The sequence below is a fragment of the Syngnathoides biaculeatus genome, chromosome 13 (assembly GCF_019802595.1).
Source record: "Syngnathoides biaculeatus isolate LvHL_M chromosome 13, ASM1980259v1, whole genome shotgun sequence".
Taxonomy (NCBI): Eukaryota; Metazoa; Chordata; class Actinopteri; order Syngnathiformes; family Syngnathidae; genus Syngnathoides; species Syngnathoides biaculeatus.
Genome location: NC_084652.1, coordinates 25,798,831 through 25,943,009, shown reverse-complemented (window position 1 = coordinate 25,943,009; position 144,179 = coordinate 25,798,831). Strand labels below are relative to the sequence as shown.

At 46.4% G+C, this 144,179-nt stretch overlaps 1 protein-coding gene and 2 long non-coding RNA genes across 6 annotated transcripts; 1 reads left to right on the top strand and 2 right to left on the bottom strand.

Annotated features, from left to right (window-relative positions):
* Positions 1 to 59,217: 59,217 nt before the first annotated feature.
* Positions 59,218 to 134,206, top strand: fam110b (family with sequence similarity 110 member B). Of its 4 annotated transcripts, XM_061838391.1 has the most exons (6): positions 59,218 to 59,328; positions 74,625 to 74,737; positions 75,417 to 75,439; positions 113,580 to 114,215; positions 116,859 to 117,247; positions 128,934 to 134,206. In XM_061838391.1, the coding sequence occupies exons 4-6, from the start codon at positions 114,093 to 114,095 to the stop codon at positions 129,832 to 129,834; spliced, it is 1,413 nt and encodes a 470-aa protein (XP_061694375.1). In that variant the 5' UTR covers positions 59,218 to 59,328; positions 74,625 to 74,737; positions 75,417 to 75,439; positions 113,580 to 114,092; the 3' UTR covers positions 129,835 to 134,206. The 4 variants fall into 4 exon arrangements, with proteins under 4 accessions (XP_061694375.1, XP_061694373.1, XP_061694374.1 ...); XM_061838389.1 differs by lacking the exon at positions 75,417 to 75,439; XM_061838390.1 differs by lacking the exon at positions 75,417 to 75,439 and having other exon boundaries at positions 59,218 to 59,338.
* On the bottom strand, positions 60,928 to 64,176 carry LOC133510476 (uncharacterized). Its single transcript, XR_009797619.1, has 5 exons — positions 63,410 to 64,176; positions 61,683 to 61,816; positions 61,401 to 61,585; positions 61,260 to 61,324; positions 60,928 to 61,106 (listed from the first exon to the last, which is right to left on the bottom strand). It is a non-coding gene; the product is annotated as an uncharacterized LOC133510476 (long non-coding RNA).
* Positions 112,721 to 140,557, bottom strand: LOC133510475 (uncharacterized). The gene is made up of 3 exons (XR_009797618.1): positions 138,566 to 140,557; positions 138,115 to 138,268; positions 112,721 to 112,859 (listed from the first exon to the last, which is right to left on the bottom strand). It is a non-coding gene; the product is annotated as an uncharacterized LOC133510475 (long non-coding RNA).
* Positions 140,558 to 144,179: the final 3,622 nt, after the last annotated feature.

Here is a 144,179-nt window from a genome sequence, read left to right as displayed (position 1 = left end):
GCATTGTTCATGCCCCTGCGCCCTAAGTGTGGAAGTCACGGTTGTCATTCATCCAGCCAGCACAACCGTTGCACTGCAAGCTCGCCTGCGGGTGTCCCTTACCCGCAAAAAATGCGTTGTTCATGCCCGTGCACCCTAAAGTGTGGAAGTCATGGTTGCCTTTTATCCAGCGAGAATAACCGTTGTACTACAAGCCCGCTTGCGGGTGTCCTTCACCAGGATAACACGCGTTGTTCATGCCCGCGCCCCCTAAGTGTGGAAGTCATGGTTGTCATCCATTCAGCCAGCACAACCTTTTTGGAATTCATGGTTGCTTTTCATCCAGCCAGCACAACCATTGCGCTGCAAGCCCACCAGCGGGTGTCCTTCACCCGCATAACATACATTGTTCATGCCCGTGCGCCCTAAGTGTGGAAGTCATGTTTGCCTTTCATCCAGCCAGCACAACCATTGTGCTGCAAGCCCGCCTGCGGGTGTCCTTCACCCGCATAATATGCGTTGTTCATGCCCCTGCGCCCAAAGTGTGGAAGTCACGGTTGTCATTCATCCAGCCAACACAACCGTTGCACTGCAAGCTCGCCTGCGGGTGACCTTCACCCGCATAATATGCGTTGTTCATGCCCGTAAGCCCTCAGTGTGGAAGTCATGGTTGTCATTCATCCAGCCAGCACAACCGTTGCACTGCAAGCTCGCCTGCGGGTGTCCTTCACCCGCATAAAATGCGTATTTTATGCCCGTGCACCCTAATTGTGGAAGTTATGGTTGTAATTCATCCATCCAGCACAACCATTGCACTGTAAGCCCACCTGCGGGTGTCCTTCACCCGTATAATATGCATTGTTCATGCCCCTGCGCCCTAAGTGTGGAAGTCACGGTTGTCATTCATCCAGCCAGCACAACCGTTGAATTGAGAGCTCGCCTGCAGGTGTCCTTCACCCGCATAATATGCATTGTTCATGCCCCTGCGTGTTAAGTGTGGAAGTCACGGTTTTCATTCATTCAGCCAGCACAACTGTTGCACTGCAAGCCCGCCTGCGGGTGTCCTTCACCCGTATAAAATGTGTTGTTCATGCCCGTGCGCCCGAAGTGTGGAAGTCATGGTTGTCATTCATCCAGCCAGCACAACCTTTGTGGAAGTCAGGGTTGCTTTTCATCCATCCAGCACAACCGTTGCGCTGCAAGCCCACCTGCGGGTTTCCTTTACCCGCATAATATGCGTTGTTCATGCCCGTGCGCCCTAAGTGTGGAAGTCATGGTTATCATTCATCCAGCGAGCACAACCGTTGCAGTGCAAGCTCGCCTGCGGGTGTCCTTCACCCACATAATATGCATTGTTCATGCTCCTGCCCCCTAAGTGTGGAAGTCACGGTTGTCATTCATCCAGCCAGAACAACTGTTGCACTGCAAACTCGCCTGCGGGTGTCCTTCACCCGCATAATATGCGTTGTTCATGCCCGTGCGTCCTAAGTGTGGAAGTCATGGTTGCCTTTATTCCAGCCAGCACAATAAGTGTGGAAGTCATGCTTGCCTTTCATCCATCCAGCGCAACCATTGCACTGGAAGCCCGCTTGCGGGTGTCCTTCACCCGCGTAACATGCGCTGTTCATGTCCGTGTGCCCTAAGTGTGAAAGTTATGGTTGTCATTCATCCAGCCAGCAAAACCTTTGCGCTGCAAGCCCGCTTGCGGGTCTTCTTCCCCCGCAATAATGCGTTGTTCATGCCCGTGCGCCCTAAGTGTGGAAGTCATGGTTGCCTTTTATCCAGCGAGCATAACCGTTGCGCTGCAAGCCCGCTTGCGGGTGTCCTTAACCCGCATAACATGTGTGATGATTCATGCCCGTGCGACCTAAGTGTGGAAATCATGTTTGCCATTCATCCAGCAAGCACAACCATTGCGTTGCAAGCCTGTGTGCGGGTGTCCTTCACCCGCATAATATGCATTGTTCATGCCCCTGCGCCCTAAGTGTGGAAGTCAAGGATGTCATTCACCCAGCCAGCACAACCGTTGCACTGCAAGCTCGCCTGCGGATTTCCTTGACCCGCATAAAATGCGTTGTTCATGCCCGTGCGCCCTCAGTGTGGAAGTCATGGTTGCCTTTCATCCAGCCAGCACAACCGTTGTATTGCAAGCATGCTTGTGGGTGTCCTTCACCCGAAAACACGCATTATTCATGCCCGTCGCGCCCTAAGTGTGGAAGTCATGGTTGTCATTCATTCAGCCAGCACAACCTTTGCGCTGCAAGCCCGCCTGTGGGTGTCCTTCACCCGCATAATATGCGTTGTTCATGCCCGTGCGCCTTAAGTGTGGAAGTCACGTTTTCATTCATCCAGCAGCACAACCGTTGCACACTGCAAGCTCGCCTGCGGATGTCCTTCACCCGCATAAAATGCGTTGTTTATGCCCCTGCGCCCTAAGTGTGAAGTCAAGGTTGTCATTTATCCAGCCAGCACAACCATTGCACTGCAGCCCCGCCTGCAGGTGTCGTTAACCCGCATAATATGCATTGTTCATGCCCCTGCGCCCTAAGTGTGGAAGTCACGGTTGTCATTCATCCAGCCAGCACAACCGTTGCACTGCAAGCTCGCCTGCGGGTGTCCCTTACCCGCAAAAAATGCGTTGTTCATGCCCGTGCACCCTAAAGTGTGGAAGTCATGGTTGCCTTTTATCCAGCGAGAATAACCGTTGTACTACAAGCCCGCTTGCGGGTGTCCTTCACCAGGATAACACGCGTTGTTCATGCCCGCGCCCCCTAAGTGTGGAAGTCATGGTTGTCATCCATTCAGCCAGCACAACCTTTTTGGAATTCATGGTTGCTTTTCATCCAGCCAGCACAACCATTGCGCTGCAAGCCCACCAGCGGGTGTCCTTCACCCGCATAACATACATTGTTCATGCCCGTGCGCCCTAAGTGTGGAAGTCATGTTTGCCTTTCATCCAGCCAGCACAACCATTGTGCTGCAAGCCCGCCTGCGGGTGTCCTTCACCCGCATAATATGCGTTGTTCATGCCCCTGCGCCCAAAGTGTGGAAGTCACGGTTGTCATTCATCCAGCCAACACAACCGTTGCACTGCAAGCTCGCCTGCGGGTGACCTTCACCCGCATAATATGCGTTGTTCATGCCCGTAAGCCCTCAGTGTGGAAGTCATGGTTGTCATTCATCCAGCCAGCACAACCGTTGCACTGCAAGCTCGCCTGCGGGTGTCCTTCACCCGCATAAAATGCATATTTTATGCCCGTGCACCCTAATTGTGGAAGTTATGGTTGTAATTCATCCATCCAGCACAACCATTGCACTGTAAGCCCACCTGCGGGTGTCCTTCACCCGTATAATATGCATTGTTTATGCCCCTGCGCCCTAAGTGTGGAAGTCACGGTTGTCATTCATCCAGCCAGCACAACCGTTGAATTGAGAGCTCGCCTGCAGGTGTCCTTCACCCGCATAATATGCATTGTTCATGCCCCTGCGTGTTAAGTGTGGAAGTCACGGTTTTCATTCATTCAGCCAGCACAACTGTTGCACTGCAAGCCCGCCTGCGGGTGTCCTTCACCCGCATAATATGCATTGTTCATGCCCCTGCGCCCTAAGTGTGGAAGTCACGGTTGTCATTCATCCAGCCAGCACAAACGTTGCACTGCAAGCTCGCCTGCGGTTGTCCTTCAGCAGGATAACACACGTTGTTCATGCCCGCGCCCCCTAAGTGTGGATGTCATGGTTGCCTTTCATCCAGCCAGCACAACCGTTGCACTGCAAGCCCGCTTGCAGGTGTCCTTCCCCCGCAATAATGCGTTGTTCATGCCAGTGCGCCCTAAAGTGTGGAAGTCATGGTTGCCTATTATCCAGCGAGAATAACCGTTGTACTGCAAGCCCGCTTGCGGGTATCTTTCACCAGGATAACACGCGTTGTTCATGCCCGCGCCCCCTAAGTGTGGAAGTCATGGTTGTCATTCATTCAGCCAGCACAACCTTTTTGAAAGTCATGGTGTTCATTTATGCAGCCAGCAAAACCATTGGACTGCAAGCCCACCTGCCGGTGTACTTCATCCGCATAATATGCATTGTTTATGCCCCTGCGCCCTAAGTGTGGAAGTCACAGTTTTCATTCATCCAGCCAGCACAACCGTTGCACTGCAAGCCCGCCTGCGGGTGTACTTCACCCGCATAATATGCATTGTTCATGCACCTGCGCCCTAAGTGTGGAAGTCACGGTTGTCATTCATCCAGCCAGCACAACCGTTGCACTGCAAGCCCACATGCGGGTGTCCTTCCCCCGCAATAATGCGTTGTTCATTCCCGTGCGCCCAAAGAGTGGAAGTCATGGTTGCCTTTCATCCAGCGAGCATAACCGTTGTACTGCAAGCCCGCTTGCGGGTGTCCTTCACCAGGATAACACGCGTTGTGAATGCCGTCGCGCGCTAAGTGTGGAAGTCATGGTTGTCATTCATTCAGCCAGCACAACCTTTGTGGAAGTCATGGTTGCTTTTCATCCAGCCAGCACAACATTGTGCTGCAAGCCCGCCTGCGGGTGTCCTTCACCCGCATAACATGAGTTGTTCATGCCCGTGCGCCCTAAGTGTGGAAGTCATGTTTGCCTGTCATCCAGCCAGCACGACCATTGCGCTGCAAGCCCGCCTGCGGGTGTACTTCACCCGCATAATATGCGTTGTTCATGCCCCTGCGCCCTAAGTGTGGATGTCATGGTTGCCTTTCATCCAGCGAGCATAAACGTTGTACTGCAAGCCCGCTTGCGGGTGTCCTTCACCAGGATAACACGCGTTGTGAATGCCGTCGCGCGCTAAGTGTGGAAGTCATGGTTGTCATTCATTCAGCCAGCACAACCTTTGTGGAAGCCATGGTTGCCTTTCATCCAGCCAGCACAACCATTGCGCTGCAAGCCCGCCAGCGGGTGTCCTTCACCCACATAAAATGCGTTGTTCATGCCCGTGCGCCCTAAAGTGTGGAAGTCATGGTTGCCTTTTATCCAGGGAGAATAACCGTTGTACTGCAAGCCTGATTGTGGGTGTCCTTCACGAGGATAACACGCGTTATTCATGTCCGCGCGCCCTAAGTGTGGAAGTCATGGTTGTCATTCATTCAGCCAGCACAACCTTTTTGGAAGTCATGGTTGCTTTTCATCCAGCCAGCACAACCATTGCGCTGCAAGCCCACCTGCGGGTGTCCTTCACCCACGTAAAATACGTTGTTCATGCCCGTGCGCCCTCAGTGTGGAAGACATGTTTGCCTTTCATCCAGCCAGCACAACCATTGCGCTGCAAGCCCGCATGCGGGTGTCCTTCACCCGCATAATATGCGTTGTTCATGCCCCTGCGCCCTAAGTGTGGATGTCATGGTTGCCTTCATCCAGCCAGCACAACCATTGCGCTGCAAGCCCGCCAGCGGGTGTCCTTCACCCACATAAAATGCGTTGTTCATGCCCGTGCGCCCTAAGTGTGGAAGTCATGGTTGCCTTTTATCCAGGGAGAATAACCGTTGTACTGCAAGCCTGATTGTGGGTGTCCTTCACGAGGATAACACGCGTTATTCATGTCCGCTCGCCCTAAGTGTGGAAGTCATGGTTGTCATTCATTCATGCCCGCACAACTTTGAAGTCATGGTTGCTTTTCATCCAGCCAGCACAACCATGCGCTGCAAGCCCACCTGCGGGTGTCCTTCACCACGTAAAATACGTTGTTCATGCCTGCGCCCTCAGTGTGGAAGACATGTTTGCCTTTCATCCAGCCAGCACAACCATTGCGCTGCAAGCCCGCATGCGGGTGTCCTTCACCCGCATAATATGCGTTGTTCATGCCCCTGCACCCTAAGTGTGGATGTCATGGTTGCCTTTCATCCAGCCAGCACAACCTTTGCGCTGCAAGCCCGCCTGCGGGTGTCCTTCACCCGAATAAAATGCATTGTTCATGGCCCTCCGCCCTAAGTGTGAAAGTCATGGTGGTCATTTATCCTGCCAGCACAACCATTGCACTGAAAGCCCGCCTGCGGGTGACCTTCACCCGCATAATATGCATTGTTTATGCCCGTGCACCCTAAGTGTGGAAGTTATGGTTATCATTCATCCAGCCAGCACATTCTTTGCGCTGCAAGCCCGCCTGCGGGTGTGCTTCACCCGAATAAAATGCATTGTTCATGCCCCTGCGCCCTAAGTGTTAAAGTCATGGTGGTCATTTATCCTGCCAGCACAACCATTGCACTGCAAGCCCGCCTGCGGGTGTCCTTCACCCACATAATATGCATTGTTCATGCCCCTGCGCCCTAAAGTGGAAGTCACGGTTGTCATTCATCCAGCCAGCACAACCGTTGCACTGCAAGCTTGCCTGCGGGTGTCCTTCACCCGCATAAAATGCGTTATTCATTCCCGTGCGCCCTAAAGTGTGGAAGTCATGGTTGGCTTTTATCCAGTGAGAATACCCGTTGTACTGCAAGCCCGCTTGCGGGTGTCTATCACCAGGATAACACGCGTTGTTCATGCCCGCGCCCCCTAAGTGTGGAAGTCATGGTTGTCATTCATTCAGCCAGCACAACATTTTTGGAAGTCATGGTTGCTTTTCATCCAGCCAGCACAACCATTGCGCTGCAAGCCCGCCTGCGGGTGTCCTTCACTCGCATAACATACGTTGTTCATGCCCGTGCGCCCTAAGTGTGGATGTCATGTTTGCCTTTCATCCAGCCAGCACAACCATTGCGCTGCAAGCCCGCCTGCGGGTGTCCTTCCCTGCATAATATGCGTTGTTCATGCCCCTGGCCTAAATTGGAGAGTCCATGGTGCCTGTCATCCAGTCAGCAAACCAGTGCGAAGGCACGGATTGTCATTCATTACAGCGAGCACAACCAGGGCGGAAGTCACGGTTGTCATTCATCCAGGCAACAAAAACTGACCTGCGCTCGAAGCCTACTTGGGGGTGTCCTCAACCGCATACCATGCCTGGTTCATGCTCGCGTTCCCTCATTGTGGAAGTCACAGTTGTCTTTCATCCAGCCACCTCAACCACTGATCTGCACGACGGGTGTCCATTACCCGCATACCATACCTGGTCATGCCCGTGCACCTTAAGTGTAAAATTCATGGTTGTCATTCATCTAGCCAGCACAGCCAGTGTGGAAGTCTTAGTGGCCTTTCATCCATCCATTACAACCATTGCGCTGCAAGCGCGCATTCGGGTGTCCTTCACCCGCATACCATATCTGGTTCATGCCCGCGCACCCCAAGTGTGGAAGTCATGATGTCATTCAACCAGCCAGCACAACCAGTCTGGAAGTCATGGTTGCCTTTCATCCATGCAGCACACTCGTTGTGCTGCAAGCCCGCTTGCGGGTGTCCTTCACCCGCATACCATGCTTGGTCCATGTCCGTGCACCCTTGGTGTTGAAGTCATGGCTGCCTTTTATCTAGCCAGCACAACCAGTAAGCTGGAAGCCCTCATGGGTGCGTCTTCCCATCGGATACCATGCCTGGTTCATGCCCGCGCACTCTAAGTTTGGAGGTCATGGTTGTCATTCATCCAGCCAGCACAACCACTGCTTTGGAAGCCCGTTTGGGTGCGTTTCCCCCCCAGCATACCATGCCTCGTTCATGCCCGCGCACGCTAATTTTGGAAGTCATGGTTGCCTTTCATCCAGCCAGCACAACCAGTGCGGAAGTCACGGTTGTCATTCATTCAGCGAGCACAACCAGTGTGGAAGTCACGGTTGTCATTCATCCAGGCAATACAACTATTATGCTGGAAGTCCGCTTGCAGGTGTCCTTTACCCGCAAACCAAGACCGGTACATGCCCGCGCACCCTAAGTGTGGGAGTTATGGTTGTCATTCATCCAGCCAGCACAACCATTGTGGAAGTCATGGTTACCTTTCATCCAGCCAGCACAACCATTACGCTGCCAGCCTGCTTGTGGATGTCCTTCACCCGCATACCATGCCTGGTTCATGTCCGTGCACCCTAAGTTTATAAATCATGGCTACCTTTTATCCATCCAGCACAACCATTGCGCTGGAAACCCTCTTGTGTGCGTCTTCCCATCGCATACCATTCCTAGTTCATGCCCGCGCACGCTAATTTTGGAAGTCATGATTGTCATTCATCCAGCCAGCACAACTATTGCGCTGCAAGCCTACTTGCGGGTGTCCTCCACCCGCATACCATGCCTGGTTCATGCCAGCGAACCCTAAGGGTGGAAGTCATGGTTGTCTTCATCCATCCAGCACAACTCTTGCGCTGAAAGCCCGCTTGCAGGTGTCCTTTACCCGCATACCAAGACTGGTTATTGCCCACGCCCCCAAAGTGTGGGAGTTATGGTTGTCATTCATCCAGCCAGCACAACCAGTGTGGAAGTCATGGTTGTCATTCAACCAGCCAGCACAACCAGTCTGGAAGTCATGGTTGCCTTTCATCGATGCAGCACAACCGTTGTGCTGCAATCCTGCTTGCGTGTGTCCTTCACCCGCATACCATGCGTGGTTCATGACCGCGCACCCGACGTATGGAAGTCTGGTTTTCTTTCATCCATCCAGCACAACTCTTGCGCTGAAAGCCCGCTTGCAGGTGTCCTTTACCCGCATACCAAGACTGGTTCATGCCCACGCCCCCAAAGTGTAGGAGTTATGGTTGTCATTCATCCAGCCATCACAACCGGTGTGGAAGTCATGGTTGTCATTCAACCAGCCAGCACAACCAGTCTGGAAGTCATGGTTGCCTTTCATCGATGCAGCACAACCGTTGCGCTGCAATCCTGCTTGCAGGTGTCCTTCACCCGCATACCATGCCTGGTTCATGCCCGCGCATGCTAAGTTTGGAAGTCATGGTTGTCATTCATCCAGCCAGCACAACCAGTGCGGAAGTCACGGTTGACATTCATCCAGGCAACACAACTATTGCGCTGCAAGCCTGCTTGTGGATGTCCTTCACCCGCATACCATGCCTGGTTCATGTCCGTGCACCCTAAGTTTATAAATCATGGCTACCTTTTATCCATGCAGCACAACCAGTGCGCTGGAAACCCTCTTGTGTGCGTCTTCCCATCGCATACCATTCCTAGTTCATGCCCGCGCACGCTAATTTTGGAAGTCATGATTGTCATTCATCCAGCTAGCACAACTATTGCGCTGCAAGCCTACTTGCGGGTGTCCTCCACCCGCATACCATGCCTGGTTCATACCAGCGAACCCTAAGTGTGGAAGTCATGGTTGTCTTCATCCATCCAGCACAACTCTTGCGCTGAAAGCCCGCTTGCAGGTGTCCTTTACCCGCATACCAAGACTGGTTAATGCCCACGCCCCCAAAGTGTGGGAGTTATGGTTGTCATTCATCCAGCCAGCACAACCAGTGTGGAAGTCATGGTTGTCATTCAACCAGCCAGCACAACCAGTCTGGAAGTCATGGTTGCCTTTCATCGATGCAGCACAACCGTTGCGCTGCAATCCTGCTTGCGGGTGTCCTTCACCCGCATACCATGCCTGGTTCATGACCGCGCACCCGACGTATGGAAGTCTGGTTTTCTTTCATCCATCCAGCACAACTCTTGCGCTGAAAGCCCGCTTAAAGGTGTCCTTTAGCCGCATACCAAGACTGGTTCATGCCCACGCCCCCAAAGTGTAGGAGTTATGGTTGTCATTCATCCATCCAGCACAACCAGTTTGGAAGTCATGGTTGTCATTCATCTATCCAGCACAACCAGTGCGGAAGTCACGGTTGTCATTCATCCAGCCAGCACAACTATTGCGCTGCAAGCCTGCTTGCGGGTGTCCTCCATCCGCATACCATACCTCGTTCATGCCCGCGAACCCTAAGTGTGGAAGTCATGGTTGTCATTCATCCAGCCAGCACAACCAGTGTGGAACTCATGGTTACCTTTCATCCATCCAGCACAACCATTACGCTGCAAGCCTGCTTGTGAATGTCCTTCACCGGGATACCATGCCTGGTTCATGCCCGCGCACCCTAAATATGGAAGTCATGGTTGCCTTTCATCCATCCAGCACAACCAGTAAACTGGAAGCGCTCTTGGGTGCGTATTCCAATCGCATACCATGCCTGGTTCATGCCCGCGCACGCTAAGTTTAGAAGTCATGGTTGTCATTCATCCAGCCAGCACAACCAGTGCTTTGGAAGCCCGCTTGTGTGCGTTCCCCCCGCCCCCAGCATACCATGCCTGGTCCATGCGCGCGCACCCTAAATTTGGAAGTCATGGTTGCCTTTCATCCAGTCAGCAAACCAGTGCGAAAGTCACGGATGTCATTCATTCAGTGAGCACAACCAGTGCGGAAGTCACGGTTGTCATTCATCCAGGCAACAAAACTACTGCGCTCGAAGCCTATTTGGGGTTGTCCTCAACCGCATACCATGCCTGGTTCATGCTCGCGTTCCCTCATTGTGGAAGTCACAGTTGTCTTTCATCCAGCCACCACAACCATTGATCTGCACGACCGCTTGCGGGTGTCCATTACCCGCATACCATACCTGGTCATGCCCGTGCACCTTAAGTGTAAAATTCATGGTTGTCATTCATCTAGCCAGCACAGCCAGTGTGGAAGTCTTAGTGGCCTTTCATCCATCCATTACAACCATTGCGCTGCAAGCGCACATTCGGGTGTCCTTCACCCGCATACCATGCCTGTTTCATGCCCGCGCACCCCAAGTGATGGAAGTCATGATGTCATTCAACCAGCCAGCACAACCAGTCTGGAAGTCATGGTTGCCTTTCATCCATGCACCACACTCGTTGTGCTACAAGCCCGCTTGCGGGTGTCCTTCACCCGCATACCATGCTTGGTCCATGTCCGTGCACCCTTGGTGTTGAAGTCATGGCTGCCTTTTATCTAGCCAGCACAACCATTAAGCTGGAAGCCCTCTTGGGTGCATCTTCCCATCGGATATTATGCCTGGTTCATGCCCGCGCATGCTAAGTTTGGAAGTCATGGTTGTCATTCATCCAGCCAGCACAACCAGTGCGGAAGTCACGGTTGACATTCATCCAGGCAACACAACTATTGCGCTGGAAGCCCGCTTGGGGGTGTCCTTCACCCGCATACAATGCCTGGTTCATGTCCGTGCACCCTAAGCGTGGAAGTCATGGTTGCCTTTCATCCATCCAGCACAACCAGTAAGCTGGAAGCCCTCTTTGGTGCGTCTTCCCATCGCAAACCATGACAGATTCCTGCCCGCGCACGCAAAGTTTGGAAGTCATGGTTGCTTTTCATCCAGCCACCACAACCAGTGCGAAAGTCACGGTTGTCATTCATTCAGCGAGCACAACCAGTGCGGAAGTCTCGGTTGTCATTCATCTAGTCAACACAACTATTGCGCTCGAAGCCCACTTGGGGGTGTCCTTCAACCGCATACCATGCCTGGTTCATGCCAGCGAATCCTGAGTATGGAAGTCACGGTTGTCTTCATCCATCCAGCACAACTCTTGCGCTGAAAGCCCGCTTGCCGGTGTCCTTTACCCGCATACCAAGACTGGTTCATGCCGGCGCCCCCAAAGTGTGGGAGTTATGGTTGCCTTTCATCCAGCCAGCACAACCAGTGCGGAAGTCACGGTTGTCATTCATTCAGCAAGCACAACCAGTGTGGAAGTCACGGTTGCCTACCATCCAGCCAGCACAACCAGTGCACTGGAAACCCTCTTGTGTGCGTCTTCCCATCGCATACCATACCATGTTCATGCCTTTGCACGCTAAGTTTGGAAGTCATGGTTGTCATTCATCTATCCAGCACAACCAGTGCGGAAGTCACGGTTGTCATTCATCTAGCCAGCACAACTATTGAGCTGCAAGCCTTCTTGCGGGTGTCCTCTACCCGCATACCATGCCTCGTTCATGCCCGCGAACCCTAAGTGTGGAAGACATGGTTGTCATTCATCAAGAGAGCACAACCAGTGTGGAACTCATGGTTACCTTTCATCCAGCCAGAACAACCATTACGCTGCAAGCCTGCTTGTGAATATCCTTCACCCGCATACCATGCCTGTTTCATGCCCCCGCACCCCATGTGTGGAAGTCATTGCTGTCATTAATCCAGCCATCACAACCAGCGCGGATGTCATGGTGGCATTTCATCCATCCAGCAAATCAATTGGGCTGCAATCCCGCTTGCGGGTGTCCTTCACTCGCATACCATGCCTGGTTCATGACCGCGGACCCTAAGTATGGACGTCTGGTTGTCATTCATCAAACCAGCACAACTCTTGCGCTGAAAGCCCACTTGCAAGTGTCCTTTACCCGCATACCAAGACTGGTTCATGCCCACGCACCCGAAGTGTGGGAGTTATGGTTGTCATTCATCCAGCCAGTACAACCACTGTGGAAGTCATGGTTGTCATTCAACCAGCCAGCACAACCAGTCTGGAAGTCATGGTTGCCTTTCATCCATGCAGCACACTCGTTGTGCTGCAAGCCCGCTTGCGGGTGACCTTCACCCGCATACCATGCTTGGTCCATGTCCGTGCACCCTTGGCTGCCTTTTATCCACCCAGCACAACCAGTAAGCTGGAAGCCCTCTTGGGTGCGTCTTCCCATCGGATAGTATGCCTGGTTCATGCCCGCGCATGCTAAGTTTGGAAGTCATGGTTGTCATCCATCCAGCCAGCACAACCAGTGCGGAAGTCATGGTTGCCTTTCATCCATGCAGCACAACCATTGCGCTGCAAGCTCGCTTGCAGGTGTCCTTTACCCGCATACCAAGACTGGTTATTGCCCACGCCCCCAAAGTGTGGGAGTTATGGTTGTCATTCATCCAGCCAGCACAACCAGTGTGGAAGTCATGGTTGTCATTCAACCAGCCAGCACAACCAGTCTGGAAGTCATGGTTGCCTTTCATCGATGCAGCACAACCGTTGTGCTGCAATCCTGCTTGCGTGTGTCCTTCACCCGCATACCATGCCTGGTTCATGACCGCGCACCCGACGTATGGAAGTCTGGTTTTCTTTCATCCATCCAGCACAACTCTTGCGCTGAAAGCCCGCTTGCAGGTGTCCTTTACCCGCATACCAAGACTGGTTCATGCCCACGCCCCCAAAGTGTAGGAGTTATGGTTGTCATTCATCCAGCCAGCACAACCGGTGTGGAAGTCATGGTTGTCATTCAACCAGCCAGCACAACCAGTCTGGAAGTCATGGTTGCCTTTCAACGATGCAGCACAACCGTTGTGCTGCAATCCTGCTTGCGTGTGTCCTTCACCCGCATACCATGCCTGGTTCATGACCGCGCACCCGACGTATGGAAGTCTGGTTTTCTTTCATCCATCCAGCACAACTCTTGCGCTGAAAGCCCGCTTGCAGGTGTCCTTCACCCGCATACCATGCCTGGTTCATGCCCGCGCATGCTAAGTTTGGAAGTCATGGTTGTCATTCATCCAGCCAGCACAACCAGTGCGGAAGTCACGGTTGACATTCATCCAGGCAACACAACTATTGCGCTGCAAGCCTGCTTGTGGATGTCCTTCACCCGCATACCATGCCTGGTTCATGTCCGTGCACCCTAAGTTTATAAATCATGGCTACCTTTTATCCATGCAGCACAACCAGTGCGCTGGAAACCCTCTTGTGTGCGTCTTCCCATCGCATACCATTCCTAGTTCATGCCCGCGCACGCTAATTTTGGAAGTCATGATTGCCTTTAATCCATGCAGCACAACCATTGCGCTGCAAGCTCGCTTGCGGGTGTCCTTCACCCGCATACCATGCCTGGTTCATGTCCGTGCACCCTAAGTGTGGAAGTCATGGTTACCTTTCATCCATCCAGCACAACCAGTAAGCTGGAAGCCCTCTTTGGTGCGTCTTCCCATCGCAAACCATGACTGGTTCATGCCCGCGCATGCTAAGTTTGGAAGTCATGGTTGTCATTGTTCCAGCCAGCACAACCAGTGCGGAAGTCACGGTTGTCATTCATCCAGCCAGCACAACCATTGCTCTGCAAGCCCGCTTGCGGGTTTCCTTCATCCACATACCATGCTTGGTCCATGTCCGTGCACCCTTGGTGTTGATGTCATGGCTGCCTTTTATCCACCCAGCACAACCAGTAAGCTGGAAGCCCCCTTGGGTGCGTCTTACCATCGGATACCATGCCTGGTTCATTCCCACTCACCCCATGTGTGGAAGTCATGGTTGTCATTCATCCAGCCAGCACAACCAGCGCGGAAGTCACGGTTGTCATTCATCAAGCCAGCACAACTATTGCGCTCCAAGCCCGCTTGCGGGTGTCCTTCACCCTCATAACATGCGTTGATGATGCCTCCTGTGCCCCATGTGTGGAAGTCATGGTTGTCATTCATCCATCCAGCACAACCAGTGCGGATGTCAGGGTTGTCATTCAACCAGCCAGCACAACTATTGCGCTGCAAGCCCGCTTCCGGGTACCCTTCACCCACATACCATGCCTCGTTAATGTCCGTGCACCCTTGGTGTTGAAGTCATGGGTGCCTTTTATCCATCCAGCACAACCAGTAAGCTGGAAGCCCTCTAGGGTGCGTCTTTCTATCGCAAACCATGACTGGTTCCTGCCCGCGCACGCTAAGTTTGGAAGTCATGATTGTCATTCGTCTATCGAGCACAAACAGTGCGGAAGTCATGGTTGTCATTCATTCAGCCAGCACAACCATTACGCTGCAAGCCTGCTTTTGAATGTCCTTCACCCGCATACCATGCCTGGTTCATGCCCGCGCACCCCATGTGTGGAAGTCATCGTTCTCATTAATCAAGCCATCACAACCAGTGCGGAAGTCACGGTTGACATTCATCCAGCAAGCACAACCATTGTGCTGCAAGCCCGCTTGCGGGTGTCCTTCACCCGCATACCATGCCTGGTTCAGGTCCGCGCACCCAAAGTGTGGAAATTGTGGTTTCCTTTCATTCAGCCAGCACAAGCAGTGCGGATGTCACGGTTGTCATTCATTCAGCCAGCACAACCAGTGCGGAAGTCACGGTTGTCATTCATCCAGGCGACACAACTATTGAGCTGGAAGCCCGCTTGAGGGTGTCCTTCAAGTGCATACCATGCCTCAGTCATGCCGGCGCACGCTAAGTTTGGAAGGCATGGTTGCCTTTCATCCAGCCAGCACAACCAGTGCGGAAGTCACGGTTGTCATTCATCCAGGAAATAGAACTATGAGGCTGGAAGCCTACTTGGGGGTGTCCTTCACGCGCATACCATGCTTGGTTCATGCCCACGCTTTCTAAGTGTGAAAGTCACCGGTGTCTTTCATCCAGCCATGACAACCATTGCTCTGCATGCCCGCATGCGGGTGTCCATCACCCGCATAACATGCCTGGTTTATGCCCGCGCACCCAAAGTGTAGTATTCATGGCTGTCAATCATCCAGCCAGCACAACCAGTGTGGAAGTCATGGTGGCCTTTCATCCATCCAGCACAACCATTGCGCTGCAATCTCGCTTGCGGGTGTCCTTCACCCGCATACCATGCCTGGTTCATGACCGCGGAACCTAAGTAAGGAAGTCTGGTTGTCTTTCATGCATCCAGCAAAACTATTGCGCTGAAAGCCCGCTTGAAGGTGTCCTTTACTCGCAAACCAAGACTGGTTCATGCCCGCGCACCCTAAGTGTGGGTGTTATGGTTGTCATTCATCCAGCCAGCACAACCAGTGTGGAAGTCATGGTTGTCATTCAACCAGCCAGGACAACCAGACTGGAAGTCATGGATGCATTTCATCCATGCAGCACAACCGTTGCTCTGCAATCCCGCTTGCGGGTGTCCTTCACCCGCATACCATGCCTGGTTCATGTCCGTGCACCCTAAGTTTGTAAATCATCGCTGCCTTTTATCCATCCAGCACAACCAGTGCGCTGGAAACCCTCTTGGGTGCATCTTCCCATCACATACCATTCCTAGTTCATGCCCACGCACGCAAAGTTTGGAAGTCATGATTGTCATTCATCCATCCAGCACAACCAGTGCGGAAGTCATGGTTGTCATTCATCCAGCCAGCACAACTATTGCGCTGCAAGCCTACTTGCGGGTGTCCTCCACCCGCATACCATGCCTGGTTCATGCCAGCGAACCCTAAGTATGGAAGTCATGGTTGTCTTCATCCATCCAGCACAACTCTTTCGCTGAAAGCCCGCTTGCAGGTGTCCTTTACCCGCATACCAAGACTGGTTCATGCCTGCGCCCCCAAAGTGTGGGAGTTATGGTTGTCATTCTTCTAGCCAGCACAACCAGTGTGGAAGTCACGGTTGTCATTCATTCAGCAAGCACAACCAGTGTGGAAGTCACAGTTGCCTACCATCCAGCCAGCACAACCAGTGCACTGGAAACCCTCTTGTGTGCGTCTTCCCATCGCATACCATGCCTGGTTCATGCCTGCGCTCGCTACGTTTGGAAGTCATTGTTGTCATTCATCTGTCCAGCACAACCAATGCGGAAGTCACGGTTGTCATTCAACTAGCCAGCACAACTATTGCGCTGCAAGCCTGCTTGCGGGTGTCCTCCACCCGCATACCATGCCTCGTTCATGTCCGCGAACCCTAAGTGTGGAAGTCATGGTTGTCATTCATCAAGCCAGCACAACCAGTGTGGAACTCATGGTTACCTTTCATCCAGCCAGCACAACCATTACGCTGCAAGCCTGCTTGTGAATGTCCTTCACCCGCATACCATGCCTGTTTCATGCCCGCGCACCCCATGTGTGGAAGTCATTGTTGTCATTAATCCAGCCATCACAACCAGCGCGGAAGTCATGGTGGCATTTCATCCATCCAGCAAAACAATTGGGCTGCAATCCCGCTTGCGGATGTCCTTCACCCGCATACCATGCCTGGTTCCTGACCGCGGACTCTAAGTATGGAAGTCTGGTTGTCATTCATCCATCTAGCACAACCAGTAAGCTGGAAGCCCTCTTTGGTGCGTCTTCCCATCGCAAACCATGACTGGTTCATGCCCGCGCATGCTAAGTTTGGAAGTCATGGTTGTCATTCATCCAGCCAGCACAACCATTGCTTTGGAAGCCCGCTTGTGTGCATCCCCCCCCCCCCCCAGCATACCATGCCAGGTTCATGTCCGTGCACCCTAAGTGTGAAAGTCATGGTTGCCTTTTATCCATCCAGCACAACCAGTAAGCTGGAAGCCCTCTTTGGTGCGTCTTCCCATCGCAAACCATGACTGGTTCATGGCCGCGCATGCTAAGTTTGGAAGTCATGGTTGTCATTCAACCAGCCAGCACAACCAGTCTGGAAATCATGGTTGCCTTTCATCCATGCAGCACATTCGTTGTGCTGCAAGCCCGCTTGCGGGTGTCCTTCACCCGCATAACATGCTTGGTCCATGTCCGTGCACCCTTGGCTGCCTTTTATCCACCCAGCACAATCAGTAAGCTAGAAGCCCTCTTGGGTGCGTCTTCCCATCGGATACTATGCCTGGTTCATGCCCGCGCATGCTAATATTGGAAGTCATGGTTGTCATTCATCCAGCCAGCACAACCAGTGCGGAAGTCACGGTTGTGCTGGCTGGATGCCTTGGGGGTGTCCTTCACCCGCATACCATGCCTGGTTCATGCCCGCGCTCCCTAAGTGTGGAAGTCACAGTTGTCTTTCATCCAGCCACTAAATCCATTGCTTTGCACGCCCGCTTGCGGGTGTCCATCACGCGCATACTATGCCTGGTTCATCCCCGCGCAACCTAAGTGTAGAATTCATGGTTGTCATTCATCCAGCATGCACAACAAATGTGGAAGTCATGGTGGCCTTCATCCAGCCAGCACAACCAGTTTTTTGGAAGTCCGCTTGGGTGCGTTCTCCCCCAGCATACCATGCCTGGTTCAATGCCCGCGCACCCTCAGTGTGAAAGCCATGGTTGTCATTCATCTAGCCATCACAACCAGCGCGGAAGTCACGGTTTTCATTCATCCAGCAAGCACAAACATTGCTCTGCAAGCCTGCTTGCGAGTGTCCTTCACCCGCATACCATGCCTGGTTCATGCCCGCGCTCCCTAAGTGTGGAAGTCATGGTTTCCTTTGATCCATGCAGCACAACCGTTGCGCTGGAAACCCGCTTGGGGGTGTCCTTCACCCGCATACCATGCCTGGTTCATGCCGGCGCACCCTAAGTGTGGAAGTCGTGGTTTCCTTTGATCCATGCAGCACAACCGTTGCGCTGGAAACCCGCTTGGGGGTGTCCTTCACCCGCATACCATGCCTGGTTCATGCCCGCGCTCCCTAAGTGTGGAAGTCACAGTTGTCTTTCATCCAGCCACTAAATCCATTGCTTTGCACGCCCGCTTGCGGGTGTCCATCACGCGCATACTATGCCTGGTTCATCCCCGCGCAACCTAAGTGTAGAATTCATGGTTGTCATTCATCCAGCATGCACAACAAATGTGGAAGTCATGGTGGCCTTCATCCAGCCAGCACAACCAGTTTTTTGGAAGTCCGCTTGGGTGCGTTCTCCCCCAGCATACCATGCCTGGTTCAATGCCCGCGCACCCTCAGTGTGAAAGCCATGGTTGTCATTCATCTAGCCATCACAACCAGCGCGGAAGTCACGGTTTTCATTCATCCAGCAAGCACAAACATTGCTCTGCAAGCCTGCTTGCGAGTGTCCTTCACCCGCATACCATGCCTGGTTCATGACCGCGCTCCCTCAGTGTAGAAGTCACGGTTGTCATTCATCCAGCAAGCACAACTATTGCGCTGGAAGCCCACTTGGGGGTTTCCTTCACGCGCATACCATGCCTGGTTCATGCCGGCGCACCCTAAGTGTGGAAGTCGTGGTTTCCTTTGATCCATGCAGCACAACCGTTGCGCTGGAAACCCGCTTGGGGGTGTCCTTCACGCGCATACCATGCCTGGTTCATGTCCGTGCACCATTGGTGTTGAAGTAATGGCTTTCTTTTATCCACCCAGCACAACCAGTAAGCTGGAAGCCCTCTTGGGTGCGTCTTCACATCGGATACCTTGCCTGGTACATGCCCGCGCATGCGAAGTTTGGAAGTCATGGTTGTCATTCATCCAGCCAGCACAACCAGTAAGCTGGAAGCCCTCTTTGGTGCCTCTTCCCATCGCAAACCATGACTGCTTCCTGCCCGCGCACGCTAAGTTTAGAAGTCACGGTTGTCATTCATCCAGCAAGCACAACTATTGCGCTGGAAGCCCACTTGGGGGTTTCCTTCACGCACACACCATGCCTGGTTCATGCCGGCGCACCCTAAGTGTGGAAGTCATGGTTTCCTTTGATCCATGCAGCACAACTGTTGCGCTGGAAACCCGCTTGGGGGTGTCCTTCACCCGCATACCATGCCTGGTTCATGTCCGTGCACTCTAAGTGTTGAAGTCATGGTTGCCTTTCATCCATCCAGCACAACCAGTAAGCTGGAAGCCCTCTTTGGTGCGTCTTCCCATCTCAAACCATGACTGCTTCCTGCCCGCGCACGCTAAGTTTAGAAGTCATGGTTGTCATTCATCCAGCCAGCACAACCAGTGCTTTGGAAGCCCGCTTGGGTGCATTCCTCCCCCAGCATACCATGCCTGGTTCATGTCCGTGCACCCTTGGTGTTGAAGTCATGGCTGCCTTTTATCCACACAACCAGTGTGGAAGTCAGGGTTGTCATTCATCCAGCCAGCACAACCAGTGCGGAAGTCACGGTTGTCATTCATTCAGGCAACACAACTATTACGCTCGAAGCCCACTTGGTGGTGTCCTTCAACCGCATACCATGCCCGGTTCATGCCCACGCACCCTAAGTGTAGGATTCATGGTTGTCATTCATCCAGCCAGCACAGCCAGTGTGGATGTCATTGTGGCCTTTCATCCATCCATTACAACCATTGCGCTGCAAGCGCGCATTCGGGTGTCCTTCACCCGCATATCATGCCTAGTTCATGCCTGCGCACCACAAGTGTGGAAGTCATGGTTGTCATTCAACCAGCCAGCACAACCAGTGCGGAAGTCACGGTTTTCATTTATTCTGCGAGCACAACCAGTGCGGAAGTCACGGTTGTCATTCATCCAGGCAACACAACTATTGCGCTGGAAGCCCGCTTGGGGGTTTCCTTCACGCGCATACCATGCCTGGTTCATGCCCGGGCACCCTGAGTGTGGAAGTCACGGTTTCCTTTCATCCAGCCAACACAAGCAGTGCGGAAGTCCCGGTTGTCATTCATTCAGCCAGCACAACGAGGGTGGAAGTCACGGTTTTCTACCATCCAGCCAGCACAACCGTGAAGCTGCAAGCCCGCTTGCGGGTGTCCTTAAGCCGCATACCGTGCCTGGTTCAATTCCGTGCACCCTAAGTGTGGAAATAATGGTTGCCTTTCATCCAGCCACCACAACAATTGCTCTGCACGACCGCTTGCGGGTGTCCATCACCCGCATACCATGCCTGGTTCATGCCCGCGCACCCCAAATGTGGAAGTCATGGTTGTCATTCAAGCAGCCAGCACAACCAGTCTGGAAGTCATGGTTGCCTTTTATCCACCCAGCACAACCATTAAGCTAGAAGCCGTCTTGGTTGCGTCTTCCCATCTGATACCATGCCTGGTTCATGCCCGCGCACGCTAAGTTTGGAAGTCATGATTGTCATTCATCCAGCCAGCACAACCATTGCTCTGCAAGCCCGCTTGCGGGTGTCCTTCACCCGTATACCATGCCTGGTTTATGTCCGTGCATCCTAAGTGTAGAAGTCATGGTTGCTTTTCATCCATCCACCACAACCAGTAAGCTGGAAGCCCTCTTGGGTGCGTATTCCAATCGCATACCTTTCCTGGTACATGCCCGGGCATGCTAAGTTTGGAAGTCATGGTTGTCATTCATCCAGCCAGCACAACCAGTGCGGAAGTCACGGTTGTCATTCTTCCAGGCAACACAACTATTGCGCTGGAAGCCTACTTGGGGGTTTCCTTCATGCGCATACCATGCCTGGTTCATGCCGGCGCACCCTAAGTGTGGAAGTCATGGTTGCCTTTCATCCATCCAGCACAACCAGTAAACTGGACGCGCTCTTGAGTGCGTATTCCCATCGCATACCATTTCTGGTTAATGCCCGTGCACGCTAAGTTTAGAAGTGATGGTTGTCATTCATCCAGCCAGCACAACTCGTGCTTTGGAAGCCCGCTTAGGTGCGTTCCACCCGCCCCCAGCATAATATGCCTGGTTCATGCGTGCGCACCCTAAATTTGGAAGTCATGGTTGCCTTTAATCCAGCCACCACAACCATTGCTCTGCACGACCGCTTGCGGGTGTCCATCACCCGCATACCATGCCTGGTTCATGCCCGTCACCCCAAGTGTGGAAGTCATGGTTGTCATTCAACCAGCCAGCACAACCAGTCTGGAAGTCATGGTAGCCTTTCTGCATGCATCACAACCGTTGTGCTGCAAGCCCGCTTGCGGGTGTCCTTCACCCGCATACCATGCCTGGTTCATGTCCGTGCACCCTAAGTGTGGAAGTCATGGTTGCATTTCATCCATCCAGCACAACCAGTCAGCTGGAAGCCCTCTTGGGTGCGTATTCCCATCGCATACCATGCCTGGTTCATGCCCACACACCCTAAATGTGGAAGTCATGGTTGTCATTCATCCAGCCAGCACAAAAAATGTGGAAGTCATGGTGGCCTTCATCCAGCCAGCACAACCAATTTTTTGGAAGTCCGCTTGGGTGCGTTCTCCCCCAGCATACCATGCCTGGTTCAATGCCAGCGCGCCTTAAGTGTGAAAGTCATGGTTGTCATTCATCCAGCCATCACAACCAGGGCGGAAGTCACGGTTGTCATTCATCCAGCAAGCACAACCATTGCTCTGCAAGCCTGCTTGCGAGTGTCCTTCACCCGCATACCATGCCTGGTTCTTGCCCGCGCTACCTAAGTGTAGAAGTCACGGTTGTCATTCATCCAGCAAGCACAACTATTGCGCTGGAAGCCCGCTTGGGGTTGTCCTTCACGCGCATACAATGCCTGGTTCATGCCCGCGCACCCTAAGTGTGGAAGTCTTGGTTTCCTTTCATCCAGCCAACACAAGCAGTGCGGAAGTCACGGTTGTCATTCATCCACCCAGCACAACTATTGCGCTGCAAGCCTGCTTTCAGGTGTCCTCCACCCGCATACCATGCCTGGTTCATGCCGGCGAACCATAAATGTGGAAGTCATGGTTGTCATTCAGCATACAGCACAACCAGTGTTAAAGTCATGGTTACCTTTCATCCAGCCAGCACAACCATTACGCTGCAGGCCCGCTTGTGGGTGTCCTTCACCCGCATACCATGCCTGGGTTATGCCCGCGCACCCCATGTGTGGAAGTCATGCTTGTCATTCAACCAGCCAGCACAACCAGTCTGGACGTCATGGTTGTCTTTGATCCATGCAGCACAACAGTTGTGCTGCAAGCCCGCTTGCGGATGTCCTTCACCCTCATAACATGCATTGTTGATGCCTGTGCGCCCCAAGTGTGGACGTCATGGTTGTAATTCAACCATCCAGCAAAACCAGTGTGGATGACATGGTTTTCATTCATCCAGCCAGCACAATAATTGCGCTGCAAGCCCGCTTGCAGGAATCCTTCACCCGCATACCATGCCTGGTTCATGCCCGCGCACCCTAAGTGTGGAATTCATGGTTGTCATTCTTCCAGCCAGCACAGCCAGTGTAAAAGTCATGGTGGCCTTTCATCCATCCATTACAACCATTGCGCTCCAAGCGCGCAATCGGGTGTCCTTCACCTGCTTACCATGCCTGGTTCATGCCCGCGCACCCCAAGTGTAGAAGTCATGGTTGTCATTCAACTAGCCAGCACAACCAGTCTGGAAGTCATGGTTGCCTTTCATCCATGCAGCACAACCGTTGTGCTGCAAGCCCGCTTGCGGGTGTCCTTCACCCGCATACCATGCCTGGTTCATGTCCGTGCACCCTTGGTTTTGAAGTCATGGCTGCCTTTTATCCTCCCAGCACAACCAGGAACCTGGAAGCCCTCTTGGGTGCGTATTCCCATCGGATACTATGCCTGCTTCATGCCCGCGCACCCTAAGTGTGGAAGTCATGGTTGCCTTTCATCCATCCAGCACAACCAGTAAACTGGAAGCGCTCTTGGGTGCGTATTCCAATCACATACCATGCCTGGTTCATGCCCGCGCACGCTAAGTTTAGAAGTAATGGTTGTCATTCATCCAGCCAGCACAACCAGTGCTTTGGAAGCCCGCTTGTGTGCGTTCCCCCCTCCCCCAGCATATCATGCCTGGTCCATGCGCGCGCACCCTAAATTTGGAAGTCATGGTTGCCTTTCATCCAGTCAGCAAACCAGTGCGAAAGTCACGGATGTCATTCATTCAGCGAGCACAACCAGTGCGGAAGTCACGGTTGTCATTCATCCAGGCAACACAACTACTGCGCTCGAAGCCTACTTGGGGTTGTCCTCAACCGCATACCATGCCTGGTTCATGCTCGCGTTCCCTCATTGTGGAAGTCACAAATGTCTTTAATCCAGCCACCACAACCATTGATCTGCACGACCGCTTGCGGGTGTCCATTACCCGCATACCATACCTGGTTCATGCCCGTGCACCCTAAGTGTAAAATTCATGGTTGTCATTCATCTAGCCAGCACAGCCAGTGTGGAAGTCTTAGTGGCCTTTCATCCATCCATTACAACCATTGCGCTGCAAGCGCGCATTCGGGTGTCCTTCACCCGCATACCATGCCTGGTTCATGCCCGCGCACCCCAAGTGTGGAAGTCATGATGTCATTCAACCAGCCAGCACAACCAGTCTGGCAGTCATGGTTGCCTTTCATCCATGCAGCACACTCATTGTGCTGCAAGCCCGCTTGCGGGTGTCCTTCACCCGCATACCATGCTTGGTCCATGTCCGTGCACCCTTGGTGTTGAAGTCATGGCTGCCTTTTATCTACCCAGCACAACCAGTAAGCTGGAAGCCCTCTTGGGTGCGTCTTCCCATTGGATATTATGCCTGGTTCATGCCCGCGCATGCTAAGTTTGGAAGTCATGGTTGTCATTCATCCAGCCAGCACAACCAGTGCGGAAGTCACGGTTGACATTCATCCAGGCAACACAACTATTGCGCTGGAAGCCCGCTTGGGGGTGTCCTTCACCCGCATACAATGCCTGGTTCATGTCCGTGCACCCAAAGTGTGGAAGTCATGGTTGCCTTTCATCCATTGAGCACAAAGGGTAAGCTGGAAGCCCTCTTTGGTGCGTCTTCCCATCGCAAACCATGACTGGTTCCTGCCCGCGCACGCAAAGTTTGGAAGTCATGGTTGCTTTTCATCCAGCCAGCACAACCAGTGCGAAAGTCACGGTTGTCATTCATTCAGCGAGCACAACCAGTGCGGAAGTCACGGTTGTCATTCATCTAGTCAACACAACTATTGCGCTCGAAGCCCACTTGGGGGTGTCCTTCAACCGCATACCATGCCTGGTTCATGCTCGCGTTCCCTAAGTGTGGAAGTCACGGTTGTCTTTCATCCAGCCACCACAACCAGTCTGGCAGTCATGGTTGCCTTTCATCCATGCAGCACACTCATTGTGCTGCACGACCGCTTGCGGTTGTCCTTCACCGCATACCATGCTTGGTCCATGTCCGTGCACCCTTGGTGTTGAAGTCATGGCTGCCTTTTATCCACCCAGCACAACCAGTAAGCTGGAAGCCCCCTTGGGTGCATCTTCCCATCGGATACTATGCCTGGTTCATGCCCGCGCACCCAAAGTGTGGAAGTCATGGTTGTCATTCATTCAGCGAGCACAACCAGTGCGGAAGTCACGGTTGTCATTCATTCAGCCACCACAACCAGTGTTGAAGTCATGGTTGTCTTTCAACCAGCCAGCACAACCAGTCTGGAAGTCATGGTTGGCTTTCATCCATGCAGCACAACCGTTGCGCTGCAATCCTGCTTGCGGGTGTCCTTCACCCGCATACCATAACTGGTTCATGCCCGCACTCACTAAGTGTGGAAGTCACGGTTGTCTTTCATCCAGCCACACCAACCATTGCTCTGCACGACCGCTTGCGGGTGTGGATCACGTCTTACCATGCCTGTTTCATGCCCCCGCACCCCAAGTGTGGAAGTCATGGTTGTTATTCAACCAGCCAGCACAACCAGTGTGGAAGTCATGGTTTCCTGTCATCCATGCAGCACAACCGTTGTGCTGCAAGCCCGCTTGCGGGTGTCCTTCACCCGCATACCATGCCTGGTTCATGTCCGTGCACCCTTGGTGTTGAAGTCATGGCTGCCTTTTATCCACCCAGCAGAACCATTAAGCTGGAAGCCCTCTTGGGTGCGTGTTCCCATCGGTTACCATGCCTGGTTCATGCCCGCGCATGCTAAGTTTGGAAGTCATGGTTGTCATTCATCCAGCCACCACAACCAGTGCGGAAGTCACGGTTGTCATTCATCCAGGCAACACAACTATTGCGCTGGAAGCCCGCTTGGGGGTGTCCTTCACGCACATACCATGCATGGTTCATGTCCGCGCACCCGAAGTGTTGAAGTCATGGTTTCCTTTCATCCATCCAGCACAAGCAGTGCGGAAGTAACGGTTGTCATTCATTCAGCCAGCACAACCGGTGTGGAAGTCACGGTTGCCTACTATCCTGCCAGCACAACCAATGCTCTGCAAGCCCGCTTGCGGGTGTCCTTCACCCGCATACCAAGCCTGGTTCATGTCCGTGAACCCTAAGTTTGGAAATCATGGCTGCCTTTCATCCATCCAGCACAACCAGTGCGCTGGAAACCCTCTTGTGTGCTTCTTCCCATCGCATACCATGCCTGGTTCATGCCCGCGAACCCTAAGTGTGGAAGTCATGGTTGTCTTTATCCATCCAGCACAACTCTTGCGCTGAAAGCCCGCTTGCAGGTGTCCTTTACCCGCATACCAAGACTGGTTCATGTCCGTGAACCCTAAGTTTGGAAATCATGGCTGCCTTTCATCCATCCAGCACAACCAGTGCGCTGGAAACCCTCTTGTGTGCTTCTTCCCATCGCATACCATGCCTGGTTCATGCCCGCGCACCCTAAGTTTGGAAGTTATGTTTGTCATTCATCCAGCCAGCACAACCAGTGTGGAAGTCACGGTTGTCATTCATTCAACAAGCACAACCAGTGTGGAAGTCACGATTGCCTACCATCCAGCCAGCACAACCAGTGCACTGGAAACCCTCTTGTGTGCGTCTTCCCATCGCATACCATTCCTGGTTGATGCCCGCGCACGCTAAGTTTGGAAGTCATGGTTGTCATTCATCTATCCAGCACAACCAGTGTGGAAGTCATGGTTGTCATTCATCCAGCCAGCACAACCAGTGTGGAACTCATGGTTACATTTCATCCATCCAGCACAACCATTATGCTGCAAGCCTGCTTGTGAATGTCCTTCACCCGGATACCATGCCTGGTTCATGCCCGCGCACCCTAAGTGTGGAAGTCATGGTTGCCTTTCATCCATCCAGCACAACCAGTAAACTGGAAGCGCTCTTGGGTGCGTATTCCCATCGCATACCATGCCTGGTTCATGCCCGCGCACAATAAGTTTAGAAGTTATGGTTGTCATTCATCTAGCCAGCACAGCCAGTGTGGAAGTCTTGGTGGCCTTTCATCCATCCATTACAACCATTGCGCTGCAAGCGTGCATTCAGGTGTCCTTCACCCGCATACCACGCCTGGTTCATGCCCGCGCAGCCCAAGTGTGGAAGTCATGGTTGTCATTCAACCAGCCAGCACAACCAGTCTGGAAGTCATGGTTGCCTTTCATCCATGCAGCACACTCGTTGTGCTGCAAGCCCGCTTGCGGGTGTCCTTCACTCGCATACCATGCTTGGTCCATGTCCGTGCACCCTTGGTGTTGAAGTCATGGCTGCCTTTTATCCACCCAGCACAACTAGTAAGCTGGAAGTCACGGATGTCATTCATTCAGCGAGCACAACCAGTGCGGAAGTCACGGTTGACATTCATCCAGGCAACACAACTATTGCGCTGGAAGCCCGCTTGGGGGTGTCCTTCACCCGCATACCATGCCTGGTTCATGACCGTGCACCCTAAGTGTGGAAATCATGGTTGCCTTTCATCCAGCACAACCAGTAAGCTGGAAGCACTCTTTGGTGCGTCTTCCCATCGCAAACCATAACTGGTTCCTGCCCGCGCACGCTCAGTTTTGAAGTCATGGTTGCTTTTCATCCAGCCAGCACAACCAGTGCGAAAGTCATGGTTGTCATTCATTCAGCGAGCACAACCAGTGCGGAAGTCACGGTTGTCATTCATCTAGTCAACACAACTATTACGCTCGAAGCCCACTTGGGGGTGTCCTTCAACCGCATACCATGCCTGGTTCATGCTCGCGTTCCCTAAGTGTGGAAGTCACGGTTGTCTTTCATCCAGCCACCACAACCATTGCTCTGCACGACCGCTTGCGGGTGTCCTTCACCGCATACCATGCTTGGTCCATGTCCGTGCACCCTTGGTATTGAAGTCATGGCTGCCTTTTATCCACCCAGCACAACCAGTAAGCTGGAAGCCCCCTTGGGTGCGTCTTCCCATCGGATACTATGCCTGGTTCATGCCCGCCCACCCAAAGTGTGGAAGTCATGGTTTCCTTTCATCCAGTCAGCGCAAGCAGTGCGGAAGTCACGGTTGTCATTCATTCAGCCACCACAACCAGTGCGGAAGTCATGGTTACCTTTCACCCAGCCAGCACAACCATTACGCTGCAAGCCCGCTTGTGGGTATCCTTCACCCGCATACCATAACTGGTTCATGCCCGCACTCACTAAGTGTGGAAGTCACGGTTGTCTTTCATCCAGCCACACCAACCATTGCTCTGCACGACAGCTTGCGGGTGTCCATCACGTCATACCATGCCTGGTTCATGCCCGCGCACCCCAAGTGTCGAAGTCATGGTTGTCATTCAACCAGCCAGCACAACCAGTGTGGAAGTCATGGTTTCCTTTCATCCACTCTTGCACTGAAAGCCCGCTTGCAGGTGTCCTTTACCCGCATACCAAGACTGGTTCATGCCCGCGCCCCAAATTGTGGGAGTTATGGTTGTCTTTCAACCAGCCAGCACAACCAGTCTGGAAGTCATGGTTGCCTTTCATCCATGCAGCACAACCGTTGCACTGCAAGCCCGCTTGAGGGTGTCCTTCTTCCGCATACCATGACTGGTTCATGCCCCCACACGCTAAATTTGAACGTCATGGTTGTCATTCATCCAGCCAGCACAACCAGTGCTTTGGAAGCCCGCTTGGGTGCATTCCTCCCCCCAGCATACCATGCCTGGTTCATTCCCACACACCCTAAGTGTGGAAGTCATGGTTTCCTTTCATCCAGCCAGCACAAGAAGTGCGGAAGTCACAGTTGTCATTCATTCAGCCAGCACAACCAGTGTGGAAGTCACGTTTGCCTTTCATCCAGCCAGCACAAGCGTTGCGCTGGATGCCCGCTTGCGGGTGTCCTTCACCCGCATACCATCTGTCATACTCAGAGCCTGAAAGACACACTTAGGTGTTAAATGTAAATTGGCTACAATTGTTGCGGCGCCAGGTGGGACGGGTAGGCCACCTGCCCTTTCTCTTGCACGCAACTGAAAAGTATAATAGAGAGATGCAGAGCACAAACAGGTAGAGTCTGCTGCGGGTTTCGTACGAACGCCCAGCTGGTTGACAAAGCGGACCTCTACCTGGGTGACGGCTCTCCACCTTCTCGACATAGGTAAGGGGCTCATATGATTGATTTCACGCAATGTCAACCGTGTTTTGAGAACTTGCATTTGGTCGAAATAAATATGCCAGTTATTGAGGCTAAATAGCATTTGGGAACGTTGGTCTTTTGTTGAGTGTCATCTTTGTCTCCTGAGCGCCGACCAGCACCGATCCTTTCATTAAAACATTTTTGGCATTTGGGAACGTTGGTCTTTTGTTTTGTCACGGTTGCCTTTCATCCAGCCAGCACAACCGTTGTGCTGCAAGCTCGCATGCGGGTGTCCTTCACCCGCATACCATGCCTGGTTCATGTCCGTGCACCCTTAGTGTGGAAGTCATGGTTTCCTTTCATCCAGCCAGCACAAGCAGTGCGGAAGTCACGGTTGTCATACATTCAGCCAGCACAACCAGTGCGGAAGTCACGGTGTCCTTTTATCCATCCATTACAACCATTGCGCTGCAAGCCTGCTTGCGGGTGTCCTCCACCCGAATACCATGCCTGGTTCATGCCCGCGAACCCTAAGTGTGGAAGACATGGTTGTCGTTCATCCAGCCAGCAAAACCAGTGTGGAAGTCATGGTTACCTTTCATCCAGCCAGCACAACCATTACGCTGCAAGCCCGCTTGGGGATGTCTTTCACGCGCATACCATGCCTGGTTCATGCCCGCACACCCTAAGTGTGGAAGTCATGGTTTCCTTTCATCCAGCCAGCACAAGCAGTGCGGAAGTCATGGTTACCTTTCATCCAGCCAGCACAACCATTGCGCTTCAAGCCTGCTTGCGTGTGTCGTTCACCCCCATACCATGCCTGGTTCATGTCTGTGCACCCTAAGTGTGGAAGTCGTGGTTGTCATTCAACCAGCCAGCACAACCAGTCTGGAAGTCATGGTTGCATTTCATCCATGCAGCACAACCGTTGTGCTGGAAGGCCGCTTGCGGGTGTCCTTCACCCGCATACCATACCTGGTTTATGTCCGTGCACTCTTGGTGTTGAAGTCATGGCTGCCTTTTATCCACCCAGCACAACCAGTAAGCTGGAAGCCCTCTTGGGTGTGTCTTCCCATTGGATAATATGCCTGGTTCATGCCATAGCACCCGAAGTGTGGAAGTCATGGTTTCCTTTCATACAGCCAGCACAAGCAGTGCGGAAGTCATGGTTACCTTTCATCCAGCCAGCACAACCATTGCGCTGCAAGCCTGCTTGCGTGTGTCGTTCACCCCCATACCATGCCTGGTTCATGTCTGTGCACCCTAAGTGTGGAAGTCGTGGTTGTCATTCAACCAGCCAGCACAACCAGTCTGGAAGTCATGGTTGCATTTCATCCATGCAGCACAACCGTTGTGCTGGAAGGCCGCTTGCGGGTGTCCTTCACCCGCATACCATACCTGGTTATGTCCGTGCACTCTTGGTGTTGAAGTCATGGCTGCCTTTTATCCACCCAGCACAACCAGTAAGCTGGAAGCCCTCTTGGGTGTGTCTTCCCATTGGATAATATGCCTGGTTCATGCCATAGCACCCGAAGTGTGGAAGTCATGGTTTCCTTTCATACAGCCAGCACAAGCAGTGCGGAAGTCATGGTTACCTTTCATCCAGCCAGCACAACCATTGCGCTGCAAGCCTGCTTGCGTGTGTCGTTCACCCGCATACCATGCCTGGTTCATGTCTGTGCACCCTAAGTGTGGAAGTCATGGTTGCCTTTCATCCATCCAGCAAAACCAGTAAACTGGAAGCCCTCTTTGGTGCATCTTCCCATCGCAAACCATGACTGGTTCATGCCCGCGCACGCTAAATTTGGAAGTCATGGTTGCCTTTCATCCAGCCAGCACAACCAGTGTGGAAGTCACGGTTGCCATTCATTCAGCGAGCACAACCAGTGCGGAAGTCACGGTTGTCATTCATCCAGCCAGCACAACCATGGCGCTGCAAGCCTGCTTGCGGGTGTCCTTCACCCGCATACCATGCCTGGTTCATGCCCGCGCTCCCTAAGTGTGGAAGTCACGGTTGTCATTCATCCAGCAAGCACAACCATTGCGATGCAAGCCTGCTTGCGGGTGTCCTTCACGCACATACCATGCCTGGTTCATGTCCGTGCACCCTTGGTGTTGAAGTCATGGCTGCCTTTTATCCATCCAGCACAACCATTAAGCTGGAAGCCGTAATGGGTGCGTCTTCCCATCGGATACCATGCCTGGTTCATGTCCCCGCACGTTGAGTTTGGAAGTCATGGTTGTCATTCATCCAGGCAGCACAACTCTTGCACTGAAAGCCCGCCTGCAGGTCTGGTCCAAAGTGTGGGAGTTATGGTTGTCATTCATCCAGCCAGCACAACCAGTGTGGAAGTCACGGTTGTCATTCATTCAGCAAGCACAACCAGTGTGGAAGTCACGGTTGTCATTCATTCAGCAAGCACAACCAGTGCACTGGAAATCCTCTTGTGTGCGTCTTCCCATCGCATACCATACCTGGTTCATTACTTCGCACGCTAAGTTTGGAAGTCATGGTTGTCATTCATCTATCCAGCACAACCAGTGCGGAAGTCACGGTTGTCATTCATCTAGCCAGCACAACTATTGCGCTGCAAGCCTGCTTGCGGGTGTCCTCCACCCGCATACCATGCCTCGTTCATGCCCGCGAACCCTCAGTGTGGAAGACATGGTTGTCATTCATCAAGCCAGCACAACCAGTGTGGAACTCATGGTTACCTTTCATCCAGCCAGCACAACTCTTGCGCTGAAAGCCCACTTGCAAGTGTCCTTTTCCCGCATACCAAGACTGGTTCATGCCCACGCACCTAAGTGTGGGAGTTATGGTTGTCATTCATCCAGCCAGTACAACCAGTGTGGAAGTCATGGTTGTCATTCAACCAGCCAGCACAACCAGTCTGGAAGTCATGGTTGTCATTCATCCAGCCAGCACAACCAGTGTGGAAGTCATGGTTGTCATTCAACCAGCCAGCACAACCAGTCTGGAAGTCATGGTTGCATTTCATCCATGCAGCACAACCGTTGCTCTGCAATCCCGCTTGCGGGTGTCCTTCACCCGCATACCATGCCTGGTTCATGTCTGTGCACCCTAAGTTTGTAAATCATGGCTGCCTTTTATCCATCCAGCACAACCAGTGCACTGGAAACCCTCTTGTGTGCTTCTTCCCATCACATACCATTCCTAGTTCATGCCCGCGCACGCAAAGTTTGGAAGTCATGATTGTCATTCATCCATCCAACACAACCAGTGCGGAAGTCACGGTTGTCATTCATCCAGCCAGCACAACTATTGCGCTGCAAGCCTACTTGCGGGTGTCCTCCACCCGCATACCATGCCTGGTTCATGCCAGCGAACCCTAAGTATGGAAGTCATGGTTGTCTTCATCCATCCAGCACAACTCTTGCGCTGAAAGCCCGCTTGAAGGTGTCCTTTATCCGCATACCATGACTGGTTCATGCCCGCACCCCCAAAGTGTGGGAGTTATGGTCTTCCAGCCAGCACAACCAGTGTGGAAGACACGGTTGTCATTCATTCAGCAAGCACAACCAGTGTGTAACTCATGGTTACCTTACATCCAGCCAGCACAACCATTACGCTGCAAGCCTGCTTGTGAATGTCCTTCACCCGCATACCATGCCTGTTTCATGCCCGCGCACCCCATGTGTGGAAGTCATTGTTGTCATTAATCCAGCCATCACAACCAGCGCGGAAGTCATGGTGGCATTTCATCCATCCAGCAAAACAATTGGGCTACAATCCCGCTTGTGGGTGTCCTTCACCCGCACACCATGTCTGGTTCATGACCGCGGACTCTAAGTATGGAAGTCTGGTTGTCATTCATCCATCCAGCACAACTCTTGCGCTGAAAGCCCACTTGCAAGTGTCCTTTACCCGCATACCAAGACTGGTTCATGCCCATGCACCCTAAGTGTGGGAGTTATGGTTGTTATTCATCCAGCCAGTACAACCAGTGTGGAAGTCATGGTTGTCATTCAACCAGCCAGCACAACCAGTCTGGAAGTCATGGTTGCCTTTCATCCATGCAGCACAACCATTGCGCTGCAAGCTCGCTTGCGGGTGTCCTTCACCCGCATACCATGCCCGGTTCATGTCCGTGCACCCTAAGTGTGGAAGTCATGGTTGCCTTTCATCCATCCATTACAACAATTGCGCGGCAAGCGCGCATTCGGGTGTCCTTCACCCGCATACCATGCCTGGTTCATGCCCGTGCACCCCAAGTGTGGAAGTCATGGTTGTTATTCAACCAGCTAGCACAACCAGTCTGGAAGTCATTGTTGCCTTTCATCCAAGCAGCACAACCCTTGTGCTGCAAGCCCGCTTGCGGGTGTCCTTCACCCGCATACCATGCCTGGTTCATGTCCGTGCACCCTTGGTTTTGAAGTCATGGCTGCCTTTTATCCATCCAGCACAACCAGTGTGCTGGAAGCCCGCTTGGATGCGTTCTCCCCCCAGCATACCATGCCTGGTTCATGCCCGCACACCCTAAGTGTGGAAGTCATGGTTGCCTTTCATCCAGCCAGCACAACCGTGCGGAAGTCACGGTTGTCATTCATTCAGCGAGCACAACCAGTGCAGAAGTCACGGTTGTCATTCATCGAGGCAGCACAACTATTGCGCTTGAAGCCCGCTTGGGGGTGTCCTTCAACCGCATACCATGCTTGGTTCTTGCCCGCGCTCCCTAAGTGTGGAAGTCACGGTTGCCTTTCATCCAGCCAGCACAACCGGTGCGCTGTAAGCCCGCATGCGGGTGTCCTTCGTCCGCGTTCCATGGAGGCCAGGAGGCGAAACCCCTGGTAGACTTTCACATTCATTTGAATGGAGGCCCACTCATTTCAATGGAGGTTGAAACCCTTGGTAGACTTTCCTATTCATTTGAACGGAGGGCCATTCATTTCAATGGAGGTTGAAACCCTTGGTAGACTTTTCTTTTCATTTAAATGGAGGCAAAATCCCTTGGTAGATTTTCCTTTCCACCTCAGTGCTTGTAGGTGTCCTTCCCCAGCATAACAGCCCGCTCGTGGGTGTCCTTCGCCCGCATTCATAATCATGTACACTAAGTGTGGAAGCCATGGTTGTCGTTCATCCAGCCCGCACAACCGGTGCACTGCAAGCCCGCTTAGGTGCGTTTCGCCCCACTTCCCGCATCTTGTTCATGCCCGCGCGCCCTCAGTGTGGAAGTCACGGTTGCCTTTCATCCATCCATTACAACAATTGCGCTGCAAGCGCGGATTCGGGTGTCCTTCACCCGCATACCATGCCTGGTTGATGCCCGCGCACCCCAAGTGTGGAAGTCATGGTTGTCATTCAACCAGCTAGCACAACCAGTCTGGAAGTCATGGTTGCCTTTCATCCATGCAGCACAACCCTTGTGCTGCAAGCCCTCTTGCGGGTGTCCTTCACCCGCATACCATGCCTGGTTCATGTCCATGCATCCTTGGTGTTGAAGTCATGGCTGCCTTTTTTCCATCCGGCACAACCAGTAAGCTGGAAGCCCTCTTGGGTGTGTCTTCCCATCGGATACCATGCCTGGTTCATTCCCGCGCACGCTAAGTTTGGAAGTCATGGTTGTCTTTCATCCATCCAGCACAACTCTTGCGCTGAAAGCCCGCTTGCAGGTGTCCTTTACCCGCAAACCAAGATTGGTTCATGCCCGCGCACCCTAACTGTGGGAGTCATTGTTGTCTTTCATCCAGCCAGCACAACCAGTGTGGAAGTCATGGTTGTCATTCAACCACCCAGCACAACCAGTCTGGAAGTCATGGTTGCCTTTTATCCATGCAGCACAACCGTTGCGCTGCAAGCTCGCTTGCGGGTGTCCTTCACCCGCACACCATGCCTGGTTCATGTCCGTGCACCCTTGGTGTTGAAATAATGGCTGCCTTTTATCCATCCACCACAACCAGTAAGCTGGAAGCCCTCTTGCGTGTGTCTTCCCATCGGATGCCATGCCTGGTTCATGCCCACGCACGCTAAGTTTGGAAGTCATGGTTGTCATTCATACAGCCAGCACAACCAGTTCTTTGGAAGCCCGCTTGGGTGCGTTCCCCCCCTAGCATACCATGCCTCATTTGGGCCCGCGCACCCTAAGTGTGGAAGTCATGGTTTCCTTTCATGCAGCCAACACAAGAAGTGCGGAAGTCACGGTTGTCCTACATTCAGCCAGCACAACCAGTGCGGAAGTCACGGTTGTCATTCATCCAGGCAACCCAACTATTGGGCTGGAAGCCCGCTTGGGGGTGTCCTTCACGCGCATACCATGCCTGGTTCATGACCGTTTACCCTAAGTATGGAAGTCATGGTTGTCATTCATCCAGCCATCACAACCAGTGCGCTGGAAGCCTGCTTGCGGGTGTCCTTCAACCGCATGCCATACCTGGTTCATGCCCGCGCACCTTAGGTGTGGAAATCATGGTTGTCATTCATCTAGCCAGCACAACCAGTGTGGAAGTCACGGTTGTCATTCATCCAGCCAGCACAACCATTGCGCTGCAAGACTGCTTTCGGGTGTCCTTCACCCGCATACCATGCCTGGTTCATGTCCGTGGACCCTAAGTGTGGAAGTCATGGTTGTCATTCATCCAGGCAACCCAACTATTGCGCTGGAAGCCAGCTTGTGGTTGTCCTTCACGCGCATACCATGCCTAGTTCATGCCCACGCTCCCTAAGTGTAAGTCACAGTTGTCTTTCATCCAGCCACTATAACCATTGCTCTGCACGCCTGCTTGCGGGTGTCCATCACCCGCATACCATGCCTGGCTCATGCACGCGCTCCCTAAGTGTGGAAGTCATGGTTGTCATTCATCCATACAGCACAACCAGTGCGGAAGTTACTGTTGTCATTCATCCAGCCAGCACAACCAGTGCGGAAGTCACGGTTGTCATTTATCCAGGCAACACAACTATTGCACTGGAAGCCCGCTTGGGGTGTCCTTCACGCGCATACCATGCCTGGTTCATGCCCGCGCACCCTAAGTGTGGAAGTCATGGTTTCCTTTCATCCAGCCAGCACAAGCAGTGCGGAAGTCACGGTTGTCAGTCATTCAGCCAGCACAACCGATGTGGAAGTCACGGTTGCCTACCATCCTGCCAGCACAACCGTTGCGCTGCAAGCCCGCTTGCGGGTGACCTTCACCCGCATACCATGCCTGTTTCATGTCCGTGCACCCTAAGTGTGGAAATGATGGCTGCCTTTCATCCATCCAGCACAACCAGTGCGCTGGAAACCCTCTTATGTGCATCTTCCCACCGCATACCATGCCTGGTTCATGCCCGCGCACGCTAAGTTTGGAAGTCATGATTGTCATTCATCTGTCAAACACAACCACTGCGGAAGTCACGGTTGTCATTCATCCAGCCAGCACAACCACTGTGGAAGTCATGGTTACCTTTCATCCAGCCAGCACAACCATTACGCTGCAAGCCCGCTTGTGGGTGTCCTTCACCCGCCTACCATGCCTGGTTCATGCCCGCGCACCCCATGAGAGGAAGTCATGGTTGTCATATATCCATCACAACCAGTGCGGAATTCATGGTTGCCTTTCATCCATCCAGCACAACCAGTGCGGAAGTCACAGTTGTTATTCATTCAGCGACCACAACCAGTGCGGAAGTCAGGGTTTTCGTTCATCCAGGCATCGCAACTGTTGCGTTCGAAGCCCACTTGGGGGTGTCCTTCAACCGCATACCATGCCTGGTTCATGCCCGCGTTCCCTAAGTGTGGAAGTCATGGTTGTCATTCATCCAGCCAGCACAACCAGTGCTTTGGAAGCCCGCTTGGGTGCGTCCCCCCCCTACCTCTCCAGCATACCGTGCCTGGTTCATGCCCGCGCACCCTAAATTTGGATGTCATGGTTGCCTTTCATCCAGCCAGCACAACCAGTGCGGAAGTCACGGTTGTCATTCATTCAGCGAGCACAACAAGTGCGGAAGTCAGGGTTGTCATTCATCCAGGCAACGCATCTATTGCGCTCGAAGCCCACTTGGGGTGTCCTTCAACCGCATACCATTCCTGGTTCATGCCCGCGTTCCCTAAGTGTGGAAGTCACGGTTGTCATTCATTCAGCGAGCACAACAAGTGCGGAAGTCAGGGTTGTCATTCATCCAGGCAACGCAACTATTGCGCTCGAAGCCCACTTGGGGTGTCCTTCAACCGCATACCATGCCTGGTTCATGCCCGCGTTCCCTAAGTGTGGAAGTCACGGTTGCCTTTCATCCATCGAGCACAACCAGTGAACTGGAAGCGGTCTTTGGTGCGTTTTCCCATCGCACACCATTTCTGGTTCATGCCCCCGCACGCTAAGTTTAGAAGTCATGGTTGTTATTCATCTAGCAAGCACAACTCGTGCTTTGGAAGCCCGCTTGGGTGCGTTCCCCCCGCCCCCAGCATACCATGCCTGGTTCATGCGTGCACACCCTAAATTTGGAAGTCATGGTTGCCTTTCATCCAGCCAGCACAACCAGTGCGGAAGTCACGGTTTTCATTTATTCAGCGAGCACAACCAGTGCGGACGTCACGGTTGTCATTCATCCAGCCAGCACAACCATTACACTGCAAGTCTGCTTGTGGGTGTCCTTCACCCGCATACCATGCCTGGTTTATGCCAATGCACCCCATGTGTGGAAGTCATAGTTGTCATTCATCCAGCCATCACAACCTGAACGGAAGTCATGGTTACCTTTCATCCAGCCAGCACAACCATTACGCTGCAAGCCTGCTTGTGGATAACCTTCACCCGCATACCATGCCTGGTTTATGCCCGTGCACCCCATGTGTGGAAGTCATGGTTGTCATTCTTCCAGCCATCACAACCAGCGCGGGAGTCATGGTTACCTTTCATCCAGCCAGCACAACCATAACGCTGCAAGCCCGCTTGCGGGTTTCCTTCACCCGCATACCATGCCTGGTTTATGCCCGTGCACCCCATGTGTGGAAGTCATGGTTGTCATTCATCCAGCCATCACAACCTGCGCGGAAGTCATGGTTACCTTTAATCCAGCCAGAACAACCATTACGCTGCAAGTCTGCTTGTGGATGTCCTTCACCCGCATACCATGCCCGGTTCATGTCCATGCACATAAAGTGTGGAAGTCATGGTTGTCCTTCATCCAGCCAACACAACCAGTGTGGAAGTCACGGTTGTCATTCATCCAGCCAGCACAACCAGTGCGGAAGTCACGGTTGTCATTCATCTAGTCAACACAACTATTGCGCTCGAAGCCCACTTGGGGGTGTCCTTTAACCGCATACCATGCCTGGTTCATGCCCGCGTTCCCTAAGTGTGGAAGTCATGGTGGCCTTTCATCCATCCATTACAACCATTGCGCTGCAAGCACGCATTCGGGTGTCCTTCACCCGCATACCATGTCTGGTTCATGCCCGCACACCCCAAGTGTGGAAGTCATGGTTGTCACTCAATCAGCCAGCACAACCAGTCTGGAAGTCATGGTTACCTTTCATCCAGCCAGCACAACTATTACGCTGCAAGCCTGCTTGTGGGTGTCCTTCACCCGCATACATTGCCTGGTTCGTGTCCGTGCACCCTAAGTGTGGAAGTCATGGTTGCCTTTCAACCATCCAGCGCAACCATTAAGCTTGAAGCCTTCTTGGGTGCGTATTCCCATCGCATACCATGCCTGGTTCATGCCCGCGCACGCTAAGTTTAGAAGTCATGGTTGTCATTTATCCAGCCAGTACAACCAGTGCTTTGGAAGTCCGCTTGAGTGCGTCCACCGCCCCCAACATACCATGCCTGGTTCATGCCCGCGCACCCTAAATTTGGAAGTCATTGTTGCCTTTCATCTAGCCAGCACAAGCAGTGCGGAAGTCACAGTTGTTTTTCATCCAGCCAGCTTAACCAGTGTGGAAATCACGGTTGCCTTTCATCCAGCCAGCACAACCATTGCGCTGCAAGCCTGCTTCCGGGTGTCCTTCACCCGCATACCATGCCTGGTTCATACCCGCGGACCCTAAGTGTAGAATTCATGGTTGTCATTTATCCAGCCAGCACAGCCATTGTGTAAGTCATGTTGGCCTTTCATCCATCCATTACAACCCATGTGCTGCAAGAGCGGATTCAAGTGTCCTTCACCCGCATACCATGCCTGGTCTATGCCCGCGCTCCCTAATTGTGGAAGTCACGGTTGTCATTCATCCAGCAAGCACAACTATTGCGCTGGAAGCCCGCTTGGGGTGTCCTTCACGCGCATACCATGCCTGGTTCATGCCCGCGCATCCGAAGTGTGGAAGTCTTGGTTTCCTTTCATCCAGCCAACACAAGCAGTGCGGAAGTCACGGTTGTCATTCATCCAGCCAGCACAACTATTGCGCTGCAAGCCTGCTTTCAGGTGTCCTCCACCCGCATACCATGCCTGGTTCATCCCGGCGAACCCTAAGTGTGGAAGTCATGGTTGTCATTCAGCCAGCCAGCACAACCAGTGTTGAAGTCATGGTTACCTTTCATCAAGCCAGCACAACCATTACGCTGCAAGCCCGCTTGTGGGAGTCCATCACCCACATACCATGCCTGGGTTATGCCCCGCGCACCCCATATGTGGAAGTCATGCTTGTCATTCAACCAGCCAGCACAACCACTCTGGAAGTCATGGTTGCCATTGATCCATGCAGCACAACAGTTGTGCTGCAAGCCCGCTTGCAGATGTCCTTCACCCTCATAACATGCATTGTTGATGCCTGTGCGCCCCAAGTGTCGACGTCATGGTTGTCATTTTTCCATCCAGCACAACCAGTGTGGATGTCACGGTTTTCATTCATCCATTTAGCACAACTATTGCGCTGCAAGCCCGCTTGCGGGAATCCTTCACCCGCATACCATGCCTGGTTCATGCCCATGCTCCCAAAGTGTGGAAGTCACGGTTGTCTTTCATCCAGCCACTACAACCATTGCTCTGCATGCTCGCTTGCGGGTGTCCTTCACCTGCATACCATGCCTGGTTCATGCCCGCGCACCCCAAGTGTGGAAGTCATGATGTCATTCAACCAGCCAGCACAACCAGTCTGGAAGTCATGGTTGCCTTTCATCCATGCTGCACAACCGTTGTGCTGCAAGCCCGCTTGCGGGTGTCCTTCACCCGCATACCATGCTTGGTTCATGTCCGTGCACCCTTGGTGTTGAAGTCATGGCTGCCTTTTATCCTCCCAGCACAACCAGGAAGCTGGAAGCCCTCTTGGGTGCGTCTTCCCATCGGATACTATGCCTGGTTCATGCCCTCGCACCCTAAGTGTGGAAGTCATGGTTTCCTTTCATCTAGCCAGCACAAGCAGTGTGGAAGTCATTGTTGTCATTCATCCAGCCAGCCCAACATGTGTGGAGGTAATGGTGGCCTTTCATCCATCCAGCACAACCATTGCGCTTCAATCCCGCTTGCGGGTGTCCTACACCCGCATACCATGCCTGGTTCATTACCACGCACCCCAAGTATGGAAGTCTGGTTGTCTTTCATCCATCCAGCACAACTCTTGCGCTGAAAGCCCGCTTGCAGGTGTCCTTTACCCGCATACTAAGACTGGTTTATGCCCGCACACCCTCAGTGTGGGAGTTATGGTTGTCATTTATCCAGCCAGCACAACCATTGTGGAATTCATGGCTGTCATTCAACCAGCCAGCACAACCAGTCTGGAAGTCATGGTGGCCTTTCATCCATGCAGCACAATCGTTGCGCTGCAAGCCCGCTTGCGGGTGTCCTTCACCCGCATACCATGCCTGGTTCATGTCCGTGCACCCGAAGTGTGGAAGTCATGTTTGCCTTTCATCCATCCAGCACAACCAGTAAGCTGGAAGCCCTCTTTGGTGTGTCTTCCCATTGCATACCATGCCTTGTTCAGGCCCGCGCACCCCATGTGTGGAAGTCATCGTTGTCATTCAACCAGCCAGCACAACCAGTCTGTAAGTCATGGTTGCCTTTGATCCATGCAGCACAACCATTGTGCTGGAAGCCCGCTTGCGGTTGTCCTTCACCCGCATACCATGCCTGGTTCATGTCCGTGCACCCTAAGTGTGGAAGTCATGGTTGCCTTTCATCCATACAGCACAACCAGTAAGGTGGAAGCCCTCTTGGGTGCGTATTCCCATCGCATACCATGCCTGGTTCATGCCCGCGCACACTAAGTTTGGAAGTCATGGATGTCATTTATCCAGCGAGCAAAACCAGTGTTTTGGATGTGTCCTTCATCCGCATACAATGCCTGGTTCATGTCCGTGCACCCGAAGTGTGAAAGTCATGGTTGCCTTTCATCCATCCAGCACAACCAGTAAGCTGGAAGCCCTCTTTGGTGCGTTTTCCCATCGCAAACCATGATTGGTTCATGCCCGCACACGCTAAGTTTGGAAGTCATGGTTGTCATTCATGCGGCCAGCACAACCAGTGCTTTGGAAGCCCGCTTGGGTGCATCCTCCCCCCAGCATACCATGCCAGGTTCATGCCCACACACCCTAAGTGTGGAAGTCATGGTTGGCTTTCATCCATCCAGCACAACCACTAAATTGGAAGCGCTCTTGGGTACGTATTCCAATCGCATTCCATGAATGGTTCATGCCCGCGCACGCTAAGTTTAGAAGTCATGGTTACCTTTCATCCAGCCAGAACAACCATTACGCTGCAAGTCTGCTTGTGGATGTCCTTCACCCGCATACCATGCCTGGTTCATGTCCGTGCACCCAAAGTGTGGAAGTCATGGTTGTCATTCATCCAGCCAACACAACCAGTGCGAAAGTCACGGTTGTCATTCATTCAGCGAGCACAACCAGTGCGGAAGTCACGGTTTTCATTCATCCAGGCAATACAACTATTGCGCTCGAAGCATTTTTGGGGTGTCCTCAACCCCATACCATGCCTGGTTCATGCTCGCGTTCCCTCAGTGTGGAAGTCACAGTTGTCTTTCATCCAGCCACCACAACCATTGCTCTGCACTACCGCTTGCGGGTGTCCATTACCCACATACCATGCCTGGTTTATGCCCACGCACCTTAAGTGTAGTATTCATGGCTGTCATTCATCCAGCCAGCACAACCAGTCTGGAAGTCATGGTTGCCTTTCATCCATCCAGCACAACCATTGCGCTGCAATCTCGCTTGCGGGTGTCCTTCACCCGCATACCATGCCTGGTTCATGACCGCGGACTCTAAGTAAGGAAATCTGGTTGTCTTTCATCCATCCAGCACAACTATTGCGCTGAAAGCCCGCTTAAAGGTGTCCTTTACACGCAAACCAAGACTGGTTCATGCCCGTGCACCCTAAGTGTGGGAGTTATGGTTGTCATTCAACCAGCCAGCACAACCAGTCTGGAAGTAATGGTTGCCTTTCATCCATGCAGCACAACCGTTGCACTGCAAGCCCGCTTGCGGGTGTCCTTCTCCCGCATAACATGCCTGGTTCATGTCCTTGCACCCTAAGTGTGGAAGTCATGGTTGCCTTTCATCCATCCAGCACAACCAGTAAGCTGGAAGCCCTCTTTGGTGCGTCTTCCCATCGCAAACCATGATTGGTTCGTGCCCACACACCCTAAGTGTGGAAGTCATGGTTGTCATTCATCCAGCCAGCACAACCAGTGTGGAAGTCATTGTTGTCATTCAACCAGCCAGCACAACCAGTGTAGAAGTCATTGTTGTGATTCAACCAGCCAGCACAACCAGTCTGGAAGTCATGGTTGCATTTCATCCATGCAGCACAACCGTTGCTCTGCAGTCCTGCTTGCGGGTGTCCTTCATCCGCATACCATGCCTGGTTCATATCCGTGCACCCTACAATTGTAAATCATGGCTGCCTTTTATCCATCCAGCACAACCAGTGAGCTGGAAAACCTCTTGTGTGCGTCCTCCCATCGCATACCATTCCCAGTTCATGCCCACGCACGCTAAGTTTGGAAGTCACGGTTGTCATTCATTCAGCGAGCACAACCAGTGAGGAAGTCACGGTTGTCATTCATCTAGTCAACACAACTATTGCGCTCGAAGCCCACTTGGGGGTGTCCTTCAACCGCATACCATGCCTGGTTCATGCTCGCGTTCCCTAAGTGTGGAAGTCACGGTTGTCTTTCATCCAGCCACCACAAACATTGCTCTGCACGACCGCTTGCGGGTGTCCTTCACCCGCATACCATGCTTGGTCCATGTCCGTGCACCCTTGGTGTTGAAGTCATGGCTGCCTTTTATCCACCCAGCACAACCAGTAAGCTGGAAGCCCCCTTGGGTGCATCTTCCCATCGGATACTATGCCTGGTTCATGCCCGCGCACCCAAAGTGTGGAAGTCATGGTTTCCTTTCATCCAGCCAGCACAAGCAGTGTGGAAGTCACGGTTGTCATTTATTCAGCCACCACAAACAGTGTGGAAGTCATGGTTGTCTTTCAACCAGCCAGCACAACCAGTCTTGAAGTCATGGTTGCCTTTCATCCATGCAGGACAACCGTTGCGCTGCAATCCTGCTTGCGGGTGTCCTTCACCCGCATACCATGCCTGGTTCATGACCGCGCAACCGACGTATGGAAGTCTGGTTTTCTTTCATCCATCCAGCACAAATCTTGCGCTGAAAGCCCGCTTGCAGGTGTCCTTTACCCGCATTCCAAGACTGGTTCATGCCCGCGCACCCTAAGTGTGGGAATTATGGTTGTCATTCATCCAGCCAGCTCAACCAGTGTGGAAGTCACGGTTGTCATTCATTCAGCAAGCACAACCAGTGTGGAAGTCACGGTTGCCTACCATCCAGCCAGCACAACCAGTGCACTGGAAACCCTCTTGTGTGCGTCTTCCCATCGCATACCATGCCTGGTTCATGCCCGCGCACGCTAAGTTTAGAAGTCATGGTTGTCAGTCATTCAGCGAGCACAACCAGTGCGGAAGTCACGGTTGTCATTCATCTAGTCAACACAACTATTGCGCTCGAAGCCCACTTGGGGGTGTCCTTCAACCGCATACCATGCCTGGTTCATGCTCGCGTTCCCTAAGTGTGGAAGTCACGGTTGTCTTTCATCCAGCCACCACAAACATTGCTCTGCACGACCGCTTGCGGGTGTCCTTCACCCGCATACCATGCTTGGTCCATGTCCGTGCACCCTAAGTTTGGAAGTCATGGTTGCCTTTAATCCATCCAGCACGACCAGTAAGCTGGAAGCCCCCTTGGGTAAGTCTTCCCATCAGATACTATGCCTGGTTCATGCCCGCGCAACCAAAGTGTGGAAGTCATGGTTACCTTTCATCCAGCCAGCACAACCATTACGCTGCAAGCCCGCTTGTGGGTGTCCTTCACCCGCATACCATAACTGGTTCATGCCCGCACTCACTAAGTGTGGAAGTCACGGTTGTCTTTCCTCCAGCCACACCAACCATTGCTCTGCACGACCGCTTGCGGGTGTGCATCACGCGCATACCATGCCTGGTTCATGCCTGCGCACCCAAAGTGTACAATTCATGGTTGTCATTCATCCAGCCAGCACAGCCAGTGTGGAAGTCATGGTGGCCTTTCATACATCCATTACAATCATTGCGCTGCAAGCTCCCATTCTTGTGTCCTTCACCCCCATACAATGCCTGGTTCATGCCCGCGCACCCCAAGTGTGGAAGTCATGGTTGTCATTCAACCAGCCAACACAACCAGTCTGGAAGTCATGGTTGCATTTCATCCAGCAGCACAACCGTTGAGCTGCAAGCCCGCTTGCGGGTAACCTTCACCCACATATCATGCCTGGTTAATGTCCGTGCACCCTTGGTGTTGAAGTAATGGCTGACTTTTATCCATCCAGCACAACCAGGAAGCCCGCTTGCAGTTGTCTTTGACCTGCATAACATGCCTGGTTCATGCCCGCACACCCCAAGTGTCGAAGTCATGGTTGTCATTCATCCAGCCAGCACAACCAGTCTGGAAGTCATTGTTGCCTTTCATCCATGCAGCACAACCGTTGCGCTGTGAGCCCGCTTGCGGGTGTCCTTCACCCGCATACCATGCCTGGTTCATGTCCGTGCACCCGAAGTGTGGAAGTCATAGTTGCCTTTTATCCATCCAGCACAACCAGTAAGGTGGAAGCCCTCTTTAGTGCGTCTTCCCATTGCAAACCATGACTGGTTCATGCCCGCGCACCCTAAGTGTGGAAGTCATGGTTTCCTTTCATCCAGCCAACACAAGCAGTGCGGAAGTCACGGTTGTCATTCATTCAGTCAGCACAACCAGTGTGGAATTCACGGTTGCCGACGATCCAGCCAGCACAACCGTTGCGCTGCAAGCCCGCTTGCGGGTGTCCTTCACTCGCATACCATGCCTGGTTCATGACCGCGCACCCTAAGTATGGAAGTCTGGTTGTCTTTTATCCATCCAGCACAACTATTGCGCTAGAAACCCTCTTGTGTGCGTCTTCCCATCGTATACCATGCCTGGTTCATGCCGGCGAACCCTAAGTGTGAAAGTCATGGCTGCCTTTTATCCACCCAGCACAACTATTGCGCTGGAAGCCCGCTTGGGGGTGTCCTTCACGCGCATACCATGCCTGGTTCATGTCCGCGCACCCTAAGTGTGGAAGTCATCGTTGCCTTTCATCCAGCCAGCATAACCACTGCGGAAGTCACTGTTCTCATTTATTCAGCGAACAACCAGTGTGGAAGTCACGGTTGTCATTCATCCAGACAATACAACTATTGAGCTGGAAGCCCGCTTGGGGGTGTCCTTCACGCGCATAACATGCCTGGTTCATGCCCACGCTCCCTAAGTATGAAAGTCACGGTTGTCTTTAATCCAGCCACGACAACGATTGCTCTGCATGCCCGCTTGCGGGTGTCCATCACCCGCATAACATGCGTGGTTCATGCCCGCACACCCTAAGTGTAGAATTCATGGCTGTCATTCATCCAGCCAGCACAACCAGTGTGGAAGTCATGGTGGCCTTTCATCCATCCAGCACAACCATTGCGCTGCAATCTCGCTTGCGAGTGTCCTTCACCCGCATACCAGGCCTGGTTCATGACCGCGCACCCTAAGTATGGAAGTCTGGTTGTCTTTTATCCATCCAGCACAACTATTGCGCTGAAAGCCCGCTTGCAGGTGTCCTTTACCAGCAAACCAAGACTGATTCATGCCCGCGCACCCGAAGTGTGGGAGTTATGGTTGTCATTCATCCAGCCAGCACAACCAGTCTGGAAGTCATGGTTGCCTTTCATCCATGCAGCACAACCGTTGCGCTGCAAACCCGCTTGCGGGTGTCCGTCACCCGCATACCATGCCTGGTTCTTGTCCGTGCACCCTAAAAGTGGAAGTCATGGTTGTCATTCATCCAGCCAGCACAACCAGTGCTTTGGAAGCCCGCTTGGGTGTGTTCCTCCCCCCAGAATACCATGACTGGTTCATGCCCGCGCACGCCAAGTTTGGAAGTCATGGTTGTCATTCATTCAGCCAGCACAACCAGTGCGGAAGTCACGGTTGTCATTTATCCAGACAGCACAGCTGTTGTGCTGCAAGCCCGCTTGCGGGTGTCCTTCACCCGCTAACCATGTCTGGTTCATGTCCGTGCACCCTTGGTTTTGAAGTCATGGCTGCCTTTTATTCACCCAGCACAACCATTAAGCTGGAAGCCCTCTTGGGTGCGTCCTCCCATCGGATGCCATGCCTGGTTCATGCCCGCGCACGCTAAGTTTGGAAGTCATGGTTGTCATTCATCCAGCCAGCACAACCAGTGCGGAAGTCACGGATGTCATTCATCCAGCCAGCACAACTATTGCGCTGCAAGCCTACTTGCGGGTGTCCTCCACCCGCATACCATGCCTGGTTCATGCCCGCGAACCCTAAATGTGGAAGTCATGGTTGTTTTCATCCATCCAGCACAACTCTTGCGCTGAAAGCCTGCTTACAGGTGCCCTTTACCTGCATACCAAGACTGGTTAATGCCCCCAAAGTGTGGGAGTTATGGTTGTCATTCATCCACCCAGCACAACCAGTGTGGAAGTCATAGTTGTCATTCAACCAGTCAGCACAACCATTGCTCTGCACGAACGCTTGCGGGTATCCATCATCCGCATACCATGCCTGGTTCATGCCTGCGCACCCTCAGTGTAGAATTCATGGTTGTCATTCAACCAGCCAGCACAGCCAGTGTGGAAGTCATGGTAGCCTTTCATCCATCCATTACAACCATTGCGCTGCAAGCGCGCATTCGGGTGTCCTTCACCCGCATACCATGCCTGGTTCATGTCCGTGCACCCGAAGTGTGGAAGTCATAGCTGCCTTTTATCCACCCAGCACAACCATTAAGCTAAACGCCCTCTTGGGTGCGTCTTCCCATCGGATACCATGCCTGGTTCATGCCCGCGCATGCTCACTTTGGAACTCATGGTTGTCATTCATCCAGCCAGCACAACCAGTGCGGAAGTCACGGTTGTCATTCATCCAGGTAACACAACTATTGCGCTGGAAGCCCGCTTGGGGGTGTCCTTCACGCGCTTACCATGCCTTGTTCATGCCCGCGCACCCTAAGTGTGGAAGTCATGGTTTCCTTTCATCCAGCCAGCACAAGCAGTGCGGAAGTCCGGTTGTCATTCATTCAGCCAGCACAACCGATGTGGAAGTCACGGTTGCCTACCATCCTGCCAGCACAACCGTTGCGCTGCAAACCCGCTTGCGGGTGTCCTTCACCCGCATACCATGCCTGGTTCATGTCCCTGCACCCTAAGTGTGGAAATCATGCCTGCCTTTCATCCATCCAGCAAAACCAGTGCGCTGGAAACCCTCTTGTGTGCGGCTTCCCACCGCATACCATGCCTGGTTCATGCCCGCGCACGCTAAGTTTGGAAGTCATGATTGTCATTCATCTATCCAGCACAACCAGTGCGGAAGTCACGGATGTCATTCATCCAGCCAGCACAACTATTGCGCTGCAAGCCTACTTGCGGGTGTCATTCATTCAGCGAGCACAACCAGTGCGGAAGTCACGGTTGTCATTCATCCAGGCAACACAACGATTGCTCTCAAAGCCCACTTGGGGATGTCCTTCACGCGCATACAATGTCTGGATCATGCCCATGCTCCCTAAGTATGGAAGGCACGGTTGTCTTTCATCCAGTCACTACAACCATTCCTCTGCAAGCCTGCTTGCGGGTGTCCTTCACCCGCGTACCATGCCTGGTTCAGGTCTGCGCAGCCTAAGTGTGGAAATCATGGTTTCCTTTCATCCAGCCAACACAAGCAGTGCGGAAGTCACGGTTGTCATTCATTCAGCCAGCACAACCAGTGCGGAAGTCACGGTTGTCATTCATCCAGGCAACACAAAAATTGAGCTGGAAAGCCCGCTTGGGGGTGTCCTTCACGCACATAACATGCCTGGTTCATGCCCATGCTCCCTAAGTGTGAAAGTCACGGTTGTCTTTCATCCTGCCACGACAACCATTGCTCTGCATGCCCGCTTGCGGGTATCTATCACCCGCATAACATGCCTGGTTCATGCCCGCGCATGCTCAGTTTGGAAGTCATGGTTGTCATTCATCCAGCCAGCACAACCATTGCGGAAGTCACAGTTTTATTCATCCAGGCAACACAACTATTGTGCTGGAAGCCCGCTTGGGGGTGTCCTTCACGCGCATACCATGCCTGGTTCATGCCCGCGCACCCTAAGTCTGGAAGTCATGGTTCCCTTTCCTCCAGCCAGCACAAGCAGTGCGGAAGTCACGGTTCTCATTCATTCAGCCAGCACAACCAGTGTGGAAGTCACGGTTGCCTACCATCCAGCCAGCACAACCGTTGCGCTGCAAGCCTGCTTGCGGGTGTCCTTCACCCGCATTCCATGCCTGGTTCATGTCCTTGCACCCTAAGTGTGGAAGTCATGGTTGCCTTTCATCCATCCAGCACAACCAGTAAGCTGGAAGAACCTCTTGGGTGCGTATTCCCATCGCATACCATGCCTGGTTCATGCCCGCGCACCCTAAATTTGGAAGTCATGGTTGCCTTTCATCCAGCCAGCACAACCCCTGTGGAAGTCACGGTTGTCATTCATTCAGCGATCACAACCAGTGCGGAAGTCACGGTTGTCATTCATCCAGCCAGCACAACCATTGCCCTGGAAGCCTGCTTGCGGGTGTCCTTCACCCGCATACCATGCCTGGTTCATGCCCTCGCACCCCATGTGTGGAAGTCATGGTTGTCATTCATCCAGCCATCACAACCAGCGCGGAAGTCACGGTTATCATTCATCCAGCCAGCAAAACTATTGCGCTGCAAGCGCACATTCGGGTGTCCTTCACCCGCATACCATGCCTGGTTCATGTCCCTGCACCCTAAGTGTGGAAGTCATGGTTGTCATTCATCCAACCATCACAACCAGCGCGGAAGTCACGGTTGTCATTCATCCAGCAAGCACAACCATTGCGTTGCAAGCCTGCTTGCGGGTGTCCTTCACCCACATACCATGGCTGGTTCATGTCCTTGCACCCTAAGTGTGGAAGTCATGGTTGCCTTTCATCCAGCCAGCACAACCAGTGCGGAAGTCACGGTTGTCATACATTCAGCGAGCACAACCAGTGCGGAAGTCACGGCTGTCATTCATCCAGGCAACACAACTATTGCGCTCGAAGCCCGCTTAGGGTGTCCTTGAACCGCATACCATGCCTGGTTCATGCCCGCGCACCCCAAGTGTGGAAGTCATGGTTGTCATTAAACCAGCCAGCACAACCATTCTGGAAGTCATGGTTGCCTTTCATCCATGCAGCACAAGCGTTGCGCTGCAAGCCCGCTTGCAGGTCTCCTTTATCCGCATACCAAGACTGGTTCATGCCAGCACACCCTAAGTGTGGGAGTTATGGTTGTCAGGCAGCACAACCAGTGTGGAAGTCATGGTTGTCATTCAACCAGCCAGCACAACCAGTCTGGAAGTCATGGTTGCCTTTCATCCATGCAGCACAACCGTTGCGCTGCAAGCCCGCTTGCGGGTGTCCTTCACCCGCATACCATGCCTGGTTCATGTCCGTGCACCCTAAGCGTGGAAGTCATGGTTGCCTTTCGTCCATCCAGCACAACCAGTAAGCTGGAAGCCCTCTATGGTGTGTCTTCCCAAAGTAAACCATGACTGGTTCATGCCCGCGCACGCCAAGTTTGGAAGTCATGGTTGTCATTCATCCAGCCAGCACAACCAGTGCTTTGGAAGCCCGCTTGGGTGTGTTCCTCCCCCCAGAATACCATGACTGGTTCATGCCCGCGCACGCCAAGTTTGGAAGTCATGGTTGTCATTCATTCAGCCAGCACAACCAGTGCGGAAGTCACGGTTGTCATTTATCCAGACAGCACAACTATTGCGCTGCAAGCCTGCTTGCGGGTGTCCTTCACCCGCATACCATGCCTGTTTCATGTCCATGCACCCTAAGCGTGGAAGTCATGGTTGCCTTTCATCCATCCAGCACAACCAGTAAGCTGGAAGCCATCTTTGGTGCGTCTTCCCATCGTAAACCATGACTGGTTCATGCCCGCGCACGCATAGTTTTTAAGTCATGCTCATGTACACTCAGTGTGGAAGTCATGGTTGTCATTCATCCAGCCAGCACAACCTCTCTGGAAGTCATGGTTGCCTTTCATCCAACCAGCACAACCTTTGCGCTGCAAGCCCGCTTGCGGGTGTCCTTCACCCACATAATATGCGTTGTTCATGACCGTGCGCCCTAAGTGTGGAAGTCATGTTTGCCTTTCATTCTACCAGCACAACCATTGCGCTGCAAGCCCGCTTGCGGGTGTCCTTCACCCGCATAACATGCGTTGTTCATGCCCGTGCGCCCTAATTGTGGAAGTCATGGTTGTCATTCATCCAGCCAGCACAACCGTTGCACTGCAAGCCCGCTTGCGGGTGTCCTTCACCCGCATAATATGCGTTGTTCATGCCCCTGCGCCCTAAGTGTGGAAGTCATGGTTGCCTTTCATCCAGCCAGCACAACCAGTGCACTGCAAGCCCACTTAGGTGCGTCTTCCCCCCGCTTCACGTGTCTGGTTCATGCCCGCGCACGCCAAGTTTGGAAGTCATTTTTGTCATTCATTCAGACAGCACAACCAGTGCGGAAGTCATGATTGTCATTGATCCAAGCAACACAACTATTGTGCTGAAAGCACGCTTGGGGTGTCCTTCACCCGCATACCATTCCTGGTTCATGCCCGCACTCCCTAAGTGTGGAAGTCACAATTGTTTTTCATCCAGCCACCACAACCATTGTTCTGCACGCCCACTTGCGGGTGTCCATCACCCACATACCATGCCTGGTTCATGCCCGCGCACCCTAAGTGTAGAATTCATGGTTGTCATTTATCCAGCCAGCACAACCACTGTGGAAGTCATGGTTGCCTTTTATCCGTCCAGCACAACCGTTGCGCTGCAAGCCCGCTTGCAGGTGTCTTTCATCTGCATAATATGCCTGGTTCATGCCCCCGCACCCCAAGTGCGGAAGTCAGGGTTTTCATTCATCCAGGCAACGCAACTATTGCGCTGGAAGCCCGCTTGGGGGTGTCCTTCATCCGCATACAGTGCCTGGTTCATGCCCGCGCTCTCGAAGTGTGGAAGTCACAGTTGTCATTCATCCAGCCAGCACAACCGTTGCACTGCAAGCCCACCTGCGGGTTTCCTTCACCCGTATAATATGCGTTTTTCATGCCTGTGCGCCCTAAGTGTGGAAGTCATGGTTGCCTTTCATTCAGCCAGCACAACCGTTGTGCTGCAAGCCCGCTTGCAGGTGTCCTTCACCCGCATAACATGCGTTGTTCATGCCCGCGTGCCCGAAGTGTTGAAGTCATGGTTGTCATTCATCCAGCCAGCACAACCTTTGTGGAAGTCTTGGTTGCCTTTTATCAAGCCAGCACAACCAGTGCACTGCAAGCCAGCTTAGGTGCGTCTTCCCCCCGTATTGTGAATGTCATTTCACCACCGAGTCGCCGTCTTGTGGACAAAATCGGTACTGCACCCCCTAAAGCGCCCGCTGATGCAACGCAAACCACCTTAGGGGTGCTCCTTTCCCCCTCAGAGGAACTGTCATGCTTGTGCGTGTCCTTCCCCAGCATAACAGCCCGCTCATGGGTGTCCTTCACCCGCATTCATGCTCATGTACACTCAGTGTGGAAGTCATGGTTGTCATTCATCCAGCCAGCACAACCTCTCTGGAAGTCACGGTTGCCTTTCATCCAACCAGCACAACCTTTGCGCTGCAAACCCGCTTGCGGGTGTCCTTCACCCACATGATATGCGTTGTTCATGACCGTGCGCCCTAAGTGTGGAAGTCATGTTTGCCTTTCATTCAACCAGCACAACCATTGCGCTGCAAGCCCGCTTGCGGGTGTCCTTCACCCGCATAACATGCGTTGTTCATGCCCGTGCACCCTAAGTGTGGAAGTCATGGTTGTCATTCATCCAGCCAGCACAACCGTTGCACTGCAAGCCCGCTTGCGGGTGTCCTTCACCCGCATAATATGCGTTGTTCATGCCCCTGCGCCCTAAGTGTGGAAGTCATGGTTGCCTTTCATCCAGCCAGCACAACCAGTGCACTGCAAGCCCACTTAGGTGTGTCTTCCCCCCGCTTCCCGTGTCTGGTTCATGCCCGCGCACCCTAAGTGTGGAAGTCATTGTTGTCATTCATCCAGCCATCACAACCTTTTTGGAAGTCATGGTTGCCTTTCATCCATCCAGCACAACCTTTGCACTGCAAGCCCGTTTCGGTGCGTCTTCCCCCAGCATTGTGAATGTCATTTGACCAGCAAGTCGCCATCTTGTTGACAAAATTGGTACTGCACCCCCCTAAAGCGAAGGCTGGAGCCAGGCAAGTCGCCTTAGTGGTGCTCCTTTCCCCCTCAGAGGAACTGTCATGCTTGTGGGTGTCATTCCACAGCATCACAGCCCGCTCGTGGGTGTCCTTCACCCACATTCATGCTCATGTACACTCAGTGTGGAAGTCATGGTTGTTGTTCATCCAGCCAGAACAACCAGCGCGGAAGTCACGGTTGTCATTCATCCAGCCAGCACAACTGTTGCACTGTAAGCCCCCCTGCGAGTGTCCTTCACCTGCATAAAATGCGCTGTTCATGCCCGTGCGCCCTAAGTGCAGAAGCCACGGTTATCATTCATCCTGCCAGCACAACCGTTGCACTGCAAGCCCGCCTGCGGGTGTCCTTCACCCGCATAATATGCGTTGTTCATGCCCGTGCGCCCTAAGTGTGAAAGTCATGGTTGCCTTTCATCCAGCCAACACAACGATTGCGCTGCAAGCCCGCTTGCAGGTGTCCTTCACCCACATAATATGCGTTGTTCATGACCGTGCGCCCTAAGTGTGGAAGTCTTGGTTGCTTTTCATCCAGCCAGCACAACCATTGCGCTGCAAGCCCGCCTGCGGGTGTCCTTCACCCGCATAATATGCGTTGTTCCTGCCCGTGCGCCCTAAGTGTGGAAGTCATGGTTACCTTTTATCCAGCCAGCATTACCAGTGCACTGCAACCCCGCTTATGTGCATCTTCCCCCCCACGCATTTTGAATGTCATTTCACCAGCAAGTCGCTGTCTTGTGTACAAAATAGGTACTGCACCCCCCTAAAGCGACCGCTGGAGCCACGCAAGGCGCCTTTGGGGTGCTCCTTTCCCCCTCAGAGGAACTGTCATGCTTGTGGGTGTCCTTCCCCAGCATAACAGCCCGCTCGTGGGTGTCGTTCACCCGCATTCATGCTCATGTACACTAAGTGTGGAAGTCATTGTTGTCATTCATCCAGCCAGCACAACCGTTGCACTTCAAGCTCGCTTGCGGATGTCCTTCACCCCCATAACATGCATTGTTCATGCCCACGCGCCCTAAGTGTGGAAGTCATGGTTGCCTTTCATCCAGCCAGCACAACCAGTGCACTGCAATTCCGCTTAGGTGCGTCTTTCCCCCGCTTCCCGTGTCTGGTTCATGCCCGCACCCTAAGTGTGGAAGTCATGCTTGTCATTCATCCAGCCAGCACAACCAGTGCACTGCAAGCCCGCTTCAGTGCGTCTTTCCCACCCCCCACCCACCCCGCATTGTGAATGTCATTTCACCAGCAAGTCGCTGTCTTGTGGATAAAATCGGTACTGCACCCCCCTAAAGCGCCCGCTGGAGCAACGCAAGCCGCCTTAGGGGTGCTCCTTTCCCCCTCAGAGGAACTTTAATGCTTGTGGGTGTCCTTCCCCAGCATAACAGCCCGCTCGTGGGTGTCCTTCACCCGCATTCATGCTCATGTACACTAAGTGTGGAAGTCATGGTTGTCATTCATCCAGCCAGCACAACTGTTGCACTGCAAGCCCGCCTGCGGGTGTCCTTCACCCGCATAATTTGCATTGTTCATGCCCCTGCGTCCTAAGTGTGGAAGTCATGGTTGCCTTTATTCCAGCCAGCACAATAAGTGTGGAAGTCATGCTTGCCTTTCATCCATCCAGCGCAACCATTGCACTGGAAGCCCGCTTGCGGGTGTCCTTCACCCGCGTAACATGCGCTGTTCATGTCCGTGTGCCCTAAGTGTGGAAGCCATGGGTGTCATTCATCCAGCCAGCACAACCATTGCGCTGCAAGCCCGCCTGCGGGTGTCCTTCACCCGCATAATATGCGTTGTTCATGCCCGTGCGCCCTAAGTGTGGAAGTCATGGTTACCTTTCATCCAGCCATTATTACCAGTGCACTGCAAGCCCGCTTATGTGCATCTTCCCCCACACGCATTGTGAATGTCATTTCACCAGCAAGTCGCTGTCTTGTGTACAAAATAGGTACTGCACCCCCCTAAAGCGACCACTGGAGCCATGCAAGCCGCCTTTGGGGTGCTCCTTTCCCCCTCAGAGGAACTGTCATGCTTGTGGGTGTCCTTCCCCAGCATAACAGCCCGCTCGTGGGTGTCGTTCACCCGCATTCATGCTCATGTACACTAAGTGTGGAAGTCATTGTTGTCATTCATCCAGCCAGCACAACCGTTGCACTTCAAGCTCGCTTGCGGATGTCCTTCACCCCCATAACATGCATTGTTCATGCCCGCGCGCCCTAAGTGTGGAAGTCATGGTTGTCATTCATCCAGCCAGCACAACCTTTGAGGAAGTCATGGTTGCCTTTCATCCAGCCAGCACAACCAGTGCACTGCAATTCCGCTTAGGTGCGTCTTCCCCCGCTTCCCGTGTCTGGTTCATGCCTGCGCACCCCAAGTGTGGAAGTCATGCTTGTCATTCATCCAGCCAGCACAACCAGTGCACTGCAAGCCCGCTTCAGTGCGTCTTTCCCACCCCCGCATTGTGAATGTCATTTCACCAGCAAGTCGCCGTCTTGTGGACAAAATCGGTACTGCACCCCCCTAAAGCGACCGCTGGAGCCACGCAAGCCGCCTTAGGGGTGCTCCTTTCCCCCTCAGAGGAACTGCGTTGCTCGTGGGTGTCCTTCCCCAGCATAACAGCCCGCTCGTGGGTGTCCTTCGCCCGCATTCATGCTCATGTACACTAAGTGTGGAAGCCATGGTTGTCGTTCATCCAGCCAGCACAACTGTTGCTCTGCAAGCCCGCCTGCGGGTGTCCTTCACCCGCATAATTTGCGTTGTTCATGCCCCTGCGTCCTAAGTGTGGAAGTCATGGTTGCCTTTATTCCAGCCAGCACAACCATTGCGCTGCAAGCCCGCTTGTGGGTGTCCTTCACCCGCATAACATGCGTTTTTCATGCCCGTGCGCCCTAAGTGTCAAAGTCATGGTTGTCATTCATCCAGCCAGCACAACCTTTGCGCTGCAAGCCCGCTGTTGAGATAGTGAACCTCCACTCACAATTTTACACATGCACACGTTTCTCGGAGCTCACGTACAGGACACACCTGGCCCTTTTCTCAGTTTTATAGACCAATTTGTCTACTCGATAGGGCCTAGTATTCTCGAGGTTTGGTTCTCCTGCAGTCACACAGATCCCCATTCACTCATTCCTCATGAGTGTGGGAGTTTTCTACTCACCGGAGATGCCTTTACTTCCTTCGGCTTCTCATCAACCCTCAGCCTCCAGACGCAAAGTCGATGCCCAGTCCCAGAAAGGGTCTCAAGTGCCGGTCTTTGCCTGGACGTCGACTCAGCCCCTGGTAACCTCAGTTATCTTGAGATACAGCTCGAAGGACCAAATAAATGTCAGGTTCACCAATCAGACATTTATTAAACAGGACAAAGAAGGAAGTAAAGAGACCAGTTCAAGTCTCGCGAGGACAGAGGAGAGGAACTGTCTCGTACAATTCACCACTGCACTCTCTGATTATCCTCTCAGCACCTCTATTTATTAAGTTTTAAGACGGCCCTAATTTATATGGATGTTACAAAAAGGAGACGGCAAACAAAACAGTTGGAAACAAGGTGTACATGTTTGTTCATGTGCGTGTGCATGTGTTGAAGATTGCTGAATACATGTGTGGTTATCATTTCTTTAACGGGCAGCAGTTCTAATAGTTCTGATGATTAGACGTTTTTGTTCTTGCTATCTACTGCTACGAGGATGCCACGTTATCTAGAGCGGAGCAAAGCATTTCTTTATTGGAAGCAGATGTATGATAATTATGAGCACAATTATTCCTACATGGATGCAATTCATAAAATTCAAGGTGATACTGACAGTATTTACCTTGAAATAAAAGCAATTTCAAGTCCAGGACCTGACAGAAAAATGAATGATATATGTCGAGCATTCACTAGATTACAAATATAAAGGCTTAACAGCACCACAGTGGCAGTTTCACACAGATCTTGGCCTGATGCTGAATCAGTATTTGACGAGTTTGTGTCCACTTTCTCCTCAGCTCAGACAGAGAACTAAAGGACTTTTTCCCAACATTCTTCCCTCCTGTCCCTAAACGCCACGCAAGCAGCAGCTGAATCTCCAACCATGGAGAACATGATGAGAATATCCAATGTTCAAAATCAACAACAGGAAGAGATCCAAAGACTGGAGATGGAAGAACAAATTTTAAAGGCTGAGAGAAAAGGAAATCAAAGCAGAGAACGCAAAGAATTGAGCCCAATTAATCGCAGAAAGTGCTGATAAAAAATTTAAGCTGGAAGGTAAGAGGAGAGAAGTAGAACGTCTCAAGGAATTTAAGGGGCATGTTGCAGCACAAGCAAGGTTGCAGGTTTATACAAAATCTGTCCACCTCCCACTTGTAGTGAACCCTTTAGTTGAGCTATTCTTTCCCACAGGTCATGTGCCTGTTTCCCAGGCTCTCTACATGCAACAAGCTACGCCGACTTCAGTTCTTCGTCCACAAAAGGATGAACCCAAACCACCACTGTCGGATTCCTCTGTACATCTCACAAATCCTGTTCTACAACCAGCCACGCCTTCGAATCCGGCTTTCTCCCATGACTCTTCCAATGAAGCTTTTTGTAAAATCAGTTAAAAAGTGGACAAACGAGGCAAAATTAGAACTTCAAAACTGCCCAGACTGGAGTGTAATTGAAAATTCAGCAGGCAGCCTAGATGAATGCATGGATATTGTTACCGCATATGTCATTTTCTATGAGTAAGTGTGTGTACTAAAAAAAAAAAATATATATATATATATATATATATATATATATATATATTATATATATATATATATATATATATATATTCACACGTTCAATAACAACAAGTCATGGTTTCAGCAAGACTGAGCCAACTCCGCCAGGCTAAAGAGATTGCATATCGTAGTGGCGACAGTGCCCTCTACAATTGTGCTAGAAAACCAGCAAATTAAATTAACATTACAAAGACGGACTTTGGAGTTAAACTTGAGAAACATCTTGTCGCTAATGACTCCAAATCAGTTTGGCACGGATTACAATCGCTCACTAATTACAAGCGACGTTCCCCCACAGTAGAAAACAAGAGCGGGCTACCTAATGACCTAAACAGCTTTTATCGCAGATTTGAAATAGATACTTCCACATCATACAACCACCAAGCCGCACCACTTTCCACTTCATCATTTAACATCCACGAAAGGGAATTAAACAGATCTTCAAACACCAAAAAAATCATCAAAGCACCGGGCCAAGACCTTGTGTCTCCATCCTGCCTCAAAGTCTGAGCAGACCAACTTGCTCCTGTCTTCACAAAGATCTTCAACAGGTCTCCAGAACTGTGTGAAATATCAACCTGCTTCAAACGTTCCACCATTCTTCCGGTGCCCCAAAAAACAACAGTCTCTTGATGACTACTGACCTGTTGCGTTGACATCTCCGATCATGAGGTCCTTTGAACGCCTTATGCTGGACCACCTCAAGAGTGCCACAGGTCCCCAGCTGGACCCACCGGAGTTTGCTTATCGAGCTAACAGGTCTGTGGATGATGCAGTCAACGTGGGTCTCCACTTCATCCTTGAACAATCTCGACAGCGCGGGTACCTATGTGAGGATCCTGTTCGTGGACTTCAGCTCTGCGTTTAACACAATCATCCCTGAACTCCTCTCCTCCTTTGCATGCGCGCATCGCCGTAAATAGTAAACGGGAAGTGCTGTGTAATTACATGTATATATCCATCCATCTATTTTCTTAGCCGCATGATAGTCTGCAGGAATGCTGGAGCCTATCCCAGCTATCAACGGGCAAGAGGACAGAATACACACACACAGACACGGGGAGAACATTCAAACTCCACACACGGAAGTCCGGGATTGAATAGCTGCGCCTTATAGCGTATGTTGTTGCTTTACCGTACCAGCACGAGAGGCTATTACCAGTAATGATTAAATGCGTGCAAATTTCCCCGCTGATGAATGAACCTCAACTGTGACAGCCACAGCTTTATCCTGTCTGGTTAACTCCATGGGAGGTTAAAGAAGGAGAAATTTGGGTGCATTTTCTCAGTTTTGTTACACAACACGTCGACATCTTCGCTTAGCTGGTACGAATGAACTGTAATGCTGTCAAGGATGTTTCTTCCGTGTTTGGCTCTGAAAGGTGGCACATATCCAGATTTTGCTGGATTTCAAATATGTTCTTTATTTTCAATTTTTATTTTCAATTAATGTCCAAAATATATGTATTAATAATATTACTTCACATTGGAGGGTTTATTGTACATATGAATTTTGGGGAGAGTCTTCCTTTAACATACATACATTCCAGTGTGCTTTATCGGTACAGGATCACCAAACAGAGTCTCACACTATGAAATTATAGTTCAACAAATGCGTACATCAGATAATTAATCCGCATTAATTGTCTGAATTTTACAATTACACACTTTCACACATATTTATATGTGAGAGTAAAAATTTACAAGTTGGAGGAAAAATGTAGAAACGCCTTGTGTACGACCTGTCCTCCAATGAGGATTTATCTCACTGCAGAATGCTATTAGCTGAGGAAAGCTCACAATAGTAGTTAATTGATTACTTTCAAAACAAGGTGTTTTGTCACCTGGTTATTCAATTTCGAAATTCCCGTTATTTCGTTTTTGTGAATGAGTGATTGAAATTTCATGACTCTTGGAAAATTGTGAAGTTCACTTTTATAACTACGACGTTATTCTTTGTTGCTAACGACCAAATAACGTCCCCTTCCCATTAATTGGCCTTATTGTGAAAGGTAAGAGCGGACCTAGTTGTCCTCACGCTAAATGACGTGCGAACATTTCTGTTGGCAGAGAGCAGGATGCTGTCAGGCAGAAAAAACATTCGGATCAAGCGACTGGCAACCGCATCTGCATCCTTTGTTTTCCTTGGTTAAACGTCAAGGTAACAACCGGTAAATAACGTTATCACCACGCTAACCTGCTTGTCGGCCTTAAATGTAATGAGAGAAAATGCATCATTCACGTTACACGGGACCTGGCTCTCTTCGTAAATGGCTGAAATGTCGGAACCAAAGCCATTGTTCTCAACTGTCACGACGACAATGGCTCATACAGGTTTATTTGACCCATGAGAATTTTATTATACTCACCAGAAGTAGCTCACGTGGTGAATGCAAGTTTTTAATGTATTCAAAGGTCTGCATGCGTGTGTGTGTATTGTTGCGCGACACCGTTAGCTTGCATATACGGTGGTACTGTGATGTTGGTGGGCTTTGGCATCGTGTTGCTGCATCACGAGCGCAGGTATAGTTGGTATTGTGTATGTACAGTATCAGCTGTTATCCAGCGTTCACCCAATGCCCACCCTATCTGCTCGCTTGGGTCCGACTGAGCTCCCGATTTCAAAATGCATGGACAACATCGATTTATGAGCAGCTGCTTATACAAGGTGGCCCCGACAGAACGATAGAACATAGCACATTTGTTACCCAACATACCTCTAAGGCTTCTGGGGTCCAGGCCGTTTTGTTGTTAAGGCAGAATATTTTTTTATGAAATGAACGACTATTTACTGATTTTGTCTCCCCAAATGAAATCTCGTATATTAGCCGTAAAAACATACAAACAAATAAAAGACAGTCCACACCCAAATTATAACACAACGGATTAATACCCATCCTACACAAGCAATAGTATTTTTTTAACCTCAGGGACGATGTACAGTCCCTACCAAAAGTACTGTATTGCAATGGCAAGGTTAACGCCTTTGTATTTGGATTCAGTGTTCCCCCATTACTTAATTAACAAAAATCTGGGAATAATGCATGCAGTATTAACACACACTGTTAGCATACGTGACAAAACATTTTAGCATGCTTATAAGCTACCATATGGTGGCGCTCACAGGGAGGAACAATTACTTTTCACATCTGCAAGCAGAAGAAGCTTAGGCAGGTAGTTACCTCTGATCTAAAAAAAAAAAAAAAAAAAGACTGGACAGCACAGACACATCGAGCGGTATGTCGATTGGTTGAAGCGAGTTGGCCGCCATCTTGGTACTCCCAACACGTGTGGAGGACATGATTTACAGGTCGGATTATGGCGGCTGGACAGTTTTTCAGTTCTGGTAACATGAAGGATTTTTAATTCGACTTGGTAAGCCAAAAAAGGCTTAGTGCAAAGGAAATACATAGAACACAGTGAATACCAAGAAACCTTGCATATTACATAGGGCCAGATTTCCGTTAACTTTTCCCAAAATATGCTGTGAAGCAATATCATCATAACATAGACAAAAACTATAAGCATTATTTGTTCTTAAAAACATTTAGTTTTAAGTCTGTCAGTTAGATATATTTTTGGAAATAAGGACTCGCAATGGGAAAATACATGTAAATGCATTGTTCATTTATTGTCTCTGTGATGTCTTATTTCAGACAGAAAATTTAAACTTTTTTCTTTGCATTTATCTTGAATTATGTTATAAATAAATTCAAATATAATATTCCACAATGTGGACTTTAACTATGTGTCTCTCATATTTACTGTCCATCCTGGTTCCTCCCGTCCAGATTCTTCCCAGTGCCACCACATCTGTCAGGCACATATTTTAGGCACGACATGGCCGCACTTTGTACATCACTCAGGGTCCCCTCGTGGCTTCTCAAGACACATTCAAGAATCCATATTTTGTTTATAGAAAGAGCATTGTTCAGAAGTCTGAAAACAGCACACAAAATACTATCAATTGTATTAATAAATGCAACATCGTTTGAAAATTAAAACAAGTACAAAATCTTCACCTGATTCTCAACTGTTTATTACTGGTAAAAAAAAAATACATTATGTACAAAATATATAATATTCAATTACCTCTTCAGGATCCGTTTGATATTTTCCTTGAGGGGTACCCATCCAACTTTCAACATTTGGAATTTCTGCAAATTAAAAAGAGGATGACAAAATTGGGAATTATTTTGTTGTTAAAATTAAAATCAAAATCTTTTTCCATACTTAATCATAGCAGTTCTGCAGAAGCACAGGGGTCTTCCATCACCTTCTGTTCAAGGACAATGAAATCGGCCAGATATTTTATCTGTACAATGTCGATCGATCTCCTCTTCTTGTGCTGCCCTGTGGTCTTGATGCCTACCGGTGTCCCTTAACTCAGTAAGCAGGATCATCCCTTTTTTGGAACACTGAACAACAACACATGCACAATGCAAAAGCACAAATATGACAAAAGGGTCTCAAGACGAGTTATTCATAGACATTTTTGGCTTACTTGCTTCTTACATGGGCCAACTCTCTTTGGAGGAATGGTTAGAGGCTCATGTTTGGTTGTGGATGGCTCGAGGTTGATGGTAGATGTCTTTGTTTTGAATATCTTGGGGTTCTTCATGGTAACAGTAGACCACCTGTTCCACTGCCTAAAACAGTATGAATAAAACAGAGTATCATAGTAACCAAATTTTGTGATTGTGCTCTTTGGGTCGGATTTATTCTTATAAAGTGCTTTAAACATCCTAGGTGCATGTCCACTGTAAGAGAGATAATCTAAAAAGAAAAATCCAGAAATCACAATGTATGATTTTTTTAATGATTTATTTGTGTGATACAGCTGCAAATAAGTATTTGAACACCTGTCTATCAGCTAGAAATCTGACCCTCAAAGACCTGTTAGTCCACCTTCAAAAGTCCACCTCCACTCCATGTATTATCCTGAATCAGATACACCTTTGTGAGGTCGTTAGCTGCATAAAGACACCTGTTCACCCCATACAATCAGTAAGACTCAAACTTGTAACATGGCCAAGACCAAAGAGCTGTCCAAAGACACCAGAGACAAAATTGTACAACTCCAAATGGCTGTAAAGGGCTACGGAGAAATTGCCAAGCAGCTTGGTGAAAAAAGGTCCACTGTTGGAGCAATCATTAGAAAATGGAAGAAGCTAAACATGACAGTCAATCTCAATCGAAGTGGAGCCCCAGGCAAGATATCATCTCGTGGGGTCTCAATGATCATTAGAAAGGTGAGGAATCAGCCCAGGACTACGCAATAGGACTTGGTCAATGACCTGAAAAGAGCTGGGACCACTGTTTCCAAGGTGACTGTTGATAATACACTAAGACACCATGGTTTGATATCATGCATGGCACGGAAGGTTCCCCTGCTTAAACCAGCACATGTCAAGGCCCGTTATAAGTTTACCAATAACCATTTGGAGAGGAGTCATGGGAGAAAGTTTTGTGGTCAGATGAGACCAAAATTGAAATTTTACTCATAATTCCACTAACCGTGTTTGGAGGAAGACGAATGATGAGTTCCATCCCAAGAACACCATCCCTACTGCGAAGCATGCTTTGGGGGTGTTTTTCTGCATATGGAACAGGACGACTGCACTGTATTAAAGAGAGGATGACCGTGGCCAAGTATTGTGAGATTTTTGGGAACAACCTCTTTCCTTGAGTCAAAGCATTGAAGATGGGTTGTGGCTGGGTCTTTCAACATGACAACGACCCGAAGCACACAGCCAGGAAAACCAAGGAGAGGCTCCGCAAGAAGCATATCAAGATTCTGGCGTGACCTTGCCATTCTCCAGACCTAAATCCAATAGAAAATCTTTGGAGGGAGCTGAAACTCCGTGTTTCTCAGCGACAGCCCAGAAACGTGTCTGATCTAGAGAAGATCTGTGTGGAGGAGTGGCCCAAAATCCCTCCTCCAGTGTGTGCAAACCTGGTGAACAACTACAGAAAACGTTTGACCTCTGTAATTGCAAACAAAGGCTACTGTACCAAATACTTTTCTCAGGTGTTCAAATGCATTTGTGCAGCTGCATCACACAAATAAATCGTTAAAAAGAAATCATACATTGTGATTTCTGGATTTTTATTTTTGGATTATCTCTCTCACAGTGGACATGCTCCTACGATGAAAATTTCAGACCCCTCCATGATTTCTTAGTGGGAGAACTTGCAATATAGCAGGGTGTTCAAATACTTGTTTTCTTCACTGTATTTACTTTGGTGGTCTTGCAGTGCAATTACAGCACTGGCATCGCTTTCCGAATCTTCCACTTCAGGAGGTTTTGGGTGCTGTAAAAAAATAAACCATGACCTGCAATATCACACCACTGAAAAGTTGATATAGTCATGACATAAATTCACTGAATTCCTGGACGCTTTAAAAAATTAAAACACCTGAAATTATACATTTATATAAAAAATACTACATCAATGAATTACACTGTTGATATGCATGCAGTGAGAGAATTAAATGAGACATCCCAATTATGATTCCAGCATACACAACTGGGGAAAAATAACTTACTGGTCACTTTTACTATATCTGTCTTATTCTGCCCCAAGGAAGTTGGGTGGGTACCATAACACACATGTTAAGAAAAAAGAAAAGATATTTTGGATTATTCATAAATGTAATCGGCACAGCCCGCACCCTTAATTGATGGAATTTATATCCTCAATGGTGGAGTTCAGTGTTTCTAGATATTTAAAATATATTTGGTTGTGTAGGAAGATTCCATCTACTAAAATTGTGTACCACTCTCAAGATGAACACATCTTTTCTTCGATGGATTTGCAGAGGTAGCTTTGCCTGCAAAATAAGTCAATATATTAATGTAAGTACCAGATTTTTCATTACACATTACCAGGATCCTGCCTGTTGACAGCTGGGATAGGCTCCAGCTCTCCTGCGACCCTCGTGAGGTTAAGCGGCTAAGAAAATGAATGAATGGAATTTAAAAAAACTATCATTGAAAAGAGCTTTAAAAACCCCTTAAAATTTTACATAAATTATCTCAGCAGCTCAAACAACAAAAGTTATAACCATTTAAAGATTCGTAATTTGGGCTAATTATGGTATTGGTAAAACAGAAACTAACAATAAGTTGTGACTTTCCCGGTTATAGGATCTTTAAAATATCATGACTTTTTTTTGTTTCTCAACGATTCTTGATTATTACCATTTGCACTTATTTTCATTATAATTGCATCTAATTGCATACAAAGCACCAAATTTGGCAATTTTACAGATTTTGCAATGTGACCAACATTTTTGCGAGTGTCAAAAAAACAGTGCAAGAAGTCATATCATTTTCATATTTCACTTATGCATCTACTACTACTATATATTTTACTTACTTTGACATTTATAAGCACAAATAAAATAAATGAAGTAATTTGGAAAAAAATATATACAGACCGACAGGTTTTGATCAAGGTTTTAAATGGAGAAAAGTGTCGAATAAAAAGTACTATATGGGTGGTCGCCTAGTTATGTTATCGCCACGAAGCCGTGGTAGCTAGCTGGCTAGCTAGCTGCACATTCAAGGGTTGTGATGATAAACTAAAAAGCCGCCCGAAGGCGAACACATGCTTTTTAGCACGTTCCCTACACCACTCATGACATACGCCATAGGTGGTGTGTGGAAAACGTTAATCTATTGCCTATTGCCTTCATAGCAAGAAAACTGGAGGCTTCTAGACTCACAGCAACAACCTCCATTTTTTTTTTTAATTAAAGGATATGACACATTTTCTTCTTCTCCTTCAGTAATTGCTTCAGCATACAACTCACCGCCACCTGCTGGCAGGCGAAACATGCCACACCCACAGAACAGTTGAAAATGTTAAGTATGGGTACCTCTGCAAACTTTAATACTCAAACTTGAAAAAAAACATGTCAGCCAGTTATTTTTGTTGGTCATGTTGGTACTCAAGATCCAATGGATGAAAATGCAGTTGATTGAGTGGTTTTCACAACCCGCATCATTAAAACTGTGCAATAATGGTTCAAATCCGGATTTGGTCAGATGACTCCTCCTTGGTCTGTTTGGGCATTTGGTTTATAGTGATTGAAGGTTTGTGAACGTAGTGCCCTCTTCAACACATTGACAGCTAGTTTCCGATTTTTCAAGATGTAGGCTTTATAATAGTGGCTTGTCTTACATGATGGACTTGCCCTATTTCGAAATCTCCATATTCATGACACTATTTATATATGTAACTAATACTTGATGCATTTTATTACGCGACTTCAGCATGTGTATTAACTCTGATGTTGCTTGAAAATTGTTCTACAGAAATTTTCTGTACAAATTCTGTAGAAATTTTAGATCAAGCGCTGTGCCACTCTGTTCTTCAAAACTTTCTACAGAATTTCTGTAGAAACATTTTGTTATATCAAAATTCTATAGAAAGTCATACCAGACGTTCTGCAGAGCAAGTTGTTCTGTACAAATACTATAGAAATATGAGATCAAGCAATGTGCCACTTTCTGTTCTTCAAACCTTTCTATAGAATTTCTACAGAAACATTTTGTTCTATAGAAATTCTACAGAAAATCACTGCCAAAGTTCTATAGAAAGAGTTGTTCGAGACAAATTCTATAGAATTCAATAGGGTTCTATACAATTTCTATTGAAATTTCTTAGCAGGGCATGTATGCTGTGTTTAACTTTCTTGGACAAGTCACACATTGGCAAATGTTGCAACTCAGTATGCACAAATGGTGCACCATATTGTAATGTACCCTGTCTAATGTGGCACCTTGTCTATTTAGGAGAAATTTTAAGATCTTAACAATTGTGAAAATACAGTAAATAAAAAAAAAAAAAAAAAAGATACCAAAATCCGCAACTATGCCGTAAATGGTCAACCATGAGCGAGCAAGGACACAATGTACTGAAAACATTTTGGTTTCAAATCAAAAGATGAATTGGAGACAAATGTTCAGAATTACAGCTTTTAATTCATGGTATTTACATCTAGGTATGTTACTGAAGAAAGGGCTATTTGTTTGAAGGCACCCACTTTTCAATTGAGCTAAAGTATTGGGACATGTACTCACAATCACACTTAGGCGCAATTTAGTTTTTTTCTGTGTGGGAAGAAACCGGAGTGCCCGGCCGGAGAAAACCCACGCAAACACGGGGAGAACATGCAAACTCCACACAAGTAGGGCCGGGAATTGAACCTTGGTCCTTAGAACTGTGGGGCCAATGCTCCAACCATTTGCTCCACCATTTCACATGATCGTAAGTTGGTCTTACTGTTCTTTAGATGTGAGAAAAACTGCTCTCGTGCATATGTAGAGCCAAACATTGTTAATACAGCAATACTCTCATAGTGTAGTGTGTGATATGTGATGGGAAGCGCTTCCAAGTTTTGACAATCAGCTGGTTTGCGTGGTTTTTTTTTTTCATTTCTGTCCACTTGTGTTGCCTCGCCAACTCTGCTTGCTGCTGTGCAAGTCTTTGTAAGTCTTCATTCAGTTACTTTAACTAATTCACCTAGATGTCTTAGGTCTTCAGTTCAGCAGCTTGTAGCTCAAAATCTCTGACGGAGACACCGGGGATGTAACTCAGGTCAGGGCTGTCCACTGCATGATCATGTGGATTGGTGATCAACTTAAAAAGAGTGCGCTCGCGAAATTCTCCAAAGCGCACTTTGAATGACTGACTGAGATTAGATGTGAAGCCTGCTAGCTGCTTGAAGATCACGATGTTGAGCAGGGTTACTTGCTGTGCATGCATCTTTAAACTCTCCCAGTTTTTCAAAGTGTGGTAAATGACATGTTTTAATGTCTACGTGGAAAAGTTCTTGCTTGTTTTCAAAAGTAAACTGCTTTCTGCAGGGTTAAGATTGTATTTCATTGAGCTGCTTTGTCAGTCATGTCAAATCCGGATTTTGCTCAGACCTGCCACAAAACTGCTGAGCACCTTCCCCCTTGACAACCAATGTACGTTGCTTTGCAGAATTGGACCAGGATAATTATTCTCAACCTCATCCAACAGTGTCTTAAACTAGCATCATTTAAAGCTCGGGCAACAACAAAGTTGACCACCCGAACAACAAGTAACATCATGTATAAAAATAAAAATAAAAAATAAAAGTACAATTAAAAACAACATACAGTGCGAGAAATTAAAAGTTGAAATACTCTAAAAAAACATGCGAAAATCAAAGTTTTCAACCCAGTGTGATGGACTGAGCGCTCCCCTGTGCTGAAAAGTCTCCTTGTGATTAATGCGCATGCGTTACTAACAGGGGAACACTGGGTATGTAGTAGACACTTACTGGGAAATCTCCCGGTCTCATTGTTCCCCTTCTTCTACATAGAGGTAGCTAACATACGTTATATCCTGACCCTAACCTAACTTTAAAACAAAAGTTAATAAAAAGATATACACATATTCGTACGTTTGCTGTGTTCGTCTTTCTGAGACATCCACAGTGTTATGTGTGAATTTAGACTAACGTCCCCTTAGTTCAAACCAGCAAAATACGACAAGGCATTGGCAAGGTATTGCGTTTCTGACAATTTAATCTCACACACATCAACACAACACAAACATGATAAAATAGCTAACACAAAATAGGCCTTCAAGAACAGAGTAGTTGAGCCACAACGGCGAATACGCACCAATGTTGAACGAGTGTTCCCAAACAAGCAAATGTTTGTCCCAGCCGGTATTCCAAGTTAGTGAAAATTCCAGCTGGTCCAAAATCGAAGGGCAGGAGGTGTCCGTGTAGTTAGTGTTCCAAGCAGCGTAGTTTTGAAACATTTCAAACACATAATAGCGAACATGAACACTCGGCGACAAGTTAATAAAAAAATATACGTGCATGCGCGTTAATCACAAGAAGACTTTTCAGCACCGGGAGCGCTCAGACCATCACACCGCATTTAAAGGGGAATTCTGGTGGTTTGCAATAATAATGTATCCATTAGGTTATGTAGTCTGGACTCTATCTTGACAATGTGATGTTACATCCTCTCTCAGTGGTTTGAGAAGATTTTTATCGACAATTACGAATTTTCAGGGGTACTGCCATATTTGAGAGTCACATGACCTACGTGGGCGGGACGTGACGTCTTACGTGCCTTTCCAAACGCTCGATTACATGGGACACCATTATGCCCAGCGCTGATTTCTCATATTTATCCTCATCTGATGAAGGAATAGCAGTATCGGTTGATTGGGAAGACTGAGGAATACTTCCATACAGATTTGACGGGTTAGGGTAGGGTTAACATTATACTTCAGGACACAGTATACTCAATTTACCAGTCGATCTATGTTCCCACCGTCATCTATAGTCACAAGCTGTGGGTCGTAACAGAAAGAACAACATCCAGGATACAAGTGGCCAAAATGAGTTTCCTCCGCAAAATGTCCAGGCTCTCCTTTACAGATAGGGTGAGAAGCTCAGTCATTCGGGAGGGGCTTATGTTGAGTCGCAGCTCCTCCGCATTGAGAGGACCCAGATTAGGTGGCTGAAGCATCTGATCTGGATCCCTCCCAGATGCCTCCCTGGTGAGGTGTTCCGGAGACGACCCACTATATATGTATCCAGGACACACTGGAGATACTGTCTCTCACCTGGCTTGGGAACACCTCAGGATCCCTCAGGAAAAGCTGTATGAAGTGGCTGGGGAAAGAGTAACCTTGCTAAAGCGACCGCGACCCAACCCGGAAAAGCAGAAGAAGATGGATGGCTGCGCACAAAATAGCACCAACTATAAAGATAGAATTTATGCTGATCTGTTCGGCTTGACCCCTATCGGCAAATTATTCGGATTTTCTGGTGAGCATTTGATTCTCTTTGTCATACTGTGATTCAATCAGTGACATTTAGTCCTCTTCATCATCGTGTACAGTATTTCCATTCATCCATCCATTTTCAGAGGTGCTTATCCTCACAAGGATTGCGGGAGTTCTGGAGCCAATCCCGGTTGTCATCGAGCAGGAGGCAGGGTACATCCTGAAGTGGTTGCCAGGGCAGATGGAAACAGACAAGAGTCGCACTCACAATCACATCTCAGGGCAGTTTAGAGTCTCCAATTAAGGCATGTCTTTGTGAATATGGGAGGAAACCAGAGTGCCCGGAGAAAACCCAGGCAGGCACGGAAACTTCACACAGGTAGGACCAGGATTTGAACCCTGGTCCTCAGAATTGTGAGGCCAATGCTCGAGGCTGCACCGCCGTGTACAGTATATTTGAATCCAAAATTTTTCACCTTATATTGTTTTTTGACGTAGTACTATAAATACCAATGGTTATAGCATTGGTTTGGTAAACCAGGGGTCGTGAGTTCGCTTCTCACTGGGGCCTCCACTCCTCGAGAGGGGTTGCAGCCGGAAGGGCCTCTGGCATAAAAACTGTGCCAACCAAACCAAATACCTGACTCCCAATAAAGTTTAAAAAAAAAAAAAAACATGTCGACGGTGTGACTGAGACAGACAAAACTTAATGCTTGGATCAGATCGCAAAACAGATTTCACAATTGCACAATGTCAGACTACAACAATACATTATAGTATTCTGATACCATCGTATCCCGTCTTTTACAAACTCGTCTTGTTTACTCAAATGCAACTGGATGCGTACATTACCATGATGATGACAGGAATAGATTACAAATTTATTAAGTTGTTGGAAAAAAAATAATAAAATAAGGAAAAATGTGCTGGTCATCACCAATGCTCGGCAGAGGATGTTAATTCACGAATTGCTAAGAGGTATGGTCACGTACTTTTAACCTAGCAAGCTAGTGGTATTAGCAACTTCTGTATGCCCCAAGATAGCTGGGACAGGCTCCAGGACCCTTGTATGGATAAGTGGCTCAGAAAAAGAATGGTTGGATGGATGGATGTAAAAATCCCACACCATTGTGTCAAATCATGCTCTAAAGAACAGTGTCTGCACCATAATTTAATTACAGTAATTTAATTAACAGTTTTTATTGGGCTGGGGAATTTATCAATTTTAATCAACTGTTGATTTCATAATTTTTCAGGATGATTATCTTTTCAATAACATTTTTATTTAATAGCTTCACAAGTTTAAACAAACACTGATTCGTGATTATATGTCATCAGACTCAGAATCAGATTTAATGGCCAAATACAGTAAAGAAAATAAGTATTTGAACACCCTGCTATATTGCAAGTTCTCCCACTTAGAAATCATGGAGGGGTCTGACATTTTCATCGTAGGTGCATGTCCATTGTGAGAGAGATAATCTAAAAAGAAAAATCCAGAAATCACAATGTATGATTTTTTTAATGATTTATTTGTGTGATACAGCTGCAAATAAGTATTTGAACACCTGAGAAAACCAATGTTAATATTTGGTACAGTAGCATTTGCTTACAATTACAGAAGTCAAACGTTTCCTGTAGTTGTTCGCCAGGTTTGCACACACTGCAGGAAGGATTTTGGCCCACTTCTCCACACAGATCTCTACATCAGACAGGTTTCTGGGCTGTCGCTGAGAAACACGGAGTTTCACCTCCCTCCAAAGATTTTCTATTGGGGTTTAAGTCTGGAGACTCCCTAGGCCACGCCAGAACATTGATATGCTTCTTACGGAGCCACTCCTTGGTTTTCCTGGCTGTGTGCTTCGGGCCGTTGTCATGTTAAAAGACCCAGTCACGACCCATCTTCAATGCTCTGACTGAGGTAAAGAGATTGTTCCTCGAAATTTCACAATACATGGCCATGGTCATCCTCTCCTTAATACAATGCAGTCATCCTGTACCATGTGCAGAAAAACACCCCCAAACCATGATGCTACCACCCCCATGCTTCACAGTAGGGAGGGTGTTCTTGGGATGGAACTCATCATTTGTCTTCCTCCAAACACATTTCCTGGAATTATGACCAAAAGTTCAATTTTGGTCTCATCTGACCACAAAACCTTCTCCCATGACTCCTCTGTATCATCCAAATGGTTATTGGCAAACCTAAGATGGGCCTTGACATGTGCTGGTTTAAGCAGGGGACCCTTCCGTGCCATGCATGATTTCAAACCATGACGTCTTAGTGTATTACCAACAGTCACCTTGGAAACGGTGGTCCCAGCTCCTTTAAGGTCATTGAACAAGTCCTGTCGTGTAGTCCTGGGTTGATTCCTCACCTTTCTAAGGATCATTGAGACCCCACAAGGTGATATCTTGCATGGGGCTCCACTCCGATTGAGATTGACCGTCATGTTTAGCTTCTTCCATTTCCTAATAATTGCTCCAACAGTGAACCTTTTTTCCCCAAGCTGCTTGGCAATTCCTCTGTAGCCCTTTCCGGCCATGTGGAGTTGTACAATTTTGTATCTGGTGTCTTTGGACAGCTCTTTGGTCTTGGCCATGTTACAAGTTTGAGTCTTACTGATTGTATGGGGTGGACATGTGTCTTTATGGAGCTAACGACCTTGCAGAGGTGCATCTGATTCAGGATAATACATCGAGTGGAGGTGGACTTTTCAAGGCGGACTAACGGGTCTTTGAGGATCAGAATTCTAGCTGATAAACAGGTGTTCAAATACTTATTTGCAGCTGTATCATGCAAATTGTTAAAAAAATCATACATTGAGATTTCTTGATTTTACTTTATAGATTATCTGTCTCACAGAGGAGATGCACCGACGATGAAAATTTCAGACCCCTATCACGTACCATCAGAAACGAGAGTAGGACCCAAATGCAGGAACTCGGAAGACGCAAGGTAGTTCAAGAAGAGACACGTTTATTGTATGCAGAGGTCGGGGATCGAGCAGGCAGTCCGGTGCAGTAGCGGAGAGAGCAGATGAGCGGACAGGCAGGAGTCGGTACATGGGAGAACAATCAGCGCAGGCAGAAGTATCGAAGGAGTCAGGCTTACGGGGTTGGTCGGAGAACGGACGAAGGTCGGTACACACAGGTTCAATCTGGAATACGAGAGTGCTGGAACGGGACATAAAGCTCAACGAACTGGCCGAGGACCAGTCGTCACCGGGTCCTATATATACGGGGGATGATCAGGCCGCATGAGGCACAGGTGTGTGCCTCCCAATTAGCGCAGCCGCACGGGCACCCGCACAGCTCGTGCTGAAGCAGCAGGATCATGACAACCCCTCCATGATTTCTAAGTGAGAGAAGTTCCAACATAGCAGGGTGTTCAAATACTTGTTTTTTTCACTGTATGTAACAACAGACAAGAAATTTGTCACGGGAGTTGGTGCCGCCCTGGTATGACATTCATGCTGAGTACTGAGAAGAAGAACAAACAAACTAAAAAGAACAAAGAACAATATACATTCAATTCATAGGAAACAATTCCTGATAAGAGTCATCATCAGAGTCAGAATCACAGTTGTGCAAAGATTCAGAGTTTTCTAGCATCTCATAGCAGTGACCAGAGGGGAGCTACAGCGAAGAAAATAAGCTTACCCCTATTCAAGCAGCCACCCTCTCGCGATCGACCAGCGGCGCGGTGCGGGCCGGGGGTTTGGATGGCGGGGGTCCACGCGTGCATCGCCACAACTGCCGTAAATAGGAAGGCGGCTTCCTAGAACGTGCCTTTGTGTGTGTGCGCTCAACGTATTGGTCACACCTGAATCAAGTGACAATGTGGATGATAGTCTAGTCTTTCTTTTTTTTTTTTTTTTCTGGGCACGCTGTCACACGATTAACCAAAACTGCCTCGCGATCGACGCGTTGAGCACCCTTGGTGCAACTGAATTTCCTCTGACATGGCTCATGATGTGGATGACTTTCGGCATAAATGCGCTGGCAGTACGTGAAGCAGCTCGGAACATGTGCTTTTGGCATCAGTTCCGAACATGCTCAGTAAGGTTAACTTGCCTTTCCTGTTTACGGGTGAATACTGATTGTTTAGAAGCAGGCTTGTTTAGTTTACAAAGTTTATGAAATAAACACAAATAAATGTCAAGGCTACACAAAATAAGCGATATCTTTCAATATCTATTTTTTCTACTCGTTACACATTTTATGTGTGTGATTTTTCGTGCCTGACTGTGCAGATTTGCGAGCGTGGTGGCGCGTGAGAGCGATTGTGCTCGTCAAATCACTGTGACTGTTCTTGTGACTTTTTGGGCACTCTGTTGGGTGGAGCCCATAGAACAGTTGTCCTGGGCCCGCCGGCATGGGTAGCTAGCACAAGGCGGCCCCATTGGGTCTATTTCCCCCTGCCAGCTGTCTTTCCAAGTTGTCACAAGGCCTCTCTCTTGTTGTCAGCTGCCCTCTCACAGCAGTCACTGGTTCCCCAGATGATCAGATGTATTATATCAGACTAGGTGTTAATATCCCTCTATTCATGCATATTTTAGGTTCCGATGAGGCTCTGTAGGCTGTTCAATTAAGTGATGGCACCGTACGGTTTATGAAGTGGGCTTCCTTCTGTTATCAACCATTTCACTAATAGGCCCACGACACTCGAGAGAGTTCAGGAGTGAATCCCAGCATCCTCTAGGTGGTATCAAATCTCTTCAATGCCCAAGTGGGGTCTTTTCTCTTTATCCACAGCGACTGGCTGGCATTTTCCGCCGCCTTGGAGAGATCTCTGACTGCCTGCTGATGGGCCTTCCCTCGGACTCCCATCTCTCTGAGTAGCCTAGATTTTGAGGAGGCTATAAACCCTCTCTGACACACACATCACATTTTCAACTTTATTGAACACGATTGGCACTTACTTGAAAAGTGACAACACCTCCCTCAGTAGCCACTCCTGCAAAAATATGCAAAAACCTGAAACGGTTACTTTGGTATGAGGTGATAGTTTTTTTAATGGGTGAGTCTCATGATGATGCTCTATAAGGTTTGTGCACGCCGGCAGAGTAGACAACACGTCAACATAACAGCTTTGCAACCAGGCCATGCCCATTTGCTGGGGTGGTGCAAATTGGTCATCACAAAGGAAATAGATTCATCTTTATTTGCCAAGGATGTCAAAAACATAATTTGTCAACAGTTGTTGAAGCCGGTGTCGTACACCAACAAAAGTAGTTAACTGACAGACCACACTTAGACATAAAGGCATTGAGAGAGAGTGAGAGAGAGAGCGAGTGAGAGCGATAGAGAGAGAGAGAGAGAGAGAGAGAGAGAGAGAGAGAGGAAACCCCCCCCCAAAAAAAAAAAATGAGGCAAGGTAGGATTGTGGACTCTAGGACCTCAGGCCCCAACTCATCTTTTTAATCCTCCACAAACACCAGTGAGATGGACTACCCCCCTCCCCACTTTAAGGTTGAGGGGATAAATCTGAGTTTCCCTTCCCCTGTTGGATCGCACAACTTCATAATCAATAATCAACCGTCTGTCGTGACCACAAAGCGTACCCTGCAACATTGCGAGTAATTTAAAGGTCGAGAAAGGAAGCAATACAATAACCTTTTGTCCCTGTGTAAATCGCCTGATCTTATTTCCTCTGTTGAATAGGAACTGCAGACACTCCTGGGCCCGAAGCAAGTTTTGTATGAGGAGGTCCAGAACACCACATGACCTTCTCCCAAGTAGCAGTTTGAAGGGAGAAAAGCCTGCGGCGGCCTGAGGTACCTCCCGCACCCCAAAAAATAGCTACCTACCAATTTATCCTAGATATGGACATCGCCATGTACAAATTTACAAATCATGACTTTTCAAGTTTTGAAGAGGCCCTGTAGCTCAGTGGTTAGAGCACTGGTTTGGTCAACCAGGGGCTGTGGGTTCATATCCCACTGGGGCCTCCACTTCCTGAGAAGGGTTGTGTCAGGAAGGGCATCCGGCATAAAAATTGTGCCAAACATATATGTGCGTTCATCTGAGATGACACGCTGTGGCGACCCCGAAAGGGACAAGCCGAAAGAAACTTACTTTTACTTTTCAAGTTTTGTTCAGAGTTTCGACAAGTCCAACCTGAAACAGTTTGTGTTTGCTTTGCAGTTTTTAAAGGCTACCTCCCTAATTGCTACGTTCGCATATCATTGGGTGGAGCAAATTTTTGTTGTTAATCAAAACATCCCAGTCAGTCACAAACATTATAGGTACGTCACTTCCTTCTCAGAGATAATCCTCGGGTGTGATTCTGTGATATTCGCGCATTAAAATTCAGAAAATCTCATAAAAATTTGACTTGTGTGATAAATTATCGCATTGACATATCGCATTTAATGGAGAGGTTCAAATAATCTGACAAAACAGACTGCTTTGGTTTGTTGATAACAACCGCCATGTTTGCTTGTCAACCCACAGATCGACCTACTTTTGGCAGTGAGGTATGTCGTGAATCGTGTATGTGGTCTGCTGGGCCATCCATAAAAATATTTAGGTTTCCCGTAACCCGACCGACCGTAAATATTCATAAGCAAATAAAATTGACGAAGTCGTTTTTTTTTTTTTGTTTGTTTTTTTTTTTTACATGTAGGGGACCTAAGTCCGGACAAGAGACGTAACCTGGGTCCTAGGGACGTAACCTGGGTCCTGTCTCCAATATTAACCAATCGGGAAGTGATTTTCTCACCATCTACCTCATGCTATCGGCGACAATTTTGTTTTCGTAAATGGATGAGAATCCGTAATAACTATAGTAAAAAAATTATATAAAGTTAAAAATAGATGGGCAATGAAGCAATCAACAGTCTTTTAATCAAAATGAGGATTGCTCTTGATAAAAATAAATATTTGATCCTGGATAATTGTATCTTCTGTCCCATTTCATTCATTTTTTTTTTTTTTTTTTTTTTTTTTTTTTTTTTTTACAGCCATGAAATATTACCAAGGTGTTCTAGAGTCTGTATATTACTTCAAAACATCCCCAAAGAGGAACGACAACTTAGTAGAAGTCCAAAAACTGTTAGATGAGCATATCTAAAATGCAGAAAAGTTCACCAAGCCTGTTGGATGAGCTTCCATCAGGCCCTAGAAGCTATATTCAGAACACTAGAACCTTCTGACAGTTTAAAACAGTGCATCTGACCCAAAGGCAAAAGGTGTCTGTAGAAAGCCAGTTAGTGAAACAGTAACTGCACAGTGAAATGATTATTTCAACACATGGAAGACAAACACAGTGAGAGTTAAAGTATTACCTGTTTATTTCTTTGTCACATGCATTAGAATTACTGCAACATGAATACGTGTAATAAAAAGTATATATGAAAAATAATCTCATTGTTGTCTATAAAAATCTCATCAGTTTTTGGGAAAATCACATTGGTTTTGAACTTGTTGAGATTTTCTCTCAATTGGTAAACTGCTCCAGGATTATCCCTGCCTTCTGATATATTTTTGGGAGAAACTCATTGCTTTGGCTGCGTCCGTCGGTTGGAGAAGGAGAGTCGTTGACGCAGACTGCTGGAACTGGGACAGGATCTCATGCGATAGCGCAGCCAAGCCAAAGAACCACAGATGTTGCATTTGAGAATGAGATGCATAAATAAACTATTTCTTCCAGGTCTCTGTTCTTTCCAACGCTAGATCTCTGCTGACTCGCCCCATGCAATACAATGCCATGAAAAAGTATTTGCCCCACTCCAATTCAGTTTTGTTTGTATATCACACAGAAAAGTTTAAAATCAAACCAATTTTAATATCACTGAGACAACCCGAGAAAATAAAAAATGCAGTTTTCAAATCACAATTATATTTATTAAGGCACAAAAAAAATTCAAACCTTTCTGACCCCCTGCGAAAACGTAATTGCATCCCCTACATTTTAAACCATAAAGTCATTGTGACTAACTACAAATTTGGGAAAGGTGACTTCAATTTCACAAGCCACACCCAAGCCTGATAACCATCATACTTGTTGAATCAAGAAATCGCTTAAATAGAATCTGTAAGAGAACCAATGCATCTTGCCACAAGCCAAAGAAATTCAAGAAGAAATGAGGAAAACAAGTGATTGAAATCGATCAGTCTGAAAAAGGTTACAATGCCATTTCCAATGCTTTGGGGCTCCAGCAAACCTCTCTCAAAGCCATTATCCACAAATGGAGAAAACTGAGAACTGAGAACAGTCGCACGACCAACTAACATTACTCCAAGATTGCGACAACCATCCACGAGGTCACAAAAGAACCTTGAACATCTAAAAACCTGCAGGCCTTGCTGCCCTCAGTTAAGGTCAGTGTTCATGACTCCACCATAAGAAAGACACTGACCAAAAACGACATCTATGGTAGAGTTCCCAGGAGAAAACCCCTGCTGTCAGACAAGAATACTAAGGCTTGTCTCATATTTGACAAAAAACATATTGATGATCCTCAAGACATTTGGAGAAATATTCTGTTAACTGAAGTAAAAATGTAAACTTTTTGGAAGGTGTGCGGCCCGTTACATCTGGCGTAAAAACGGCACAGCATTTGATCAAAAGAACATTATTCCAAGAATGAAGCATGGGGGTGGCATTTTGACGATCCGGGGCTGCTTTGCTGCCTCAGGACTTGAACAACTTGCTCTGATTAATGGGACAATGAATTGTCTGTGTACCAGAAAATCCTGAAGGAGACGGTCCGGCCATCAGTTGGTGCTGTCTAACTCAAGTGCTCTTGGATCATACAGCAGGACAACAATCTGAAACACACCAGCAAGTCCACATCTGAATGGCTCAAAAACAAAACAAAAAAAAACTTGAGGTTTTGGCGTGGCCAAGTAAAAGTCCAGATTTAAATCCATTTGAGATGCTGTGGTGTGAGCTTAAATGGGCAGTTCATGAAAGAAAACCCTCCTATATGGTGGAGTTTAAACAAGTATGAAAAGGAGAGGGATAAAATTCCTCCAGAGTGATGTGAAAGACTTGTCACCAATTATCACTAGCGCTTGATTTCAATTGACCCCTCCGTGGATATTGCGCAATCCGCGTCACTGACCAATCAGAGGCCAGAGATCTGCATAAACCAAAGCCCGTTTTTGCTCCCGCCATTTTCTCAGACAACATTGCATGGTCCAGTATAGATTTGGTTAGCGTTTTATCGCGTATTTGGGTTATTTAACAAAAAATATGGTTAAGAGGTGTAGTCACGGACTTTGTAATAGTGACGACAGGTATTCTGAAAGGCTAGTTGGTGGAGTTCAATTCGTACCCTTTCCAAAACCGAAGACCCAGTACGAAAAATGCCTTCGATGGATAAAACTTTGTGGAAGACCGCATCATCAACTAAATCCATCCCATATCAACCGGAACACATGTTTGCACAAAGGTATGCCCTATATTTGATTTTCAATACATGTCTCGTATAAATGAATTCGAAGTTCTTCGCTAGCATAACACTGCTGCGTGTGAACGATTGACACACTTATTCTTTGTTGAGCGATATTTAGCGATGATCGGACTGCACAAACATATTGATTTCTTGCTGGCTCGCGGCCGAAGCTTAACCAGACTGTTTGCACGAAGATATGCCCTAAATTAGATTTTTAATACACGTCTCATATAAATGAATGAGACGTTCTCCGCTAGCATAACACCGCTACGTGTGAACGATTGAATGAAATCAGAAGCATGGCGTCTCGCTCAGTTAAGAATGTATTGTATTTAGAATCTATAATATATCGTTGATTTGAATGAAATCAGAAGCATGGAGTCTGTCTCAGTTCAGAATGTATTGTATTGTATTTGCCATTTTTACTGTTTGTCTTACATCAGCGCACGTGGCGTGACGTCACTTCAGGAGGCGTGGTTAAGTGCTCTGTACGGAGGGGTCAATTATTGCTGCCAAGGGTACCATAACCCATTATTGGGTTCAGAGGGCTGTTACATTTTCACAGAGGGTTGGAAAGGTTTGGATTTTTTTTTTCTTTCAGATGAGACCAAAATGGAAATTTTTGGTCATAATTCCACTAACCATGTTTGGAGGAAGACGAATGATGAGTTCCATCCCAAGAACACCATCCCAACTGTGAAGCATGGGGGTGATAGCATCATGCTTTGTTTGTTTTTTTTTCTGCACACGGGACAGGACAACTGCACTGTATTAATGAGAGGATGACCGCAGCCATGTATTGTGCGATTTTAGGGAACAACCTCTTTCCCTTAGTCAGGGCATTGAAGATGGGTCGTGGCTGGGTCTTTCAACATGACAATGACCCGAAGCACAGAGCCAGGAAAACCAACGAGTGGCTCCGTAAGAAGCAAATCAGGGTTCTGATGAGGCCTAGCAAGTCTCCAGACCTAAACCCAATAGAAATATTTGGAGGGAGCTGAAACTCCATGTTTCTCAGCGACAGCCCAGAAACCTGTCTGAGCGAGAGAAGATCTGTGTGGAGGAGAGGGCCAAAATCCCTCCTGCAGTGTTTGCAAACCTGGTGAACAACTACAGGAAACGTTTGACCTCTGTCAAGGCAACTGTACAAAATATTCACATTGGTTTTCTCAGGTGTTCAAATACTTATTTGCAGCTGTATCACACAAATAAATCATTAAAAAAAATCATACATTCTGATTTCCGGATTTTTCTTTTGAGATTATCTCTCGCACAGTAGACATGCACCTACGATAAAATTTCAGACCCCTTCATTAAGTGGGAGAACTTGCAATATAGCAGGGTATTCAAATACTTATTTTCTTCACTGTAGCTCTTACCTGTTGGAGATGAAGATTTTACATCTTGCGCGACTCTTATAAGGAATAGTCCCGATAAACAGAAATATTGTTCCAATGTCGTTCCTTGTTCTTTATTCTGAATGAATGTCGTACCAGGGCGGGAATGACTGCCGGAGAAAAATTCCTTGTGTTTTTACACTCTTGGCCAATAAATGTGATTCTGATTCTGATGCTTGTTTAGAGAATTTTTTTAGAGAAATTTTGGGACTTAACAGTGTAGCAAAAACTAATACCAGTACATTTACCTTAGTTACTATGCAGTTCATGCAATTTCCTTTATTTTTAATGTGATACGGCGTTCATTAAAGATTAAAGATTTCCCCTGACCTACTTCCAATAAGAGAATTGAATCTTGGCACAAATATTAGTCTTTCTCTACATAGGCTCCTGCAAGGGAGACACACTTCTCCCATCGCTTTCTGCAGTTTTGTAGACCTCTTATGTAGAACTCAGCAGGTTGTGCCTAAGCCTTGACTTCAGAAATGAGGCTTTCATCATTTTTGAATCGCTTTCCTTTTAAAAATGACTTCGTGGACGGAAAGAGGTGGAAGTCAGACGGTGCCAAGTTGGGAGAGTAAGGAGGGTGAGGAAGGACTTCATAGCTGCAGGCCCAAGCTTCTGTCTGGGCAACATGCGTGTTGTGAAATGGAGCATTGTCCCGCAGGAGTCGTACCCAGAATCCAGTCAGCATTCCACTTCTCTCTGTTTTGATTTTCGCAATTTGTTCAGAAGTGAGGCATAGTATGTTCCAGTAATTGTGGTAGCCTTCGCCAAGAAATCGATCATCACTACTCCACACTGATCCCAAAATACTGTCAGCATGACTTTGCCGGCTGATGGTTGGACCCATGCCTTCTTTGGAGGTGGTGTGTCTAAATGCTTCCATTGATTGGATTGAGCTTTTGTCTCCGGGTCATAGTGATGCACCCATGTTTCACCCTGTGTTATTAGTCCGTCAAAAAAGTCATCCTGGTTGTCTCGGCACAAGGTCAAAAGAGCTCGGGAGCACTCGACTTGTTCTTGTTTCTGGAAAGGAGTAAGTAACCGTGGAATCCATCCTCTCAAACTTTTCCCATGTGCAAACGGTCATGGATGATTTTTTGACCACAGACCCCACACTGATCTGAACCTCATGGGCTAGTTGGGGTACTGTTATACAACGATTGTCCAAGACGGCGGCCTCCACATACTGGCATCATCAATGGCGGACTGTGGGCGCCCAGCAATTGGGGCCGTTTCCACAGATGTACATCCACACTTGAACTGACGATGCCAGTGTTTGACAACGTCATATGATGGGGCATCCTCCCCATAAACTTCTTTCATCTCATCAAATGCCTCCGTCGGAGTGCGACCTTTCAAATACAGGAACCTTATGACTGCTCTGTACTCAGCTTGCTCCATCACTCTACCTTACTTTACTTCAGCACCTGAAAATGAGAAACGAATTATGTATCAGAGCTGCAAATTACCATGTGACCTATAGAGGTGTAAGGTAATGTCCGTGTACAATTTCAACTTCCTACCTTAACCGAAAGTAGGTCAGGGGAAGTCTTGACTGAACGCCCCTCTTAATTACTCATTGGTTGGATTAGGGATGGTGATTTGGTGCATGCATCTTCTTTATTCTGGGATGTGAACTTTGCCATACAGTCTGTGGTCAGGCATATAGTTTTACATCAGGGCCCTTGGGTAAAGTTTACTGACTTCTGTCTGCATTCATGATGACTAGAGCTGGATAATTTAGTGAGGAGAAAACAAACAGGATTTCTCCTGGTTCTTATTGCACTGATGAAAGTCCTCCAGATTTTCCCGGAAATCCAGATTTTCAGGTTTTCACGAAAATTCCTCTGGAAAATTGAGGAAAGATTCCCCAAAATGAATCTGGATATTAGTTGACAACATTGAACGAACATGCGTTTGAGTTCGTTGTTTTGCTCTCACAAGCGTAGCCATGTCTCTCAAGACGTCGCTTATTTTGTGTTGTCTTGACATTAATGTTGTTGTTGTTTTCCTTTCGGCTTGTCCCTTTCGGGGTCGCCGCAGCGTATAATCTCAGATGAACTCATATATATGGTTGGCACAATTTTTACACCGGATGCCCTTCCTGACGCAACCCTTCTCAGGGAGTGGAGGCCCCAGTGGGATACGAACCCACAATCCCTGGTTTACCAAACCAGTGCTCTAACCACTGAGCTACGGGGCCTCTAACATTAATATACATGTTTATTTCATAAACGTTGTTAACTAAACAAGCCTGCTCCAAAACAACCGGGATTCACCCGGAAACAGGAAAGGCAAGTTAACATTACCGAGGATGTACGGAAGTTCAGAGCTGCTTAACGTAATGCGAGCGCATTTACGTCGAAAGTCATCGACATCATGAGCCAGGAAATTCAGTTACACCGGGGTTTTCATTGCGTCGATCGCGACCCCCCCCCCCCCCAAAAAAAAGAGAAGTTAAGACTATCATCCACCTCGCCGCTTCATTCAGGTGTGGTCAATACGTCGCGCATGCACATAAAGGCGCGTTCTAGCAAGCCAGCCTCTTATTTACGGCAATCGCGGCGATGGTGCCCCCCCAACACACAACATCACGATTGGCGACAGGAATGTTTGTTACAATGTATCGCTAGCTTGTTGCCACATACGCCGATTATGTTGAACTAAACTTTCAGCATCTTCAAAACATTGCGGGTATAGACCGTTTGTGTTTATTCCTTGACAGGCCCGTGCATTTAAGTTTGTCAGATAAGTTTGTCAGATCAAGAATTTGTATTGATGAAAAATTTTAAATACCGTTTTATATCATGTTCTACTAATATCAGTTGAAAGTGGAAATTATCATTTCTGAGTTTGAAATTTTTGTTTTCTATTTTAGTTATGTATTTATTTTATTTTTAATTTACAAGTTATGTAATATTAATGCAGTAAGTTATTTTAAGGCCATCCCTAATCACACCCGCAACTTTATCTGCGAGCATGACTGACACACCTGTAGATATGGGACTGCCATATATATATATATATATATATATATATATATATATATATATATACATATATATACATATACACATATATAGTAAGTTTCTTTCGACTCGTCCCTTTCGGGGTCGCCACAGTGTGTCATCTCAGATGAACACACATTTGTTTGGCACAATTTTTACGCTTTGCTATTTCCTGATGCAACACTTCTCAGGGAGTGGAGGCTACAGTGGGATACGAACCCACAACCCCTGGTTTACCAAACCAATGCTCTAATCACTGAGCTACGGGGCCTCCCCTTATATTTATATATATATATATATATATATATATATATATATATATATATATATATATTAAAGGCAACTCATACTATTCGTATTACTAGATCTATATCTAAGATAGTGAGCAATGTGGTCGGGTGTATCAGTATAATGCGACGTAACAAGTTTGAGACTTAAACATTAATAGTAATTACTACAGATCAACTTCTTGAACATGTTTTGCTGTACGGTGTAGAAATTCTAGGATATATTTTTGTGTATATTCTATATCTATACTATAATGTGTATAATGTGGGGAAAAGGACAATTTTAGATGTCTTTTTACTGAATAGTTCACTTAATTCATTAGTTTTGTGATAAACTGGCATATTTTAAGCATATTTTAATGACAAATGTGATTTTGTGCTATCCAGTGATAGGGCAAAATAATCTGAGCTTGGACCTTGGGGAACTTCTCCCTAATTTTTTTTTCTTGGTCAGGACTTTTCATTTTTTTCAATTTTTGTCAGAATTTTGTTGACAGCTATCGCCAGAATGCACCACAGCCATCCATTTTTTCAAACTTTTCAGCGTGTATTTTTCCATTGAAGCCTATCTCATACATCCTCCTCTCTAACACCCACTGTCCTCATGTCCTCCCGCACATCATCCATCAACCTTTTCTTTAGTCTTCCTCTCACTCTTTTACCTGGGAGCTCCATCCTCAGCACCCTTCTCCCAACATACTCATCTCTCGCCTCTGAACATGTCCAAACTACTGAAGTCTGTTCTCTCTCACCTTGTCTCCAAAACATCCATCTTTGGCTGTCCCTCTAATTTCTAATCCAATCCAACCTGTTCACACCAAGCAAGAACCTCACCATCTTCATTTCTCCTACCTCCAGTTCTGCTTCCTGTTGTTTCTTCAGAGCCACTGTCTCTAATCCGTACATCATGGCCGGCCTCACCATTGTTTTATAAGTTTTGCCCTTCATCCTGGCAGATACTCTTCTGTCACATAGAACACCAGACACCTTCCGCCAACTGTTCCACCCCGCTTGGACCAGTTTCTTCACTTCCTTACCACACTCTTCATTGCTCTGTTTTGTTGACCCCAAGTATTGGAAGTTGTCCACCTTCGCTATCTCTTCTCCCTGGAGCTTCCTCCTCCTCTGCCCCTCTCATTCATGCACATATATTCTGCTTTAACATGGCTAATCTTCAATCCTCTCCTTTCCAGTGCATACCCCCATCTTTCTAACTGTTCCTCCGCCTGTTCCCTGCTTTCACTGCAGATCACAATATCATCTACGAACATCATGGTCCAAGGGGAATCCAGTCTAACTTCATCTGTCAGCCTATCCATTACTACCTCAAACAGGAAGGGGCTCAGCGCGGAACCCTGATGCAGTCCTACGTCTACCTTAAATTCTTCTGACACACCAACGGCACATCTCACCGCTGTTGTGCTACCCTCATACATGTCCTGTACTATTCTAACATATTTCTCCGCCACACCAGACTTGTGCATGCAGTACCATCTGTCATAGGCTTTCTTCTAGGTCTACAAAGACACAATGTAGCTCCTTCTGACCTTCTCTGTACTTTTCCACAAGCATCCTCAAGGCAAATAGTGCATCTGTGAAACTCTTTCTAGGTATGAAACCATACTGTTGCTCGCAGATACTTCTGTCCTGAGTCTAGCCTCCACTACTCTTTCCAACTGCCAGGCAAAGGAGTGAGAGGAAGACCAAAGGTAAGGTTGATGGGTGTCGTGAGGGAGGACATGAGGACAGTGGGTGTTCGAGAGGAAGATGCATGAGATAGGCTTAGATGGAAAAAGATGACACGCTGTGGCGACCCCTAACGGGACAAGCCGAAAGGAGAAGAAGAAGACAAATTGTTCCATTATATTGGAAATGGCAGAAAAGTAATTTACAATTAAAACCTGATTCTATGTGTTACTATTGAACCCTTAGCAATTAGCCAATCAGTGTTTTCCTCGAAATCAAACAGTTATTGGGTGTCCTCATAACAATATATGAGACATACTTTCATAAAAAGGGTTGGGAATTTCATCACACTTACTAACGGGACAAGCCGAAAGGAAAAGAATAAGACAAATTGTTCCATTATATTGGAAATGGCAGAAAAGTAACTTGCAATTAAAACCTGATTCCATGTGTTACTATTGAACCCCTAGCAATTAGCCAGTGTTTTCCTCGAAATCAAACAGTTATTAGGTGTCCTCATAACAACATATGAGACATACTTTCATAAAAAGGGTTGGGAATTTCATCACATTTAACCCCATACTTGTCGAGTTCTGGGGAATCACCCTGTTTACACCATAAATGAACAAGTCATTTAAATATACACATTGCTCCATAATATTATCTGATTGGTGATCGGGTAATGTTTTTGAAAACATGCTGATTGATGGCCCCAAAAATCCCGATTGTGTAAAGCAGGGGTGCCCAGACTTTTTTTTATAATACTGTATTTCTGCCTTAGTTTTAAAAGATCGTAACAACGAGTCACCTATGCCTCTTTTACCATCTCGGCATCTTGGAAGGACTTCTTGTTATTAAGGATGATGTGACGAACCTGGAAATGATGCTTCGGTGGCAGCTTTCGCTGTTAAACTATATTGGGTGAAAAGTGACTGCTGTGCGGCCAATTGGGATTTTAGTTTGTTCACTTTTCTCATTCTCAGCTTGCTTTTCGGTGGAATGTTGTCATCCATGCGCAAAGTTGCAGAAGTCTCATTCGACATCCAAGTGGTCACCAAATTGGCTGCATTTACTGTCCGTGACGTCACCACGGACATTCGCCATTGAAAACACACTGTGGCGCCTACTGTAGGACACGCCCCTTCAGACACGGAAGCTCTTTTCGAAGAAAACATCTCACAACCAAGTGAAGTGTCCGGGGCAATATTACCCTATTGTTTCGAGCCACATATAGATGACATGCGAATAACGGCCAAACCACCACCTCACCCTATCCACCTCAGCGCGGCGGTGATAAACGCCCATTTCCGCAGCTGACATGAGCCACCCTGGCAGCAGGCTCGGCCTTGTCGACAAGGCCGGTAGCGATCCACAAGGCCTGCGGAGGCCATCCTTCAGCGGCTGCTGCATGGAAGCCTTCCGATGAGCACATCGACACATTTAGCAACCCTGATTTATGGACTACGCCCCCCCACCCTCCAACTATTGTTTATTTAGTTTTTCGTAACTGTACACACACATACTTGTCATTTGGGACCCATGAAGCTCTCGTCTTTTGCACCCATGCAATCAATTTTTCACGACGAACTGGGTCTCTTGCAAACTTATGAAGGGTAAATCCGTCCTCCTGAGTGTTCAAGCCATGTCCAACAATGCACCGAGCCGGCATTTTGGCTAACACGAAGGAACAAAGAGCTACCTTCCTGGAGGTAAAACTAATATAAACAAATGAGTCCACTTGAGGGTGGTCCTGCCATGTATGTCACTTCCTGCTTCTTCTCGAAAACAAATCCCTCGAGAGGATTTTCATGGCGGGAATTACAAAACGCTGTATACGCCAAAATCATGTTTTGTGGTGAAAAAAAAACACATGGGTCCGTGTTGGCTGCTGTTTTTTCATTAATAACATACTAAAGATAATGCATTTCATGACAGTCGCACTTTAAACAACCATTCACACTCACATTCACACCTATGGGTAATTTAGAATCTTCAATTAACCTACCATGCAGGCCTGTGGGATGTGGGAGCAAACTGGAGTGCTCAAAGAAAACCCAAAGGTACGGGGAGAACATGCGATTTCTACACAGGTGGGGTTGGGATTTGAACTCTGGTCCTCAAAATTGTGAGGCAGACGCTCTGACCAGTCGATCACTGTGCTGCAGGAGAACAGAAAGTGTAAAAGTGTAATGCTAAATACCTACTGCACGCATTTTAGGCGTTTCATGCGGTGTGATTACTGAGAAATTCAATAATACAGTTCGCATGGATAGATGCATAGGAACTAAGTCTGCTGTTAAGCTCTTGGATAGGATGGCCTCACAGTGTAAAAAGCAGTGCGTAACAATCACATCGGGGTCTCTTTCACTCTGCTTACAAAGCTTTTGGTGGGTCTGACCATGCCTGTTGCTCCATCAGTGCAGACACCCGTGCAGTTTTCCCATTTAGGTCCACTTTGTACATGCTATTCAGATGGCACCCGGAAAATTTCCTCTCCTGTTTTTATTTTTTTTCGTTGCTTGCAAAAAAAAACTCTTCGCCTTTTGCATATCGATCCACAAACTGCACATTGGTCAGGAGTTGGGTATCTCCACTAATATTAGTGGACTCGTCAATTTTCAATTTCAACTGATAGGGACCTTTTCCAAAACTAAACTTTCGATGTCTGCAGACATCACCAAAACATCTGGAAATGGTGTCAAATAAAAGAGGGAGTTTGGCTATTTCTTTAGCCGCTTTGGGTTGTTGAACCATGTCATTACAATACCTTTACATGCGGGAAGTATTAATGTCTGCCACAGGGTGTGACTTTTTTAATTTGGAAACAAGTTCAGCAATGTAAAAGCTAGTTTTAAGGGCTTTCTTGTTTATCTTTGTTTTTACTCATCAACTTTGCCTATTCCTCCATGTACACTAAGGCGAACAAAATGTTTTGCATTCTTGTTCTGAAGTGGAGCGTATTTCATTTGGAGATGCTGTTTCAGCTGATTTGGACTGTTGGAAAGCTTTTCACCACACATCAAGCACAATGGAGTCATAATCGTTGGATCCCCGGTTACGGAAAATCCAAATGAAAGATAGCTTTTGCTATATTGCCTCACCCAGAGACTTTCCACAACCAATTTTGTCTTTGGTTTCATTTGACCTCCACTCATAGTTGTGCGTTCATCTGAGTCAGAATTTCTGAATTTTTTTTTATCTGCACTGTGGTTTGTGGTTAGATTAGTGTCATCCACATTTAAAAGATTTGGATTACAGCATTTACATTAGATCATTTTTAAAAAACTATTTATTTGTGTTTTTCCAAACTGAAAATGAAAAAAAAAAATGTAAAATGTAAATGTAATTGAAAAAAAAAAACATTGTGAACCAAACCAAGCCATCTATGAACTTTACATTTGAAAGGTCGTTTCCAACTTTTTTTTTTTTTAATGATATCCTCATCGTTTTTTCTTAGTGTAAAACTGAATTATTGCTTGCACAATACCAATGCATGTTGAATGCTGAAAGATGCTCCCAAACAGGTTTTAAGTTTGTTATGTTGCCTCCTATATTTAAAATACAGAATTAGCTTTTTGTGCGCTGTATTGTCTGTGGTTTCATCCTCGATCAGGCTGTGACAAAGTGGGATTTTAACATTACACACCATCTCATCCTGTGCTTTCTACTTTGGCATCAGACCAGACCTTTCTTACTCAAAAAAAAGAGAAAATCTCATCCAGTTTCAACACTTTTCTATTATGCACATTATCCAACAGTCATGGCCTCTTAAAGGTCAAGTGTCATCCCAATAAAAATTCTAAAATAGATAATTGTAATGAAAAATACATATAACATTATTCACTCCAATGTCTATACGAAAAAAATAAATGTGAGCGGAGAGCGCGTCATCCATGCGCCAAGTTGCAGACGTGTCATTCTACGACATCCAAGTGGTCGCCATATTGGCTGCATCCCCTGTCCGTGACATCACCCGGACATTCGCCAATGAAAACATGCGGTGGACCCTACTATGGGAGATGAACACGCCCCTTCTGACATGGAAGCTCTTTTCGAAAAGGACAACATCACACAACCTAGTAAAGTCACCGGGGCAATATTACACTATTGTTTTGAGCCATATTCAGATAATACGCAATCACGGCCAAACCGCCTCCCTGTCTGATCTACTTCCTCGGCGGAGATGAGCCATCGCGACTCATTGAGGCCGGCCGGTGTGGCTCATTTTCGGCACATAGGTGGCTTATCATGGAGCCGAGCCGGGCTGCTTTAGGGGGTTGTTCATAGCTAAGCATAGATGAACAACATCCGTCGATCCGGGGCGCTTTACGGCATTGTCGTCGCACGCGGCTGAGTTCGGCATTGTCTGCAGCGTTGTTCAGAGCCGCCGCCATCCTCAAGCCCGACGCACACCCTTCGCTGGCGAAACGACACAGCAGCCCGACGCCGTCCGACGCACACATCTACACAATTAGCATGCCTGTCATATGTACGCGGATCTTTTTGTTACGTTATGAGAGACCGATTAAGTGATCTGCCCCAAACTATTATTTTTTTTTAGTAGCTGTATACACACCTACCTGTCATTTGGAACCCACGAAGCTCTCGTCCTCTGCACCCATGCAATCCATTTTCACGACAAACCAGGTCTCTTGCAAATTTATGAAGGGTAAATCCATAGTCCCAAGTGTTCAAGCAATGTCCAGCAATGCAACGAGCCGCCATTTTGGCTAACACGAAGGAACAACGACCTACCTTCTCGAAGGTAAAACTAATAGAAACAAACGAGTCCACTTGAGGGCGGTCCTGCCATGTACGCCACTTCCTGCTTCTTCTCGAAAACAAATCCCGCGAGAGGATTTTCATGGTGGGAGTTACAAAAAGCTGTGTACGTCAAAATCATGAAGAAACAGATGGATCCATGTCGGCTGCCGTTTTTTCATTAATAACATACTAAAAATCATGCATTTCATGACAGTGGCCCTTTAAAGCAACAGCATTTCTTTTTAAACTTTTGCTATTACCAACAGATGTGAGGTCAGGCCCAAGTGTGAATGTTTTTAAATTAAAGTTAAAAACTTGTTTTTTCTCATGCTTTTTAGAATATATCCACTTTTCGATCATATTACTTGCACTGTATGTGGTTTTGTCTTTTTTTAACATTTTGTCATTTTTATAGTTTTTATCCGGTTTTAAATGTTTTATCTCTTTGTTTTCAAATGAGTTTAATCATGTAAAGCACACTGAGTTACCTCGTGTATGGCTATACAAAAAATTTGCTTTTGCTTATTATTCTAAACATAAGCAGCATGTCTATCTCGTCTTTGCAGTAGGTTTCCCAGACTGTGTTGGTAACTAAAGCACCAGTGGTGGGTGGCAAAATTAGGACGCTGTCATTATCCACCACATTGATGGGCTGCATAAGTACTGTACTGTAACATTTGTAATTATGAGTATAACCCTTTAGTTCAGTGTGCTGCCAAAATGTTTAAAAAAAAACAAACCAAAAGATGTCAGGTCTTTTTTTTAGGCATGCCGTCCGCGATCGATGCATTGTGTCACTGTCGTGCTGCATCCTCCCTTCAGGGCACCAAAAAGTACCGCTGTCTTCTACATCTAATTGAGGTAGATTTTTCTTTTACAGCAAATTAAAGTGGAATGGAGAACATTTTTTTTCTATCCCCACTTAAAGTAAAATCTTTTTTGCCACGTTTATACATTATACAAGGGCTTTTTAAACCGCATCAATAATTCACAGATTTTGAGGATTCATGGGGAGGACATAACCGCCACGAATAATAAGGGTATACTGTATACACGTGTGTACTTAATTGTTAAAAAATACATTTACAGTATTTAAAATCTATAATGTATCTTTGTTCATCTGCGAGTGCGGCAGAGCAACAGACAAATTCTGAGATGACACAGAGTACATACAGGAATTAACTTATCGACTTGTGACATTTTTTTTTTTGTTGGTGTAACATGAGATTTCTCAACAATAAAATATGTTCTTTGGCTCTGAAAAAGTTGGAATCCCCTGCTCTGGCCATATCGAGTTCAATACAAGAGCAGCATTTTTCCAAACCACCAGCTCTAGCATTAGATCACGAGACGACATAACATTTTGATGTCTTGCGAGCCGTATTGCAATGAAAGTATGTGAACTTACATCAAGCCATTGTTACAAGAAGTCCTCAACACCCCGCCCCCCATTTTCTTCTGATAATACAGTCCACGCGATCTATTCAGAAACAAGTGTATAAAGTTGGAGTTGAGATGAGTAGACCAGATGAAAGCACACCGATCACAAAAAAAAAAAAAAAAAAAACAGGATGCATTGATATTGGAATCTTCTTTTCCTTTTGGCTTGTCCAGTGAGGTGTTGCCACAGCGCATCATCTTTTGCTATCTAGGCCCAATTTAGACTAACGAGACTCTCTTAGCCTATTCCTTTTCCTCGCTAACACCTATTGCCCTCATGTCTTCACTCGCTCTTTTGCCTGGCAGCTCCATCCTCAGCAATGTACTCACTCGAGCCTCTGGACATGTCCTAACCATTGATGTCTGCTCTCTCGAACCTTGTCTCCAAACCATCCAACTTTGGCTGTCCCTCTAAATGAGCTAATTTGTAATCCTGTCCAACCTGGTCAATCCCAGCGAGAATCTCAACATCTTCATTTCTGCCATCTCCAGTTCTGCTTCCTGTTGTCTCTTCAGTGCCACGGTCTTAAATCCATACATCCGAGGCGGCCTGACCACTGTTTTATAAACTTTGCCCTCCAACCTAGCAGAGTCTCTTCTGTCACATTGCACAGACACTTTCCCCCAGCTGTTCCAACCTGCTTGAACCCGTTTCTTCACTTCCTGACCACACTCACCATTGCTCTGTATTGTTGACCCCAAGTATTTGAAGTCGTCTATCCTTGCTATCTCTTCTCCTTGGAGCCTCACCCTTCCTCATAAACCCCTCTCATTCATGCACATATATTCTGTTTTACTTCAGCAAATCTTCATTACTCTCCTTTCCAGTGCATGCTTCCATCTTTCTAATTGTTCCGCCATCTGCTCTCTGCTTTCACTGCAGATCAAAATGTCATCCGTGAACATCATGATCCAAGAGGATTCCAGACTAACCTCATCTGCCAGCCTATCCATTACCACAGCAAAAGGAAGGGGCTCAGAGCTAATCCCTTATGCAGTCCCACCTCCACCTTAAATGCTTCTGTTACACCAACGGCTCACCTCAGCACTATTGTGCTGCCCTCATTCATACATGTCCTGTACTATTCTAAAATATTTCTCTGCCACACCAGACTTACGCATCCAGTATCACAGTTCCTATCTTCATACCCTGTCATAGGCGTTCTCTAGATCCACAGACACAATGTAGCTCCTTATGATCTTTTCTGTACTTTTCCATGACCATCCTCAAAGCAAATAATGCATTTGTGATACTCTTTCTAGGCATGAAACCATACTGTTGCTCGCAGATACAATGAAGAAAGTATTTGAACACCCTGCTATATTGCAAGTTCTCCCACTTAGAAATCATAGAGGGGTCTGAAAATTTCATTGTAGGTGCATGTCCACTTTGAGAGAGATAATGTAAAATGAAAAATCAAGAAATCACAATGTATGATTTTTTTAACAATTTGTGTGATACAGCTGCAAATAAGTATTTGAACACCTGAGAAAAACAATGTTAATATTTTGTACAGTAGCCTTTGTTTGCAATTCCAGAGGTTTGTTTGCAATTGTTTCCTGTAGTTGTTCACCAGATTTGCACACACTGCACGAGGGATTTTGGCCCACTCTTCTCTAGATCAGAAAGTTTTCTGGGCTGCCACTGAGAAACACAAAGTTTCAGCTCCCTCCAAAGATTTTCTATTGGGTTGAGGTCTGGAGACTGGCTAGGCCACGCCAGAACCTTCATATGCTTCTTACGGAGCCACTCCTTGGTTTTCCTGGCTGTATGCTTCGGGTCATTGTCAATTTGAAAGATCCAGCCACGACCGAGATCTTCAATACTCTGACTGAGGGAAAGAAATTGTTCCACAAAATCTCACAAAACATGGCCACGGTCCTCCACTCTTTAATACAGTGCAGTCGTCCTGTCCCATGTGCAGAAAAACACCCCCAAAGCATGATGCTACCACCCCCATGTTTCACAGAGATTGTGTTCTTGGGATGGAACTCATCATCCGTCTTCCTCCAAACACGGTCAGTGGAATTAGTACCAAAAAGTTCAATTTTTGTCTCATCTGACCACAAAATCTTCTCCCATGACTCCTCTGTATCATCCAAATGGTCAATGGCAAACTTAAGACGGGCCTTGACATGTGCTGGTTTAAGCAGGGGAACCTTCCGTGCCATGCATGACTTCAAACCATGATGTCTCAGTGCTCCACTCCGATTGAGATTGATCGTCATGTTTAGCTTCTTCCATTTTCTAATGATTGCTCCAACAATGGACCTTTTTTCACCAAGCTGCTTGGCAATTTCTCCGTAGCCCTTTCCAGCCATGTGGAGTTGTACAATTTTGTCTCTGGTGTCTTTGGACAGGTCTTTGGTCTTGACCATGTGACAAGTATGAGTCTTACTGATTGTATGGGGTGGACAGGTGTCTTTATGCAGTTTACGACCTCACATAGGTGCATCTGATTGAGGATAATACATGGAGTGGAGGTGGACTTTTAAAGGCGGACTAACAGGTCTTTGAGGGTCAGAAATATAGCTGATAGACAGGTGCTGAAATACTTATTTGCAGCTGTATCAGACAAATCGTTAAAAAGTCATACATTGTGATATCTGGATTTTTCTTTTGAGATTATCTCTCTCACAGTGGACATGCACCTAGGGTGGAAATTTCAGCCCACTCCATGATTTCTTAGTGGGAGAACTTGCAATATAGGAGGGTGTTCAAATACTTATTTTCCTCACTGTATAATAGGGTGGCACGGTGGAACAGCTGTAGAGTGTCAGCCTCGCAGTTATGTGGACCTGGGTTCAATTCTGGCCACGCCTGTGCGGAGTTTGTGTGTTCTCCCTGTGTCTGCGTGGGTTTTCTCTGGGCACACCTTTTTCCTCCCAAATCCCCAAAACTTGCGTTAATTGAAGACTCTAGATCACCCCTCGGTGTGATCGTGTGTTCGACTTTTGTCTGTCTCCACGTGCCCTGCGCTTGGCTGGCAACTAGTTGAGCGTGTACCCTGCCTCTTGCCGGATGACAGCTGGGATTAGCACAGACAGTCCGGCAACCCCTGTGACGATAAGCAGCTCAAAAAATTGATGGATATATCTAATTCTAAAATATTTGAAATATTTTGAAAACAAGCACCACAAGAATTGAAATTTAACATACAAATACTATGGATTAGCACAATAGATGGGTGGAGGGATGATCTGATGTGCATGTGTGTGAGTGAGAGAGAGACAGTTCAATGTGGGCTTCACCGGATTATCCGAGTGAAATGAGGCAGGAGTCGCAGGTTAAAAAAACCCACCACATTCAGACATATCCGGGAGATGGGGTACAAGTCTCGGCTCCTCGGGAAGTGTCTCAACTGAGCCAAGGAGGATTGGACTAGTGGTCCAAGGTCCTCATTTCTGATTTAAAGTAAAGTCGTGATTTGGGGTGCAAAGTCCACTGCAGGTGTTGATGAACTCAGATTTCTTAAACCCAAAGTTACAACAACCATCTAACAGGATGTTTTGGAGGACTTCATGATTCCTTTTGCTGAGGATCTGTAAGAAGATACAGTTTGTATCTTCTTGAGTGACCTACGTCCTGCCCATACTGCTAGAAACACCAAAACCTAGTTTGATGCCCATGTCCATTGACTGACGAACTAACTCGCCATATCTAAACCCCACTGAGAATATAGGGGATACTTTCAAAAGAACCCAAAACAAAGAAGAACTGATAGGAAGGGAAAGAAAATCTGGTTTTGGATAACTTCCTTGGCATGTCACACAGGCTAATTGCATTGAGGCAGTGATTAAAGCATGGGGATTTTCAACCAAATATTGAAGATTGACATATGGTTTTGAAAGTACCATATTTTGATTGATTTAGTGTGACCTATCCATCCACTGATTTTCTGAGTTCCTTATTCTCCCATTTGGGTGATCTGACTGACGTGAAAGGATAATTTTAGTCTTATTTGACTTCTGACAGTGAAACAAAATATAAATGTTTTTGCACAGTATGTAAATTTGATGTTTGAACTTTATGAGTGTGCATGTGAAAATGCGTTAATCGTCCCACACCAACTTAAGTCCCAGAGCAGAGTATCTGCGGATACATCCAAGTACATTGACACTGTCTCGCTTGCACAATAAACTCCAGAAGTGACACATAATATGCCTGTAAGGTGAGGGCTCATGACCCTGTCCTACCTAGCCGAGAGGCAGGCTCGGCTCTAGGCGCCCATCCGAAAGGACCCCAGTGGAAGGGTGCCGCAGGACAATGGAAAAGGAAGGGGGTTTTCCGAGAGAACCCCGTGGCTGGTTAGATTAACCAGATAGGAAAGCACAGAAGCGGGACATGAGCCACAAGAGGTGGGAGTCAAATGTTAAATTCACAGTAGGCATGTCCACATGTCTACAAAGTTGGCGTAGACCACATTTGGCAACTTGAATAAAGTCCACAATTTTGACCCAAAAAATGAGTTGAAAAATCACTGATGTAAGACACTCTCAACCTTGTACTCATACTAATGATTGTTTAATCTTTAATCTCAGCAGATCAAGTGTTAACTGTTCAATCACATTTTATACTATTTGATTTCAAATCAAGACAAACAGTTCTCAAAATTTCACAGCTTCACCTGTAGAGTTGACACACTGACACAGACATCAAGGCATGTATTTGAAATATTTATGCAGTTTCTGAAAAGTCAGTAACATTAAGTAAATAGTTAATTTCTGTATTTGTGTTCCATTGTTGATCAATCCCAGCTTGGTCTTCTCCAAGAGAGGGTCCCCCAACCTTTTGGTCCCTATCTACCAATAAAGGAATCGAGTCTTTTGGAGATCAGAATCGGGATTTGATGGGAAACTTGTAATTGGATAAGCTCCAGCAGGCTTCTTTTAGTAGCTGTCTTGCACAGCAGGACCGCAGGGAATTATGCAGTTTATCAAATTGTTGTTGGGAAGTTGGCAACTGGGTCAGTAACTGCACCGGCATACCTATAGTCAACACGAACTTGCAAACTCTTCACAGGCGAGGCCGAATTTGAGCCTGGGCCCTCAGAGATGTGAAGCTGATGTGCTAATCGGCCTTTCACCGTGCAGCTACAACTTCAATGTGGGCTTCAATGGAATCATTGAGAATTTGCCTTTCAGCTTGTCCGGTTAGGGGTCTCCACAGGGACTAACATCAACTCTATAATCAAAAGAGTCCAGCAAAGGATGTACTTCTTGTGGCTTCTGGGGAACCACGGTCTGTCACAAGAGCTGCTGAAACTGCTCTACACAGCGGTCACTGAATTAGTACTGTGTACCTTAATCACGGTCTGGTTTGGGGCTGCCACAAGATGGACAAACTCCGACTGCAACGGACAATCAAAACATCTGAACGGATTGTCCGCACCACAATACCCACTCTTGAAGACTTGCACGCCACTCGAACTAGGACCAGAGCGGACAGGATTCTTTCAGGCCCTGCACATCCTGGCCACCAGCTCTTCCAGGTTCTTCTGTCGGGTAGGCGCTACTGATTAATACAAATCAAAACTAGCAGGCATTCAAACAGTTTTTTCTATCTTGCAATTCAGTAATTAAATTCTTGATCACCGAACCAATAGTTTTTGTTATTGTTGTTGTTGGATTAAACCCTTGACCTCAGAACTGTGAGACCAGCAGTTTATTCCTGCTCCACCATGCCGCCCTTATAAGGAATAGTTCCGATTAATTGAATGTCTATTGTTCTTTGCTCTGTTAGTTTGTTCGTTCTGAATGTCAAAACTATGAGGCCGGCACCAACTGCCGGAGAAAAATTCCTTGTGTGTTGTTACATACTTGCCCATTAGAGCTGATTCTGATTCTTTAAACTCTATTCACATGCTCCGAGCATCATGATTTGCGGCACTGTGGAGGTCTTTTGTGCTGCACCAGCATCCCACAAAGAATGCCGGGATCATGTAAATAGCGTTTAAAGTGCATGCACTACACACATTCTTCCCCCTTTTCCTTTTAATTTGTCAATTATTTTGTGAGTCATTCTTTTGTTTTATTATTTGTTAGTTATGCTAGTCTGTGCTGTGGTTTGATCATTTTAGTTTCGATGCGACAGTGAGTGTGTACAACATTGTCAGTCATGAACTACCTAAACAGGCAGTGTGTGGGGCTTCTTCTGCTTCCAGATGTGAAATGCAATTTTTCCTTACTGCCTCATGAGCTCCATCATAGGGTAGCTTGCATCCATACTAGAGCATGTGCTGGCATGCATGCTGACAGTCTAACCAGTATGTGATAATAGTGCATCCATTATTTGCCGAGTTTTGTCATTCTTGGAGCTGTAAGGACAGCTTTTTCCCCAGAGCCATCAACTCTTTGAACTCAAAACCACTGAACATAAGAGTACCGTCGTGTAGTATTATGCAACTGCACTTTTGTCTGCTCTTCTTGGTTTTAATCATCTTGCCAAAGCCTGGACAGGGAATATAAGACTGAAAAATACACCCCATGCAATTGTTTATTTATTTATTTTTGAAATAACTGTGCCTTGATGTTCGTATTTTGTCAGTCATTCTTCCCCAAGATGTTTTATTTTCATTCTATTTTATTTGACCATGCACCTCGTGGAGAAGCACTCATCATTTCGTTGAATGCACAATCATAATAACATTAAAGGCTTTTGATTGATTTGATGGATTTGCATGTAACTCCTGCGAATAATGGGGGAACACTGTACTCACTCTTCTCCTTTGGATGTGTCCAAATCATTGAAGTCTGCTCTCTTGAGATTTGTCTCCAAAACATCAAACCTTGGCCGTCTTTCTGATGAGCTCATTTCTAATTTTATCCAACTTGATCATTCCTAGAGCAAACATGTTCTTCAGGACTGTGATGGAAGAACACAGGACTGATTTGATGACTGCTGTGTAGATTTGCTTTTGAAGCTCTTGTGGCAGGTCATGCTTCCTCAGAAGCCACAGGAAGGACATGCTCTGATAAGCCTTTTTATGGATGGAGTTACTGTTAATGTTCAGGTCCTGAGAGACTGCAATTCGAAACGTTAAGAATGAAAGATGCGGATTCACATGGTGAGTACAATGGCTTGCAGTCCTAAAACAACGACTCTTAAGTGCGGGCTGCAGTGTGTGCTGAGGTCCATACACCATTTTTCTTTGATGTTGAAGCCTTTTGTTTTTCCCAATTACTCTGCCCGGTGTAGATGGAAGCTGGGTCACATTACAGTGCTGTCAAGGACTTATTCACAAAGTGAAGTCTCCATGAAGCACACAGTGACAGAATGTCCAAATTCTTTTTGGTCTTTCACAGAAGAAAGTCTTCCCTTCTGTTGGGTTGGGAGCATCGATTCATGAGATGGATAGACATGAAAGCCAATCTGCATCCTCTTTTTCTTTTTCTTTTTTTTGTCCAGTTCAGTTGTTAGCTCAAGCAGAAAATAGAATCTGTTATCCCCCTTTTTGCCGGAGAAGTCAGGGTCATCACAATTGAGTATTTGAGCTTCCACTGATTTCTTCGGATTTTAATTGAAGTTATAGTGAGGATCAGAATCAATCAGTCCAGAAGAACACAATTTCTAGAGTGCTGAGAGTGACAAAAAAGACAGGCAAAGCGCTAATTGTAAACAGAATGAGAACTAAATCATTCCATATCTACAACAAAGAAACAAATGTGGATGTCACGTGAGACCGTAGCACTACACCCTGTGAAGGAAGAACAGCACAAGACAGGACAGGAGAAGAAGTATGCAAGACAAGGACCGTGAACCCGGCGATACAACTGGAATGTGGTGGGACTGAATGTGAATTGTAGAAAGAATCCCAGGGGTGTTTGCCTACGGACACATGGAAATGAATTCACACGACTGTGCATGCAAAAAGACTGACAGATATCTCCGATAATTGCTGTGTCCGCAACGCGGAGGCGAAGTACCTCAGCCAATTAACCAAGGAGGGAAATTGGTTCCAGAGGTTCAACCAAGAGCAACACTGTAGACAGGACACGCGCCACGCCGAGGGACCCAGGGCAATCTGCCAGCCTCCCGCGGCACCCCGACAACTGGCCACCAGGCAGTGGCCACAGCAACCCAAAGCCCCACATGGCCTGCCACGTCCCTCACCCCACCCCAGGAGAAAAGAAACCCCTACACAAGCCACAGGGCCCAAGATGCAGCCAGTCCCAACCCAGCCCTAGTATAGGAAAAAGTCCCTTATTTGTTGGGAAAAGAGGGCGCAGACAGGGGGCGCAGACAGGGGGCCCCTTAAAGAGAATGATGTGGGTGGGAACTCAGGGAGCACCCACGGGCCATGAGAGAGGAGTCCACACCAAGGAGTCAGCCAGCCCGGGGAGCCCGGGCCTCAGGAGCATTGCCATGTCGCTAACTGTAAAACCTCCCACTGTTACTATGACTGCCAGGTCCCTGACTGACCCTACCTCGTGAATCAGTGCCCTATCCCCACACGAAGTGTATGGTGCTTTTAAAATCTGGAGGGGCAGAGAGCTGAGAGGGGGGAAGGCAGGGTTGCCAGGCAGTACTGCCTTAACGGCCAACCCCCACCCCCACTTCCTTCATAGATGAGTGTACAGTGAAGAAAATAAGTATTTGAACACCCTGCTATATTGCAAGTCCTTCCACTTAGAAATCATGGAGGGGTCTGAAATTTTCATTTTAGGTGCATGTCCACTGTGAGAGAGAGATAATCTAAAAAAAAAAAAAATCCAGAAATCACAATGTGTGATTTTTTTTTTTAACGATTTATTTCTGTGATACAGCTGCAAATAAGTATTTCAACACCTGTCTATTAGCTAGAATTCTGACCCTCAAAGACCTGTTAGTCTGCCTTTAAAAGTCCACCTCCACTCCATGTATTATCCTGAATCAGATGCACCTATGTGAGGTCGTTAGCTGCATAAAGACACCTGTCGACCCTATACAATCAGTAAGACTCAAACTTGTAACATGGCCAAGACCAAAGAGCTGTCCAAAGACACCAGAGACAAAATTGTACAACTCCACACGACTGGAAAGTGCTACAGAGAACTTGCCAAGCAGCTTGGTGAAAAAAGGTCCACTGTTGGAGCAATCATGAGAACATGGAAGAAGCTAAACATGACTGTTAATCTCTATCGCAGCGGAGCCCCATGCAAGATATCACCTGGTAGGGTCTCAGTGATCTTTAGAAAGGTGAAGAATCAGCCCTGGACTACACGACAGGACTTGTTCGATGGCCTGATAAGAGCTGGGACCACCGCTTCCAAGGTGACTGTTGGTAATACACTAAGACGTCATGGTTTGAAATCATGCATGGCACGGAAGGTTCCACTGCTTAAACCAGCACATGTCAAGGCCCATCTTAAGTTTGCCAATGACCATTTGGATGATACAGAGGAGTCATGGCAGAAAGTTTTGTGGTCAGATGAGACCAAAATTGAACTTTTTGGTCATAATTCCACTCACCGTGTTTGGAGGAAGACGAATGATGAGTTCCATTGCAAGAACACCATCCCTACTGTGAAGCATGGGGGTGGTAGCTTCATGCTTTGGCGGTGTTTTTCTACACATAGGACATGATGACTGCACTGTATCAATGAAAGCACGACAGCGGCCATGTTTTGTGAGATTTTGGGGAACAACCTCTTTCCCTCAGTAGGAGCATTGAAGATGAGTCGTGGCTGGGTCTTTTCAACATGACAATGACCCGGCGCACACAGCCAAGAAAATCAAGGAGTGGCTCCTTAAGAAGCATATCAAGGTTCTGGCGTGGCCTAGCCAGTTTCCAGACCGACAGTGAAGACTGGTTATGTGCCCAGATGTGATAAGTGAAAATGTATGCACAGTGTATAGCGTGTGTGTGCTGACCGATTCAGAGGCACGGCTACTGCACGTCAGACCCATTTGTCCATCGACCAATTTGTATCCTCATTTGTAGAGCTTCATTTGGATGCCAGTTTGCTTCACAACTGTGGCGTTGCCTTTGCTTCTATGTGCCAATGACTATTGTTGCTGCTCCTATGTTGCTGAGTAGCTTGGGCAGAAAACTGAGCACATTTGCAAAAGTTAAGGAAACAATGTAAACGGCGGACTCCATGATGTTCAGGGTAGGTGGTGGCATTGGATATCTGGACTATGTTCTCGTTGATAGTTGGTGAGTAACAAGGGATTACGCCCACGGACGGCTGCAATCAACATGAACGGAAAACAAGGAGAGAACATCAGAGCAGGATGTATTGGAGTCAACTGAAGCTTTCCAGCAGTTGGAGCTGCTGGATTATGGGGTGAACAGGGAGGTTCGTCTCGATGAAATCGAGAGAAAACACCCAGAATTGTATCCATATTTTTGCTGAATTTTGAGAATTATAAACAGCTCAAAATACTCGTTTCATTTTCTTAAGAAAAAATGAACACGCAAAGATTGGTGAGTGTGGTGGTAGATTATTAATTTGTATCTGGAGCCTCGCGCCCTAGATAGGATATAATGTCAACTCTTCAACAGTGACCCCACACCCAGTGAATAAGTCCAAAGGAGTCTCTGTCTGTGGAGACATGGAAGTTAATTGACACGATTTTGCATGCACAATGACTGACAGAAGTGCCCTGTAAATGCTCTCTGCCTGGACCGGAAAAGCTGCGGACTCAAACAATCAATCAAGAGGCGGGATCGGCCCACGACTCCACCTACGAGCAGCCCGGTGGCTGGACACGTCCCACAGCGAGGGAACCATCGAGGTCCACCAGCCCCACCAAGGCAGCTTGAAAACCGTTCACCAGAAAGAGGCTGCAGGGACCCAATCCCATCTCCAGGAGAGCCAAAATCCCGTTCCCCCTGAACCTGCAGGGCCTAATCACATTGTATATAGCCACTAACATAACATGAATTTCAGCGTAAGTCGGATTTCACCGTTGAAGTCAAAATTTATGACACCTGGGATTGTCTCCAGCACTGCTGCGACCCTCGTGCGATAAACGGCTCAGAAAATGGGTGGGTGTGGGTACTTAGTATGAAAATCTAAAATACATTAAAATAAAACTAAATAAATAAGATTCTGTACTTACCATTACTGCGAGAGGTGGATGACGAAGAATGAGGGGAGGTTGTGTTTAGCTATTGCTAAGGAAGCATGTGCAGGTAAGCCCTTGGTAGCGGTAAATTCCTGCTCAGTATCCTTGCCTTTCTGCTCTTCCAAAGTTAGGAAAATATGCCGTGCCTTATGCCTTAATTAACATTAGGCTGATATTAAAATGACGTTCATTCTGATCCTCGATCCATAACGTATGTAGCCTTTCCATTTCGGCAATGATCAAATCCTAACCCTAACCGCATTTTTTTTCTTCATGAAAAAAGTAGCTTCGTGATCACAGTTTCCCGCATAGAGGCAAAACCCTTCATGTGCGCTAAAATACAGGCTTTGTCCTTAATAATAATTGCCACGGTCGACCGACTGAAACCCAAGTTTTTATCAATGTTTGTCAGTGTTACTCCTTTCTCCAATCTTTTTATGATGTTAAGCTTTGTTTCCATGGTAATTGCTTTTCTTTCAGCTGGACCAGCACTCCTAAAAAACCCACCTTTCTTCCTTTCAGCCATAATGTGTAGAAAGTTGAGCGAAAAGGCAAATATACTACCGACGCACAAACACAGATAAGCAATATGCATAAGTGAAGCAGAAACACGATGCTGGGGACAAAACAGCAGACGAGACATGGGCGTCGTAAAGTCGAATTGTTGTAGGTTGAGTACGTTTTTAACCCAAGGACTCCCTCTATTTTTCCCAGGTGTGACAGATAAATTATTCCAGCATATTAAATCCACAGAGTTTTTTTTTAACCAATGTAAAAATAAAAAAAGTCAAGATAATGTCTTTATGAGATTGAAGACGGTTTGAAGAGATGACTTGGGTTTTCTACATAAAGAATGTCATCCACATACAAATTGATTTTGTGTTCTGCCATCGACCTTTCATACAGGCACTTAGACAAATAGCGGTTGTTCGTGGTTCAATGCTTATTGCAAATAGACAAGGGTGCTCACCTTACGAATGCTGTTTCTTAGTAGAGGAGAATTTATTATCCTGTTTGTTGTGGCTGTCCCTTTTGGCGAGTTGTTTAATGGTACCATCCAATTTATAAATTAATCTTCAAAGCCAAATTAATGAAATACTGTAAAAAGTAACAACCAGTTAGGTAGAGTGATGATTGGTGTGTGCGAGATGCTCTGACACTGCGAGTGACAGCAAGATTTCCGAGACAAAGGTTTGGCAACTACGCTACAAAATCAGATTAACTACCCCGAAACATAAATTTCGTCCTCGGCCACATTTTTTTCTTTTATTACCGGCTGATTATTATTGATTATCTTTTTCCAATCTCTGCTTATGACAAGATATCACTATGGAGCCACTCAAATATTTCATCAAATTGATCTTTTGATTGCTGGCTACCCACCATCATGACCACAACAATCTGACGAAAAGACGAAAGGCAACTCATATACCTACTACTGAAGATTTACCAATCTGCGCTCATATTGAAGTCCTCTCCTCCATTGCAAAGAAGCTATTACTTTTCAGTCTGTGACACCAGGGAATGAAAGATCTTAAAATCATCTTGGAGTCACCCACTAACAAGTCAGAGTGAAAAGAAGACAATGCCGAATTAAGTCAGCCATGAAAGTGATGACAATGGAGGTTGAAATTCTCACGTAAGAGAGGGAAATGAAATCAAAGAAGTAGTGGTGGACTTGGCATAACCTCATTTTCTCCAGCATTTGAGTGTACACCGAATAATCCAAAGGCTCAGGTGAAAAACTTTTTTTGTGGCTAGCGCTGAAAATGCTGAAGGACCCAAGCTCTAACATTGCTTTTCACTGAGTACATCGGCTTGGACTGTGAGCTGGGAGTCATCGCTGTTCATTCATCACCAAATTTTAACATTTCCAGCAAAAAGTGAAAAGGACATTAGCTGAAGGGTACACAATGTGGAATGAACGACTAGTTCCTACGTGTGATCAACGAACAACGCAAACTCTTGTCCCCTCTCATGAATTATCTGCAACAAAAAACCACGCTTCAGTGGTTGCGGACAAATTACATATAGACGGTCAACTGTTTCGCAATCCCAAAGTCAAGCCTGAGTACTCGGAGAAAACCTGCAGGGTGCAGGTGGAGGCAGGCAGACAGTTTGGGGAAGGGTACATAGTGGACACATTTTGTAATGAGACTACTGTAAGGATGAAAGGGTTCCCTTCAGAAGGGGGAAGGCTGGTGATGAAGTCCATGGTGATGAGACACCATGAGCAGCTTGGAATCGGGAAGGGGCATAGCAGACCGGCTTGGGCCTGGTACAAAGGCTTCCCTCAGGTGCAGACTTGAACGAACTCTCCGGTGTCTTCAAGGAGGCTAGGCTACAAGAAGTATTGCTCTTGGGTTGTATGGATGATGCCAGGGTGACAGGTGAGTTTCATGTTGTGGGCCCATTACAGAACATTGTCACGTGTCGAATCTGGGATGAACAGGCAGTCAGGAGACCCGGTCTTGGGGTCAGGGTGGGTCTTTTGGCCCTACTTGACCTGCTCAATCTCACAAGTGGCAGGTCCCACGAAGCTGGTGGGTGGAAGAAAATGGCTTGGGTTCTGCTGAACTTGTGAATGGTGAGTGGATACGGTACAGGTCATCTGCTTTAGCGTTACTGGAACCAACATAGAATTAAACCTGCTCAGGAATACGGCCCAGCAAGCTTGTCGAGGATTGAGGCGTTTTGCAGAACAAAGGTAAACAAAGTTTTTTTGGACAGTCCAGATGATAAATGGTTGGACAGTCTCCTCCAGACAGTGGCTCCACTCTTCCAGAGCTCACACTATGGCTAGCAATTCCTGGTTGACGATGTCATAATTTCTTTCTGGTGTTGATAGATGATGGGAAAAGAAAGCACAAGAATGTAATTTCTGTGTTGTAAGGTCGCGCTCAGCTCCGGCTCCGGTGTCTGATGCATCACCCCCCACCATGAACTGAAGGAAGGGGTCAGGATGCTGCAGAATGGGAGCATTGATGAATAAGGATTCAAGCTTGTGGAGTGCTTGCTCCACTGAATGGGAAAGCTTGTGGATGTGAGGCTGGTGAGAGGAAGTGCGACCTTACTTACTTGCGGATGAAACGATGGTAGAATTTGCCATATCAGAGGAAGCACTGAAGTTCTGTAAATGTTGTGGGGATGGGCCAGTTGATGATTGCTTGGCGGGGGTCTGGGAGTAGTTTTTCTTTTGTGATGATGTATGTAAGAAAATGTACTGAGGATAGGTGGAATTCACATTTTTCCAGTTTGAGATGGCAGGCGCTCCGGAGGTCCAATTTAATAGACATACGGGCATCACGGAGTGGTTCAGATGAGTAATTGATGGGGGAAGTGGAGATGAATTTTTTACCGCGATATCATTCAGTCATCTGTAGTTGATGCACGGGTGGAGAGAATTTTTTTTCTTCTTGATGAAGAAGAATTCAGCCCTGACTGTGACGAGGAGAGCTATATGAGGCCAGCAGCAAGGGAGTCACAAATGTAATCTTCTACTGCTATCTTCTCAGGATGGGTCAGATCGTAAAGTCAGCTGGAGGGAAGTGGGTCCCTTGGCAAGAGGTCAATGGCACGGTCGTACAGGTGGTGTGGAGGCAGAGAGATTGCTAAATCCTGACTGAATACTGATGGGTGGTCATGATATTCTTGTGGAACTTGTGAGAGGTCTACTATGGTGGCACTAAGGACACTCTTGTCTTTGGAGAGTGTAACAGCAGAAAGCAGGGAGTGGGATTGACAATGATGATTCCATCCTGTGATAGATAAATGAGTACAATCTTTGTAGGGTTGTGAATTTGGAGCCAGGTAATACCAAGAACCAAGGGTTTCTCAGGAAGGAATGACAAAGAGGGATATGGTTTCACAGTGATTGCTCAAGATGAGGAGCGTGGTAGGTAGTGTTTGGTGGGTGACAGAGTAGATAACTTGGCTGTGATGCTTTTCGGAGATGCAAATGGTTGGAGGAGAATTTGAAATTTGTGAATTACTCAATCATGAATGAAATTGTCATTGGCACAGAATCAATGAGGGCAGTAGTGGGGTGGTTCTGAGTTTAGACTGTAATGAAAGCGTTCCAGTCATGCATGGGGCGTCCTCACAGGAACAGAGGTTGGGCTCATCGTGACACTCTTGTGTCGCGGTGAGCCTAGTCTTTTGGGTCAGAGAGGCCACAATGATAGAAAATGATAAAATACACACAGCCGCTGTGTAACACGATGGTGACGCTGTTAGGGGTCATGTTATCACAATCTGCATGGATTCTTCAGATTCAATGGCGTGTGATGAAAATGCAGAGAATGACGGAGGAAGCGGGTCCACGGCTGATGGCGTGTTGCTTAGTGCTGAAGTGTGTCTACGCAAGCGGATCCCTTTCTCACTGGCTCTCCATCACAGTCTATTGTCCACACGGATAGCGAGGCTATTCTTGGACAGCGAGCTCAACTTTAATTTGGTCAGTTAGGCTATTGTGGAAAATTCCACTCATGGTCGCGTCATCCCACCCACATTCAATAGCAATCATATAGAAGTTGACTGATTTATAGGGGACGACGAACCTAATGTCCCGAGAGAGCAAGAGAAACAACGGGTGGCTTCTTTGCCCTGGACGGGGTGATCCAACACCTTTCGGAATTCGACAGAAAAGGAGTCAAATGAATGGAGGACCGAGGAGGAGTCATGCCATCATGCAGTGGATCACAGTCAGTCTTCTCCGTGTCCCACTTCTTCTTTGCTAATCTCTTTCCTTGGATGACTTGCTGTATTTTGTCGCTCCACCACCAAGTCTCCTTCTCCCATTTCCTACTAGAAGACACCCCAAGTACTCTCCTGCCTGCCTCTCTGAATACCTTAGCAGTATTATTCCAGTCTTCTGGGAGCTCTTCCTGACCATCTAGAGCCACACAGATGTTCTCACAGAATAGCAGAACTAACCATAAATAAAACAAATAAAATGACTCATGTAATAATTGAGACAAAACATGGACTTTAAACACTATTTACCTCCTCCCAGCATACTTTGGGGCACTCAGGACCTTCATAGTTGCATAGTTATGCTACTCTGTTTGCTGGAGTGTGATAATTTTCGTCATTGTGTACATCACCTGTAATAAACTGCCTACACGGGCAATGTGTGGAGCAATATAACCTTCTGCTTACAAATGCAGCCGTTCCTCTTAAAACCAAGACCATCTTGAGGTGACCTAAAACACCATGGAGGAGCACAATGATGGTTAACAACTTTAAGTCATACTGTAGGAAAGCAGAACATAGAGTTAAAGTAACTCCAAATTGACTCTGACCTCTTGAGACAATGTCTTTGTAATTTTAACCAAGAGTTAGTCATGTCTAGACAACAACACTTTTCTGTAATAACCAGTAAGAACCTCAATGTTTACGGTGGTTGAAATGCCCCGAATCAGATAGCTCCAGAACTCAAAACTGCTGATAAATCAGCAAAAGGATATTCTTCATGAGTCTACATCTGAAGCCCCTCATGGAAAGTTACATTACCATGTCAACATTTGTTAGTTGACCAAAAAACTGTCGAGAAAACTGTTCAATATGTGAAACCCATCAACGAGCTGTTTTGACTTAATACCATCTAACTTTTTCAAAACTGTTCTAAAATCAATGTGAGCTGATTTGCAAAAAATAATCATTTGCTCACTTCAGTCAGTCGAATTTTCCAAAGCTTTTAAAGTAGCTGCTGTTAAGCTTCTAAAAAACAGAGCACTGGATCCTTCTGTGTTGGTAAGATTTAGACCCAGTTCTAATCTCACTTTCATAGCCCAGATTGTTATTTTTAAACAAATCAGCAATTTCTTGTATTTAAATTGACTTTTTTGATAAATTTCAATCAGGTTTACAAACTTATCACATTACAGAATATGCTCTTATTAAAGTGCTAAATCATATAACATTGAATACAAACTCAGGAAAGGTGCCAATTTTTGGTCTTGTTGAATCACAGTGCGGCTCTTGATACGAAAGATCAGAATTTGGAAATGTGGGTAGGACTAAATTGAATGGTCCTTAAATGGTTCAGTTCTAGGACGTTTCTTGTTAAACTGGTATATGCTGCCCTTGAGTCAAATATTCTAGAACTTTAGTTTTGACTCTCATAGCTATCCAAATGACACAGTTACTTGCCACGGTCTCCAGATGACTGTAGTTCAATTGAGGTGTTGTGCCACTGTCTAAAGCAGATAAATAACTGGATGAGCCAAAATGTCCAACTAAATCAAAACAAAACAAAATTACTTTTGGCGATAAAGAAAAAAGGATGGCTCTTTGTAAATACCTGGACGCATTATCTTTAAAAAGCAAAAACCAACTCCGAAACTTTGGTGTTCTGATAGATTCCAACGTGACCTTCAACAATCATATCAAATCAACTACTAAAACTGCCTTTTACCATCTGAAGAAAGTCTATAGAGTGAAGGCTTGCTCGCATGTGTCAAGCAGACTTGGAGAAGCTCATCCATGCTTTTATCTCAAGTAGATTTGATTATTGTAAGGGTCTTCTGACTGGGCTTCCCAAAAAGTGCATTAAACAGCTGCAGCTCATTCATAATCCTGCAGCCTGTGTTCTGACCAGAACAAAATGGTCAGAACATATAACACCAATTCTAAAGTTTTTACGCTGGCTTCCAGTCAGTTTGAGAATTGATTTTGAATTTCTGCTACTGGTCGAGTACTCACTAAATGGTTTAGGTCCTGAATACATTAAATAAATGCTAATGGAATCACAAACCCTGTAGGGCTCTGTGGTCGAGTGACTCAGGTCTTGATAGAAAAGTAGAGAATTCAGAAGGCGTTATATTGTGTCATTGTGGTTGTAGTTAAACCATATGAGAGTATCAATAGGGAAATAGTGGTACTGCATGCCCAAATATGGAGTGGCAGATAAGTATGTTAGAATAATACAGTACAGGACATATATGAGAGTAGCAGAACAGGAGTGAGGTGTGTTGTAGGAGTGACAAGGAGTTTAATTTGGAGGTGTGACTGCATCAGGGATCAGCCCTGAGCCACTTCATGTTTGCTTTGGCTGTTTGCAGATGACATTGTGATCTGCAGTGAAAAAGTTTGGAGGAGATGGAGGAACAGTTAGAAAGATGGAGCCATGCACGAAGAAGGAGTGGAATGATGATTAGTCAAATTAAGACAATATAGGTTTCTTGAATGAGAGGTGTGTAGGGGGAAGAGTGAGGCTACAGGGAAAAAAGACCATGGGTAGAGGACTATATACTTTTGTTTTGGCAAAATCTTTTTCTGACACCATAAGCAAGGAGACACTAGATTATGACAAAAAACAAAGGAAAGTCTTCGCAAAGAGAATTAAAGGTAAAAGTTTTACAAGTTGCTACCCTTTACTAATGATCAGAGTAAAATTCATTTCATTATATTAAATTGAGAGAGACAGAGAGAGACAAAACAGTACAGTTATCTGTGTCCAGCTGTATACAAATGGAGCCAGTAGGAACAACATCACATGAAGAGCAGCCTGACCGGGAGAACGAGAAGCCACAACAGGACAAAACGTGTTAAAGCTGAACATAGAACTAATATTTGGTATACTGTATATGTAAAACATAAATCTGCCAACACAGTTTCCCCCTTTTGACATTTATGAACCTTAAGGACCATTATGGTCAATCACCTAGAAGAAGTGGAGAGTGGAGGATTCAGAACCGTTGGAGGTGCTGGGACCTTAACACAATCTGATGCATGAACCTCCATAGCCTCTTCAGCAACCTTCACTGCAGTGTTGGTCATGAGAACTTAAAAAGGGCCCACCCTGCGCTGATTCCTCCAGGTTTTCCACTGGAAGTTCTTTCTTAGCTCGAATTCACAGGGTTCGACGTCATGCAATGCTTCATCTGCCATTGTCAGTAGTGCTGCATGAACTTGTTTCCTGGTATCAAAGAGCAAGTTCGTCAAAGATGTGCAATACCTGATCTTGTTGTCCTCGCAGATTTGTGTGTCCATCTGTTATCTTGGAGGATGGAGTACAACATATGAAAAGCCTGCAAAAAGGATCTCAAACGGGGACAGATTGTGCCACGGACGCATGTGCATGCTCATACACATTAAGAGAATTGCCAGACATTTCGTCCAGTTTAATTATGTCACAACATTTACTCAATTTAGCTTTTAGAATCCAATTTTCTCTCTTTTGCACTGCTGGACTGTGGATGGTAACTACAATGTGTTTCGAAGTCATATTGTAGTCTATCCAAAAGCTGAATCATCTCTTCATTTAGTGCTTCCCATTTCAGAAGAAAATTTTTCTGGAATAATTTCAGTCAAAAACGCTTTTGCCACTGTAGACACAAGTTTCTCTGGAAATACTTAAGTCCATTTCGAAAACATGTCGACCATGACCAGACAATATTTCTTGACTTCACAGGGTGTTAAACACAGGGTAATTCTATAAAGTTCATCATTACATGTTGGAATGGCAGTGTATGTGGTGGATGTGCTGCCTGTTATGTAAGCATTAAGAATTGAAGCAAGGATGTGAGACAAGATTTACAAAAAATGGATGCGGAAGCGGAAAACCTTTTTGTAAACCAATGACATTGCACTGCAGAAAGCATGCCCCCTCTTGTAATATGGTCCAACCCATACGTCATTTTAGCATAACAAAAGAAAAGACAAGGCTTAGCTTCAGGGCCCATCCAAATGCCATCCTCGAAAATCACCCCACGCTGTCACTACACAGCACGTTCAGCGGCAGTAGGTACTGAGTGAAGGTCACAACGAGAAGTGGTGGGGGGAGTGGACAGTAGAGAGGGAGGAGGTGAGGTGGAATAAAGGAAGAGGCCGGTGTGATTCAGCCTTGGCATCGGTTGTTGCATTTCCTTGATCAGACAAGACTGTGTGTGCCGCACAATTTCACACAGCGATAAGACATGGCAGAAGGACAGCATCGAAGAGAGCTGCAACCTTGTCATGGTGAAGAATGGGTTTGACATCATACTTAAAAAAATTGCAGTGGTGCCATAGGGCCCCAAAGTCATGGACCACGTCAAAAGCATACCGGGAGTCTGTGTAAATGGTGATGGATTTTTCCTCCGCCAAATGACAAGCGTCTCTAAGTGCCACCAACTCAGTTGCTTGTGACGAGTACTGTGAAAGAAGTCGTGACGAAGCCATGGCTTCAAAATCATCAACTACCCCAAAGCCGCTGCAGCAGGAACCAGTATCAAGGTCTCGTAAAGTAAAGATGTCTACATAAAAGACCAAATTTAGAATTTGCAAAGACATATCAAAAAGGTCAACCCGAGGTGTACACAAGTGCTATAATTCCTCAACGTAAGAGTGTGCCTCTCCCTCATCCGGGAGTGGCGTGAGAGTAGTAGGGTTGAGAGTTTTTCAATGCTGTGCTGATATAACACTGTGTTGTATCTGAGCCAACATGCAGCAGACAAGTGTGATGAGAGTTGCTCTTTCAAGAAAGAAATCACAAAGTGGGGACATACATAGTGAGCAATCCGTACCCCCCATAGTCACGTGGCGCAAGTAGAGAATGTTCACAGGCTTTTACCACACGGAGGCATCCAGGAAGATCTCGTGCCACTGGATCAAGTTGACAAGAGAAATACCCCACTGCAAGGCACGTTCGCCATGGCGTTGAAGTAACACTGATATCTGTGACGTTTGTCTACAAACTGAACAAAGGGTGTGGATGAGTCAGTGAACTGTCCAAAGTGAGAGAACCCTGCTTCCTGCCCGATGACATCTGGGATTGGTTCTACCACTCCCGTGACCATTGTGAGGATAAGTGGCTCATAAAATGGATGACTGGGTGTCTACAAAAAGAGCACATTCCATAAAATGATAACATCTGTTTCTTTGTGAGTGGTTTGAGTGTGTGAACAACAGCCTGTGTCATGATCCTGCCGCTCCAGCACGAGCTGTGCGGGTGCCTGCGCGGGTGCGCTGATTGGGGCGCACACCTGCGTCTCATGTGGGCTGATTATGCTGTGTATTTATATCACCCCGATGACGATTGGTCCCCGCCAGTTCGTTGAGCTTCATGTCCCGTTCTAGCACTCTCGTATCCCTGATCGACAACCCGTGTGTACCGACCTTCGCCTGTTCTCCGACCAACCTTGTAAGCCTGACTCCTTTGATACTTCTGCCTGCTTTGATCATTCTCCTGTGTGACGTCCCAACTACCGCTGCTGCACCTGACTGCCTGCTCGATCCCCGACCTCGGCATGTAATAAAAATTTCTCCCTGAACTACTTTGCATCGTCCGAGTCCTGCATTTGGGTCCTACTCTCGTTCCGGTGGGACGTGACAGCCTCCACTTGAACTGAACTTGAACTTAAACATTTTTCCTCGAGGAGTGAGAATGTGACCTAGAAACTGAACTTCTTGTGTTACTTGTGTAGTTTTGATGAGGATGCTTTGTGGCCTTGCGATGTGAGGTATTGTAACAGAGAACTCGTATCAGTCTCAAACTGTTCTTTGATGGGCACAGTAGTCAATATATTGAAGCAAAGCTGTCTCCGGTGTGAGTGTCAAAGGTTCAAAACTGTGGGGAAGTCTTTTGCAGAAGAGGGTGGGGCTGCACGTCAGCCGTTGGCATACGCCCAAGTGTTTTTTTCCCCTTCGAAAGAGAAAGCAAAACAAAATTGTGAATCTTTGTGAAGTGCCACCCAAAAAATTATTACAAAGCCCAACAACTGAAAAGCACTTCGTGCCAGATGGAATTTGGGACTGCCGCCCTGTGCTGAAAGTGCTTGTGGATGTGGTGGTGTCCCCCAGCCTCACCAGCTGTGTCCCGCGCGTCTGGAAGTTGTAGATCCACTGGGAGATTACAGGCGAGACACTGATCTAGAAAGATTTGGAGGAGAGGAGTTCAGGAATGATGGTGTTAAACACAGAGCTGAAGTCCATAAACAGGATCATCAGAATAAGAATTGGCTTTAATGCCCAAGTGTGTAAAAACACACAAGGAATTTTTATCCGGCAGTCAGTGCTGCCCTGGTACGACATGCAGAACAAAGAACAAGGAAACACAGGAACAAGATATTATTCCTTATAATATGTGCAAGATGTAAAATATATATAGATAAGTGTGTTAATGTCCATTGTGCAAAAAAAAAAAAAAAAAAACTGGCATAAAAGGATACAGATCCTCCTTTCTGCATGACTTAGTCAAACAACAACTAATCCTGTTAACTGAGGTCAGATTTGGCATGAACCTTATAAACATACAATACAATAGGTATACAGTATGCATCCATCCAGCCAATTTCCAAGGCACTTATCCGTATAAGGGCCGCAGGAATGCCAGAGCAAGTCCCAAGTGTAATATCCCGAAATGCTGACGCTGATCAAGGTGAAAGCGGCTGGTTGTTCGTGTGTGTGTGTGTGCGTGTGTGCGTGTGTGCATGAGATCTGGACATGTTCTATTAATGTGTGTCCCATATCCCTCATTTTGCTGCTCGGTGCATATTTATCCCTTATATTGTTGCTAGGTATATGGTGTCAGTATTAACACTATTGCCAACCCTGTTGGCTGTGTCTCTTTTCCCTTTTGCTATTTTTCAGATACTGAGGAAAACTGATGGGAGAAATGACAGAGGGGGAGCTTACATTTTCCTTTACTTCCCATCCTCTTGTTTTCTTTCAGTTTTGTCCCGGTACTCATACAGACCACTGCACGCACACACACAGACATAGGCACAAAGAAATGCACACACCACTTAATTTCTCTTCCATTCAGAGCTTGTTCTGGCTTACTGTATAGGTTGGGGGAAAACTATAAACACCCTTGACCAGTTGAAACCAATAAAAGTAATTTTCATTCATTCATTACTTTGTATTATATATAGCACTGAAGATAAAAAGCAAAGATTCCTCTCTGAATTTATTTCTTTACAAATATAAGTCCAGAGTCAAGTTCAAGTCTTACTGGCGAGGGAAAGGGTCTTTCTCTGTCTATAGGTGTTGTTTCTCCACTTAGTGTCTTCATGTTTTGGGGGTGCTTCAGTGCCCCCACCCTCTGTCAATCCCCCTGCTCCTGCTGCCGCCACGGCCGGCCACCCCACTCACTCGGTTGCAATGCCAACAGAGACACTTGCTCCAGCTTTGCCAGATAGCAAGTCCACCAGCACTGCAACACCCTTCAGTTCCACTGTATCCCTCAGAATCCTGAACAAGGGCCCAGACTACTTCAGGAGACAGGTAGTTGGTCTTTACTCAGCACTCTCAAGCTCGATTTAAATGAGCATTTAGTTTCAAATTCAATCAATAAAATGTCACAGAGTCCTCCGTTTGGTACCCACGCACTCAGTTTGAATTACATAATTAGGAACACGTTACATTTAATTAACCAGGAACACATTCAATTTAACATGTTCACGTTAAATGTATTAAGCGACATAGTAATGTTAGGGATTATGATATAACAAAGAATGAACTAACATCAAATTCAGAAATGGCTAATAAAAACTGAAAAATGCAATACTTCATATTTTCCTGGAGAATGCATTTGGGATGAGTTTTTAAATTGGTAATAGTGAAAAATTGTTTTCCAGAAGGAGAATGCTAAAGAGGAGGGTCATGTGGCACAACTTGAAGCAGGCAGCAGGTGCCGGTGCAGATGAGCCTACCTCAAGAAAGAAAAGAAATGATGCTAATTCAATTTGAATCTTAAATTTGTACTTCATGTACTTCTGCGGTGTTAATTAATTTTGCCTTGTTGTACTCTTCAGTCTTGATTAATTGTTGAATTTCTGTCAAAATTAAAACATTCACTGTGGGGGCCTGGGTGAGGCAAACAGTCTTGTGCCTCAGAAAGGTGGGTAACCATTAGAAAGATTGAGGCAACTCCCAGGGGCCCCATGATTTCCAGGGACCCTAAAACTCTCAGTAAAGTTTTTTGATTTAAAGTGATTATTATTGTTTTAGCCAAATTTAGAAGATAATTGTATACAACCTTGAAAAATGATCAAAACATGGATTACCAATTGGAATGCGATGTAATCACTAATGGTGATTAAATTGAGCCTACTGTGATTGGAGGATAAAACAATTTTTTAAACAACCAGAGTAATCCAGTTATAATTGATTCAATGCCTCAGCAATCCATGAGCAGTGGCCTGTGTCCGGCTGAGTGAAACTGATATCCAATATTTTTCACCGTCATAAGGGGTGTTTGAGCCATACTTTGTCTGGTCCCTCACCGAGGGCCTGTTTTACATGGGTGAATATGGCAGGGGCATAAAACCCCTGATAATTTAGCTGATAGGCTCACTGGCAGACACAAACCCATCCACCACGATAAGGTGACGGCTCAAGTTGGGGCCATACAAATAAAGTTCCCAATTTATGTAGACCTTCAAAATGACTACAAAGTATTTAAAATACATGCCGTGCCTGTATTTGGTAACTTCATTCTGTCCATACATTCACCGGTTGTCCGTTGCAGTTTTTTTTTCCCCAAATCATTTTTTTAATATCCTATGCTGAAGTGAGTTTACAATTTAAGAAGTAATAGTTTTTAATGTTGTTAGATGTACAGAACGAAATCTGGAGTTCACGGAACCCTTTCTAAATTGAAAAAGAAACCATTTGAAACTCAAAACAGGAATATTTTTTATTGTCTGTGTAGAGTCTCACTCATCTAGGTCATCCACAAAATGAACTATACATCAGTTGCACACAAAATCATTGTGTTAAAAGAACAAAACCAACTAAACACGAGATTCACACAAAATAGTCAATTCATTGAAAATTTCCTGTTAAGTGAATTTGACTTTGACAATTGCCATGCCCCATGGTAAGTGGCACCCTTATGTCAGAGGAACAGAATTTGTGAAAATTCACAACAAAATCTGTTCCTTTTATTAATTTCTCCAATCCTCAAAAATAATTCATAGCTAAGAGTAAATTTTTTGGGACTTTTTTTAAATTATTATACATGGGAATGCTACTCAAGTGTATTATTGAAATGTTGAATAAAGATAGTTTAAAAATGCAAAGTATTTCAACTCGAGGCGCAGCGCCGCAATGGTAAACACTTTGACGTAGTGTTGCGTTTTGAACGGCATGAAAGCGGCCTTCAAGTAGTCTAAAAAGGCTTCTATGGATTTATGCAAACACGCACGTGTCGAGTCCGCCATTGCACCCCAGCAACTTCCTCACCAAACCCTTGGGGTTAGATTGAGGCCAGGTTAAGGAACCACTGATGTAATGTGAACCTTTTGGACATGCAGAGAAATAAATCTCCACATGAATTGGGTTAGAATTGAATGTTTTCTGCACAAACACAATAATTACCCCTCAAAATAGTCTCGTTTTAAACTAGTACAAAATGATACATTTGAGAATTTATACTGTATGTCGTTTTGTAACTTGGAACAGAGACTATCCAGTGAAGAACTGAAAATTAAAGTTCACTAATTTTGTTGGCCTGTGCTGATTTTTTTAATGTATTGGCCGGCAATGAATCTGTATGTACAATGAGACCAAACAATCACAGACAGTATAGTTGTAGAACACACAACCTGTTCCACAACAGCCACTGTAGAAAATTCTTCCATTAAATTACTTCCTGTTTATTGACAAAGAACTTTTTTCAGTCAGAACAAGCACAATATGACCGAACTCCAACATATGCACTCTATTCATGTTATACCTAATAGAATTAAAAGGCAGTTACCGTGAGAATAATTGTCAAAATGCAAAAGACTTCTCAAGGCTTACTTCTTTCTGATATGGTATGTATTCACCCTTTTGCATTGTGAAAAGACGTTCTGAACAGTGGAACTGTACTAGTGATATGTTTTCCTTGCTCAGTGTTGATGATGTATTCATCTGTTTCAGGTTGAACCCAACCCGAAACGCCTCAGTGCTGTTGAGCGACTCGAAGCTGACAAAGCAAAATATGTTAAGAGTCAAGAGGTTATCAACGCTAAACAAGAACCAATCAAACCACCACTTCTGGCCAAGCCTCCAACTGTTCATACCCTCCTTTCTAAAAGAACTCCTGGAGTGTGTGGTGCAGTACCTTACAAACCTTCAAATAACAACGCCAAGTCAGACGCATGTGCAACCAGTAGCGCCAGCAGCAAATGGGAGAATTTAAATCTGGAAATCCTAAAAAATCTCCTAAACTCATCTTCAGGAGCAGGCTCTGAACGGGTTGTGGGTGGAGCCAAGAGTGCTGCGTTGAGGTCATCTGGAGGACTAACAAGGAGTTGGACACCATCCAGGTAAAAGATTGAATAATCCTACTTTTTTGTGTTTTCATTTTATCTGTACAGTTTAACTTCTAAAAACAAACAGTTCTAGAATATTGATTGACAGATGTAATGAATGTGTTTCATAGCAAGACTAACTAAACAGGGATGCTCAAATTTTTTTTTATCATATTCTCACAAGAGCACCAGAGGTTTTACTTGCACATTTTTTTCCAACTAACCAAACTTTAAAAAATAAGGGGTTATTTGTATATAAGCATAATATTTTCTGTCAAATGTTTAACAAGACGTGATTATTATTATTATTATTATTTTGTGCAGACGATGTAATTTGAAGGAGGTTACTGACTGTAAGGTAGTGGTGGGGGAGAGTGTAGCTCGACAGCATAGGATGGTGGTGTGTAAGATGACTGTGGTAGCGGGTAGGAAGATTAAGAAGGCAAAGGTAGAACAGAGAATCAGGTGGTGGAAGTTGAGAAAGGAAGAATGTGTTTGTGGCTTTTCGGAAAGAGGTGAGACAGACTCTAGACGGACAGGAAGAGCTCCCAGAAGACTGGAATACTACTGCCAAGGTATTCAGAGATGCAGACAGGAGAGTACTTGGGATGTCTTCTGGTGGGAAAGGGGAGAAGGAGACTTGGTGGTGGAACCCCAAAATATAGGAAGTCATCCAAGGAAAGAGATTATCGAAGAAGAAGTGGGACACGGAGAAGACTGACTGTGATCCACTGCATGATGGCATGACTCCTCCTCGGCGTAAAGAATACATTGAGATACGTCGCAGAGCAAAGATAGAGGTGGCGAAGGCTAAACAAGTGGCATAAGACGACCTGTACTCCAGGTTGGATACAAAAGAAGGAGAAAAGGATCTCTACAAGTTGGCCATACAGGGGAATAGAGATGGGAAGGATGTGCAGCAAGTAAAGGTGATTAAGGATAGAAATGGAAATATGTTGACTGGTGCCAGTAGTGTGCTAAGTAGATGGAAAGAGTACTTTGAGAAGTTAATGAAGAAAATGGGAGAGAACGTAGAGTAGAAGAGGCAAGCGTGAATGACTGGGAAGTGGCAATGATTAGTAAGGGATAAGTTAAAAAGGCACTGAACAGAATGAAAAATGGAAAGAGAGTTGGACCAGATGACATTGACATGACAGTGGAGGTATGGAAGCAATTTGGTGAGGTGGCTGTGGAGTTTTTGACCAACTTATTCAATAGAATACCAGCGGGAGAGAAGATGCCAAAAGAATGGAGGAAAAGTGTGCTAGGACAAAGAAGAAAGGACAGAGTACCAAGAGAGGAACTGTGGTACTGCATGGGCAAGTCCGGTGTGGCAGAGAAATATGTTATAATAGTACAGGACATGTATGAGGACAGCAGAACAGCGGTGAGATGTGTCGTAGGTGTGTCAGAATTTAAGAATTTAAAGTGGAGGTGAGACTGCATCAGGGATCAGCTCTGAGCCCCTTCCTGTTTGCAGTGGTAATGGATAAGCTGACAGAGGAGATAGCGAGGGTGGAGGACTTCAAATACTTGGGGTCAACAATCCAGAGCGATGGTGAGTGTGGTAAGGAAGTGAAGAAACGGGTCCAAGCAGGTTGGAACAGTTGGCGGAAGGTGTCTGGTGTGTTATGTGACAGAAGAGTCTCTGCTAGGATGAAGGGGAAAGTTTACAAAACAGTGGTGAGGCCGTGATGTACGGATTAGAGACGGTGGCACTGAAGAAACAACAGGAAGCAGAACTGGAGGTAGCAGAAATGAAGATGTTGAGGTTCTCCCTTGGAGTGAGCAGGTTGGATAGGATTAGAAATGAGCTCATTAGAGGGACGGCCAAAGTTGGATGTTTTGGATACAAGGTTCGAGAGACCAGACTTTGATTGTTTGGACATATCCAGAGGCGAGAGAGTGAGTATATTGGTAGAAGGGTGATGAGGATGGAGCTGCAAGGCAAAAGAGCAAGAGGGAGACCAAAGAAAAGGTTGATGGATGTGTTGAGGGAGGATATGAAGACTGTGGGTGTTAGTGAGGAAGATGCACAAGAAAGGCTTAGATGGAAAAAGGTGAAACACTGTGGCAACCCCTAATCGGGACAAGCCGAAAGGAAAAGAAGAAGTTTAACAAGACCTTGAATGTTATATGACTGTCAGACAATTGAAATATGTCTGACGAGACAAGTGTTTAAGTTTTCCATTCCAATCTACACCCCGGGAGTTGTAAATGAAGCCAGGTGCCTCATTAGGTGTCCCTCCAAACTCAGCCACTATCCACCGGCAAGTTGTGCCATTTGTGACAGTTTTTCGTGCAGCTCGTATTTGCAGCTGTTCTAATTGTTCCTGAGCCCCTGTGGCCCTGCCATTTTCCTTGGCCTTACTAAACCTCTCGTTCTTGATGCTGCATCATCAGTCGTTTCAAAGACTCAGTTGAAGTGCTGAGAGTGGCATGATAATGGAAATATGCTTTACAAGTGAAAGCCCCTTTGTCATGTAAAGTTGTAGGCAACTTGAAAAGAGAGAGTGATAGGGCTGCACGATTATGGCCAAAATAATAATTAAATTTATTTTGAATAAGATGATTATTCTTCCCGTTTTGCAAATATCGCTATTGCACCACTTTTAACCAAACAATGTTACAGTTTTGAATGCAAAATTAATATCTTTAAAAATCAATTGAAAAACAAATTGTAAAAAAAAAAAATAGATAAATGTACCCAAAAGGGTGGCAGGGTGGAGGACAGGTTAGCCCATCGGTGTCACATTTCTGGGATTCAAATCCCAGCCCCGCATGTGTGAAGTTTTTATGTTATCACTGATTTTGCGGTGTTTTTCTCTGTGTACTCCAGTTTCCTCCCATATCCCAAATAAATTTGTGGTCGGTTGATTGAAAATTCAAATTGCCTGTAGGTGTGAATGGTTGTTTGTTTCTATGTGCCCTGCGATTGGCTGATGTTTAGACTGTACCCTGCCTCTCACCCAATGATAGCTGGGAATAGGCTCCAGCACTCCTGTGACTCTAGTGAGGATAAGCAGTACAGAAAATGGATGGATGGATGTACCCAAAATAATTTACTAAGGGTGAATTGAATGAGTTTGGAATTATAAAGTGCAATCAAAAATTGCAACTTATTGGATGTAAATACAGGTAATCCATAAAACACAGTAACAGGCTGGAAGCACTTTTTACCAGCTTCTGACGAGCATGGCCCCATAGCTCAGTGGTGAGAGCATTGGTTTGGTAAACCCAGGTGTTTTAAAACATTTCTGATACCTCGCTCAGGAGTTCGGTATCAAATTTTAATAGGTTCGTCGGAGATAGGCACTCAGAAATGAAGACAAGACACACTTCTGGCTACCAACAATTGGCACTTTATTGGTCCCACACAGAAATGGTAACAAGCACAAATCACATGGTATGAAGCTAAGTAATATCCAACCAGCTCTTAGAAGAATATCCAGCTCTTACCGTGCGCCAATAGGAGGGAGAGCCAACACTCCAGGTAGAGCAGCTTCAATACCGGCTGGGCGTCCGTACGCAACCCGCAGCAGACTCTACCGAGAGTATCCAAAGTTCTCCTTTTATACTCTAAGCGTGTGCGGAAGGAGGGGTGAGTGGCCAATTCATCCCGCCTGACGCCACACTATTCTTTGTTACCAACAGATGGCGTTGCTCAACATCATATATAACAAAAACATCTTTTTATGACATTGCTGGTTATCCAAACATTCTTTTATGACATTGCTGGTTATACAAAGCTATGGCGATGATCTTTTAGGTTATACAAAGCTATTGCGAAACATACGAAGCTATTGCGAAACATCTTTTAATTATGGAAAAACAACACAAAATTCTTACTTCACCAGGGTCCTGAGTTTGTATCTCACTGGGGCGTCAACTCCCCAAGGGTTGTGTCAGGAAGGGCATCTCGTGTAAAAACTGTGCCAAACAAATAGGAGCGTTCATCTGAGATGTTACGCTGTGGCAACCCCTAATGGGACAAGATGAAAGAAACATACTTCCTCTTACTATTTGTGTGATACAGCTGCAAATAAGTATTTGAACACCTGAGAAAACCAATGTTAACATTTGTTACAGTAGCCTTTGTTTGCGATCACAGAGGTCAACGTTTCTTGTATTTGATAACCAGGTTTACACACACTGCATAAGGGATTTTGGCCAACTCCTCCACACAGATCTTCTCTAGATTAGACAGGTTTCTGAGCTGTCGTTGAGAAACAGAGTTTCAGCTCCGGCCAAAGATTTTCTTTTTTTAGGTTTAGGTCTGGAGACTGGCTGGGCCATGCCAGAACCTTGATATGCTTCTTCCGGAGCCACTCCTTGGTTTTCCTGGCTGTGTGCTTCAGGTCATTGTCATGTTGAAAGACCCAGCCACAATCCATCTTCAATGGGCTGACTGAGCGAAAGAGGTTGTTCCGCAAAATCTCACAATACATGGCCATGGTCATCCTCTCCTTAATACAATGCAGTCATCCTGTACCATGTGCAGATAAACACCCCCAAAACATGATGCTACCACCCCCATGCTTCACAGTAGGGATGGTATTCTTGGGATGGAACACATCATTCATCTGCCTCCAAACACGGTTAGTGGAATAATGACCAAAAATTCCCATTTTGGTCTCATCTGACCACAAAACCTTCTCCCATGACTCCTCTGTATCATCCAAATGGTTATTGGCAAACTTAAGATGGGCCATGACATGTGCTGGTTTAAACAGGGGACCCTTCCATGCCATGCATGATTTCAAACCATGACGTCTTAGTGTATTACCAACAGTCACCTTGGAAACGGTGGTCCCAGCTCCTTTAAGGTCATTGAACAAGTCCTGTCGTGTAGTCCTGGGTTGATTCCTCACCTTTCTAAGGATCATTGAGACCCCACAAGGGGATATCTTACATGGGGCTCCACTCCGATTGAGATTGACCGTCATGTTTAGCTTCTTCCATTTTGCTCCAACAAGTGGACCTTTTTTCCCCAAGCTGCTTGGCAATTGACTCCTCTGTAGAAATTGCGTCATCCGCGTTGCTGACCAATTAGAGGCCAGAGATCTGCATAAACCACGCCCGTTTTGGGATCCGTAGTTTCCTCAGATAACGCTGCATGGACCAGTATAGCTTCTGTTGGCGTTTTATTGCGTATTTGGGTTCTTTAACAATAGATATGGTTAAGAGGTGTAGTCATGGACTTTATAATAGTGACGAGAGGTATCCTGAAAGGCTAGTTGGTGGAGTTCAATTCGTACCCTTTCCAAAACCCAAGACCCAGTACAAAAAATGTCTTCGATGGATCAAACTTTGTGGAAGACCGCATCATCAACTGAATCCATCAACCGGAACAGATATATTTGCACGAAGGTAAGCCCTATATTTGATTTTCAATACGTCTCATAAATGAATTAGCAGTTCTTCGCTTGCATAATATAGCTACGTGTGAATGATTGACACACTTGATCTGTGTTGAGCGATATTTTGCGATGATCTGACTGCACAAACGTGTCCCTTTGTTCGCGGCTAACTAGCTAAGCTAAACCGGACTAGCAGTCCTAAAAGCTTTCGACGTGCACCGAGACACCAAGATTGAAGGAAGGATGTTTGAGGACACTAAAGTAGTGATTGTCGTACTCGGTCGGGACTTACGTAGGTTCGGCACTAATTCAAGAATAATTATTGAGGGGAGCGCTACACAAAGAAAACGAGAGAAACAACTCGTATATCAAGCCTCGCCTTCTTCTTTTCCTTCATACGGCGGTTCACAAACGGCTATACAGATACATATACAGATTCTGCACACAAGTGTGATATGTAACACAAAAATAGGAAACTGTCAATGACGAATTCGTCTTTGGGTTATAATATATTATATTATGTGGCTTCTCGATCTTCCTCTGACTCTGGAAAGATCTCGAGCTATTATCAATGGTTTCTCCGTCGATATGCATGTAAATACCATTGAAATACCCTTCGCTGAAATACTTGAAGCCCTGCTGTCTGCTTTTCAACGATATTTCACTGTTAGCTAAGAATGCGAGTGAGAAATCAGCCAGTAAATCGGACAGTTTCGCTCTATTCTTTTCTTGCTGCGCCACCCTTTTTGCTAATTGTTTGTCTGACGTAGGCGTGCGTGACGTCACTTCAGGAGGCATGGTTAAGTGCCCTGTATGGAGGGGTCAATTTCTCGGTAGCCCTTTCCAGCCGTGTGGAGTTATACAAATTTGTCTCTGGTGTCTTTGGACAGCTCATTGGTCTTGGCCATGTTCCAAGTTTCAGTCTCACTGATTGTATTGGGTGGACAGGTGTCTTTATGCACCTAATGACTTCACACAGGTGCATCTGATTCAGGATAATACATGGAGTGGAGGTGGACTTTTAAAGGCAGCCTCACAGTTAGAGGGTCAGAATTGTAGCTGATAGGTGTTCAAATACTTATCTGCAGCTGTATCACATAAATTGTTAAAATTATGAAAAATTCAGATCCCTCCATCATTTCTAAGTGGGAGAACTTGCAACATAGCAGTGTGTTCAAATACTTATTTTCTTCATTGTATACAATTCTAATTACTGGGAGTGGTTTTGGTTGTGTTTTGTTGGTGCTGTATCACTGAGTTCAGTTTCTCAGCCTGCTTGCTTTGTAGATTTCACGGGGAAGTTGAGAGAGAACTGCAAACACCGATGTCTGCAAGCCTTCTGAAACCTACAAGAGAATTATAAGGAAGGAACACAGTAACTTTGAGAGACTGCTCATATGAGTCATTTGAATAAAATATTCTGCTCTAACAAATAAGGTACAATTGAACCTGTTTTTTAATGCAGCCCTATGGGGGCACAAGTCAGGTCAATCTGTAGGCTGGTCCCAAGCCAGGATAAATGCTGAGGGTTGCGTCATTAAGGGTATGTGGCGTAAAACTGTGCCAAACAAATATGAGCGCTCATCTAAAGAATACCATACCATATCGATCGAGGGTTGAAGACAAAGAAGGAGGAAAAAAACCGATTTGTCGGCAGAAGAAGAAGAGGAATGCACAGAGCCTACAACTTGAGTGTAGGGACTTTGAATGTTGGGACTATGATGGGAAAAGCTCAGGAGTTGGTTGACATGATGATAGGGAGAAAGTTTGATATATTGTACATCCAAGAGAGCAGCTATAAGGTAGTAAGGCGAGAAGTTTAGGAGCAGGGTTCAAATTATTTTACAATGGAGTTGATGGGAAGAGAAATGGAGTCGGGGTATTTGAAAGGCAGAGGTAGCTAAGAATGTCTTTGCGGTGAAAAGAGTATCAGATCAAGTGATGAGGCTGAAATTTGAAATCGAGGGTATTATGTATAATGTGATTAGCGGCTATGCCCCACAGGTAGAGTTCACGTAGAGTTGAAAGATAAATTCTGGAATGAACTAGATGAAGTAGTTCTGAGGATCCCAGACAGAGAGACAGTTGTGATTGGTGCAGATGGACATGTTCATGGACTGTATATGATGCATACAAGCATGATACACAGACACTGCACGATACTGGACTCTGTGATAAATCGACTGCCACAACATGCTTCTGTATTCTGGGACTTTCTGTGAAGCTGAGAACTATGCAGAACATGTATGGACTGTTCAAAAAGTTGACTTGTTTCATACAGGTACACCCTGCGTCCCTGGACTGTTAATGAAACAACTGAGTGCTTTAGTCTTGATTGTACATTGTTCTGGGCCATATATGTGTATGTTTAAAAAAAATGTTAATGATTGAAGGATATATTTTAGTTCAATGTTGGGGATGACACCTGTTTTGAAGGGGAGTGAGTATTTCTTTAAGTTTTTTTTCTTTTCATCTTTTGTGTGAAGGTTAAGTATTGAAGTACCTTTTCTTTTTCCTGATCTTTATTATTTTCTGGTATGCCAGAGAAGTGGAAAGGAATGTTGTTTCTCTTTGATCGGTGAATCAGATATCGATTAGTGTGACTGAGTACTTCATGATCGATTGTTGCTGTCTCAGTCCTTGCAGAGAGCGCGTGAGTGCATTCTCGTCAGTGCACATTGTGTCCAGAAGAGAAAGGCATCGCGTTGTGAATTCATGTATCTTCACATGAGGTTGGACACAAAAGAAAGAGAATAGAAGAAAAGGATCCCTCCAAGTTAGCCAGACAGAGGGATATAGATGGGAAGGATGTCGAGCAAGTACGCGTGAATAAGGATAGAGATGGAAATGTGATGACTGGAGCCAGTAGTGTTCTAAATAGATGGAAAGAATACTTTATTGAAGAATCCTAAGTTGATGAATGAAGTCAATGAGAGAGAAGGAAGAGTAGAAGAGGCAAGTGTCATGGACCAGGAAGTTGCAACGATTAGTAAGGGAGAAGTTTGAAAGGCAATAAAGAGGATGAAAAATGAAAAGGCAAGTGGTCCTGATGAAATACATGTGAAGGTACGGAGGAATTTGGAGAGGTGGCTGTGCAGATTTTGACCAACTTAATTGACAGAATACTAGCGGGCGAGAAGATGCCTGAAGAATGGTGTAAAAGTGTGTTAGTTCCCATTTTTAAGAACAAAGGCGATGTTCAGAGCTGTGGAAACTATAGACGAATAAAGTTGATTAGCCACACAATGAAGTTATGGGAAAGAGTAGTGGAGGGTGGACTCAGGACACAAGTAAGTATCTGCTAGCAACAGTGAGATTTTATGCCTAGAAAGAGTACCACAGATGCATTACTTGCCTTGAGAATGCTAGTGGAAAAGTACACTGAAGGCCAGAAGGAGCAACATTGTGTCTTTGTGGATCTAGAGAAGGCCTATGACAGCGTATCAAGAGAGGAACTGTGGTACTGCACGCATAAGGTTGCAAAAGTCAGAATAGTTCAGGACATGTAGGAGGGCAGCAGAACAGTGGTGAGGTGTGCTGTAGGTGTGACAGAGGAATTTAAGGTGGAGGTGGAACTGCATCAGAGGTCTGATCTGAGCCGCTTCCTATTTGCTGTGGTAATGGATAGGCTGACAGATGAGATTCGACTGGAAACGCCTTGGACCATGATGTTTGTCGATGATATTGTGATCTGCAGGCAAACCATGGAGCAGGTGGAGGAATAATTAGAAAAATTGAGACATGTACTGGAAAGGAGAGGAATGGAGATTAGCCAAAGTAAAACAGAATATATGTCTGTAAATGAGAGGGTTGTAGGATGAAGAGTGAGGCTCCAGGGAGCAGAGAGCGCGAAATACTTGGTTTAATACTTTACAGTAATAGTGAGTGTAGTAAGGAAGTGAAGAAACAGGTCCAAGAAGGTTGGCAGAAGGTCTCTTGTTTTATGTGACAAAGTTTATAAACCAGTGGTTAGGCCAGCCATGATGTACAAATTAGAGACTGTGGCACTGAAGAGACAACAGGAAGCATGAATTTGGAGGTGGCAGAAATGAAGATGAGGTTCTCTCGAGGAGTGACCAGGTTGGGTAGGTTTAGAAATGAGCACATTAGAGAGACCGCCACAGTTGGATGTTTTTCTGACAAAGTTCGAGAGAGCAGGTTTCAATGTTTTATATATATGTCCAGAGGCGAGAGAATTATTATATTGGTAAAGGATGCGGAGGATGGAGCTGCTACCCAAATGAGCGAGAGGAAGACCAAAGAGAAGGTTGATGGATGTTGTGAGGGAAGACACGAGGGCAGTGGGTGTTTGGGAGGAAGATGCAGGAAATAGGCTTACATGGAAAAAGATGACGCGCTGTGGCGACCCCTTATGGGACAAGCCGAAAGGAAAACAAGACATTTGTAAGTAGAGGTACTGCTGCCCTTGGTTTACAATCAAAGAAAACAGCAACTTTTCCACCCATCCATCCATACATCCATTTTCCGAGCCACTTATCCTCACAGGGGTTGTGGGATTTCTGGAGCCAATCCAAGCTTCATCGAGCAGAGGCAGAGTACACCTTGAACTGGTTGCCAGCCAATCACAGGGCACATGGAGACAGACAACAGTTGCAATCACACCTACAGCCAATTTAGAGTCTCTAATGCACATTTTTTGAGATGTGGGAAGAAACTAGAGTGCCTGGAGAAAACCCACACAAGCACGGGGAGAACATGCAAACTCTACGAAGGCGGGTCTGGGATTTGAACTCTGATCCTCAGAACTGTAAGGCCAATACTCTTCAGCTACATCACCGTTATTATTCATGTTGTTTCTGCAAATTTTGTCCTGAATTTGTTTTTTTATATTCTGATAGGCATATAGTCTGATATACAGGTAGTATTTTTCCTCAAAATTACATAACATTTATGGGATTGCTGTTTTTTCTCAATTTTTTGTTAAACACACAAAAAAAAACCCTAATAAACGGTGAATACAAATCCTATAAAACATTACCTGTGGAGTGAATACAAGTATAATATTATAGAATAGTAATTGTTTTTGTGTTGCCGTCTTGGGCACCGTAACAGCTAACAGAATACCCCACACGTCCAAATAACAATATTAACTATAGAGGGTTAATCATATGGTCGCCCGATGTTCCAGAAGTTCATAACTTCTTATTGTTTTAAACCTTCTAGCTATTTCTGACACAGTGGACCACGATAACCACATCTCTCACCTGGAGCATTGTGTTTACATCTCTGGCACTGCTCTTCAGTTGTTTTTGGTCTTATCATTCCAATTCAATTTTTTTTGTACCCCAAGGTTCCATTCATGGACCTATCCTCTTTTCTCGCTGTCTACTCCACATAGAAGTAGAATTAGAATCATTCTTGTCATTGACGAACAAAAAACAAAGTGACTCAGTGCAAAAAGGACAAAGTTACATGGCCCTTAAAATTTCAATTACCCTCAAACCAAAGTCATCATGATTGGACCTAGTAGTGCTTCTAATGCCACTCTTGACCTGAATTAGCATACTCCTGATGTCAAACACTGCAAATAATCTGGGAGTTATGGATGACTGGTTATGGATCAGCAAATCTGGTATAAAATCCTTTTTTTCCAGATTTTATCAAAGGTCAAGACTTTCATTTTGTTGATCGTTAGAGGTTTATACATGCCTTTGTATCCAACTAACTTGATTACAACGGTGCCCTCCATTGTGGTGTTAGTCAGGTCTAGAACGCTGCTTTTTGACTAAACAGAAGAGAGGACATTTAATCTGGTGTTCCTCCACTGGTTGTCAATACGTTTTAGAATTCAACCTGAAAGTTTTCTTCTAAAATCCATTATACCTTTCTGATCTTTTTACTCCCATATTGTATGTCCCAATACGGTCTCTGAGGTCTGCTGAGAGAATGTTTTTTGTAGTTCTAAGAGCAAGGTTGAAACTATGGGGAGATGGAGCCTTTCCTCTTGCAGCCCCCAAATGAGCAGACCACTCTCAACCTCTCCCCCATTAGACTACACTCCCACCTCCTCGCATTTAAAATTACAAATGGGCAAATTAACACGCTGCCCTCGCTGGCCACGGAAAAAGAGCATGCACAAAAAGCTTGTATTGGTGTTCATTCAATGATGTGCAGTGTTTTCATGAAAAAAGAATTTGGTCTGCAATCAGGTTTTCTTTTAAAAGGTCAAATACGGGCGGATGAAGGTGTTCACAAGCATTTTAAAAGTGACAATCATTTTAATGTAATGGTTATGTTTTCTTTAGTGCATGTAATCACACTGAGTGATTCACCCTTGCCAGTCTTTCTCTCAAACACGTTCTATTTGTTTATGCTCCTAGGATGCCATTAACATACCGATCTACAATGGCTCTGAATGAACAACCACAAGACTTGGGTCCCAGTCCAAGCACCTCACATTCCTTGCGCTCATTTTCCCGTTCCTTAAAGGTACCTCCAATCAGCAGTGATGGACGGTGCAGTCCGCAGTTGGTAGGAAACCTTAATCTCACCAGAGTTCTAGCTGAAAGAGGAGGTGAAGCTGGGGTTACAGAAAGATCCCGGTCTCCACTACCACCACTACTGACTTCGCACTCCTCCTCCGACCTTCTGCGACTGTACAACGGCAAACCACTTCGTACTGCTCGATCTAGCAGCTCCTCAGCTCCACCACTCCCCCCAAAACCAAACCCTGCTTCCCTCCCACCTCCTACCCTCTCATTGTCCTTGCCTCCCCCTTGTCAAAATTTATCCCCATCGCTCTGCAACAACACAACACTTGAGTCGCTGTCATGTGATGTTGGAGAAGGTGCTAATCCTTCAACAGATCCCAACCTGGAGTTGGAGATTGGTTCCTCTGTAGCACGGCGTTCATCTCTACATAGGTCGAAATCAGACCTGTCAGACAGGTATGCCCGGGCTGGAGCTGACATAGAACGTTTTTTTAACTATTGCGGACTTGACCCTGAGGAGCTGGAAGCAGTTGGTCCAGAGAACTTTGCTCGGGCCAATTCGGACATTGTGAGCTTGAATTTCAGATCGGCTTCAATAATTTCCTCTGACTGTGACCAGTCGCGGCCGTCCTCAAATGATTGCTTGTCGGATGGGGATGAAGGAGAAGACGAAGACGCAGGAGAGCGAGTTCCTTATGGCATCTCTGCTGTGGAGCGCAATGCAAGAGTTATTAAATGGCTGTATAGCATCAAACAGGCAAGAGTGACACAAAAGGTCTCGCATGTCTAGGTAACACCCTACAATCAAACTTGTTGTCTCAGATAGGATAGACCAGGTGTTCTCACTGGTTGAAGACAGGTTTACTGGGTTACATGGACAATTGTCAAAGCAAAATTTACAGTAAGTAAAAGAATAGAACTTGAACACTCACAAAAGGTTTTACTGGACATTTATGAAAATTAAGTAGTTCATTTGGAAGTATTTTGGAACACTAATGTTTGAACATTCATTTGAGGGACATGAACAATGTGACTGCCTCATAAAATGAGCTACTGAACTTTCATAGAGGACAATCCTTCAATTTAAATCTTGTGTGAGTACAGATGACTTTGAAACCTCAAGTTGGAACCCGCTTGCCAGTTCAGCTGTTTAAATCGGTGAGGTGATGTACATAAAAGAGCCACAGTGGAAGAATCAAACCTAGAGAAACTAAAAATTGAATGATCAATGCTACTTCAAAAACATTATCTTCACACAATTTCAAACACATTTCCTCAAACAGTTGCCTAACCTCTTTTAGATGTTTTAACATCTCTCCACAGAGACCTTTTCTCTTTCTGGAACAAATAACAGGTAATGGGTGTGGTGGTGGTACAGTTTGAATGGGTTCATGTAATTACTGTTTATATGAATTTCCATCTCGGGTATAAAATTGATGCCATTTCGGTATATTTTGACATCATAGCAGCAGGACAATGTATAAGTCGCCATTGAATTCTTTTGATGAAGTATGCCCAAACCAAAGTCACAAACATCAACCAATGCTCTCTCCCATGTAACCCAATGCATTTTATTAAACATCGCTTTTATTGTCCACCCATTCTGTCGTGTTCAATATTAGTTAGGTTAGTGCATAAAATTACTTAATTACTCTTTACAAACAAAGCCATGAAAATTGGGTTGAAAAGAAGTCAAGAACATGACAAAAAAATACACTAACCTACCACATACCTAACCTTTTTCAACATTCGTTCACACACTTTTCTGGCAGTTATGTTAAACCTGAAGGCGAGGACAGAATTCGAGAAAACCTACAGAAGGTACAGAAAGTAGTCAGATCCTCTTGAATTTTTCATTTTATCACAGCCATTTGTAAAAAAAAAAAAATTTTTTTTTTCCTCATTAATGCACACATAGAACCCCATATTGACAAACAAAATACAATGCAGATGTTTTCTTTATTTTCTTTATTAAAGAAAAACTGAAATATCACAAAGCCATAAGTATGCAGATCTTTTCCTCAGAATTTAATAGATGCATCATTTTGAGGTGATACAGTCAAGAGTCTTTAGGGGAATGTTGCAACATGTTTTTCCACAACCCGGATTTCAGAATCCTCTGCCCTTCCTCCATTCAGATCCTCTACAGTTTGATGGTGCATGTTGGAGAGTTATTTTCAGGTCCAGGTATGCTTAATTGGGTTTAAGTCAGGGGTCGGTCTGGGCAATTCAAGAACAGTCACAGAGTTGTTTTGAAACCACTCATTTATTTTAACTGTATGGTTAGTGTCTGTCTTGTTGGAAGGTGAAACTTTGAAGTGTTTATGTATCACTCCACTTCTATTCTCATTCGATAGACTTCTATAATTCACTTAGTCTCACTACATTCCGGTTGCATGGTTCACGGTCCTTGTCTTGCATGCTTATTTTCCTGTCCTATCTTGTCCTGTTCTTCCTTGACAGGGTTTAGTGCTACAGTCTCATGCAACATCCATACTTAATGTTTCTTTGTTGGAGATATGAAATTATTTGCTTTTCTCATTGTGTTTACAGTTAGCGCTTTGTCTTTTTGTTTTCTCTCACCCCTCTAGAAATTCTGTTCTGTTCGACTGATCAACTCTGATCCTCTAAAACTTTAATTAAAATACTAATAAATCACAGAGGAAGCTCTAAAACTCCACTTTGACAGAGTAAAACTGTTCTGGCATGAATGGGATGCAAATTCTCCATTATGCTTGATGTAACAGCTGAGGAGGACACACACACACAGAGAAAAAAAGGAAGGTGAATATTCGGCCCAGTCTAAGGTCCTGAGTACTGTACTTGACCACATTCATCTTTCCTTTGATTGTAACAGTCATCTTGTCCCTGCAGCTGAGTACACCATGATATTGCCTCCACTATGCGTCACTGTTGGGACTGTATTGGACAGGTGACTAGCACTGCCTGGTTGACTCCACACAAACCACTGAAAATGAAGGCCAAAAAGTTCTATTTTGGTCTCATCAGATGAGATAATGTTGTTTATCTCCATCTAGGGAGTCCTTCAGGTGTTTGTTTGTTTGTTTACCAGCAAACTCGATGCAGGCCTTCATGTGTCTTGTGCTGACGAGAGGCTCCTTTCGGGCCACTCTGCCATATAGACTGTTTGCGACTGACGTCACACACCTTCCGGTTTAGAACGCAGTCGCCATTTTGGTTGGGTGAATTCTTGTAAACATACCGTAAATACGCAGGAATCATTTCAGAAAGGCGCATGAATGCAGGTGCACTGCTATGTTATCGGTTGCTCAAACGAAAGTGGGCGTTGTAAAGCAGCTTTCTTTGGACTGCCAGCTGTGATCAAGAACCAGTGCAAGAAAACAGAGCAGTTATCAACCAAACGGCGTCAACTGTGGCCGTCTCGTATCAGCAGACCCGATCTAGCAGCCAAGTCATTCCCTTATGTCCAAGTTTGCTTGGAGCATATTGTTCTTGGTAAGTATTAGATACCTTTTAGAATTACACACCTACTTAGCAAAAACTAAGTTCTGTGAAGGAGAAGTATTCTTTCGGGCCAAGGGCCTACATAATACTCATGTGTAAATGCAATGAATGTCTCCAAAATCTGTATTTTCTGTCAGCCCACGAAAGAAACTAAAACTGAACCGAAATCCCCCCAGTACAACTCTATAAGGCAATGAAAACAAAGAGACAGAGATGGATAGATAGACTAAAATAAAGGCCTATCCAAGAACAACTCATTGATGACAATGAAGTCCTTTTTCAATTTTACAGGAAAACCGTCTGCCCAGTTCAAAGAAGACAGCATTGATCGGGCGCCATCCTTGAAACTGTGCCACACAAAAAAATGGCCTTACCAACTCCTGACCAAGGTAACCGAAAGTGGAAGAGAGAAAAGAAAAGGATCAGAGGCAGCAAGAGACATTCCTTACATTATGTAGGTCTGGACTACAAGATGAAGAGGCTGAGTGCAGTCAGTTTTCAAATGACAGCAGATATGATGTCAGCAATTCAGATTGTGGAAAGAAGTGCCAAACTGATTAAACTGGAGTGCAAATTAATGTACTTCAGGAATATTATAATTGTCTTGTCTCTGAGAACAAACAAAGAACTTACTCCTTGTAGATTTTTTTTTTAAATTTATATATCTTTGTTTCCTGGACTTGTTACTATACAAGTTCAAAATTAAAAGTTACATGTCAAGCAGACCAATAGCAGCAGCAAAGCAATAATTTACCGTTTAATTCACAACTGTTAATCACACTCAGCGATGCATCAACAACTTTCAACATGATCAACAGTCTTTTCTCGCTCTGTTAGGCATACAGCTCGCATCATTGAGGCAGTCACTCTTCCACATCTAAATCTGTGCCATAGCTTGAATTTTGGCTGTGACTTTGAAGCATTTTCCACAGCAACTGCTTCCTGTTGAGGAACTGTAATTTCACAAGCTTTGCATTTTGAAATTATTTCACTGAAGGTAGCTTTAAGTAGGTGTCATAAAGTCTGCTAAGAAATACTGGGAATTTCTTGTGCAATGCGACCAGAACAAAGTCACTTTGGTATTCACTTTTGACGCTTAGTATTGCACATTTAAAGTTTTTACCACTCAAGCAATCCATGAACTTTAAAAAAAATCTCTCTCAGAAGGAGAGTCGACAGTTTGAACATTCAGTGTGTCACATGAGATAGCTTCTGTTCCATCACTACGAGTGTCCATTTTTCCTTTTTCATCCTGGCAGATGCAAAGTCAAGTTCCACATGAAACACCTTTAACACTTGCTGGAAGCAAATACGACTTTTCATCTGTGACTGTGTTGTTGTTGATGAAAATTCACTGCAGCCTCTTTAAAGAAGAGAAGTGAGGCAACATGTACACGATTCTCCAAGCCGAGCCATGCAGTTTCAGTGTGCTGCAAGCACCTTTCCATCAGGATTGATAATAATCGAGTTAACAAGTGGTGTGTCACCCAATCTCTGTGATTGCATGACCTAAAACAAAAAACATTATTCATAAGTTCAAAGACAATACACAATAAAAGTTATTAATGAACTAGAGGTCTAACTCATTTTATCATAAATATTTCTGAAATGCGTATCATGACTATAACGTGTCAGACAAGGCAGGTGTTGTGAGGGCTCCACTTGGGACTCCTCCCAGTCGACGAAGAGAGAGAGAGAGAGCGAGAGAGAGAGAGAGCGAGAGAGAGAGAGAGAAGAGAGAGAGAGAGAGGAGAGAGAGAGAGAGAGAGCGAGAGCGAGAGAGAGAGAGAGAGAGAGCGAGAGAGAGAGAGAGCTCTCTCTCTCTCTCTAGATCTCTCTCTCTCTCTCTCTCTCTCTCTCTCTCTCTCTCTCTCTCTCTCTCTCTCTCTCTCTCTCTCGCTCTCTCTCTCTCTCTCTCTCTCTCTCTCTCTCTCTCTCTCTCTCTCTCTCTCTCTCTCTCTCCAACATAATTAAACAATTCTGACTGTAATCACGCAAATGAATACTTTTGATAGCATTCACTCAGAATTGAAGTAGCCTCAGCCTACATATTTAAATTGCATTGTGCAGTACAGTCAGCTGTGTGGAGCCACAGGTTGCTAACAATGGATACCGCCGCATCACAAACCAAGCCATTGATGAATTGGTTGTGGGCCTCCAGACCTTTGTAATTCTTTAGTTTGTCCATGGTATAAGCGCTTGTTGAGAAGAGGAGATAGTTGACGATATCTGGATAGGTTACCGATGGCCACAGTTTGAAATTCTTGCTCCAATTGTGTTTCTCCAAGGCGTTTGGGTTGATATTGTCGATCAAATCAGATTTCTTGCCGTAACGGTTTCTTGAAACAACATCTTATGAACACCGATAACTTTCCAGAGTCTTTTTAGCTATCATGCTTCACTTTTAACAGTTGTACGAAGATGTGAGTAACTCCGGTCTGCATGCAAAAACGATAGTGAACCCAACCAAAATGTTCACGTGGTCGAAAACAGTCTCTAGTTCCAAATGCATTGCTGCATTGTAGTTACGAGTTCCCTCTGAGGGCTGTTAGAACAGTGATAACATAAATGTTTGGTTACCAAATCATATTAGTGTTCCCTCACTCCAACATGTTTCACTTTATGCAGCTTCACTATTAAACACATCCACCTCCGCGTCAGGGCTAACGGAGGCCACTGGCGATATGATGCAGATCTTTTGTTACGTTCTGAGAAAAGGATTACATTGTCAGACTCGGATGGAGCCTTTAATATTGCTGCTTTTGGACAGGTATGTGGACACCACACTGCATTCCTGTAACATTCGCTGAAAATAACATTTGCTCGAGTTTGTTGAGGTTATAGGTTATGTCCTTTTGTTGTTAGCTCGTGTTACACACTACTAAACTCTTTGTACTTCTATTTTGTTATTGTTTTGTCTCGTATAGTATTATGTGTGATTAAATTGTACAAGTGCTTTGTTATATTTTGCTGGTTTGACCAAGGGGATTTTTTCTAAATTATCACGTACCATACGCTATGAACTGGGACAAATTAGTCCCCCCCACTATTATTTTTTTTAATAGCTCTATACACACCTACTGTCATTTAGAACCCACAAAGCTCTTGTCTTTTGCACCTGTGCAATCAATTTTTCATGACGAACCGGGTCTTTTGGAAATGTGTGAAGAGTGAATCCATCCTCCCGAGTGTTCGACCAAAATCCAGCAATACAACGAGCCGGAATTTTGGTAACACAGAAAAAACAGGTAATTTCTCGCCGGTTCAATAGGTATAGACACTTGACCACACGACTGCATAAAATGTCACTTCCTGGTTCTTCTCCCACACAAAATCCTAAAGAGACTTTCCATGGCGGGAGATGAAAAAAAACGATAACGGCAAGATTCTGACTTGCTGTGAAAAAAATGGATGGGTCCATTCCGGATGATTATTTTTGGTTAAAAACATACTAAAGTTTATGATTTGTGGCTTTCATAAACAAGTCCAATCATTATAATGAAACAAAACTGGACTCCAATGAAGGTGTGATCTCAAGGATGATCTAATGAAAATCTAAAGATCTAAAGAAATGGAGAGCACCCGAGTTACAGCAAAGGATCTGAATACTGTCTTGATGGCTGAGTGATATTACAGTTTTTCTTTTTTAAGAAACCAGTAAAAATGTCAACAATTGTGTTTTTCTTTTCTGTAATTACAGGTTGCTTTGTGTATATTAATAGGGAAAAAAATGAACAAAATTATTTTAGGTAATGGCTCCAATAAAACAAAATTAAAGATTTGAGGGGGTCTGAATACTTTACTGAACCATTTTAACTGCACTCCATTTTTGATATGGCAGTAATAAAAGGATTCTCAAAGAGAAATGGATACTGTGAGCTGAGAGAATAGACTGGCTGGTACATCTGGCTGTAAAGTAAATAAACATACTAGCCACTGTTTGAGGAAATGGTACTGAGCTAAATAAATGTTAACAGCGTCATATGAACAATTGTTGAATGCCATTGTTGTGAACTTGATTCCTTAAGTAGAAGCAGAACTACCTATATCATCACACTTGCTCATCCTGTTATGACAGATTAAATGTACTCTTGTGAAATGTTTTGTTGCATTGTCAATGTATAACTGGAATGAAAAGCAATATTGACATCCCAGAGTCAGTTAAGCAAGTGCATCACGTTATCATATTTAGGTCATTTCTTACCAATGTTTTTTTGAAGGAAGTAGAAAAAAAAATTTCTCCAAATGTGTCACAACTAGGACTCATTTGTTCAATATGAAGTAATAGCTCATGTTGGTATTGGTAAGTCTGATCTTGCCATACAATATGTGTCACTAAATTTTAATCATCATCAAGATGGTGTGTCCCATAGTTGAAGAAAATCAAGATCATTGTGGCAAACATGACAATTAAAAATTTTCACACACAGTCTCATTGACATTGGAACAATAAGTGCTTTCACAGATGTACCTTGATATTCTTTATAACATTTTATAGGACAGTTTAGAGGTTAGATTTATAGAAATAATAAATTTACATAATTTCACTGTGTTTTTGGGCCTTGAAAATGTTCCAAAGGGTTTGGAAACCATGATGAGGAAGATTCAAAATGAGTCATAATATGAAATAAGTATTGCTTCTGTTTTGGACCTTTATGTGTGGTTCCGGTCCACCTGTTACCCCTCAAATTGAAATAATGATATTCTGGGAATGTCTGCTGAATATCGTTAAAACTGAAGATCATGAAGTCAAACCAAGAGAAAATGAACGTTGCTTTAAGGATGTTTCAGCTCTATCATATCACAGCATTCACAGTAATGCACTAGATGTTATTTTGACTTACTTTCTGTTTAAGCAATTGCAATATAATTTGTCTCTACTCACTTGACATTTCATACATAGTGCAGTAGGAACATCACATGGGGACTTTGTTGTCATGTTCCAGTGTTTTCCAACGAATGCGTTATAGTTGCTTTTACTACAACTCCAATGAATTTGGGACATTGTGTGAAACAATTAAAAACAGAATTCAATGATTTGCAAATAAATTTCTACCTTTATTTAATTGACTATCCTACAGAGGCAAGATATTTAATATTAAAAGTGATATTTTTTGAGCAAATCATTAATGTCTACGGCAGCAACACACTCCAGAAAAGCTGGGACAAGTGGAAAAAAAGGACAAAGTTGAGGAATGCTCATCAAAGACCTGTTTGGAATGTCACACAGATGAACAGACTAATTGGGAACAGGCGGGTACCTTGGTTGGCTATAAAAGAAGGTTCCCTCAGTCATTCACAAGCAAAGATAGGGCAAAGGTTTACTTCTGTGAACAAGTGCGTGAGAATACAGTTTTAAGAATCAGAATCAGCTTTATCATGAGGACAGAGTTCCTCAACTTAAAATTGTAAGGAGTTTAGGGATTTCATCATCTACAGTAAAGAATATTATCAAAAGGTTCAAAGAGTCAGGAGAAATCATTACTTGTAAGCGGCAAAGCCGAAGACCAACGTTGAATGCCCATGATCTTCGATCCCTCATTCACCACTGCATCAAAAATCATCAATGTGTAAAGGACAGTACCTGTCAAGTTGTCTTTAACTCCCTCAGTTCTTTGCCCCAACTTGAAAAGTCCCTTGGTCTTCAAACACATGAACAACTCAAATCTTCCTCTTCTCACAGTTTATTGATGGTTAAGGTGGTTGGAGGGTGATTAGAAGTTGATTAGGTTCATAACCTTGACCAAAGAAGCAAATTGAACACATTGCATTATTTTTAGTTTAAATAAATAGGTCATCAAAGCATTACTTTAACCTTACTAATCACATTTTAAGTAAATTAATGACATACATTTAAGTATTCCAAAGTAACAAAGTAAATAAGCACCATAACTGATTGAATAAACCAAACAAAAGCATCGACTTTGTCTCCATGAATGCTTTAGATTAATTCAGAAGTTACACAAACACAAAGAACATAGCTTGTAGCTGAAATGAAACAAATTAACCAATTAGGATCCATGTCCTTTCCCTACCAGTTGCGTCTGAACTGAACGGTGCCTTTGGGTTTTTTAGTTGCTTCTTGGTTGCTTCAGCTGTTTGTTAGTGATTCATTCCTTTTCCTGGTCAGCTTTCTTTGTTCCACGCAAGCTCACATGTTGTCTGTGAGCAATATGGCCGCCCCTGGCCTCTGACAGGAAGTTTGAAGAGTTGCGGGATTGAAGTTTCTCTGCCCCCTGCAGGTCTTGAGGGGGACAGGTTCTCTTCCCGTTAGTTGACTTGGCAGTACCACATGAGCTCAGGAACACTTCAGAAAGGCAATGTCTGTTAATCCAGTTAGGCACTACATCAGTGCAATTTAAAATTGTACTATGCAAAACAAAAAACATTTTTCAGCAGCACTCAGTAATGCCACCGGCTTCTCTGGTCCCAAACTCATCTAAGATGGACTGATGAAAAGTGGAAAAGTGTTCTGTGGTCTGATGAGTCCACGTTTCAAATTGTTTTTGGAAATCGTAGATGGCATTTCCTCTGGATGGGCAAAGAGGAAAAGAACCATCTGGACTGTTATGGACACAAAGTTCAAAAGCCAGCATCTGTAATTGTGTGGTGCTGTGTTTGAGCCAGTGACATCAGTAACTTACACATCTTTGAAGGCACCATTTCTGATCAAAGGTACATACAGGTTTTGGAGAAACATGCTTCAATCCAGACAACATGTTTTGCATGAACACCCCTGCTTATTTCAGCAAGACAATGCCAAACCACATTCTGGATGTTTTACAACCACGTGGCTTTGTAGTAAAAGAGTGCAGGTACAAGACTGGCCTGCCTGCAGTCCAGACCTGTCTCCCAATGAAAATACGTGTTGGGTTGTGAGGCGAAAAATATAACAATGGAGACCCCATACTGTTGAACAGCTGAAGCTGTACTTCCAAGTGAGAATGGGAAAGAATTCCACCGAGACAGCTTGAACAATTTGTGTCCTCAGCTCCAAAACATTTATTAAATGTTTGGAAAGAGAAAACTTCACCATGTCCCACCTTTTTGGGAATGTGTTGCAGCCATAAATATTCCAAGTTAATGATTTACTAAAAACAATGTTTATCAGTGGAGGCACGGTGGTCCTCCTGGAAAGCATTGGCCTCAAAGTTCTGAGGACCCGGGTTCAATCCCTGCCCTCCCTGTGTGGAGTTTGCATGTTCTCCTCGTGCCTGTGTGGGTTTTCTCCGGGCACTCCTGTTTCCTCCCACATCTCAAAAAAAACTACATTTATTGAAGACCCTAAATTGGCCCAAGGTGTGATTGTAAATGCAACTGTCGTCTGCGACCCTTGTGAGGATAAGGAGCTAAGAAAATGGATGGATGGATGGATGTTTATTAGTTTTTGAGATGAAACATCTTCCCATTCCCGCGACATGTGTAGCAAGGCATAATTCATTTGGAGGAGGGGCCGTAAATGATAATGTCCAAAGTATCATGTGACAGATTCGGGAAATGGTTCAGATTTTGGTGCAAGGTTTGACAGCAAAATAACCCCCACAGGCTCCGACATTAAAATGTAGGTTTTATGGGGAGTGGCAGTCCTTTGAGAGTCTGGATTTTGGAGTTTGGTTAATATTAGATAGGAGAGTACATATACATATATTTATATACATACACACACTGTTGGCGACCTAAGTTCTGTAGTTTAACAGACATTTAAGATACAAAAGTTATAGGTAAATTTGCTCACAATCACAACCTGTTGTGTCTTAAGTTACAGACCATTCCGTTTTAACAAGGGTTTGCATTGTATGTGGTGTGCCTTTCCCAGGGGACGCAAGAGTACTTAAAGGGAATTCCAGTGCTTTGGATGAACAATGTATCCAAATGGTCATGTAATATGTAATCTATTTTGACAATGTGATGTTAAATCCTCTCTCATTTAATAGTGTTTTGAGAAGATTATTATTGACAATTACAATTACATCCTACACACCACCACCTTATGGTGTCAAGCTACACTCTCCCCTACTACTACTTTACAGTCAGTAATCTCCTTCAGATTACATCATCTGCACAAAATATAATCCACCTGCGTGCTTCTACCTCCGCTCTTGTAGGTCAGTATATGTTCCTCCCTCTTTTGGAAGTGTTCACTACAGCCATCTCCATCCTTTTTGCAAAGTCCACCACCATCTGTCCCTCAAAGTTCCTTTCCTGGATGCCGTACTTACCCATCACTTCTTCATCGCCCCTGTTTCCTTTCCCAATATGTCCATTACAATCTGCACCAATCACAACTCTCTCGCTGTCTGGGATGGTCAGAACTACTTCATCTAGTTCCTTCCAGAATTTCTCTTTCAACTCTAGATCACATCCTAGAGTTGATTTGGGTTCTCAGGTCAAAAGGTCATAAGGTTACAAATTCACTTAATACAAATGGTGAAACAGATGGCAATACCAACACAAAGATGAATACTAAAGTAAAGATTTCTTCAAAGCTGCAGCTTTGTCCTGATAAACCTGCAAGAGATCAGCAGGGCATCTGATTTACAGCATGTTGATGGTGTTCAGGAGTATCTGCTTTGAAGTCAGCAAGGGGGTGCATCATCCCTTCAGATGTCGCTGGGTCACATTCTGGGTCACACAGCCGCTCGAAAGGTGTCATGCTCCTGGCTTCCTGCCCAGGCTGGGGGTGGCCAGCCAATTAGTCAAAGCACACCTGCACCTTGTTCCAGCTGATGCCTCCCAGTATATATAGGACTTGGGGGACGACTTGTCCTTCGCTAGCTCGTCGTCCTTGATGCCTCGTTCCCGCACTCCTGCTTGCCTGACTTCTGCTCTTCGTGTACCGACCCACGCCTGTCCACTGACCACCCTCGTAAGCCTGCCGTATTATTACTTCTGCCTGGTTTGGACTGCCTAGCTGAACACTGACCTTGGACTGAATAAAGGTTTCCTCTGCACCGTCTGCGTGTCTCTGGAGTCGTGCATTTGGGTCCGCCCTCGTGCCCCGTTCGTGACAGAACGATCTAGCCATAACATGGACCCAGCTGACTCCGAAGCCATCCGCCGTGCGCTGCAAGTTCAGGGCAAACGCCTGGTCGAGCAAGAGGCTGCTCTCCAGGTTACTAATCAACGGATCCATGAGCTCTGCGCCCAGCTGGAGCCGTGGCTAGCTTCTCAAGTTAGCGCGGCTGTTACGCCAACGAGGGCCATCCCGCCTGTGACGGAGCCGCCACGTGCCGGCATAACTCCGCTCTCCCGACCAGAGCGGTTCTCAGGCGACTCCGGCAACGTCAAGCCCTTCCTGGCGCAGTGCGACCTCCATTTTGAACTGCAAGCGTCCGCTTTTCCCACGGACCGCTCCCGTATCGCATTCGTCATTTCCCACATGACGGGGAGGGCGGAGGCATGGGCCACGGCTGAATGGAGTCGTAACTCAGTAACTTGTCGTTCTTGGACGTCATTCATCTGCGCACTCACCCAGGTGTTCCAGTATGCGGCGCCGGAGCATAAAGCGGCGGCCTCCCTCTTGACAGGGTCGTCGTTGCGTCTCGGACTACGTGATCGAGTTCCGGATCTGCGCCACCGAGAGTCGATAGAACGAGGACGCCCTGCACGACGCCTTTTTCCAGGGGCTTTCCTCCCAAATCCGGGGTCTCCTCATCGCTGTAGATGTTCCTCCTTCGCTGGACGCACTCATCGCGTTGGCCCTCAAGGTTGACCAGCGACTAATAATGGAGGATCAACTAGTCGTGATGACTGAGGGAGAGAGGGAGGGGTCCAGTCCGGCTGCCGCCCGGTCGTCCACTGCTGAACCCATTCAGGTGGAGGGTCTCGACGGGCCAGCGGAGGAGCGTTTGTGGGGGCGACGGGAGGGTCGCTGTTTTTACTGCGGGCGTTTGGGACACTTGATCGCCCGCTGTCCGATTCGACCAAAGCACTCCGACATCAGGATCTCTACTCCGGTGAGTGTGCGGTATACCGCGGCGGAGTCAGGGAGTTCCCTTCTTTACCTCACCTTGGGAACGGACTCCCGTTCATGTACTGTGACTGCTTTCATAGATTCCGGGTTGGACGCAAACCCGCGTGGTCGAGGAGCTGGGGGCAGCAACTTTCCCCACGCAACGGCTTCGTCACGCCTATGCCACCAACGGCAAGTTCCTTTGTCGGGTTACACATCGCACTCAGATGCTACGTATGAGCTTTCCAGACGCTCACTCGGAGCGTATTAGCTTTCATGTCTTCAACGCACGGAGAAGCGACATCATCCTGGGCAGCCTATGGCTCAAGGAACATAACCCGCAGATAGATTGGGCCACGGGTCAGATCAAGACTTGGGGAGAGGACTGTCGCAGTTTGGCTGTCCAGGAAAACAAGGGTATTCAAGTCGCGCCGGTTCGGCTAACAGAACCTAGTACCGACCCGGAGCTGACCGCGGTGCCCTCCTGCTACCATGACCTCCGGGAGGTCTTTTCTGAATCTAAGGCAAAGTCTCTGCCGCCACATCGGTCATACGACTGCGCGATTGAACTCCTGCCAGGCACCGCTCCTCCCAGAGGGAAACTGTTCTCGTTAACAGGACCAGAGCATCAAGCCATGAGGGACTACATTGAGGACTCGCTGGCAGCCGGACTCATTTGCCCCTCATCCTCACCAGCCGGTGCGGGTTTTTTTTTTTTTGTCAAGAAGAAGGACTCCACGCTGCAACCCTGCGTCGACTACCAAGAACTGAACGACATCACAGTCAAGAACCGGAACCCCTTGCCGCTGATCGCTACAGCATTCGAACTCCTTCAGGGAGCCCGGATCTTCACCAAGCTCGACCTGCGCAGCGCTTCCCATCTGGTGCGGATTCGGGAAGGAGATGAGTGGAAGACGGCGTTCAACACCCCCACAGGGCATTATGAGTATCTTGTGATGCCTTTTGGACTGACCAACGCTCCGGCCGTCTTTCAAAACTTCATTCACGACGTGCTTCGGGAGTTTCTGAATAAATCTGTCTTTGTATACCTGATGACATTCTCATCTTTTCGGCAGATCTAACCTGTCACATTCGACAAGTCAGAGAAGTGCTCCGGCGTCTGCTGCAGCACCAATTGTACGTAAATATGGACAAGTGTGAGTTCCATTGGGCATCCGTGTCCTTCCTGGGCTTCGTCCTGGCAGAGGGAGAGATACGTATGGACCGCGGGAAGGTCGACGCGGTGCTGCGTTGGCCTACCCTCGCCAACAGGAAGGACGTACAGGGGTTTTTGGGATTCGCCAATTTCTATAGGAAGTTCATAAGGAACTTCAGTTCCGTGGCTGCTGCTCCTGCATACTCTCACCTCGCCACACACCACCTTCTCATGGTCCGGTACCTGCCAAGAGGCCTTCAGCAGGCTCAAGGCAAGTTTCACTGCTGCGTCCGTTCTCATTGTTCCGGACCCAGATAACCAGTTTATGGTGGAGGTGGATGCATCCAATTCAGGAATCGGAGCCGTCTTGTCTCAGAGGAGTCCCAGGGACGGTCGGATCCATCCGTGCGCGTTCCTGTCTAGGAAGCTGACTCCGGCAGAGAGGAACTACGATGTGGGTGATCGAGAACTGCTGGCGGTCAAGACGCCGTTGGAGGAGTGGCGGCACTGGCTAGAGGGCTCGCAAGTTCCGTTCGTTTTC

Coding starts and splice junctions, on each gene's coding strand:
- fam110b (XM_061838389.1), top strand. CDS start 114,093: ATGCCAACAGAGACACTTGCTCCAGCTTTGCCAGATAGCAAGTCCACC. Junction 114,216..116,858: donor CAGACTACTTCAGGAGACAG/GTAGTTGGTCTT, acceptor CATCTGTTTCAG/GTTGAACCCAACCCGAAACG. Junction 117,248..128,933: donor AGGAGTTGGACACCATCCAG/GTAAAAGATTGA, acceptor TTATGCTCCTAG/GATGCCATTAACATACCGAT.